The sequence below is a fragment of the Rhinatrema bivittatum genome, chromosome 16, assembly GCF_901001135.1.
Source record: "Rhinatrema bivittatum chromosome 16, aRhiBiv1.1, whole genome shotgun sequence".
Classification (NCBI taxonomy): domain Eukaryota; kingdom Metazoa; phylum Chordata; class Amphibia; order Gymnophiona; family Rhinatrematidae; genus Rhinatrema; species Rhinatrema bivittatum.
This window is the reverse complement of record NC_042630.1, coordinates 65,697,495-65,841,673: the sequence shown is the minus strand read 5'-3', so window position 1 is coordinate 65,841,673 and position 144,179 is coordinate 65,697,495. Positions and strand designations below refer to the sequence as shown.

General features: G+C 44.2%; 1 protein-coding gene across 1 annotated transcript; it reads left to right on the top strand.

Moving 5' to 3' along the window:
• Positions 1-64,210: 64,210 nt before the first annotated feature.
• LOC115077794 (vomeronasal type-2 receptor 26-like) lies at positions 64,211-129,981 on the top strand. The gene is made up of 5 exons (XM_029580081.1): positions 64,211-64,303; positions 84,335-85,162; positions 108,768-108,995; positions 127,851-127,974; positions 129,065-129,981. Exons 1-5 carry the CDS (start codon positions 64,211-64,213, stop codon positions 129,979-129,981), a joined length of 2,190 nt encoding a protein of 729 aa, XP_029435941.1.
• Positions 129,982-144,179: the final 14,198 nt, after the last annotated feature.

Genomic DNA, 144,179 nt, shown 5'->3' with positions numbered 1-144,179 from the left:
AAAGGGAGGATTTTTCAAGCTCCATATCCTCAAAAAACTTAAACCCCTGCTCCACTCCCAAGACTTCCACCAGTCCTGCAAGCGACAATGTTATAAAAAATGGATTACTGCAATTCCTTACTTCTAGGCCTTCCCTACTCTACTATTAGACCACTACAAATGTTACAGAATGCTATGGCAAGAATCCTTACAAATACACGCAAAGCCGACCACATCACCCTATTCTTAAGGAACTCCATTGGCTTCCCATCTCCTCCCGCATCAGATACAAAACCCTCACCATTATTCACAACTCCCTGCACAACCACAAACACTCCTGGCTTGAGGATGCTCTTCGATTCCGCTCCTCCAATCATCCTATTAGAACTGCACTTTCAGGAACCCTCTACACCTTCCCTTAAATGTGCTCACCGCACTTCCACCAGAGAAAGAGCCCTATCCATTGCAGGCACCTCCCTCTGGAACACTATGCCACTTGAGCTCCGTCTAGAATCAAGCATTCGGGAATTCAAAACAGGGGTTATAACATGGCTCTTTAAAATGGCCTACCCTGATCCGGATCCTACATAGTCCCCCTGCTCCCTCTACTCCTTATTTAACCCCCCTCCGCTATCCTTTAAACCTTACTTTTCCCTATAGCAACCCTGCTAGTCTATATATAGTTGCCTTTCTGAATGTATAATTTGTAATGTCATATATAGTGTCTTCTGTATGTACTAGTTAAAGATAATGTATACTACTGTATCTAATACTTTTTGTTATTATTGTATATAATACTTTTTGGAGTGTATAATTTATATAACGTTATCCACAGTGTATAAGGTTATACACAGTCCCTACTGAGTGTATAATTTGCAATGCTAATTATTATGTTCTTCTGTTGTTTTCCATCAGGTACTTTTCCTTTTCTTCTCTTCCTGTTTTTCCCTCTCTTCTCTCGCCCCTTCTCTCTTCCTATCTGCTCCCTCTCCCCCCACCCTGGTTTTTTGTAATTTCCTCCAGTTATATTGTAAGCCGGCATGATGTCCCCACAAATGTCGATATATAAAAGCTAATAAATAAATAAAATAAATAAATAAATACATGTAGCTCCATTACCAATCTGTTCCTCTCTCTCACACACATTAAACTCTTACCTGTTCATATTTTTCATTTCTTTCCACTTTTGAAACATTTTCTCATTTCTGTTTCAGTTCTCTTTTAGTGTTTGCTTCTTCCTTCATATCTACTTTCTTCTTCTCATCAACTGCACCTTGCTTTAGCAGGAATATATCCAAATTTTCAAAAATCCTGAAAATCTTGAATAGGATCTAGTAATTGCAGGATTCTTTTTTTTTACCCACACTCCTTTAATTGCAAACCTTACTAATATATTGAACTTGAGACCATATCTTTTATAATCAGCCACACATTTCACATTGTGCAATAATAAAAACAGTAATAATAGAAGTTAATATTCAAAATTCAGTGCAAAATAGTTGACTCCTTAACCATATGCTTCAATGAGGCATCGGTGCATTTTGCAGATGAAAAAAATATGTATACAGACAAAATCTTATAAGAATCCTTATACAGAATTTACAAAGGATTATTTCTGTCCCGTTTCATTGAGATCATATTTGAAAGGTAATTGTTAAATAAAGCACAGTTTCATCCATCCATCAAGTTTCTCTAACTCCTAAGGTTCCCTGATCACGGTATCTATCTTCAATGCTTCAGAAATGTTCTAATGGCATGCAGTATTTATATCTGAAGTTGCTTATGAATTGGTAAAATACAATGATTACTTTATAATTAAATATAATTATATACTAAAGCTAAACATTTCCCAAGGTAATCACAAGGTGTTTTTTGAATAACTAACATAACTTATTTTTGCAGTATGCAATGCAATGAGTTCTGTGACTGCTCTCCAGAATTTGTTCAACAGAAAAATCAGGTTAGGGCATCATTGCCTCAGTATGGGATCCAGAAGCACAAGGGAATGAACTTTCTTACCAGAGGTCACACCAAGCGATTGTAGCAGTCCAGCATTAGATCTGAGGAAAACAGAGGTGAAGAGGAGATACTTTAAACTGATTTAGGGAGAAAAAAAACCTTTACTTGCATTAATTGCTTTCTGAAATGGGATATTTGTTCTACCACATGCATGTTTCTGGCCATATTTAGATGAAGTATTCCAGGGGACTGTTAAGTTTGGGGGGGAGGAAAAGTAAAACACAGACTGCATTTTCAAATCTTTACACACACATCTACTAGCAGAAGAAGCAAGTGAAAGAAACATGTGAAATTACTTTGAAAATTTGGGCAAGGCCCATGGTTAAAATGTAAGTTTTAAAAATTGCCTCCAAAATGGCTTTTTTGATGTCACTCACAAAGAAGAGCTGTAGATTAGAAATGTGGAACATAGGATAAAAGATGTTTTGTATAAACTGACACTCAAATTGATATGGTTATGAGACAGGGTCCGGATTTTAAAAGCCCTACGTGCGTAAATCTAGAGGATTTACGCATATAGGGGAGGTTATGCGCGCCGTACCTATTTTAAAAAAGGCCCTGTGACACGCATAAAGCCCCGGGACACATGTAAGTCCCAGGGCTTGCAAAAAGGGGCAGTCCGGGGGTGGGGCATGGGCAATGCGGGGCGGTCCATGGGTAGGGAGGGGGCAGAGCCAGAGGCTGTAGGCACATGAAACTGGAACTTGCCCAGCGGCAGGTGCAAAAGGTATGATAAAACTTTTGGTGGGGGGGGTTAGAGTAGGGCTTGCGTGTGCAAGTTAAGAAATCGGGTGTACATGTGTGTGCACCGGTTAGAGCGCGCAAATGTGTATGCCTGCACGCACTCTTTTAAAATCTACCCCAGAATGTGCATTCATTTTAAACAATGGATAATCTGAACCAAAATGTCGCAGTCGTATCCAAGAGCTGCTAGCTAAGGCAAGGCGGAGTGTGCATTTGACCTGCGATATCTGGACCGCCATGAATGCTGCACACTCTTACCTCTCCCTGACAGCACACTGGTGGGACCGGCTGAGGCAAGGGCAGGCAGCAGCTTTATTAGTGTGAACAAGTATCAGGGTGGAGGTGGGCATTACTGCAAGACCACCTGACGGACAAGGCCCAAGCTCAGCCATACAGGGGTTCTTCTGTCAAAGACAATGGTGCACACATGGTAAAGAAAATATGTGACGGGTGCTTTCAGAACATCCAATGTTTTGCACACACTCTGCACCTGGAAGTGAAGTCAGCTCTGGGGTTGGAGTCCAATCACCAAGAGAATGAATACCTGCATACGATAATACACAAGTACAGGAACATTGCAGCGCACTTCCACAGAAGTGTGAAGTATGGGGCAGGTTCTCCGACAAAAGCAGACTGATTTGGTGATGCCTCAAAGTGTCTCATTCTAGACATGGCACCCGGTGGAATTCCACCTATATGATGCCGCAGAGGTTAGTGATCAGCATGCAGACACCTCTTTCTGTGGCCATGGATCTAGGTGTGCAGAATCCCATAGGGCATCAGGAGTTGGTTTAGTCATGAGTCATGCTGGTAAAAATCCTGCCCAGCCCTTCAAGGACTCTTGTCCACGGAGGAGCTGAGTTTTCCAAGAGTGCCACTTTGGCTGACATGCATCCCTAAGTACGTTAGTTTTCTGGATTGAGAAATTTGGAGGGCTTTAAACAGAAGAGGGAAGTAATGACAGCCAGAACCGTGCTGCAATTGTCTTGTCGTTTTGCAGAAGCAGGTACAAGAAGAGATTATAGAACCTTTAACAAAACTACCACACATACATGCTCGCCAGTTCTGTTATGATCCCTCGTGTGAAAGGAAAACTCGCCCTACAGTATGATTGTCTCTATTGGTGATAGAACCTGCTGTCAGTAAACATCTTGTGATCGGCAAGAGACAGATTAGGCATGCACGCACAGGAAGCAGAAACAGTGGGAACTCAGAGAGTAGTGCAAGCACCTAAGACAGGACGCAGCACTCTGTCAGTGACAGACAGTACTTCCTCCTCCACTTCAGTACACCAAAGCCAAGTTGCCCCTAAAAAAGCATCTGTTCTGGAACAGGCTAGAGTGGAAAGCAGCTAGCAAGAAGGACTCTCAGCCCACCCAAGCAAAGGAAACACCAGCACAAATGTCAATGACAAGGTATCCTCACAGAGCTCATAGAGGACATGCAGACAGATCTGCTGGCATATTTGGCACACAAGTCCACTGTCTGGGCCACACATAGCCAAAGTGGCTCATCCATATCTGTCATGTCCACAAACCAGTGTGCCCAGTGAATATGTATTTTCAATGACAGGGGATATCATGAGCCCTCACCTCTCAAGGCTGACACCAGAGTTGATGGAAATGCTAGTGTTTTGAAAATAAACATGCCTTTGCTTGGGTTTCCAAATTTTCCATGTGAATGGCAAGATGAATAAAAGAAATCGAATGCATTGCAAGCAGCTCCAACTGCCTCATATGCTCCAGATAATAGCAGCACGTATATGACCTCAATCACTGTGGCTGTCTGTCCACTGTCCAGTCCTTAAATCACTACAAGGGCCTGACCTCAAAGGCTGTGCCTGCCTGTCCAGCCCTTATGTCACTACAAGGGCCTGACCTCAAACTCTGTGCTGTCTGTCAAGCCCTTACATCACTACAAGGGTCTGACCTCAAATGCTGTGCCTGACTGTCCACTGTCCAGCCCTTAAGTCACTACAAGGGCCTGACCTCAAATGCTGTGCCTGTCTGTCCAGCCCTTACATCACTACAAGGGCCTGACCTCAAATGCTGTGCCTGTCCATCCAGCTGTTATGTCACTGCAAGGGCCTGACCTCAAATGCTCTGCCTGTCTGTCCAGCACCTTACATCATACAAAGGCCTGACCTCAAATGCTGTGCCTGCCCATCCAGCACTTAGTCACTACAAGGGCCTGACCTTAAATGCTGTGCCTGTCTGTCCAGTCCTTACGTCACTACAAGGGCCTGACCTCAAATGCTGTGCCTGCCAGTCCAGCCCTTACATCACTAGAAGGGCCTGACATCAAATGATGTGCCTGTCTGCCTAACCCTTGTGTCACTACAAGGGCCTGACCTCAAATGCTGTGCTTGTCTGTCCAGCCCTTACTTCACTAAAAGGGCCTGACCTCAAATGCTATGCCTGTATGTCCAGCCATTTGTTGCGGTCCATTGGTCTCAGATGGCTTCAACCCTTGAGCCTCACCTTTTTCTCTGCTCTCCCTGCTAGCCTTGGGAAGATGGACAACACCGCATCTGCAAGCCTCTCTCTCCGGCGTCCCTAGAACGGCTATGGTTTTGCCTCATGCCATGCTTTTCCTGAGGCCTCCAAGGGTGCACGCTTGTGCACTTCCCACATATTTATTTCCGAAATGGCAAGAACCTCAGGGGCATCCCCCTCAAGTGACATCACACCATCCGGGTATTTAGCCTACCCTTGTTTGCTAGCTTATCGCGTTAGCAAGGATGTGATGGATGGAAAGCCTCTGGGTCTACCACTAGTCCTGCCGCGTCCTAGCTGCTGCTGGAAGCCCTCATCTCTCTGCCCTTCGGGGTATTCTCCTAACCTGGTTCCCAACTTCCCTTGGGGGCCCTCTACTTTCGTTAATCACACACCAGGTGCCTTACTGGGATCAGGGTACTCACTCCTTGAGGGCCTTCTCCTCCCTGCCTTGATGCCTGCTACCATCTACTGCTTGCCTGGTGGAACCACTAAACCTTTACAGCTACCATCTAGTGAGTAATCTAATTCTCAGTCTGATTTCATCTACAGCTCTGCCCACCCAGATATCCCTTTACCATCTTGGTGAGACGGGTCCCTCTGCGAGGGTCCCCGGACTGCTACCCTCTGGATCTCCTCACTACTTGTCACCTCTGGTGGTATACATCAGCTGTACAGGACCAGTCCTCAAACCTACCCCTAATCGCAAAACTAATTGAAAAAAACTATACAGAAGCAACTAGCGGAACACTTAGATAATAATAACATCTTGTATCCCTCACAGCATGGTTTTAGAAAACACTATAGCACAGAAACACTCCTGCTAGCACTAACAGACACATCATGATGAGGATTCGACAACGGCAAACATTATATCTTAGTGATGCTGGACCTCTCAGCAGCATTTGATACTGTAAATCTCCTCTCCTCTACTTTGATACTTTAAATCTACTTTGATACTGTAAATCTACTTGATACTTTAAATCTACTTTGATACTGTAAATCTCCTCTCCTCTACTTTGTATATCACCCAGTTACCCCCTCCCCTGTTCATTGTAATTTCCTTTCCTTCTCAGTTATTTGTAAACCGACATGATGTGTCCTACGAATGCCGGTATAAAAAAGTTTTTAAATAAATAAATGCAATCCTTTAAATAGACTAAACGAAATACGTTTAAGTAACATAACGCTCAAATGGTTCAGTTCATATCTAAGCAACAGATATTTCCAAGTTCAAATCAAAGATGTAATGTCAGAGAAAATACACTTACAAACAGGGGTGACACAGGGATTAGCTCTATCTGCGATCCTCTTCAACATATACCTATTACCATTATGCCACCTACTAGCCGGTCTAGGCATAACACACTATATATACGCTGACGATATTCAGCTAATACTACCCATAGACGAAACGATTGAAAAAACACTAAACTTAGCAAATATGTACCTTGATATCATAAAACAATTACTAAACCAAATGGAGCTAGTAATCACTATTGATAAAACAGAATTCCTACACTTAGAATGCAAAAAGAATGAGATCATTCATAATACTATCACACTCAAAAACAACCAGAAAATAGAACTAGCAGAGAAGTACGGAACCTAGGAGTTATAATCGATACAGAATTAAGCCTGAAACAAAATATATCACTAAAAGTGAGAGAGGGATACGCAAACTCATGGTTCTCAGAAGACTAAAACCACTGCTAACAACTACAAACTTTCGTTCAGTGCTAAAGCATTAATTTTTGCAAGCACTGACTACTATAACGCCTTGCTACTAGGTCTACTGTACACATCAATCAGACCACTACAAATTTTACAAAACACCGCTGCAAGAATTTTAACCGGAAAAGCAAAAAAGACCACATCACAGAAACCCTTGCTGAGTTACACTGGCTACCAGTGGAACAAAGAATTCAATACAAAACACTCTGCCACCATACATAAATTAATACACAATGAAAAAGCAGATTGGCTTAACACAGCCCTCCGCGTTCACATACCAAACAGAAATCTAAGATCAGCTAACAAAGCACTCCTCACAATTCCATCAATAAAAACAGCTAGACTCACCAAAGTAAGAGAAAGAGCTCTATCTCTGGCAGGACCTATACTATGGAACACCATGCCCTTAGAGTTAAGGTTACAAAGTGACAAAAAATCCTTTCGAAAAAACCTAAAAACCTGGCTATTCAAGCAAGCTTATCAAAGAGAGTAGGTGAACAGTGAAGCCGACGAAGTGCGAGGTATCAACAGAAGAAAATAACAATCAATATGTGTGTAGCGGTACTTAATTGGATTGTTATTTGTATCTCTATTGTGATTTGATATTACTCTGTCTGATCATCTATCACTATCAGATAAACTGACACTATTAAAATTAGCATTGCTTTTAATTCCGAAAAAAATCCATACAGCATTTTATCACTCCACAATTATATGATTTTATTTTAAAAAACTATGTACCGTACCGATATGGCACCTGTGTAAAGTAACGTCTCAGAATCCTTATCTTTGTGTGCCTGTTGTAAACCATTGTGATGGAAGCTTCTAAACGACGGTATAGAAAAGTCTTAAATAAATAAATAAATAAATATATAAATAAATAAAGATAAACTCTGTGTTTGTGCGTCCTGAGTCTATCCCAGTACTGTGGCTCCCCACGGGGCTCCTCCCCATGGCCATGTTCATCTGCTACAATACCCAATAATCCACTCAAACACCTCGAAACCATAACACCGTTACATCACTACAAGGGCCTGACCTCAAAAGCTGTGCCTGTCTGTCCAGCCCTTACATCACTACAAGGGCCTGACCTCAAACGCTGTGCCTGTCTATCCACTGTCAAGCCCTTATGTCACTACAAGGGCCTGATCCAAAATGCTGTGCCTGCCCATCCAGCCCTTATGTCACTATAAGGGCCTGACCTCAAATGCTGTGCCTGTCTGAGTTTAGTTCTAGCATTTCTAATTTCAGTTTCATGTATTTGTGCATCATTTCTTTACAGAATAGTCTTTTTCCTGTTTTGCAACATTTGGAATGTAAGAACATAAAAAGCTGACTTAAGATGTTTGTTTGGAGCTTGCATATTTCATATGCTCAATAGTTTTCATGACCTTCATAATATGGGCCATTTTCCCTAAATCTTTCTTAGGTGCCAACATTAATGTTTCTAGTACTGAAGAAAACGGATGGTAGTTGCACTTTAGTTCATCCTCTGTTTTCCCATAGTTTACAGAGGCACTGTGTAGTAGGGGTGTGCATTTGTTTTCAACGCATATGTAAAACGCAACGTAATTTTTTTTTTTTACTTAAAAAAGTGATGAGGCGAAAACAATCGGATTTCCAACTTATTCAACATAGCTATGTTGAATACGTTGGAAATCGCGATTGTTGATCCTAAATAAAAATATAAACCCCTCACCCTCCTTAATCCCCCCCACAAGACTTACCAAAGCTCCCTGGTGGTCCAGCGGAGAGTCAGGACGCCATTTCTATATTCCTTTGCGAGGAGCACGTGACGTCGGCGTCACGTCGGAGTGACGCGGACGTCACGTGATTCCCCGCGCGTTCGCTCCGGGACCCTCGTTGGACACAACCGGATCTTTTGGCCAGCTCGGGGGGGTCAGGAGGCCCCGCCGAGCTGGCCAAAAGTTCCGGTTGTGTCCCGGAGCGAACGCGCGGCGAATCACGTGACGTCCGCGTCACTCCGACGTGACGCCGACGTCACGTGCTCCTCGCAAAGGAATATAGAAATGGCCATCCTGACTGCCCGCTGGACCACCATGGAGTTTTGGTAAGTCTTGGGGGGGGGATTAAGGAGGGTGAGGGGTTTTAAATTTTTATTTAGGGAATCGGTGCAACGTATGGACATAGACTCAAACTTATGGAATTCTCCATATGTCCATATTGACCGAAATTGACCCCCCCCTTTCGACTTATGGATCTTATGAACATAAACTTTTTTGTCTGCACATCCCTACCCAGTTATGGCATGTTCTTATGTTTTTATGTTCTTATTCTTTTTTTGGGTGGTGTGAGAGATGGATACTGTGGATGGGAGGCCCTCAGGAGTCCTCTTTATTTTTTTTTTCTTATTTTAATGTTATTTCATTTTTTTAGTTTTGAAAAAGGAATAAACATTAAAACAAATGAAATTAGTGGAGAAACCCCCCCCTCACAAAAAAAAAAAAGAAACAGAAAACAAAATTAACATGTTTTTAATCTTTCTATTCCTAGAATATAAATATAATAACCTAAATAAATAAGTTGACCACACAGCAGGATTGGCACATCTTCCATGATATTCCTGTACCATGCTTCTGGTCTCTTTACATCTGTGTTCATCATTTTCATGGTTTGCTGTGCCCAGGTATGTCATCCAAGCTACGAGTGTACTTATGACCAATATGCGTTCAGCCATAGGTGCCACTACTGGAAGGGCACCCTAGTGCTGTCATGTAATGCCTCCCTACCACTGTTGTTGGACGAAGTGCCGCCCCGCTAGAATTAACCCATAGGGCTTTAGACGGAGGAAGGAGTGCTGTGACGTCTCTGAAATCACCTGAAGAGCTGCTCTGAATAGCACCACAGCCCCCACCAGAATCACTGGTTGGACCTTAAGTGCAAGAGGGGACTGTCACAGCAATGCCAGAATTGCCAGGGTAGCCTGAATAAGTGGAGTAGCACTGTGACCCCATCATAATCTACAAGGCTTTAAGAGGAGGAAGCGGAATGCGCATCCTCACCAGAAATGTCAGAGGGGCCTTAGGAGGCGAAGGACTGTGGTCCCTGCCAGTGCTTCTAGCAGGGCCTTAGATGAGGAGTGAAGCAGCCTGCTTTGCAGCAGAACACTACACCTGAGCTGGGTCATGCCCTAAGATGTAGGCATCCTGTTAGCTGCTGAGGCTGAAGAAGGAGATTGCTGCTGCTGCTGTGTCGAGAGAGAGCATGAGCATATTGTGTGTACGTGTCTGTGTTTAGGTGTGTGAGAGAATGTGTGATTGAAAGAGCATATGAGAGTGGAGAAATCATATTTGTGTGTGTGTGTGTGATTGAGTGTATGTGTCTATGTGCGAAGAAAGTTTGCGTGCAACAACCTTTCTTTCTCTTTGCCTGCTAATATGATTAATTTATGCATGTTCATTGTGATTGTTTTCATTGATATCCACCTAGCATGATTTATTGCTATAAGCGAATATAAATAATTTTTGATAAATAATAATAAATAAATAAACCATGACAATCTTAGGGCATCTGGAATCAAAGGTTTCCAGGTAGGGATTTTAAAAAAAAAATCCTTATTAGTTTTGATTATTGGCTGTTCTTTGATGTTTTGCTTAGAAATATTTTCTTGGTGTCAGAGATCCGTTCCCCCACCCTTTATATGATATTATTCTGGATCTTATTCTGGATATTTATTCTCTTCATGTTGCTGTTTTGAATTCTAATTTTTTATTTACTGTGGTTTTACTACTATTGATAAAGGGCTGGATTTTCGAAAGGTTACGTGAGCCGGGCCTATTTTAAACAAGGCCTGGCAATGCATCGAGTCAAGACCCCGGGACACGTGTAAGACCTGGGGCTTTACAAAACGGGTGGTCCCAGGGGCAGGGTGGTGATGTGGGGCAGGGCAGGGCCAGAGGCATCTGCACGGCTCTGTTTTTTTTTTTTTTTTTTTTTCTGAGCCAGGGAATCGCGCGCCACCAGTCGGCCGGCACACGCAACTTACTTCAGCCCCCCAGGGCGTTTGAAGTAAGTTTTGAATAAAACAAAAGAAAGCATCAAAGGTAGGGGGGAAAGGGTGAGGTGGAGGTAGGCGGAAGGTGAAGGTTGAGGTGGGCAGGGGGTTAAGGAAGTTCCATCCGAGGCCACCTCCGATTTGGGAAGGAACAGGGGAAGCCAGCGCGGCTCGGATAGGGGCTTTGGCACGCGCAAGGTGCACAAGTGTGCCACCCCCTTGCGTGCGCTGACCCCGGATGTTTATAACATGCCAACACATGTTATAAAATAGGGTGTGTATTTTCATGCGCCGGGTAAGCGCATGCGTGTATGTATTAAAATCCAGCCCAAAATGTAATATTTCTTGATGGTTGTTTTATGAATTTGTTTCATTTTTTCCATTTTTGCACTGCCTAAAGAATTTGGCTTGTTGCAATTTTCCAGTTCCAGTTTTTGCCTCATGTTTCTATTTATATTTTATGGTCTCTCTATTCTGTTTTTGAAAGTCTTCCTATGTATTACAGTTGTGGACCCATTTGTGGTGATGTAGTTGACTCAGTTGCATGGGTTACTCTGGGGCCTCGCCGACCATTGGTGTACGTGCCTGGATGGGATTATCTGGAGCTTCACCTATAGCAACTGTTGTTCCCACAGGTTTAGCCCTTGGTGTAACCAGCCATAAGAACATAACATCAAGCCCAGTATCCTAAGAACATAAGAAAATGCCATACTGGGTCAGACCAAGGGTCCATCAAGCCCAGCATCCTGTTTCCAACAGTGGCCAATCCAGGCCATAAGAACCTGGCAAGTGCCCAAAAACTAAATCTATTCCATGTTACCATTGCTAATGGCAGTGGCTATTCTCTAAGTGAACTTAATAACCAACAGTGACCAAACCAGGTAACCAGTACCTGGCAAGTACCCAAACATTAGATAGATCACAAGCTACTATTGCTTATTAAATACTGTAAAAGCAGTTTATGGATTTAAACTCTAGGAACTTACCCAAACCTCTTTTAAATCCAGTTACACTAACTACTGAAACCACATCATCTGGCAGTGAATTCCAGAGCTTAACTATGTTCTGAGTGAAAAAATGTTTTTTCATTTGTTTTAAATGAGCTGCTTACTAACTTCATGGAGTGCCCGATGGTCCTTCTATTATCTGAGAGAGTAAATAACCGATTTACGTTAACTTGTACAAGTCTTTCATGGTTTTGTAGGCTTCAATCATATCCCTCTTCAGTCATCTCTTCTCCAAACTGAACAGCCCTAACTTCTTTAGCCTTTCTTCATAGGGCAGCCATTCCATCTTGGTTGCCCTTCTCTGCACTTTCTCCAGTGCAGCTATATTCTTTTTTAAGATATGGTGACCAGAATTGCACACAGTACTCAAGGTGCGGTCTCACCTTGAATACTGAGGCATTATGACACCCTCCATTATATTTTCATTCCCTTCTTAATAATTCCTAAATTCTGTTTGCTTTTTTGATTGCCACAGTGCACTGGACAATGATTTCAATGTATTATCCACTATGACTGCCTAGATCTCTTTCCTGGGTAGTAAGGATGTGATTCAGCGGAACCTATCGGTTCGGCCTCGTTATCGGCCTGCCACGAGAAATTTCATTTTCCCGTGGTTTGGCCGATTTTTTTTCGTCTGCCTCGATTTTCCCGAAATTCGTGAAAAATCTGCTTTGATTTTCGGGTTGCCAAACCAGGACAAATTATGGCAATTTCGTTGAGCTAACATTGTGTAAATATAGCAAGGGTTATTTTTTCCTATATGCATCACTTTGCACTTGTCCATGTTAAATTTCATCTGCCATTTGGAAGCCCAATCTTCCAGTTTCTCAAGTTCCTCCTGCAATTCATCCCAATCAGCTTGACATTTAACTACTCTGCATACTTTTGTGTCATCTGCAAATTTGATTACCTCACTTTTCTTCCCCATTTCCAGGTCATTTATAAATATATTAAAAGCACCAGTCCAAGTACAGATCACTGAGGTGCTCCACTGTTTACCTTTTTTCACTGTAAAAACTGAACATTTAATCCTACTCTCTGTTTCTCTGTTTCCTATCTTTTAACCAACTTGCAATCCACAAAAGATATTACCTCCTTACCCTTGACATTTTAGTTTTGTTAGAAATCTCTCATGCAGGACTTTGTCGAACACCTTCTGAAAATCCAAATACACCACATCTATCAGTTCACTTTTGTCACATGTATAGTCACCCCTTCAAAAAATTGTAGTAGTTTTGTGAGGCAAGACTTCTGTTGAGTAAATGCATGCTGACTGTGTTCCATCAACCCATGTCTATCTAAATGTTTTGTGATTTTATTCTTTATAATCGTTTCCATGATTTTTCCTAGCACTGAAGGCAAAAACTGGGTCAGGTCCAAGAAGTGTTCAGTGGAGTCCAGGGCCAAGCTGAGGTCAACTAAGAAGTTGATCCAAAGAAGCATGGATGACCAGGAGAGGAAACAGGGGCAGGATACACAAGAAGACAAGAGATGGAGAAAGGATCTGCACCAGAGAACCAAGGATCTAGAATACACAGGATAGGGCAGGGGGTAGGGGCAGGAAGCACAACACAAGACCAAGAACAAGCACCATGCGCTGGAAAGAGGCTACTCAGGAGACAAGTTGCAAGACGCTTCCTTATATATCCCTGGACGATGTGATGTCATCAGCAAATGTCACAGAAAGTCCTTGCTAGGAGGTCCAGAAAGGCAGTCCAAGTCTACAGAAATGTATATCCTGAATGCTTGGAACAGCATGCTGCTAGAGGCTACAACAGACGGAGTCCCTTCAAATCAGTGGTGAGTGGCTTACTTGGGGGAGGTGGCTAGAATCTAACACTATGTTCTGCATGGATGATTGAAGTGAGGTATTCTACCAGAGGGCAATTTCTGTGGAGAGATTTATAGCAGTTTGGCTTATTCTGTTTTCCTAATAGGAGATTTATTGGTGTTTTAGGGCCTGGTGTAATATTTGCAGCTGTTTGAATGCTGGCAGTTACAGCTATTTTGATATAGAAAGTTTATTGTATTGTAATTCTGTTTTATCCTGGCTTTCTGAGGGTCAAACCCTTTACAATAAGCCTAATTAGATATGGGTTCCACGTTTTGCTTTTCTTCATAGTTTTCTGGTTGGCACCATAGCATTGCATGTAAAAATACATATTGTAAGTGACATTTTACCTCGGAAGGCTATAATTTGAATATCCTTTTTCATTTAAAATCTGTTATCATAAATGCATAAATTTTAATTCTGTTTAGGAGGGCGTGGCAAGATGCAAGTCTTTAAGGTTTTCCTGGGGCACCAATTACCCATGCACCAGCTAATAGAATTGCGGTACAAACATTTAACAGAGTCTCCCTATTCTGGTGTCATGTGTTCTGCAATGGGTGAGGGCATAATTTATCATTTAGCCATAGATGCCTAACTCCAGTTCTCCTCTGAGCCATGTGATTGATATACCTAACTTCTGAATTTGAAAGCTGCAAATCATGCTGAACCCAACTTTGCCCAGGCTCTAACTTTCGGGAAGAAAGATGATGACATGCCATCCTCACTAGTCCTTGCAACTGGATTGGGCCATTTAAAAATAGACTGGGCAGGGGGAAGGAGGAAGATGGCTGCATGAAGTTAGACAGGAAGAAGCTGTCCCTGTATCTTGTTTCTTACAGTCATTTTTCCTTTGATGATGACTCCTAAGTGGAAAGAGAAAGTGAGGGATTTTCCTTCTGAACCTGTTCACTTACCAGGACAGCAAACAATCAATTCTTCATGTGTGGTTGTTCTGGTTGAGTAATTCCTGTTTCAGGATCGGTGAGGGGAGTGGTGGCTCAGCTTACAGCTGTGCCAAAGCTGGAGATACATGCACAAGTCGAGCTGGCATGCATTGAGTGGAATTTTAAGTTGCCCATGTGTGCACATATCTCCCATTAAGTGCCCAAGTCAAAAGTTTAGAAAAAGGGGCGGAGTGTGGGAATATCAGGGGAAGACCAAGAGATTTGTGCATGCTGGAGTATCCTGCTGCATAAATTTACTACTGCTATGGATGGTATGTAATTAAAAAACCCAAAATATCAAGGCTAGTCAGTGGGATTTTAAGGCTAGGGCTAGCAGAGGAAATGGGAGGCTAATAAATTAGGGGGGGTGGAAGTCCTATCTCTAAATGGGGCAAACTGGGAACTGGGGAAACTAGCTATAGCATTGGCTCATGTCCCTTATAAAATTCCAACAATACACAACAAAGAGCAGCACTGCGAACCTGTCAGTTCAAACACAAAAATACAAAAGTTATCGCCAAAGTTATCTCTAGAAAAAGCTCTTCCCCATCAACCCCTTTCCTATAAAAAAAATTTCTTTGGGTTGATGGGGAAGAGCTTTTTCTAGAGATAACTTTGGCAATACCTTTTGTATTTTTTGTGTCCTTATAAAATTCCCCCACTTCGGTAGACAAGGCATTTGCATGCACATGTGAACGTTCATTTAAAATTGTGCACACATGTACACACATTAAGGCTATTTTATAACATGCGCACATGTACCTGTGCATATTATAAAATGGATGCAGCTCTAGATGTGAGCCAGCAAACATGCGTACATGCATGTCCGCTTGGCTGTTTCAAAGTTGCAAATCCAGGGAGAAAGTTTCTCTCAGCCCCAGGGAAGAAGACATATCGCCGGTTGAGAGATGCGGTTCCTCTGGAGAAACTGCAATGGCGCTGATTGATCACATGGTCTCAGCGCTCTGCTGGTGGGGGTCAAGAAGGTATTGGAGCTCTCTGTGCTAATATCTACATAGACAGGTAAGGTAGTCTCCAGTAATGCTGGTAGCCTTAGGGTTAACCCTAATGTAGCTTTCAGTTTTGATTTCTCAGGTTGCTGATGACTTCATTTTTCCTGCTTCTTTGGGCACCTCTTTCAGCTCAGTAATGGATGAGTTACCTGCTATGCCTAAAAAAATGGAGGTGGTAACACAACGCTATTTAGGGACTTGTGGAGCAATTGGGTCAAATTTTGCCTACCATTGTTACTATAATGGATGCTATTGTTTCCAGTTTGGATGTTCAGGTTTCTAGACAAGGTTTACTATTACAAGACCATTATAATCAGCTTGCAACATTGAAACATTATGTGGCTAAGGTACAGGAGGTACAATCAACTATGGGATAGATTTTATAAATTTACGCGCGAGCGTACTTTTGTTCGTGCACCAGGCGCGAACAAAAGTACGCTGCATTTTATAAGATACGCCGAAACAGGCGTAAATCTGTGCGCGCCAGCGGACTGCTGGCGCGCCATCACCCGACCAGGGGCTGGTCCGGAGGCCTCGATCATGCCCCCGGGCCAGTGCCACGCCCCCAGACCCGCCCCTGACCCCGGATACGCCCCAGACACGCCCCCACCCCTTTTACGAAGCCACGGGACATACGCGCATCCCGGGATATGAGTGCGCCAGCGGCCTATGCAAAATAGGCGCGCGAGTGCCCTGTGCGCGTAAATCCGGGCGGATTTATGCGTGCAGGGCTTTTAAAATCCAGCCCTATGTATTTAAGATTGAGCTCTTAGAAAATTCCTCTCATAGACTTAATCCCCATTTTTTGAATTTTCCCAAAATAATGGGTGAGCCCCCTTTGCTGCCTATTTCATAGAGATGTGCATTGTTTAGTTATTTTGGTTTTGGCTTCATTTTCGGCCCCCATGGAAAATTTCATATTTCCTGTGTTTTTTATTTGTTTTGGGTCCCAATTTTCATGTTTGTGTGCTAACCATAGTTAGCGCACACTGACGGGTAGATTTTCAAAGGGGTACGTGCGTAGGATACGCGCGTACCCCCTGAAAACCTACCCCAAACCCCCCTGCGCGCGCCAAGCCTATTTTGCATAGGCTTGGCAGTGCGCAAGCCCCGGGATGCATGTAAGTCCCGGGGCTTGCATGGAGGGGCGTGTTGGGGGGCGTGTCGGGGGCCTGCCTGGAGTGACGCAGCATTTTGGGGGCGTGTCGCGCGTGATGCGGCGTTTCGGGGGCAGCGCCACGGGCGTGGCCCAGGGGCATTCCGGTGGCGTGGCCGCGGCCTCCGGACCAGCCCCGGGACCGGAACATGGAGCGAGGCAGCCGGCCGGCGCGCGCTATGTTACGCCTGCTTCCAGCTTGATGTTACCAGGTAGAGAGTCCATCAAGCTAGGTTGAGAGAACATTGCCCAAATCTCATCTTTGGGTGAGTGTTCTCACTTCGAGGGTCATCAAATGTTCACAGAGACCACTGTTCTGTTTGTATGTCTAACATTGTCAAAGTGTCAAAGTGGCCCCTAACCCCCACACTAATACCTAATGGACGCGTACATGACTGTGCAAATCCCACTTCAGCTACATGTTGGGGGATTTTAAAAGTGGCACATGCTGACACCATTGCCAGTTAAACCAGTTCATCCTCAGTTCACCCAGTTAAGGAGTAGGTCTTCCAAACCCCCCTAGTTTAATGGCCTTCACTTCTTCCAGTTACCCCCAATCCTTAAATCCCCATAGATCTTCCTATTTTTCTATATTTTATAACTAACACTTCCTCCATAGCAGAAGTAAAGTTATGCAGCAGGAGATATGGGTGTACACCCAGGTGCGTAAGTATTTATGTATACATCTCTGGTTCATGTACTGAAATGCCCATTCCCACCCAGAACATACCCATGCCCCATCCCTTTTTGAAAACTTTGTAGATATCCAAGCTATGGGATATTCGCGTATATCCAGGTGGCTTTAAAATCTGCTCAGCATGAGTGAGTTCAACTTATTCATGGATGGAATAAATGATAGCTTTATGGAGCAATTGGTTCAGGAACCGACGAGAGAGGGCAATTTTAGATCTAATTCTCAGTGGAGCACAGGACTTGGTGAGAGAGGTAACGGTGGTGGGGCCGCTTGGAAATAGTGATCATAATATGATCAAATTTGATTTAATGACTGGAAAAGGAACAGTGTGCAAATCCAAGGCTCTCGTGCTAAACTTTCAAAAGGGAAACTTTGATAAAATGAGAAAATTGTTAGAAAAAACTGAAAGGAGAAGCTACAAAAGTAAAAATGTCCAAGAGGCGTGGTCATTGTTAAAAATACCATTCTAGAAGCACAGTCCAGATGTATTCCACACATTAAGAAAGGTGGAAAGAAGGCAAAACGATTACCAGCATGGTTAAAAGGGGAGGTGAAAGAAGCTATTTTAGCCAAAAGATCTCTCATTCAAAAATTGGAAGAAGGATCCAACAGAAAAAATAGGATAAAGCATAAATTGGCAAGTTAAATGTAAGACATTGATAAGACAGGCTAAGAGAGAATTTGAAAAGAAGTTGGCTGTATAGGCAAAAACTCACAGTAAAAACTTTTTAAAATATATCCAAAGCAGAAAGCCTGTGAGGGAGTCAGTTGGACCGTTAGATGATCGAGGGGTTAAAGGGGCACTTAGAGAAGATAAGGCCATCGCAGAAAGATTAAATGATTTCTTTGCTTCGGTGTTTACTGAAGAGGATGTTGGGGAGGTATCCGTAATGGAGAAGGTTTTCATGGGTAATGATTCAGATGGACTGAATCAAATCACGGTGAACCTAGAAGATGTGGTAGGCCTGATTGACAAACTGAAGAGTAGTAAATCACCTGGACCGGATGGTATACACCCCAGAGATCTGAAGGAACTAAAAAATGAAATTTCAGACCTATTAGTAAAAATTTGTAACTTATCATTAAAATCATCCATTGTACCTGAAGACTGGAGAATAGCAAATGTAACCCCAATATTTAAAAAGGGCTCCAGGGGCAATCCGGGAAACTACAGACTGGTTAGCCTGACTTCAGTGCCAGGAAAAATAGTGGAAAGTGTTCTAAACATCAAAATCACAGAACATATAGAAAGACATGGTTTAATGAAACAAAGTCAGCATGGCTTTACCCAACGCAAGTCTTGCCTCACAAATCTGCTTCACTTTTTTGAAGGAGTTAATAAACATTTGGATAAAGGTGAACCGGTAGATATAATATACTTGGATTTTCAGAAGGAGTTTGACAAAGTTCCTCATGAGAGGCTTCTAGGAAAAGTAAAAAGTCATGGGATAGGTGGCAATGTCCTTTCGTGGATTGCAAACTGGCTAAAAGACAGGAAACAGAGAGTAGGATTAAATGGGCAATTTTCTCAGTGGAAGGGAGTGGACAGTGGAGTGCCTCAGGGATCTGTATTGGGACCCTTACTGTTCAATATATTTATAAATGATCTCGAAAGAAATACGTCGAGTGAGCTAATCAAATTTGCAGATGACACAAAATTGTTCAGAGTAGTTAAATCACAAGCAGATTGTGATAAATTGCAGGAAGACCTTGTGAGACTGGAAAATTGGGCATCCAAATGGCAGATGAAATGTAATGTGGATAAGTGCAAGGTGATGCATATAGGGAAAAAATAACCCATGCTATAATTGTTACGATCCCGGTCACTAGCCTAGTGACCGGGCTCTTACCTTCCTCCGTGGCGCCGCGAACCGCCGGGTTTCTGGCCTCCAGGGCCGCATGGCAGCGGCGTCTCCTCGTGGAGACGCCGTCAGGAACTCCTCCCCCCAGCCCTGGTACGCGCGCGCGCGAGAGCCGTGTTTTGAGGCGTCTGCACCCGGATGTGCAGACACGCCTCTTTTGACGTCAGCTGATTGAGCAGGGGATTTAAGCCGGGACTTTTGAAGTTGCAATTCGCCTTGCAACGAGGTTTCTCTTCGGAGTGCTAGTTGCCATCGTTCGTCTGCCTGGTTCCTGACTTCAGCCTGCCTGACTCTGGTATCGTTTATCTGCCTGCCTGGTTCCTGACTTCTGCCTGCCTGACTCTGGTATCGTTTATCTGCCTGCCTGGTTCCTGACTTCTGCCTGCCTGACTCTGGTATCGTTTGCCTGCCTGGTTCCTGATCTCTGCCTGCCTGACTCCGCTCTCTGCCTGCTTGTACCCCGGTTCGTATCGCTTCCTTGGATTCTTCTGTTATCACCTAAGACCCAGCAGTCCGGGTCCCTACAGGCTCCTCCTGGGGGGATCTCGGGCTTCCAGGGCGAAGACTCCTAAGCCCTAGTGACCCGGGCCTCTACAGCTCCTCTGGAGGGGTCACGGGTTTCCAGGTGAAGATTCATCGTTTCATCTAGTCTGCCCTCCCGTCCGTCTCCCTCCGGCGGTCGGCCCAAGGATCCACTTCCGGATTGGTCAATCACAACAGTTTGCAAGGCCATGGATCCGGCAGATCTCGCTGGGCTTCAGGCCATTCCTGGGTTGGCACAACGCCTGGTGCAGCAGCAACAGGTGTTGGATTCGTTAGTAGCCACGGTTGAGCGCATGGCTACTCGAATGGACAATGAACCTCCTGGACAGGCTCCGCCTCCGGTTCCGGCTCCAGTAGTCACATTCCAGACTCAGACCCAGCTGCCTGCTCCTTCTCGTTATGCTGGGGATGCCAAAGCTTGCGTGGTTTTCTCAATCAGTGCTATGTGCGGTTCGCTCTACTTCCCAGTTTCCTACTGATGCAGTCAAGGTGGCGTACATTTTCTCCCTGCTGGATGACAAGGCACTGAATTGGGCATCTCCTATGTGGGAGAAGAATGATGCCGCTCTCTCGAGTCTGGACCTCTTTGTGGCTGAGTTCAGAGCCGCGTTCGATGAGCCTGCTCGCCAAACTTCAGCGACTTCGGAGCTCTTGCAAATTCGCCAAGGACCACGTACACTGGCAGAGTACGCTCTGGAGTTCCGCACCCTGGCGCTTGAGGTGGGGTGGCGAGATGATGCCCTTCGGGGGATTTTTCTTGAAGGTCTAGCAGGCCGGATTAAAGACATTCTTGCTGCCAGAGAGCTCCCTGAAGATCTCAATGCTCTCATAGAGCTTGCTGGACGCATTGATCAGCGGTTGCAACAGCGGGCTAGAGAGGTACGCCCACTACGGCGCATGTCGCCACTAGCGCCGGTCTCGTCTACCTCTTGCCTCTGTTCCCCGGTCTACGGGGGCTACCGCAACACCATCTTCTGATGAGCCAATGCAGCTGGGAAGAACTACCCTGACTGAGGAGGAGAAGCGCCGCCGCAGGACACAAGGTCTGTGTTTGTATTGCGGCGGGAAAGGACATTTCCTGTCTAATTGCAAAAACGGCCGGGAAACGCTCACGCCTAGGAGTAAGGGAGGAGTGTCCCCTGGGCTGTTTGAACGCTGCTCCTCAATGTACGGTACCGGTAACTTTAAAATTTCCCGAGGAGTCTTTTGAAACTCGGGCTCTGATCGACTCAGGGGCTGGAGGAACTTCATTGCTCAGTCTCTGGTTGAGCGCCTGCAAATAACTACTCAACCTCGGGAGCCCTCCTTGCGAGTCACCTCCATTCAAGGGACCCATTGGCCGGGAGTATCTCCTTGGTTACAGCTCCGATTTCTCTCCAGACCGGCCTATTCCACAGCGAGGTGATCTCTTTCCTGGTCTTGGAAAAGTCGGTACATCCTATAGTTCTTGGCCTACCGTGGTTACAGCAACACTCTCCTATAATTCACTGGGACAATTTACAGATTGCTCAATGGAGTCCACAGTGCTTCCAGTCCTGCATTACTACTACTGGGAGTTCTCCCATCACTCTGGCACATGCGGGGCCAATTCTTCCGGCGGTGTACAGTGAGTTTCCGATGTATTTTCTAAGGAAAAGGCGGAGTTGCTGCCACAACACCGTCCCTTCGACTGTGCCATCGAGCTTCTTCCCGGTACTACACCACCCCGGGGTAGGGTGTATCCGTTATCCCAACCAGAGACTAAAGCCATGTCCGATTATATTAAGGAGAACCTCGCTAAGGGGTTTATACGTCAGTCTAAGTCTTCTGCAGGGGCAGGATTCTTTTTTGTAGCCAAAAAGGACGGATCTTTACGTCCTTGCATCGACTACCGTGGTTTAAATAGGATTACTAAAAAGAACCGCTACCCGTTACCCTTGATCCCAGAACTTTTGGACAGACTCCAGGGGGCTCGAGTTTTTACCAAACTGGACCTAAGAGGAGCCTACAATCTAGTGCGCATCCGTCCCGGGGATGAGTGGAAGACTGCTTTCAACACCCGGGACGGGCACTACGAATATCTGGTTATGCCATTCGGCTTGTGCAATGCTCCTGCCGTATTCCAGCATCTCATGAATGAGATTCTTAGGGAACTGCTAAACACTTGTGTCATTGTCTACTGGATGATGTTCTCATATTTTCGCAAGATTTGGATTCTCATCGCCGACAGGTCCGGCAAGTTCTTCAATTCTCCGAGACCAGCACCTTTACGCCAAACTGGAAAAATGTCTCTTTGAGCAGGACTCTTTGCCTTTCTTAGGGTATATCGTGTCTGCCACAGGATTTCGCATGGACCCAGAGAAGGTTTCGGCCATCAAGAAGTGGCCTCAGCCTACAGGATTAAAGGCGTTGCAACGCTTTCTGGGCTTCACCAACTTTTACAGACACTTTATTCCAGGATACTCCCGGCTGGTGGCACCTTTGACAGCCTTAACAAGGAAAGGAGCGGATGTTCGCCACTGGTCTGCAGAGGCTTGTAAAGCGTTTCAAGATTTAAAGGACGCGTTTCTGTTGGATACTTGCCTACGACACCCTGATCCGTCACGTCCCTTCATAGTGGAGGTAGATGCGTCCAGTGTGGCGGTAGGTGCAGTACTTTCTCAGCACTCTAGTGCAGGAACTCTACTCCCATGCTCGTATTTCTCGAAGAGATTCACTCCTGCCGAAAACAATTACGGTATCGGCGATAAAGAACTTCTCGCCATCAAGTTGGCGTTTGAGGCATGGAGGCAGTGGCTAGAAGGAGCTCAGCACCAAATCACGGTGTACACTGACCATAAGAACCTGGAGTTTCTTTCCCAAGCCCAACGCCTCAATCCCAGGCAGGCGAGATGGTCATTGTTCTTTAGTCGGTTCGATTTTATCCTCAAGTACCGACCCGCCGCTAAGAACATCCGAGCCGATGCTCTGTCCCGTAACACCATCCTTGAGGAAAGGAGTGACTCTCCACAGTATATCATTGACCCAGCCAGGATTTCTCTTGACTGCACTAGTGTATCTCAGCAAGGACGAGTAGTAGTACCTCGACGAGACCGAAGGAAGGTTCTGGAGTGGGCTCACGACTCCCTTACAGGAGGTCATGCCGGCCGAGTAAGAACTCTCACTCTTTGAATCGATTCTACTGGTGGCCTCGGGTACGTCAGGACGTTCAGGAATACGTGGCATCTTGCCCAGTATGTGCCAGGCAAAAGCCACTTTCGGTCGACCTTGGGGCTGCTACAACCGTTACCCATTGCCACAGAACCATGGACACATATTGCCACAGACTTTGTGGTAGATCTCCCTCCTTCAGAGGGTAAGACTGTAATTTGGGTTATTGTGGACCGTTTTTCTAAAATGGTACATCTCGTACCACTGGACACAACTGCCTTCTGCACCTGAGTTAGCAAGCTGTTCGTACAACACATCTTTCGAGTCCATGGTCTTCCACAAAGTATAGTCTCTGACCGTGGACCTCAGTTTACAGCTCGCTATTGGCGAGCCCTTTGCAAACAGTTCGGGGTTCAGTTAATTTCTCCACCGCTTTTCACCCCCAAAGTAATGGACAGACGGAAAGAATGAATCGGTCTCTCAAGTCTTTTCTCCGCAGTTTCATTTCTGAGAAAAGAGATAATTGGGTGGCGTTGTTGCCTTGGGCAGAATTTGCATATAATAACCATGAACACTCTGTCACGGGCCAATCACCTTTTCAAACGGTTTTTGGTCGTCATCTCAAACCTCCTGTCCCAGTTCCAGTGGAGGTGGCATCTCCTGCGGCTCAGTCAGCAGCGACTCAATTTCGTCACCTATGGTCGTCTTTCGTCTGCAGCACGAAAGCACAGACAACAGCGAATCGTCATAGACGGGCTGCTCCGACACTACTACCTGGTACTAAAGTATGGTTAAGTACCAAAATTTGCACCTTTCAGGCTACTCTCGCAAGTTGGCTCCTAAATTCTGTGGTCCATTTCCAGTGGCAGAACGTATTGGATTGGTATCCTACAGACTTCGACTGCCATCATCATTGCGCATTCACAATGTATTTCATGTGTCCCTGTTAAAACCTGTGGTCCACTCCGTTATCATCACCTCACTCCGGATGATGTCTCAGCATCATCTCCTGGGGATCCGGTCTATCAAGTACACGTACGGTGGGAATATTTGCTAGCCTGGGAAGGCTGTGGTCCTGAGGAGGATTCCTGGGAACCTGCGCGGAACATCCTGGATAAGACTCTGCTGTCCCAATTTCACTTGGACAACCCTGGAAGGCCCGGTCCTTTAAAGAGGGGGCGTAAAGTGGGGGGTACTGTTACGATCCCGGTCACTAGCCTAGTGACCGGGCTCTTACCTTCCTCCGTGGCGCCGCGAACCGCCGGGTTTCTGGCCTCCAGGGCCGCATGGCAGCGGCGTCTCCTCGTGGAGACGCGTCAGAAACTCCTCCCCCAGCCCTGGTACGCGCGCGCAAGAGCCGTGTTTTAGGCGTCTGCACCCGGATGTGCAGACACGCCTCTTTTGACGTCAGCTGATTGAGCAGGGGATTTAAGCCGGGACTTTTGAAGTTGCAATTCGCCTTGCAACGAGGTTTCTCTTCGGAGTGCTAGTTGCCATCGTTCGTCTGCCTGGTTCCTGACTTCTGCCTGCCTGACTTGGTATCGTTTCTGCCTGCCTGGTTCCTGACTTCAGCCTCTGACTCTGGTATCGTTTATCTGCCTGCCTGGTTCCTGACTTCTGCCTGCCTGACTCTGGTATTGTTTATCTGCCTGCCTGGTTCCTGACTTTGCCTGCTGACTCGATCTGCCTGCTTGTACCCCGGTTCATATCGACTTCCTTGGATTCTTCTGTTATCACCTAAGACCCAGCGGTCCGGGTCCCTACAGGCTCTCCTGGGGGGATCTCGGCGCTTCAGGGCGAAGACTCCTAAGCCTAGCGACCCGGGCCTCTACAGCTCCTCTGGAGGGGTCACGGGTTTCCAGGTGAAGATTCATCATTTCATCTAGTCTGCCTCCCGTCCGTCTCCCTCCGGCGGTCGGCCCAAGGATCCACTTCCGGATTGGTCAATCACAACAATAATTACAAATGTTGGGTTCCATATTAGGTGCTCCAAACCCAAGAAAGAGATCTAGGTGTCATAGTGGATAACACATTGAAATCGTCGGTGCAGTATGCTGCGGCAGTCACAAAAGCAAGCAGAATGTTGGGAATTATTAGAAAAGGAATGGTGAATAAACGGAAAATGTCATAATGCCTTTGTATCCTCATGGTGAGACGCACCTTGAATACTGTGTACAATTCTGGTCGCCACATCTCAAAAAAGATATAATTGCGATGGAGAAGGTACAGAGAAGGGCTACCAAAATGATAAGGGGAGTGGAACAACTCTCCTATGAGGAAAGACTAAAGAGGTTAGGACTTTTCAGTTGGAGAAGAGACGACTGAGGGGGGATTGATAGAGGTGTTTAAAATCATGAGAGGTCTAGAACGGGTAGATGTGAATCGGTTATTTACTCTTTCGGATAGTAGAAAGACTAGGGGGCACTCCATGAAGTTAGCATGGGGCACATTTAAAAACTAATTGGAGAAAGTTCTTTTTACTCAACGCACAATTAAACTCCGGAATTTGTTGCCAGAGAATGTGGTTAGTGCAGTTAGTATAGCGTGTTTAAAAAGGATTGGATAAGTTCTTGGGGGACTCCATTACCGCTATTAAGTTCACTTAGAGAATAGCCACTGCCATTAGCAATGGTTACATGGAATGACTTAGTTTTTTGGGTACTTGCCAGATTCTTATGGCCTGGATTGGCCACTGTTGGAACAGGATGCTGGGCTTGATGGACCCTTGTCTGACCACAGTATGGCATTTTCTTATGTTCTTATGTTCTTAATCTTAGTCTCTATTTTACACCTGATAATTTTTTGTGCAGGTTAGTGTCTACTATGGTTGGGTGGAAAATCTAATATGGGGGCAGTTCAGATTAAGGAGCTAGGAGGATCTCAATGACTCAGAAAAGGACTAGAGAAACTGGTTAAGGTATCAGTGAAATGGTGATTTCACTTAAATGTGCAGTTTAAAAAATATTCTGACTCCATCAAAAAAAGTAAGTCACTTTTTTTCCATGAGTAAAATATAGGGGTAGATTTTAAAAGGTGTGCGTCAGCATACATGTGCGCATGCTACCCGCACACACACATGTACACCCAATTTTAGAACATGCGCGCACAGGCGTGCACATGTTATAAAATCGGAGGTTAGCGTGCGCAAGGGGGTACACAATTGTGCACCTTGCACACGCAAAGCCGTGCTGCCTTCCCCCGTTCCCTTCCCGACCCCTCCGAAATCAAGCGGCCAGTGAGGAAACTTCCCTTTTCCCTAGCTTGACCTTCCCACCCCTTCCCCTAACCTTTTCCCCTCAGCCCTACTCTCACCCTCCTGACCTATTGTCCCCGCCCTACCCTGCCCCCGAACCGCCCCACCGCTGCCCCTTTAGTAAAGTCCTGGGACTTACACGCTTCCCGGGCTTTATGTGCGTCGCTGGGCCTTTTGAAAATAGGCCCGGCGCGCATAACCTTTAAAATCCATCCTATACTGAATATGTTTTTAAAATAATAGGAAAATTATGTGCTTCAATGGTAAGAGATAAGTTAGACTCTTTGGTCAGTAAATATCTAATGCCTTGGGACTTCATCCTAATTCCAGGTCTACTCATAGATCCTCCTTTTAAACTTCTCAGTCGGACATGAAATATCTTTTTATATTTTATTATTTTTGTTAATGATATTATATGCATATTGATTGTTTATTGTGGATGTTTGTTTTCTGTAAGTCACTGAGAATCTTGGAGCTAGTGGGGTATATTGTTTAAAATAAATAAATAAATAGAGAAAATAAGCAAATAATGGTTTATGGCAAGATTTACAAATACTATCTGATTAATAAGAGAAGGTGGTTTTCGTGAGGGTTGTGCCACACCAAATTTTTCTTTTTTCTATCCATTGTTTTCAGGGTGTTTAATGTTATTTTGGCTTGGTTCATTTGCCAAACTGAAAAAAAACACCAAACACAAGTAAAACATTATAATAAGAAACAACACCCCACAGAAAATGATTAAAAAATGGATCTCCAGAAGTATGGAAACCTGGGTCCCAGACCTGCCCAGCTGGTTTCTCTGGACCCCTCCCCCCTTTTAACTATGTCAGAGCCTGGGAACTTCCCCTTAGCCCTTCCCTTCACAGGTCCTGATACAGGGCATGCTTGATACCCACTCTGTTCCTGCCTGGGTCAAGTATTTTAAAAATGCTACTACCATAGAAACATAGAAACATAGAATGGTTGCAGAAGAAGACCATCCAGTTTGCCCGGCAAGCTTTCACACTTGTTTTTTTCTCATACTTATCTGTTACTCTTGGCCCTTAGTAACTTTTTGGTTCTATTTCCCTTACACCCCGCCATTAATGAGAGAGCAGTGTTGGACTGCATCTAAGTGAAATATGTAACTAACAGGTCAATACAGTAAAGTGCGGCCGCGGTTACCCTGCTCCTAACCCGCTTTCTATCCACTTTTCGGCCGCGTTAGTCCAACCCGCGATACACTATCCCTTTAACCTTCTCTTACCGCGTCCTCAAATCACCGGGTAACCCTTCCACCCGGGCATGTATATTACATGTAATGATCAAATTAGCTATTCCCTCCCATACAGTAACGTGCGCCCCGACTATCGCTTTTTTACCCTGCCGTTTGCCGCGCGTTTAACCTGCTAACTTAATGCCTACCCTTAGCCCTGCGTTAGAGGCAGGGGTAAGGGTAGGCGGCAAACTTTCCCCCAGCCCCCGCTCACCTGCCCTGGCCGCGTCCATGGGTGCTGGTCTCTGGGGCAGCCCCAGTCCTCTCCCCTCCTCCCAAGCAATGAAAGTGGAAAAAATCAAAAAAGCGATTATAAAAAAAAAGCGAAAAAAAAGTTGCAAGAGAGAGAGAGGGAGAGTGGATGGGCAATCCTACGCTCGGGATTTCCAGTCCTCTCTCCCCTCCTCCCGAAGCAAGGCACGAAAAGCAGCCTTGCTTCGGGGAGGAGAGAGAGAGAGGACTGGCAGTGTAAAGCAACGAAGCAACTTACTTTTTTGCAGCCCCCTCCGGAGACGGACATCAGCGAAGACGACCGCGGCTCCCCTGCCTCCAGCTGCCCGCGAAGATGGATGCATCACACGGGTGAAAGTGGCCCTGTACATGCAATTGGTCCGCTCAAGACGTGACGTCATGACGTTTTGGCGTCACAGCATGTGACGTCACGTCTTGAGGAGAAGTTCATTACCTGCTATTAATTAAGTTGACTTAGAAAATAGCCACTGCTATTACTAGCAACAGTAACATGGAATAGACTTAGTTTTTGAATATTTGCCAGGTTCTTATGGCCTGGATTGGCCACTGTTGGAAACAGGATGCTGGGTATGACCAGTATGGCATGTTCTTATGTTCAAATTGTCTTCTGTCCGTCAACTAGTTTGCAATCCAGGCCACCACCTCGCCACTCACTCCTAAGCTTCTCATTTTATTCACCAGTCTCCTGTGCGGGACCATATCAAAAGCCTTGCTGAAATCCAAGTAGATGACATCGAGCGCGCTTCCTCGATCCAATTCCCTAGTCATCCAATCAAAAAAGGCAATCAGATTTGTCTGACAGGACCTTCCCTGGTGAATCCATGCTGCCTCTGGTCCAGCAATTCTCCCGACTATAGATAGTTCAATATTCCTTCTTTCAGTAGCGACTCCATTACTTTTCCCCCACCGAGGTGAGGCTAACCGGCCTGTAGTTAGCAGCCTCCTTGCGCTCCCACTCTTGTGAAGTGGGATCACCACCACTCTTCTCCAATCACTCAGCACCACTCCTGTTTCTAGGGATCTATTGAACAGGTTACACAGCGGACCTGCCAGCACATCTTGAGCTCCCTCAGTATCCTAGCTCTGACCCACCCATAATAATTGAGGATAAGATTCAGTAATTTGAATGTTTAGATAAAAAATGGGTCAATCTTGAGTAATAAGAATACATAATCTTACAGACAGGCAGACATTTTATTTTATGAAGTTATTTTACTTACAGATTCCTTAATTAACTGAGCTTAATCCTGTGGGTGAACTTTCATGCCATAGAATAAAACATTATAGCTTCCTAATGAAGGCATAGATCATCAGTTAAGGTTAATGTGATTTGGAAGGATGTAAGGTGAAAAAAGATTAGCTTTGTACCATGTTCTCTGTACCTAAATTGATGCACTATCTACTAGCTGCAATCAAGCTAGGTAGAGAGAACGTGGTACAATCTTCTCTTCTTTAACCTTTCATCCTTCCAAATTGCAATAAATCTTCACTGATGGTAACTGTGCTTCTTACATATGACTGAGCATATTAAACTGCCCTAAAATCCAACTCATCCCCTATAAACCTTACTCCAAGTTACTAGTGCCCACTCTTACAGTGGCATAAATAGTTAAACAAATCAATGACAGAGGCTTGGTCTCTCTCTCTCACACACTCGCTCACCCCTTCCATGACTTATGCTAAATCCTGTTTTTGGTATAATGCCAAGGAAAAAGGTGTTGTTAAATCCTACAATAGTGAGCATTACATTATTGCTCACAAGGTTAAACAGCCCTCATTTCATTTACTCCTCCCACTTGAATACATTTTCATATGCATTTCATGATGCAATATTTATCGCATGCATTATCGTGGGTGTTAGGGTGATAATGCCCTAACACATTTTGATGAATGTCCTCCGAAGTTAGGTGGATGCATTTAGTTATTTTGAAGTGGGCATTCCTAGAGGTGTAAGTTGGATGGAAGATTAAATTATGCACATTTATCAGTTATACCACAATAGTTTCTTCCTGTTCCTGCGCCTTAAGAAATAAAAGGCCTTAAAGAAAATTGCCCCACCCCCCACCGATAGATGCACATAGGGGTTAATTACATCATGTTTGAACTTGTGAGCAGTAATGCCTCTTGTCAAGGCTTCAAATCCTTTTTGTGTGAGTTGTCCTTTCTCCAGGATATGCTTGTCTTATTCTTTTCATCCTATGAGATTTGTCCCATGGAGATCCTAATTGTTGGACTTTTGAAAATCAAAGCAATAAGGCTGATGTGGCTTTATTCCTCTTTTCATATCCCTTACTGCATATAGAAACATAGAAATGATGGCAGAAGAAGACCAAAGGGCCCATCCAGTCTGCCCAGCAAGCTTTCACACTTATGTTTTTCTCATACTCATCTGTTACTCTTGGCCCTTATTGGTAACTTTTTGGTTTTATTTACCTTCCACCCCCGCCATTGATGTAGAGAGCAGTGCTGGAGCTGCATCAAAGTGAACTATCAAGCTTAATTGGTTAGGGGTAGTAACCGCCACAATAAGCAAGCTTCTCCCATGGCTATTTGTTTACACAGCCTATGCAATTCAGTCCCTGTTCGTTGTTGTCTGAATATAAATCCTCTATTCTTCAAACACCCCCCCCCCCCCACCGTTGAAGCAGTGAGCTGCACTGGATATGTATTCCAAGTGAAGTATCAGGCTTATTTGGTTTAGGGTAGTAACCGCCACAACAAGCAAGCAACTCTCCCGCTTTTTTGTGAATGCAAATCCTTTATCCCACATTTTCTCTTGCAGTTGAAACATAGAGCAATGTTGGAGTCGCATTAACTATGTGTATGTTTATTGAATATCTGAATGTATTATACAATAGATAATCTAACATACAAGTGCCGAAACACCATGCAAGTAGAAAGAATGATAAAATTCAGCTTTACATTTGGAATATCAGTTTAGCTGAGACTCTAAAGAGAATATGTGAGTACTAAGAATTTTCTGGAGCTGTACAAAACCACAATCATTTCTATTCATAAAAATAGTCTTCCTTTGATTTAGATTCCTAAAAAAAACAGGTAAGGTGTCTCCATCATGATTACTTATTAAAAATCAAGAAAAGAAAACAGCCAAACAGCCAAATAGTAATAATAAAAATATAAAGCTGTGATATTTTTTAAAATTTGTTTGCAGTTTTCCATGGTTCTATATACAAGGAAGGCCTAACATCTGGATTAACCTATTTAGATAACTGATTTATCCTGGAATATTTATTGGGGCAGCTGCAACAATGAATATATATCATCTAAATGTGGTGTGGACAAATTCAGTATGCAAGAGACACAAACAGACTTGGTTTTTAAGATATTCACAATGAATATGCATGAGATATATATGCAATCAATTGAGACAATGCATTCAAATCAATCTCATGCCTATGCTTTGTGGACATCCTTAAAAGCTGACATGTTTGTAGCCCTTGAGGGTTGCTTAGCCCTTTCAAGCAATGATAGCCCTGTGTGTCTGGGGACTGTTGTCAAGTTCTTTTCTCTCACAGACTTTTTCTGTAAGACAAAAAAGACGGCATTACTGCCGCAATATTTTGTAGGAGAGGTGCAAAGTATTGTGGTGCCAACCCCCGCAATATTGGATCCATGATAAAATATAGTGGCCTTGGGAATCTAGGCCTTAGACTGTAAGTTCTCTATGGAGAGGGAAATACCTACTGTATCTGAATATAATCCAATTTGAATAGCTGAAAACTGGAATATAAATTAAATAAGCTTGAAGTTGAGAGCATATCTCTTATATTAAAGGTCAAAGGGGTTCTTCTAGCCAACAACTCTGCTAATATTCTTCACGCTCAGTTCCTCTTCAACTAAGTTCTTACTGATCCTGATCCCCAACTTGCTGTATCTGTATCCAAAACACTATTTTTTTGCTGGATTTCTACCTCCGACAACCATGACCTGACTCTTCATGCCCATTGCATATCTGCTTCTTCAGTGCTTATTGTGGTACCTCCTCAATAGCTTGTTCTTCTCACTAGGCTTCTCAAGATGATAATCACTTGTCCTGTTCAGCTCATAGTTATACGGTCTCTCCTAATCTAGACCTGGCTAAAGACCTCTAGTTCTTTGAACTTCACTTTCTCTTCCTACTAGCTTTCCCCTCTGACTCACAAACAAATGCTCTATTTAAATATATTTTTAGAGCTGTCCCAATGTCCCCATAGAAAATGCTGTGCATTGTTGAATGGAAGACATGGTCCTTTTCTTTTCTTAATAATTTTCTACCTCTCCTACAATCAACTGCTCTGTTAAAATATTTGTTTGGCTTTTTTCCCAGAAGTGTTCGTTTGGACAGTGGCCTTGTTAAGGGGATTCCTGTGGCTCTTCCTTGAGCCAGACTTCTAGAAGTGTTTATTGAGTGATAATGTTAAATTCCGGCTTATGGCTTTTTTCAGGGCCACTTTTAACTCTTTGCTTCTCCAGCTGTAAATAAGGGGGTTTATCAGTGGCAGAAGGACTATATACATTGCAGTTACCATTTTCTTTGAATTCATAGAGTCCTCTGAGCTGGGCAGCATATAGATTCCAATTATAGTCCCATATAACAGAATAATGACTGTAAGGTGGGAGGAACAAGTAGAGAAGGCCTTACTTTTCCCTTCTCTAGAACGTATCTTGACTATGGTTGAGATGATAAACATGTAGGATGTCAGGGTTAGGAGAAATGGGGTAAAGACTGAAAACACTGATACTACAAAAGTCATAACATCAAAGACTGAGGTGTCACTACAGGAAAGATTCATCACTGTTGTGAGGTCACAAAAAAAGTGATTGATTATATTGGAGTCACAAAAAGAAAACTGGGACGTAATGATTGTGTGTGGTAATGCCTCTAGAAAACCTACTATCCATGAGAACACTGACAGAAGAACACAGATCTTCTTATTCATGATGATGGTGTAACGCAGAGGATTGCATATTGCAACATAACGATCATATGCCATCACACTAAGAAGTACAAATTCAGTAGCAACACAGGCCACAAAGCAGTACATCTGCAGAATACATTCCAGAAAAGGTATACTATTAATTTTTGTTAGAAGGATTGCCAGCAATTTTGGTATAACTATGGTCAAAGAGCAAATATCTATGATAGACAAGTTGATCAAGAAGAAATACATGGGGATGTGCAAATGTCGATCAGCACATATTGTACAGATAATGAGAAGGTTCCCCAGCATGCCCAGCTGGTAGAGGAATGAGAAGAGTGTGAATAGAGATAGTCGTAGTTCCGAGATTTCTGAGAACCCTAGAATCAGAAATTCTGTCACACTGGTGTGATTTCCTGTTTCCCTGTGGGCATGCACAATGGAGTACTGAAAGGAAGAGGAAGAGACAGACTGAATGATAACAAAATAGAAAGTAGGAAACACTGAGACCAATAAATATATCACAAAACATAACTGCAAAAATTGGAGTCATAAAACAGAATAGCAAGGACCAAATAAAAGTCTAACTGATGAGCTATTATAATACCATAGAGGCCATGAAATGGCATCAGGGTAATCAGTCCTCTTTGTTTTCTCTCTGCCTGACTTTACAGAAACTACATTTTACTTTTATTGGATTTTACTTTTATAAAGTATTACTTTAGCAAGTGGGGAAAAAAATGTGGTTCTTTTCTATTTTCTTTTAATTTTTCTTTACCTAATCTATAGTAGGTATATGAAGCCATCATTTTTATGTTTTGGTTCATTTTTGTTTTTATTTAGTTATTTATATATTTTTTTTTTTGCTTAGTGACTTATTTTTTGGGAGGTTTAGTTCATTTGGCAAATGAGAAAAAAATAAACAAAACCACTAAAACAGAAAAAGAACCCAAACTGAATGAAACAAATGGGCCTCTGGCAACCCTGTAAGGTCCTCACTAAGCTCCTGTGATCTTCTGTCTCCGGACAAAAACCTTCAACCCAGTGCTGGGTCCAGCCCAGAACTGGCCCAGTGCCAAGTCTGATCAGCACTGAGGCATGTACTGAGCAAGCCTGGCACCAGCCAAAGCTCCAGTTCAGATCCCAGCCCTGGCTCCAGACAGTCCCACTGCTTGGCAGCCTCAGAATCTGGTCACAAATCCAAAATTCCAAAAACATTTTGGGATATTTTCTTAGGAAGCTGTTTTCAATTTGTTCCATCTGGAATGAATTGCAAATGGCTTCATTCATTACATTTTTTTTATATTTGCTTGAAACCAATGCACATCCCTAATCTATACAAGTGAAAAACCACCTGAAACAAAAACAGAAGTGAACATAATGAAATATAAATGAAGGAAAATAACAATATAAACATACTTTATATTAATTGTTAACACATTCAGTGGGAAATCTGATAAGGAACATGAAAAGCAAAGAAAGGAAGGACAGAATGGATAAAGGTAAAAGCCATAGCCACTGGCCCTGTATTTTCACTACCTTGAAATGAGTAAAACAAATCTCAGCTCTTAAGGATCTATTAAGGATGAATTTTATTTTCATTATTTGGTTCATTTTTGGGAGGTTTTCCCATGAATTTTGGTTTGTGGATTGCTTGATTAATTTAATTCATGTGAAAAAAACAAATCAAGCAATTAACCCCCCCAAATGGCCCAAAAATGAAATAAAGGTCTCCCTCTCCCCCCAAAAAAATGCTGGGGCCAGGATCTCCCCCAGTCTCTGCTTACCTGGTCCAGTGGAGAATCACAGCTGTGACTAGGCCAAAGTCTTGGTTTCGTGGAAGCTAAGGCTGCAGTAGATCTCTTCGGCCTCAGCCTATGCAAAGATGGACGAGTCCAGATGCTGGGGCCTAGGTCAGGACCCAGGCCACACCGCAACCTGACTGGGAGGTCATGTCCTGATGCCATTGCCTAGGACCAGAGTCAGGCCCACACTCAGAATCCAAGCCTGGGGTTCCTCTTTAGGTTTCTCTTCTTGCTTTGGCTCTTCAACACCAAATGATGACATCCATTGGGGATGAACCAGAGTTAATTAACTCCGGTGCATTCACCCCAGTGCATGATGCCATTTTGATGTATGACAATGCAGAGGCTATGTATTGAGACATGGTCTCCTGTTCAGGTTGTGGCATTGAGCCTGGGTCTGGGCCTAGGCCTCAGCCTTTTGTACAGGTCGCAGCATTGGGCCTCGGTCTGGGCCATGGCCTAGGCTGAGGCCCCAGTGGATACCTGACAGATCTAATAATGTTTTCCCCCTCAATATTGGGGATCTCATCCTAGGTCCTGGCTTCAGCCCATGACTTCTCTGAGACCCCGGAGTCATGTTTGGACCTAAGCCATAGTCTCTGCTTTGGGCCTTCGCCTAGGCTCAAGCTTGATGCTGGCACCTTGGGCTAGACTTGAAACCATGGCCTCATAAAGAGCATAGGTCACAGCCCCTGCTTTTGGTCTCAGCTTATGTTCTAGGCAAGGCCCTGGCTTCAAGCCCAGACTTAGTCCCAATGCATTTTTTTTTCAAATGAAACAAACAAATAAGGTTGTTTCATTTGGGGGTACTCCAAATCATTTTGAGGCCTCCTAAATGAAATGACTTAGCCTTATTCATCACATTTTGCAGTTACATTTTAAATGACGGCACATTCCTAGAATCTACCACATATGAACTTGATCCCCCAGTACCACTTCATTTTGTGAGGGTAAATTTTGTCTATGAAAGGACTTGCCCATGGAAAAGTTAGCTAGTAAAAGAATGAAAATGTATAACTTAGAGGTTTGTTCAGCTAACTGCAAAACTGGATCACATGGTTCAGAGCTGGTAGCCACTAAATATAATATGGTTCAGAGCTGGCAGCCACTAAATATACCATAAATATAGGGAATTCAGAGTGTCCTGAGTGTGAGGATGTTGAAATAGCTGTTTCTAGTAGTGTGCATTCGTTCCCTATGAATTGGTGATTCACAACGTATAGGGCCATATTCATTGTATTCATGGAGAAGCGAAACGTATCGCGATTCCCCATGAATACAACGAATACGCTGAATTATTCGGCCGTCTAAAGGACCCAATTTAAACAACCCCCACCCCCACCCTCCTGACCTCCCCAAGACTTACCAAAACTCCCTGGTGGTCCAGCGGGGGGTCCGGGAGCCATCTCCTGCACTCACACCCTCGGCTGCCGGTTTCAAAATGGCGCCGATAGCCTTTGACCTACTATGGCACAGGGGCTACCGGTGCCATTGGTCAGCCCCGTCACATGGTAGGAGCAATGGATGGACAGCGCCGGCTGACCAATGGCACCGCTAGCCCCTGTGCCATAGTAGGTCAAAGGCTATCGGTGCATTTTGAAACCAGCAGCCGAGAGTGTGAGTGCAAGAGATGGCTCCCGGATCCCCCGCTGGACCACCAGGGAGTTTTGGTAAGTCTTGGGGGGGTCAGGAGGGTGGGGGATTGTAGTTAATTTAATTTTAGCTGAAAAACGAATAAGAATTAATGTATAAACGTATCGGGGGCCCCCCTTGCCAAATGCAACATATCTGCCCCCCGATGAATACGAATCTCAAATGCAATGTATGGCGTCTCTCTGCACATCCCTAGCTGTTTGTTCTAAGTTTATCCAAATCAACTGATACTAAGCAGATTATTTAAATAAATATATTTACTGCTCTGTATGCAAAAGCAAGTAGTCTAAAAAGTAAGATAAGGGAGTTAAGAGTATAGGTACTAGATGAAGGTATTAACATAAAAGATTTTTATTGTAATATGTTTTTATATTTTTATGTGTAATTTTAGAATGTTAAATTTCAATATATGTATTGTACTCTATTTAGAATGTGCCAATATAAGCAGAGAAAAATATTCAAAAAAAAAAATAAACATAATAGGCTTCCTAGAGACTTGGTGAAAGGAAGACAACTGATAGGACACGGTGATACCAGTGTATAACATATATCAAAATGACAGAGCAGATAGAAGTGTCTTATATGTTAAGGATTCCATAGATTTGAATAGCATACAGATTCTATAGGAAACAGATTGCTCCTTGGAATCTCTATGGATAGAAATTCCATGTGTAATGAGGATGAATTTAGCAGTGGGGTTTACTGTAGTCCCTCCCCCTGGTCATGGTAATGAAACAGACTTGAGATGTTATAACCAATTAGATGGGCTAAGAGATCTGGAAACACAACTATAATGAAAGATTCCAATTACTCCAGTATAGATTGGGTGAATATCTCATTGGGCATGACAGGGAGGTTAAAATTTGACATCTCATAAAGAACTGTTTCATGGAGCCATTTGTCATATGACTAATGAGAGGATGTGTGATTTTGGATTCGGGTCTCAGTAGAATGTAGGATCTGGTGGAAAGGGTAATGAAAATGGGACTGCTTGGAAATAGTGACCATAATGCAGTCAAATTTGACATAATCACTAGAGGGAAAATAAATAAAACAATTGTGGTTGCCTATGACTAAAAAGGATGGCTATGAAGAATGAGAGGAGACTAGTTAGAAAAAACATGAAAGGAACAGTCACAAGGGTTAAAGACTGCATGAAGCATAGTTTATGCTTAACAGTACTATCTAAGAAGTGCACATAAAATGCATTCCATAAATCAAATATCATCAAAAGAAGGACAAGCATCTCCCACATTGACTAAATGGTACTGTGAAAGAGGTCATTAAAACAAAAAAAGCATCCATAATAATGGAAATCAGGATCTAATGAGGAACATTTGAAGGTCATATAATGGACAATGCATTGAAATCCTCTGCTCAGTCTGTGATAGTGGTTAAAAAAAGCAATAGACTTAGTAATTGTTCTGAACCAAATTGTAAATGTCATAATGCCTTTTATAGTTCTACGGTGCGACCATACCTTGAATAATGCACTCGGTTCAGGTTGCCCCATCTCAATCAAGAGAAAGCAAAACTGGAAAGGAAATGGTAAGAGGGATAGAATGGCTCCTTTATGAGGGAGGCTAAGCAGATGAGAGCTCTTCAGCGTGGAGAAACGATGACTGAAAGGGGATATGATAGTGGTTTATACAATCATGAATGAGAGGCATCAGAGAAATAAGAAATGGCTATTTATCTTTTAGATAGTACAAGGTCAGGGGACACTCCAACAAATTAACAGGTTTTCGATATAAGACAAACTAGATAAAATTATTTTTCACTTGAAGCACAATTATGCTGCGTAATTTGTTGATGGAGGTGGTGGTCAAGGCATTTACATCATAGCAGAGTTCCTGGAAGAGAAGTCATTAAAAAATGATTAGCAGGTAGCATTGGAGAAAACCTCCATTTATCTCTGGGAATCAGCAACAAGAAATTCTACTCTTTAGGGTCTACCATGTACTTACTTCCTAGATATGCCTCTTGGCAACTGTTGGAAACAGGATGGTGGGCTTGCAGGGCCTTTGTTCTGACACAGCATGGAGTTTCTTATGTTACATTCTGAAATCCCTGTATTTATTTATTGCTTCAGTATAGATACTGCCTATCCATACAAAGGCTTCATATGGGTATGAAACATTCAGTCGGAATATAGCAGAAATATAAGAAAGCATCACTACAACATTTAATTGCCTTCAGCTGCATCCAAATAAAGAAATAAATAAATAGATTGTAGAAAAATAACATTAAGCACATTGGAATTGCTGTCTATAATCCATCAATAACCTGCTCACCAGCCTGAACCTTATCCTTAACTCAAATAAGACCGAAATCCTCATCATCTCTCCAGATAAAAACCACAATCTCCTCAACTCACAAAGGGGCGGATTTTAAGAGCCCTGCTCGCCTAAATCCTCCCGGATTTAGGCGAGCAGGGCCCTGCACGCCGGTAAACCTATGTTCAATAGGCCTACCAGCGCGCGCAGACCCCGGGACTCGCGTAAGTCCCGGGGTTTGGTGAGGGGCGTGTCCGGGGGCGTGTCGGGGGCGGGCCCGGTCGGCGCGGCGTTTCGGGGGCGTGTCGGCAGCGTTTCAGGGGCGGGCCCGGGGGCGTGGTTACGGCCCGGGGCGGTCCGGGGGCATGGCCGCGCCCTCCGTACCCGCCCCCAGGTCGCGTCCCGGTGCGCAGGCGGCCCGCTGGCGCGCAGGGATTTACGCCTCCCTCCGGGAGGCGTAAATCCCCCGACAAAGGTAAGGGGGGGGTTTAGACAGGGTCGGGCGGGTGGGTTAGGTAGAGGAAGGGAGGGGAAGGTGAGGGGAGGGCATTAGAGGATTCCCTCCGAGGCCGCTCCGATTTCGGAGCGGCCTCGGAGGGAACGGGGGTAGGCTGCGCGGCTTGGCGCGCGCCGGCTATACGAAATCGATAGCCTTGCGCGCGCCGATCCAGGATTTTAGTGGATACGCGCGGCTACGCGCGTATCTACTAAAATCCCGCGTACTTTTGCTTGCGCCTGATGCGCCAGCAAAAGTACGCCTATTCGCGGTATTTGAAAATCTACCCCAAAGCGCATCTCAATTCGCAAAAACTACCATCAACCACTCCTCATCTGTCAGAGACTTGGGTTCGGCTCAATAACCTATTCAATTTAAAATTGTTTGTCCTCAACACAACTAAAGAATGTTTCTTTAAATTTCAAGTTCTCAAAAATCTGAAACCTCTCCTGCATTTCAGCGACTTCAGACTAGTAGTACAGTCTATCATCCTTACAAAATTAGATTATTGCAATTCTCTTCTCTTAGGTCTCCCTGCAATAACTATTAAACCCCTTCAGATGGTCCAGAATGCTGCAGCTAGACTACTCACTAACTCAAACAAAAGAGCCCACATTACACCCACACTACAAGGCCTGCACTGGCTCCCTTTAAATCCAGGATCACCTTCAAAATACTGTTGATGATCCACAAGGACATTCACGGCATTGCTCCTCTCAAGCTAAGCTTTCAACTTCGCACACACACATCTACCAGACCAATCAGAAACGCCTACAAAGGATCTCTATACGCACCTCCGATCAAAACCACTTTAAGAAAACGCGCCTTTTCTACAGCCAGGCTCACCCTTTGGAACTCGCTTCCTCCGGAGTTGAGACAAGAACCATGTCTTCAAACATTCAAGAAACACCTCAAACCTTGGCTCTTCAGACAAGCCTTCCCGGAGGCTCAAGAACATTCGGACACTGGTCAAAGGACATAACAGGACATTAGGGAGACACTGGTCAATGGACTTAACTGAACCATAGAGAGACTCAACCTCTCTAGCATATCCCCCGATTCGTAGAGAGACTCAACCTCTCTAGCATATTCCCGATCCTGATTTAATGCCACTCATCCCTCCCCTCCTCGCTCTTCCTTTTCCCCCATCCTCCTTGCTCTTCCTTTCCCCCATCCTTCAACCAGATCTTCTCAATCCATCTTTTCAGCCTGAGCTTCTCAACCCTATCCTTCCTCATGGCCACCCGATTCCTCTGGGCCCCACCACGCCCTTTCTATTCCGCTTACTCATAGCAATATATATTAGTCGCCTTACTTTATGTATCCCTTTTTTCCACTGTTTTGCTGCCCCATTATATTTGTCATTCATTTTTTGACGACCTGTTTATTTATAATCAATTGTTATCTATAATGGTTTTATTTATAATTGCTTATTTATAATTATTATTATTTTTTCTATATTCACCTGTTATTTAATGATTTGATGACTTGTTTTAATGTAACGCCATAGCTGCGACTGTTCTGTTTCAATGGAAACTGATATGATTAGATATTTTTATCAAGAATGTCGGTATATAAAAATTCTAAATAAATAAATAAATAAATGCAATAAACATAAGCAATAAAATGCAATGAAACTACAAAACAGCAAAAACAACAAATCCATAACACCAGAAATCAGTGAAAGGTTTGAATAATATGGACTGCTAATAAACTTATACAGTCTTTGTTAAATGCTTACAAAGTCACAAAATGTGAATGAAATGTATGCAGAGTTACAGCTACAGTTTCACAGTCAGAGAGTTATGTAGTTAACAACACCCCTCCTCCAAAGGATCACAGTAAGACATTTGTACAGATTGAAAGTGACACTGTTCATTTGTTACTCACTTGCACATTTATAGTGATCCTCTTACTGAGTTTCATGGTTTACATTTTTTCCTCTTTTTAATGCTTGCAATTTTAGAGCCAGATGTAAAGTTAACAGGCTTTAGGATTAATATGGTGTTCTTCATCAGAGCCCAATGCAGATTTTACACTGATAATCATAAAGCCTGTATACAGTACAAACAGCTGAGGAGCAAATCATCATCAGAGGACCCATGCAACTATCAAACTGATACTCATAAAGCCAGCATACAGCACAGAGGCTGAAGATCATATCATCATCTGAGACCCATGCAAGTTTCACAGCAATACTCATAAAGCCTTTATATAGTACAGACATCTGAGGAGCAAATCATCATCAGAGACCCATGCAGGTACCACACAGATACCTGCATGAATACAGCATGGAGAGTTGTAGAGTGGATCTTTGTCACAACCATATGCAAGCATCACCCTGATAAAAGTAAAGAATGATTACCAGAGTAGACCTGAAGCTTCCTTTATGTAGGTTTCAGTCTAATTTACATAATAATGTTAGTATTCTCTATCAGATTTATTAAATGTTTGCAACACAATGAAAAATGTTATTTTAACCTCCTTCATGCTTAAATTTCTTATTTTCCCTGCAGTCTGACTCATTGAATCCATGGTCTTAACTTCAATGTCTAGCCAGAATCTGGATTACTTTATTCTCCATGCTGAGTTGAAAATCTTTGTTCCCTTTTTATGGCAGATATGTTGTAAGTAAAGATGGAGGGTTTTTTTCCCTAATATTTTAAGGGACACATTTCATGTATCTCACTCAGCTGCAATGTCCATAGATAGTTTTTTCATCCCTGGGCTTTGTAAGTAATTTTTACCTAGAATATTTCCCCGTATTGAAAATTGTCTTTAAGTTCCTCAAAGAAATTAACTACAGACTTTGCACCAGTTTTTTTTCTGAAGGCAGATTTGTACTGGAAGACAACTTGCATAGGTTTCCAATCTTGCCCTAACCATATGCAGGAATGCCCCCTAAAATAACTGACACTCATTAATATCAATTTTGTTTAAAAAACTGGTAAAAGAGAAAGTACACATGCTAAAACTAATGTTTGTGGAAAGAAAGTAAAAATAGGAATGTCAAAAGGACACGTAGCTTAGGAGATCAGCCTCCTAGTTGTAAACCGTTTAGAAGCCAGCAGGAGTCAAGAGTGAAAATGAAGCCAGCATGCTAATAAGTATGTTTTTTGTTTAGTATGCTCACTCTCAGTAACACCTTGGTAAAGCAGCATACTTGCACTGTTTAGACAATGTATTTTCTGGTGTCCATGCATGGGAATAGCATGCTAGTATATATGTTTAGTAAGCTCACTCTCGGTAATGCTCAGTAAGTAGCATACTCACACTATTTTGACAGTGCATTTTCAGGTTTCCATAAATGGGAATAGTGTGAGCATGCTATTTTTGGCATTATTTATTATAAGCACACTAAAATCATTTGCATCGCTCTTTATGTGCCTTTTATAAAATGTCCATTAATAGTTTTTAGGTGATCCAAAACTACAGTTGTTGTTACACAAGTTTTATTGCATAGGCTCCCATATCTGGAAAGTTAATACCACCCTGCTTTTTTTAGGAAGTTATCCCTGTAATTGTTTAGATTTGATTTGTTAGGTGTTATATGTATGTTATTGTGGTTCCCAGCCAGGAACATTGGATATGTGGGGGATACAGATTTTTTTCAAGAAAATAAATATTTATTGATTGTGCAGGAAGACTAAAACTATTTTCCTTTGCTTTCCACAGGAATTCCATGATTGTCCTTTTCACTCCTTTAAATTCACTCTCTGTACCTACACAGGAACATTTCTTCACAAAATGGAGAAAGGCAGCACCTGTATATTTCACACCTTTGGAGATATTTTGTCACATTATTTAGTACTTGGATATCTAAACATTTAGAGAGGTCCATAAAGAGTAAATCCTGTAACAGGAAAGTTATCCTGATAAAGATTATGAGTTCTGCTAAATATGCACAGCTAAAGTGTAAAATACCTGCATAAAGTTATCTGGATAACTTTAGGAAAAAAACCCCAGAATGACTGGGCTTGCCCAGATAACATCTGGATAGCACTGAATATCAACTCAGAACTCCTTCTTTTTCCCATAACTTCAGGATGTGAGGCTACACATTATATATATTGAAATGAGTATTTAGCCCAGAGAATGGTCCACAATACAAACTGAATGCATTATCTTATTGCAGTGCAGTATTGTATTTTTTGTTGTTGTTGGACAATAGTAAATTATCAGCAAATAGCATTATATTTAATATTTGCTTGTTAATCATGAAACCAAACCTTTGCCCCAGTTGAATACTCAAAGGTTTAAGATTAGAAGTAGAAGGGGGAAGAGGAGGACGGGAGAGAAGAGAAGACCCAATCTTATGATCTTCTTTAAATCAAACATGTTAGACAAAATAGAGTTGGTCAGTACCATTGCTTTAGGGTTATAATGAAATAGTTTAATTCAGGCTGAGATATCACAATTAAGCTCTGTTTCCCTCTTTATCCTTAAGCTGCTGGTGTGACTTTATATTCTGTTAAGGGCTCACCAGGTCCGTTTTGATCTCTTGGAATCACAGTTCAGATCCTGATACTCTAACACTAACCTAACACACAAGTTATTAGGAACACTCTCAGATGAGGATAGATGTATATCTGGACCCAACGATTTATCAGCCCAGAAATTATCTAGTTACACATGATCATCCTTATTTCAGACTTACAATTGCACCTAAGAATAACATGACAAGCACACTCACTGTAAGAATAAGTGAAATATCTGAGGATGCAACACAGGTTCTATTCTACATTTAAAAAAGGTCTGACTTCATCACCTACCTTTTTGACAATGGTTTCTTCATCTCTGGTATGGCTAACTTGATAAGCTTGGCAGGTATAAATTAGCTCGTAGATGCATTTGGGATATGATCCCTGGAAACTTACAGTGTTTTTCTTATTTCTAAATCTTACGATTACTATTGTACACATCCTGAAACTCCTATAGAGTTTACTCAGTTTTGTAAAAATCCAAGGTAATCCTTTCATAAAATAATTTGATATGCTTTCTGTGTACTTTATAGGTGTGGTGTCAAATAAGATAGCATCATTCCCTGAGATGCCTTCTGGAAAAAAAGCTAAGAGACCATTGCAGTCTGAATAGTAAAGACAGGTAATGAGAGAAAGAAAGAAAGAGGGTGATACTCCCTAACAGGTGAATTTTCAAAAAGATTTACATGTTATTACTATCGTAGCAATTTTCAAAAGTAAAGTGTAAGCAAGTCCTGTGTACATCAATGTCATATATTGTACACATTTTCAAAAGAGCACTTACTCCAGTAAAGTGCATTTTCTTGAGTAAAACCCAGTTTTATGAGTATAAATGCTTTTTAAAATCAGGCCAGGGATGATAACTTTTAAACAGGCATGCAGGTGCAAATGTAAATGCGTTTTCTGGCTCGCGACCAAGGACACAGCTATTTTATAGGATACACAAATCTATGTATGAATGTTATAAAATAGGCTTAGTGCACACACATGTGCATGCAATTCCAAGTGGGAACACCTACGTGTGCAAATGCCACTTCTACTGCGTAAGTGAGGGGATTTTAAAAGCCATGTGCACTTATGTCATTGGCCATTTTCCCAGTCCATTCCCAGTTCACTAAGTTAAGGGATAGGACTTCCAAAATCATAAGTTTAATAGCCTCCCTTCCCTCCTGTTGGCCCCACCCTTAAAATCCTGCTGACATGCCAAGATTTTATTATTTTACTGCTTACACAGCATCCATGTTCTGCTGCAGGGGGGCCTCGGTGCGTGCTTGTGTGCATAATTTCTATGGGAAATCCAGGAATGCCCATGCTCCGACCAAACCTCAGCCACACCCTGCACCTTTTCACATTTTATTTGTTACTAGCGGTACCCGGCCACGCGTTGTAGTGGCAGAGTCAGGTTCTTTACCCTCCCTCCCCTTTCCCCTTGCTCATTTACCTCAGTCGCTCATCCTCCTCCCCCTTGGTCACAACCCCCCTTCCCTCCCCTGTCCCCCCTCCAACTCTCTCCCCTCACACTCACCTCCCCCCTCATTCTCCCTCCCCTCACTGTCACCTCCCCCCTCATTCTCCCTCCCCTCACTGTCACCTCCTCCCGCCTACTGCCTACCCTTCAGATCAGAAAACCTTTGTCTTTCTATTTCTGTGCGAACCCCCCACCCCAAACCCCCCCAATCCCAACCCTTTAAATCAAATAATAAACCCCCACCCTCCTGCCCCCTCCCAAGACCTGGGAAATTAAAATTGTTGGTGCTACATGTGGTCTGTCCCTGGGCGTCTCTGTGCGTTATGTAGCCAAATAGGGGAGTGCCTAACCAAATTTGCACTTCAAATTTGTTTTGTGGTCTGGGGAGGGCTATTTTGGTGCGTTCCCGAGATCATGCAAGTTTAGTGTATGTATTTGTGTGTGAACCTCCCCCTTCCCCCAAAAAACAGCCCTATGAGAAACGTTCTCTTAAACTAACCACCCCACACTCTCCTGCCCCCCTCCCCTAGCCCTGCAAAAAACAGTAGCCCACCCCTCTGCCCCCTCCCCAGAGTTGCTGAATGAATGAAACCTGCCCCCCCTCGTGACCCCTCCCCAAGATGTTCGCAATAAATTCATTACCCCCCGAGACCTGATAAAAATGTCAGTCGGTGGAGCGGGCGTTCAGGAGCGGTCCGGGAGCGATGTATTGGCGTTGGTCCGTCAGCTGTGAGCACTGAAACGGGTTCCGACGACCCTTTGCCCTTACTATGTCAGTGGGGTGGAGCAATGGCAGCGGTAGGTCCTCTGACATAGTAAGGGCAAAGGTCCGCCGGCTGCCAGTCCTGAAAATGGCACCGAGGGGCCCTCGCCCTTACTATGTCACATGGGCTACTGCCACCATTGGTGACCCCGAGTGGCATAGTAAGGGACAGGGCCATCGGTGCCATGTTGAGTGCTGGCAGCCGATGGCCGTTGTGCAGGAGATGTGTCCCGGACCGGTCCTGGCCCCGCGCTGGAGCCTCCCGGACTTCTGTCAGGTTTTGTGTGTGTTGAGAGGGCCTGGGAAGTAAATAAATTTGGCATGTGTGTGGGGGTGTGAGGAGGGTGGTTTTGTGTGTGTTGGGAGGCTGTGGGAAGTAAATCAATTTGACATGTGTGTGGGGGGCATGAGGAGGGTGGTGGGTGTATTTTATCTGTAAAGGAAATAGTTATCTTCTGGCGAAAAAAGTGCGCGAATGTGTTAAAATGGAAGTGAAATGTGGACCTGGACTGGCGAAATGATTAGTGTAGCGTGTGTTAGTGTAAGGTGTAACAGATGGCGCTTACGTCCAGCAGATGTCACTGTTTTCTCAAAAAAAATTTAAACCTATTTTACCTGTCACAGGTGTGACATATATGTAATGTAAGTACAGAGGAACCTTCCTGTATGCGAAATGAAGGTTGTGTCCAAATTTGAAAGCAATTGGTTCAGTGGTTTCTGAGATTAGCGATTTTGTCCAAACTATTTAACATTTTTATTTATATAGATATTAGGGAGAAGGAATAGCCTAGTGTTTAGAGCAGTGGGCTATGAACCAGGCGACCAGTGTTTGAATCCCACTGTTGCTCTTTGTGACTGTGGGCAAGTCACTTTTCCTCCATTGTCTCAGGTACAAAACTTAGACTGTAAGCCCTCTGGGGATAGGGAAATACCTACAGTACCTGAATATAAACTGATGTGATATCTCAGATCAAATGTCAGCATATAATAAATAAATGTATTTCTGCACAAAGTGGGAGACAGGCAGTGTGTACACAGGCAGCTTTTAAAATCCACATGGCATGTACAAGGTTTTAATGTTTAGAGACCTCATTCTAATTCAGTACTGCTCAATATATACTTTACCTACATGAGTTTACATGAGTCTACATGAGTTTAATTAATGGTCTAAACCAGCAGGATGAACTCTAGCTAGTGAACTTTTTTCAGTGACCAATGTGACAAACATATAGTTTTGGTCCAGTTCCATGTTGAATTATATATTTACGACAAACAAAAAGAGCCAAAAATTGGGCCTGTATGTCAAATCTACAAAAAAAAACAACAAACAAACAACAAAAGGAATCCATCTCTGTAATTCTGTAAACTGGTTCATTGCGGTCTCTGTCCCGTGTCTTGAGAAATTCCTTGGAGACCTGGCGTCCAGTATGAAGAGGTTTGCTGCACCATCCACATGAAGCTAAGTTTTAAAACTCTTCATTTTTCAATTTGTCTGAATGCCTTGTATCTATTGTTTATAGACTCATCCAGTGAGATATTTTTCACTGACTCCTGAAGAAGCAGCCTGTTGCATTGCGAAACACCGGTCGCTGTCGGGTCATTACTCATAATTTGTCACAATGGGCACAGACGGACATATTTCTATAAATAGCCAACAAGCAAATTGTTACAGCATAAACAACCTTTTTTGCAATATTGAAAGCACCTTGTTGGTGCTCCTTTGAAAACCTTGCAAAGCCACAAATGATTAAAAGACCAGATGGCTCTGCATACAGCAGAACACGTTGCCAGGCTTGCTGATGCGGCTTTTATTTAATAATTTTTATTTAAACCCATTGTTTGGTGTTGAGCGTGATATAATTACACAGTGACTGATTAATTTTGTTGTGTTTTTGTTGAATTATATATTTATACATACAGATAGATATACATATAGATATAGATAGACATCTAGCAATATATCTATCTATCTATCTATCATCTATCTATCTAGCTAGATGTCCACTTATCTAGCTAGATGTCCACTGATTAAATGCACATGAAAACTTAGCTAAAGGCTCCAGTCATTGTAGGGCAAACATGACATCAAGAGTTATACAAACACCATTACTCCTGAAATATTTTTCCAGTAATGTTTCATATGCATAGGGGATCCTCCAGACTACTTCTGAGGACTCATTTTAGGCCTCTTCTAAGTACTGGATCCAAGGAGGACAATATTCAAAGATTCAGAAAACATAGCTTATCCAGGTAAAATTAGTCAGATAAGTTGACAGGATTATTATATTCAGCAAGATAAACTTCCAACTGAATAACCTCAGACAAAGTCATCTGGTTATACAGAGCTGCATAACTTTGAAACCTAACCAGCTATCTTAGAATATCACCAGCTAGATTTCAAAGTTCTCCAGGTAGCTGTCAAAGCCGTGCTGGATATGCTGGGAGTTAGATACTTGCTCCCAGTTCAAACTGATAGTAAGGGTTTGGGGGATTCTGGGTGAGATGGGAAGGTTCAAAGTGGATTCCTTTCACTTTATATTTTAACTAGCCGTTAAGCCCGTAACAACGGGCTCGGTCCGTTTCCTTCCCACTCCCTCCCCCTCATTCTCCCTCCTCCTTCACTCTCTCCCCCCTCCCTCTCTCTCACCTTCCTCCTCCCTCTCCCCTTCCCTCCCTCTCACCTCCCTCCCTCTCACCCTCCCCCTCCCTCTCCCTTCCCTCCCACCTCCCTCCCTCTCACCTTCCCCCTCCCTCTCTCTCACACCCCCTCCCCCCCTCACACCTCCCTCCCCCTCTCTCACCTCCCTCTCACACCTCCCTCCCCCTCTCTCTCACCTCCCTCTCTCTCACCTCCCTCCCCCTCACACCTCCCTCTCTCTCTCTCTCACCTTCCCTCCCTCTCCTCAGTCACTCCCCCTCTCTCAATCCCCTCCCCTCTCTGATCATCCACAACCGGCAGATCTCGGGGGGGGGGTGTCCCTCCCGCGCGCGCGGCGCCGCTACTTCTCCTCCCGCTCCTGCCGGCAGATATCGGGGGGGGGGGGCTGTCACTTCCGCGCGCGCGGCGCCGCTGCTTCTCCTCCCGCTCCTGCTCCTCCTGCTTTGCGGCTGCCGCCGCTCCAGCTTTTCACCTTCGCCGCCGCTCCTGCGGCCCCACCGCCATTTTTTTTTTTTTCGGGCACGCACGGCTCTGACCAACGTGCTCGCCCACACATGCGCGGTAGAGCTGCTCTCTACTGCGCATTTGCGGGCCGTCGGTCAGAGCCCATTTATAAGGTAGATTTTGCTATGGGGAGGGAAGGGAAGGAGGCTTTTCAGGCCTACAGGCTGCTACCTTTGTGCCATAATTTTAGGATCTGGAGGAGAGAAGGGACTCGGTCTGTAGAGCCTCAGTTGTTTCACAGGAGTGAGTGGTAGGGAATTGTGCGTGAAGGCCCACAGGGTTTTTTTTTTTTTATTATTTGCTATTGATAGTAAACTGGCTATTTTCATTGAATATAGCTATTCAGGTTAAAGTTATCTAGGAACATGTAACCTTGGACACAAATGTATTTAGCCAGATAATTTATTCAGTTTACTCCATTCTATAATGCCCCAAATATCTCACTTATTTGGGTAAATTTTAACTGGATAACTGACTGAGTAATTGCAATATTCAAACACTGACATTTATCTGGATATCTCAGTTAACTATATCTATCTATTTATTTATTTATTTAAAATCTTTTCTATACCGTCGCTAAGTTAAATACCATCGCAATGGGTTACATGTAGACACATAAATTAATGTAGGTGAATGTGTACTATAGTAATTTCTAACAGGTGCCACAAAAGGTACAGTTACAATATATCATTAAAGACAATCAATTGTTTAGTGAAGTAGTTCATGACCAGGTGTATCTGTAAGGCACTGTTCACGGGTAAAATTTATATTCATAGAGTTTACAATTACATTAAGCATCTCCGTCAGGGGAACCATTATCTGACAGACTATGCCATAGAATTCCGCACCCTAGCCATGGAGCTCAGCTGGTGGGAGGATGGTTTACACCCAATTTCTTGCAAGGGCTTTAAGTCCATATTAAGGATGAAATAGTGGCATATGATCTCCCGGAGTCCTTAGAGGATCTCATCGACCTGGCTGGGAGGATCGATCGTTGCCTTCAGGAACGTGCCAGGGTGTTCCAGACCCCCTTTAGATCCACTTCTAGGAGGCCTCATTCTCCTACTCTCTTTCCAGCTACCACCTTGAAGTCTCCCTCTATCACTCAGTCTGAAGAACCCAGCAATTAGGCCATGGCCGCCTCACTTCTGAAGAGCACCTATGGAGACAATGGGCTGGCCTGTGCCTGTACTGAGCTGGCCTTCCCACCATGGCCCCGGAATCCAGAGGGAAGTGGTGGTGAAGAAGCAAGACACAATGTCTATGGAGACTGGAAGAAGAAATTGGGGGCCAGAGTCAGTGGCGCCCAAGCTCGGGACCCCCGCCAGGCTTAGGCATTGAAGTTTTCCAGACAAACCAAACAAGACTATCGAACATGTCTGTACGTACCACAGTAAAGGCAGAGATCCTCCTTCTGTCGACGAAGGCGTTTGGTTGAAGATATCTTCCCACGATTAACCTGCATGAGTTCATCCGCAGGAGGTGGAGATCCCAATATGGTCTTAGGTGGAGGTGTTTCAGCCCGCATGGAGCGAGGAGCAGGAGATCGAGAAGCCTTTACTTCTAAGCGCTGTAACCAGAGTCTGTGATCAATTTTCCCTGCAAGGGAGATTAAGTCCTCTAGAGACATGGGAGTCTCACAGACAGCGAGCTCATCCTTGAGTGCACTGGATAGACCATCTAGGAAGATGGCTTGCAGACAATCCCCTTGCCAGCCGAGCTTGGTAGCTAACGTCCTGAACTCCACCGTATACTCAGAGAGGGTTCTGGATCCCTGACGTAGGTGGAGGAGATCATGGCTGGTTACAGCTTGATCGGGGGGTCACCAAAGGTCTGCTTGAAGACAGTAATGAACTCAGACAACTGGGAGAGCATGGGGGTCAGAACATTCCCACAATGGAGAAGCCCATGCAAGAGCTTTGCCTTCTAGGTGAAAAAGGTTAAAAGTCTCTTTCGTGATATTCTTTGGGAACAAGGAGGGTTGCAGTATGAATTGCATGAAGCACTGGTTGAGGAAGCCTCAACAGAGGCATGGGTCCCCATTTTATCAGGTAAGAGCAGGTAGAGCCCAAAATGCTCTAGGTAGCGGAGCAGCCGACAGGCCCACAGAATTGGCCAGAGCTGTGTCATGCAACTGGGTATGAAGCTCTTCAACCGAAGAGGTCAAAGATTCAAAAGCTTGATGATGCTCTTGGAGAGTTGCAGACAACCCTGGCCAGTCTTGGGAGGTAGAAGACTCCACCAAGTCCATGGCCTTGGCAACCTGTAGCACTTGGGGGTGGACCCTTGACCTGGTACAGGGGAGGAAAGCTCCCTGGATGGGACCAGGAAGCACCCATCACCAGGAGACGGAGCACAGGAGGAGAAAGAGGCTAGCTGGAGCTTCACCACTGGAAGCCTGATGTCCCCCTGGGGGGAGCCCGTAGGGACCCAGGCTGCTTGGATTCTCAGAGAGGAAGTTCAAAGTTGTGCCCACCAAGGCAGAGAAATGTGGTCGATGTCTGGACAGGAGGTTGGAGGAACCATGGAGGGCCAGAACAGAGTCTCTGATGACAAGGCTAGGATCAAGGAAGCATGGTCACGTATAGCTGGGGGTCAAGGTTCAAAGGTCAGTCCATGGATGGTCAGCCAAAGCAAGGTCAGATTTCAGAAGGTCAGTCCGAGAGTAGTCGAGGAGTCAGGCAGAGGTCAGGTTCCAGAAGTCAGATCAAGGGTAGTTAAGAATCAGGCAGAGGTCAAGGTCCGGGCAGAAGGCACTTGGTCAGGAGCAGGCAGAGGTCAGTACCAGAGAATCAGTCTGAGAGGTACTATCTGGGGAGATGCTGGAGACAGATGCTGGAACAGAAGGACGCTGGAACAGGAGGATGCTGGAACAGGACTGGACAAAGCTGAGGCGAGACTGGAACAAGACTGGAACAAGGCTGGAACAAACGATGAGAATCGGAGGCAAACTAGTACTCAACAGTGTTGACCCGATTGCCAAGGCAAGGTCCTGGGACAGGACCTCGCTATTTATACTATAGGAGTCTGATGTCCTCAGCAAGCATCGGGTTCAGGTTTCCTGTCCTTTGCCCTTTAAATAGGGTGACATCGGCCACACATGCACCTAGGGGTGGGGCCGAGGTGTAGGCTGATGCAGAGCCCTTATGGGAGCTCTGCCATGAGGCTGACATTGGAGAGGAGGAGCAGGGGAGCCGGGAACACAGAGAGCAAGCCACGGCAGCAGAGGAGCTACGCCTTGAACTTGTAGAGGGACGAGAGAGGTGAGCAGGACCGGCCACGGAAAAGACGAGGCTGGGAAGCGCAACAGAACCCTAGCCAGTATTAGCTAAGCATGTACTAGAAATAATTTATTTTACAAGAAAATGGCTTTAGTAGATATTTATCTGATTGCTATAACTTCAGTAACTGTTGTTATTATATTTATACTTATAGCTCTGTACTGTTTGATTAAGATAAGATTAGAAAGCTATGTTGCTTCACAAGCTAATCGCATGCCTTGAAAGGTTATAACTATCTAAATAAAGAGACTATTATTTTCATATACCCAGACTGGTTCATTTCTCTAAATAACTCTATTGGCAAACCCTCAATTCTAAAAAATAAACTCCTTCCCTAAGGGCTGGAGGGTCTTATGAAAAAGTAGGATAGGAGCAGAGCATATCCTCACTTTCACTGACATGGCACCCAATATGGGACCCCTTTAGAAAAATAAGTAATATCTAGGGAAAAATAAAATATGAATTTTAATTTCCAATAAAGTGATATTACCTATAATAAAAAATTCTATATTAATACAGAATGGCAGACCCCTATAGGATAAGGGCTAGCCAAGAGACTGTATTTTGTAGGTGGGTAGAGACAAATCACATTTTGTACTGCAATTGCAAATAGACAGGTATTACTCCCTGTGCTATCACAAAGATATTTGTCGATTAAAAGCCATGACTCAATAAGGGAGACATCAGGAATTAGATTGTAGGGGAGATGAGAACTTCATACCCTTTACTCTCCCTGATTGCCAAATGTCATACACGCTTAGTAAGTGTCTGTTTACAGACAATCCGACCATCCCGGTCTCAGAGAAGTGAGGTGGCTTAGCTTTCACAGAAACCAGACCACCTCTCGATGCAATATTATCATATGATCCTCCTATTGTGGAGAGATTCCCGGCTGGAAAATGGGGTGTGTACTACTACTCCGCTGTCCTGAGATGCTTTTTAACATTACAAGATAATTATGGAAGCACCTCAACCCCGAAAGGGATGCCTGTGGGGTATGGAGGCTGTAGTGAGATCAACCATAAAGCAGACAGGGTAAGACGAACTTTTGGCTCTCTCCCTACAGACGTTAACCAAGTAACATAGAAACATAGAAACATAGAAATGACGGCAGAAGAAGACCAAACGGCCCATCCAGTCTGCCCAGCAAGCTTCACACGTTTTTTTCTCTCATACTTATCTGTTTCTCTTAGCTCTTGGTTCTATTTCCCTTCCACCCCCACCATTGAAATATCTAGCTTGATTAGTTAGGGGTAGTAGGGGTAGTAACCGCCGCAATAAGCAAGCTACACCCATGCTTATTTGTTTTACCCAGACTATGTTATACAGTCCTTATTGGTTGTTTTTCTTCTCCCCTGCTGTTGAAACAGGGAGCTATGCTGGAAATGCGTGATGTATCAGTCTTCTCCCATGCTGTTGAAGCAGAGAGCCATGCTGGATATGCATCGAAAGTGAAGTATCGGACACAATTGGTTTGGGGTAGTAACTGCCGTAACAAGCCAGCTACTCCCCACTTTGTGAGTGCGAACCCTTTTTTCTTCTCCCCTGCCGTTGAAGCAGAGAACTATGCTGTATATGCATTGAAGGTGAAGAATCAGGCTTATTTGGTTTGGGGTAGTAACCGCCGTAACAAGCCAGCTACTCCCCTCTTTGTGAGTGTAAATCCATTTTTCCACATTTCCTCTTGCTGTTGAAGCTTAGAGCGATGTTGGAGTCACAGTAAGCATGTGTATGTTTATTGAATAAGGGTATTGTCTCCAGGCAGTAGCCGTCATTCTGGCGAGTCTCCCACTCTTCATTGGCGGCCTCTTGACTTTATGGATCCACAGTGTTTATCCCACGCCCCTTTGAAGTCCTTCACAGTTCTGGTCTTCACCACATCCTCCGGAAGGGCATTCCAGGCGTCCACCACCCTCTCCGTGAAGAAATACTTCCTGACGTTGGTTCTGAATCTTCCTCCCTGGAGCTTCAAATCGTGACCCCTGGTTCTGCTGATTTTTTTCCTATGGAACAGGTTTGTCGTTGTCTTTGGATCATTAAAACCTTTCAAGTATCTGAAAGTCTGTATCATATCACCTCTGCTCCTCCTTTCCTCCAGGGTGTACATATTTAGATTCTTCAATCTCTCCTCGTACGTCATGCGATGAAGATCCTCCACCTTCTTGGTCGCCCTTCTCTGTACCGCTTCCATCTTGTCTTTGTCTTTTTGTAGATACGGTCTCCAGAACTGAACACAGTACTCCAGGTGAGGCCTCACCAAGGACCTGTACAAGGGAATAATCACTTCCCTTTTCTTACTCGATATTCCTCTCTCTATGCAGCCCAGCATTCGTCTGGCTTTTGCTATCGCCTTGTCGCATTGTTTCGCAGACTTCATATCATTAGACACTATCACCCCAAGGTCCCTCTCCTGCTCCGTGCACATCAGCTTTTCCCCCCCCATCGAATACAGTTCATTCGGATTTCCACTCCCCATATGCATGACTTTGCACTTCTTGGCATTGAATCTGAGCTGCCATATCTTCGACCACTCTTCCAGTTTCCTTAGATCCCGTCTCATTCTCTCCACTCCTTCCGGCGTGTCCACTCTGTTGCTGATCTTTGTGTCATCCGCAAAAAGACAAACCTTACCTTCTATCCCGTCCGCAATGTCGCTCACAAAGATATTGAACAGGACCGGTCCCAACACCGATCCTTGCGGTACACCACTTAAAACCGCTCTCTCTTCAGAGAAGGTTCCATTTACCATCACACATTGTCTTCTGTCCGTCAGCCAATTTGCAATCCAGGTCACCACCTCGGCCCTCACTCCTAAGCTTCTCGTTTTATTCACCAGTCTCCTGTGCGGAACCGTATCAAAAGCTTTGCTGAAATCCAAGTATATGATATCAAGCGCTCTTCCTCGATCCAATTCCTTGGTTACCCAGTCAAAAAAGTTAATCAGATTTGTCTGACAGGATCTTCCCCTGGTGAATCCATGTTGCCTCTGGTCCATCAATTCTCCGGACTGTAGATAGTTCACTATTCTCTCTTTCAGCAGTGACTCCATTACTTTTCCCACCACCGAAGTGAGGCTAACCGGTCTGTAGTTGCCAGCTTCCTCCCTGTTCCCACTCTTGTGAAGCGGGACCACCACCGCTCTTCTCCAATCACTCGGCACCACTCCCGTTTCTAGGGATCTATTGAACAGGTCACACAGCGGAGCTGCCAGAACATCTCTGAGCTCCCTCAATATCCTTGGATGAATCCCATCAGGCCCCATGGCTTTGTCCACTTTCAGGTTCTTTAGCTCTTCCACACATTTTCTACTGTAAAAGGATTTTCATCCATTCCACTTCCCTCCAGTTTCTTGTTGTGTAGAGATGGTCCTTCTCCAAGGTCTTCTTTAGTGAACACAGAGCTGAAGTATTCGTTTAATATTTCTGCCATTTCTTCGTCTCTCTCCACACATTGATCATTACCACCTTTCAATTTCACTATACCACTTTGGACCTTTCTCTTTTCGCTGATGTATCTGAAAAATGTTTGTCACCATTTTTTATCTCCTTGGCAATCCTCTCTTCTGCTTGACTTTTTGCCAACTTGATTAATTTCTTTGTCTCCCTCAGTTGATACAAATATTCTTCTTTGTGCTCCTTCCTTTGGGATCTTTTATATTTCTTGAATGCTATTCTTTTAGCTTTAATTTTGTCAGCCACCTCCTTTGAGAACCAGATAGGTTTCAATTTTCTTTTGCTTTTCTTTACATTTCTAACATATAGAGCAGTTGCCTTGGTGAGTGCTCCTTTTAGATTGGTCCACTGTTGATCCACATCTCTCTCGTTCTCCCATCCTTTAAGTTCTTCCTCCAGGTACTTCCCCATTTCCTCGAAGTCTGTGTTTTTGAACTGTAAAACTCGGGTCTTTGTGGTTCTTTTCCCTATTCTTTTAGTGATATTAAACCATACCGTTTGATGATCACTACTGCTGAGGTGGGCGCCCACCTGGACATCTGAGACATTATCTGCATTAGTGAGCACTAAGTCGAGTATAGCTCCTTCTCTCGTGGGTTCCAACACCATTTGTTTGAACAAAGATACTTGCATGGCATCCACTATCGCTCTACTATTTTTAGTTTCTGCAGATGGGATTTTCCAGTCTACATCTGGCATATTAAAGTCACCCATGATCACCACTTCTCCCTTCTTACCTATCTTATGGATGTCTTCAACCAGATGTCTTCAACCAGATCTCTGTCCAGTCACTGGTCAGGTTGATGGATGCACCAGACACTATATAATTTCAACCCTAATGCCACAAAATTTAGTTTCCCCCATCTGCCTGTGACTTGTAGGGAAATTATTATGCCTGGTGCTATAGAGCAACAAATGATAAACCATTGATCACTAATCTAGGGGATGTATTGCAGAAAATATTACATAAATATGGGATATCTGCTGCCTACTAACTAGGAATGTTAATGACTTTAGAAAATTTTGACCAGGTATGGGAAATCCTGAAAGACATTATGCCTGAAACCTCTATTCGCATTGATCTTAGTAATAGACTAAGTACTTTGGCTCCTGCTAAAAGGAACCAAAAATTTCCATTCCTGATTCAACAGGCATATGAGGCAGTAGGAAAACCCTTAATCCTGGGGAAGCCGTTCAAACCGGCACACCAGAGATCAGATAAACATAAAGACAGAGGAAGGGACAGCCAGAGGTCTCATCCTGTTAAGCACACCTGAAGGGTAAGCTTTAATTTCAGAAACCCATCCTCCCAGGAAAGGAATCATAGGGAGAATAGGGAGTTTAGGGAACCCATACAGGAATACCCACCTCTTCCACAGATGACTCCTCCAGGCATTGGGTGGGCTCCCCGGTACTCTGTGAGGGAAAATAGAGGGACTCCACTTATACGATATCCAGCACCAGAAAACCCCCCAGGGCTATCTGGAGCTAAAGCTGATCGCCCTCCCACACCTACCCCGATAAAACTGGCCAAGCGTGCCACACACCATGGCAGCACAGGCCCCAAAACTCAACCCCCTGTGGATCCAGAGTAAGGAATGGGGTAAATTACATGTGGGGATGGTAGATACAAGAACAACCATTAGTATACTGACATGAGAATGGGATACTATACAGTATTTACAATAAAACATAACAAATACTATGTTTGCGGGACAGTAGACCCAAGCTCCCTTAGCAACCACAAATATTTATTCCCCCTACTACAAAGGAACTCGCACCATAAAAGTTGCATGTTTATTTGATGAAGAAGACCCGTATGCAGTCTACTTATCACCAGCTGATGTACCAGTATTCCCCTCTATGATGAGGGAAGACCAGGCATATGGGTTAGAGGCAGTTAAAGCTTCAATATCACTCCAGCTCAAAATCTCTGTAGGGGGAAGCAGAACTAGAAAAGAGATTTAAGGAATGGCTTACATTAAGGATTATTCAGATGTATCCCACACATATGGGTTTAGTTTACATCCCAAAGCCAATAGAAATCACATTAACTAATAGGGATGTGAATCGGGCTTCGGATGATTGAAAATATCGTATGATATTTTCAAAATCATCAGAAATCGAGGGCTCCCCCAAAATGATAGGAAAACCTCATAATATTGTTCGTGGGGGTTCTCTTATCGCTTTGGGGGAAGGCTGGGAAAAACGGCACACAAAAATAACCCCTAAACCCACCCCGACCCTTTAAAACTAATCCCTTAGCTTCCCCCACCCTCCCGACCCCCCAAAAAACTTTTTACAGGTACCTGGTTGTCCAGTGGGGGTCCCGGGAGCAATCTCCCGCTCCCAGGCCATCGGCTGCCACTAATCAAAATGGCGCCGATGGCCCTTTGCTCTTACCATGTGACAGGGTATCTGTGCCATTGGGAAGCCCCTGTCACATGGTAGGAGCACTGGATTCTGGTTCCGATTCACATCTCTATTAACTAAACCATTTAATCCCTAGAAACAATACCCTGTACACAGAAAATTCTGGGATGACCTTGATGAGATTGTTAGTCAGAAAGTAGATCAAGGGGTTTGAAGAGAGGAATATTCTCAATATAATTCCCCTCTGCTCCCAGTACCCAAACCAAATGGGAAGACCTGTATGGTCATTGACTATCGGGTCCTTCACGCTTCACGCTTCCTCTGAAACTGCATCAAAGATTGATAACTTGCCTCGCCCTAGGGGGAAAGCCACCCTAGATTTAGCTAATGGGTTCTGGATTATACCCTTGAGTTCCTCCCCATTAACTGCATTTATGTTCTGGGGAAAGCAATATCAATATACGTAACTCCCCCAGGGTTTAAAAATTCCCCTGTATTATTTTCAGCAGCCGTTGAAGAGATCCTTCAATGACATCACATTGATAATGCCATACCATATGTTGATGACATATATTTGGCATCCAATACACTACAGGTTCTTTGGCAGACAGTAGTTAAACTGATATGGGTCCGAAGTACATAAGAACATAAGAAATCGCCATGCTGGGTCAGACCAAGGGTCCATCAAGCCCAGCATCCTGTTTCCAACAGAGGCCAAACCAGGCCACAAGAACCTGGCAATTATCCAAACACTAAGAAGATCCCATGCTACTGATGCAATTAATAGCAGTGGCTAAGGAAACTTGATTAATAGCCATTAATGGAATTCTCCTCCAAGAACTTATCCAAACCTTTTTTGAATCCAGCAACACTAACTGCACTAACCACATCCTCTGGCAACAAATTCCAGAGCTTTATTGTGTGTTGAGTGAAAAAGAATTTTCTCCGAGTAGTCTTAAATGTGCTACTTGCTAACTTCATGGAATGCCCCCTAGTCCTTCTATTATTCAAAAGTATAAATAAACGAGCCACATCTACTCGTTCAAGAACTCTCATGATCTTAAAGACCTCTATCATATCCCCCCTCAGCCGTCTCTTCCCCAAGCTGAACAGCCCTAACCTCTTCAGCCTTTCCTCATAGGGGAGCTGTTCCATCCCCTTTATCATTTTGGTTGCCCTTCTCTGTACCTTCTCCATCGCAACTATATCTTTTTAGAGATGTGGTGACCAGAATTGTACACAGTGTTAGGGTTGTGAATCGTTTTTTGACGATTTAAAAAAATCGTCAGATATTTTTTAAATCGTCAAAAATCGTTAGAGTCGTGATACAATAGAAATTCCCCCAATTTATTGTGAAAAATCGTAAATCGGGGGAGGGCGGGAAAACCGACACACCAAAACAACCTCTAAACCCACTCCGACCCTTTAAAATGAATCCCCCACCCTCCCAACCCCCCCCCAAAATGTTTTAAATTACCTGGTGGTCCAGTGAGGGGACCGGCGCGATCTCCCGCTCTCGGGCCATCGGCGCCATTTTGGCTGCCACTAAAAAAATGGCGCCGATGGCTTGATAAAAAAAAATAAAACACCCGACCCTTTAAATTGACCCCCTTAGGCTCCCCCACCCTCCCGACCCCCCCCCCCAAACCTTTTAAAATTACCTGGTGGTCCAGTGGGGGCACGGGGAGCGATCTCCCACTCTCAGGCCATCGGCTGCCACTAATAAAAATGGCACCGATGGCCCTTTGCCTTTACCATGTGACAGGATATCCGTGCCATTGGCCGGCCCCTATCACATGGTAGGAGCACTGGATCGCTGGCGCAATCTTTAAATATGGCCGCCGGCGGACCACCAGGTAATTTTAAAGTGGTTTTTGGGGGTTCGGGAGGATGGGGGAGAGTTTTTTTGTTATCGGATTGGGTGGAGCAGATAACAAAAAAAAAATCGAGCCGGACGATCAAAATTTTAAGATTTTGAATCAGAACTTGAACCGATCAGATTCCGGTTCCGATTCACATCTCTACACAGTAGTCTGAAACTTTTTGCAATAAAAACTAATCCCAAAGATTGGCACCATAATCTCCCAGAGATACAAATACGGCTAAATAGTATAACTGCCGATCATGAAGCACCCGCTATGTCTTTCTTTGGTTTTCTATGCTAGAAAACATGGGGTCTTCAAAGGTGATGGTTCCCTCCGATGAAGTCTCTCAGAATCCAAATCCATTTCCAATTGGTTCCATAGTATTGAGCAAAATGCATGTTCATGGCTCATTAGAACCATACTGGTCTAAACCCTTTATTGTTACAGAACTAGGTACCTCGGGACTGTTACTTTCTGACTTTGAGGATCCAGAGAATAGAAAAGTTGTGTCTATTAGAGATGTCAAGCTGGTATCCAAGACACTGGGATTTCCCTGTGCAAGCGCCTCCATTCAAACCCCAGCTTCTATTACATCCACAGTTTCCACTGACGCAGATGAGACAGGAGGGACCGACGCTGCCAATTGCCCCCACTGCTGAAGACATTGATGTTTTTCTGAGAAGTGACATGACTGTGCCAATCCAAGAACAACAGGACATTCTTGATGTAACTAGTCCTATGTCTGAATGCCTTCTGCTTCTAACCCACTTCCAGCAACAGCTTCTAAGTGCATGTTGTATAATTTATTCCCCGATCATTACATTTTTTCATGTGGGATTTCTTTTCTATAAACCTTACTATAAGTATATTATTGCATGTTAGGTGTTTTTGGTAATTGCATTTCCTGTCTCTCTCTACTACCTTTTATCTCATACCCAAGTGCATTCCATCACTTTCCCTGAAACTTCTCGGGAACTCCATTACTAGGGATGTGAATCGTTTTTTGATGATTTAAAATATCGTTTGATATATTTTAAATCGTCAAAAACCATTAGGGCCACGATACAATACCAATTCCCCCGATTTATCGTCAAAAAATCGTAAATCGGGGGAAGGGGGAGGGCAGGAAAACCGGCACACTAAAACCCCCTAAAACCCACCCCCGACCCTTTAAATTAAATCCCCCACCCTCCCGAACCCCCCCCCAATGCCTTAAATTACCCTGGGGTCCAGCGGCGGTCCCTAGCTAAATCGGGGGAAGGGGGAGGGCAGGAAAACCGGCACACTAAAACCCCCTAAAACCCACCCCTGACCCTTTAAATTAAATCCTCCACCCTCCCGAACCCCCCCAAATGCCTTAAATTACCCTGGGGTAGAGCGGCGGTCCAAAACGGCCTCCTGCTATTGAATCGCGTTGTCTTCAGCCGGCGCCATTTTGCAAAATGGCCGCCGCAAAATGGCGGCGGCCATAGACCAACACGATTCGACTGGCGGAGGTCGTTCCAGACCCCCGCTGGACTTTTGGCAAGCCTTGTGGGGGTCAGGAGGCCCCCCCAAGCTGGCCAAAAGTTCCTGGGAGTCCAGCGGGGGTCTGGGAGCGATTTCCTGCCGCAAATCGTTTTCCGTACGGAAAATGGCACCGGCAGGAGATCGACTGCAGGAGGTCGTTCAGCGAGCCCCCGCTGAATGACCTCCTGCAGTCGATCTCCTGCCGGCGCCATTTTCCGTACGGAAAACGATTTGCGGCAGGAAATCGCTCCCAGACCCCCGCTGGACTCCCAGGAACTTTTGGCCAGCTTGGGGGGGGCCTCCTGACCCCCACAAGACTTGCCAAAAGTCCAGCGGGGGTCTGGAACGACCTCCTCCAGTCGAATCGTGTTGGTCTATGGCCGCCGCCATTTTGCGGCGGCCATTTTGCAAAATGGCGCGGCTGAAGACAACGCGATTCAATAGCAGGAGGCCATTTCGGACCGCTGCCGTTCCGGACCACCGCTGGATCCCCAGGTAATTTAAAGCATTTGGGGGGGGGGGTTTGGGAGGGTGGGGGATTTAATTTAAAGGGTCGGGGTGGGTTTTAGGGGGTTTTAGTGTGCCGGCTCACGATTTTAACGATTTTCACGATACTTTACCCACCCAAACGGCAACAATACGTTTCCCTCCCCCTCCCAGACGAAATCGATCGTTAAGACGATCGAGGACACGATTCACATCTCTATCCATTACTCTCACTCGCACATAAATAAATGTTTGTTTTCTGAATCACTGTCACTCCTTGCTGTGCCTTTACCATCTGGTGTAAGTTTGGTTCTGTACCATGGCTGGTTGGTGCAGGACCCTGTTCCTTTGCATATTGATGTTCCTTTTAGGTACTTCACTCACCAAGTCTGGCAAGGCATCTCTCTGTAATCTCAACCTGAGGGTCTTGAGTCCAGGCTTATTGCTCTGTTCCAGCAACTGGAGCGCTCCTCCCTACAGCTTACTTCAGTCACATCAGGATCTCCTCTTGATGGCTTCCACACAGAGTTCTGCTCATCTAAGTACCAAAACTTGTTCCTGAGTTTCTGGAAAGAAGGTGCCAATCTTACTGAGATCCTTAGATCACCTTCATGGAAACTACAGCACTGTTCCCAACCATATATTGGTGGTCCAGAACAGTTCCAGAAACAATTTGCCCTTTGACCATGCCTCCATAATGACTCCTGTGCCTGCCAAAACCTCCTATCAGAAGTACTTCTGGAGGACTCCTCACCTAGTCCTATGCATGGACTTTCAGGTTTGCTTAAAGGTCTCGTTTTCTCCTGGATGGACATCTTTCTTGGTTAATACTCTTTTATGACAATTATTCCACATAGGGGGGTGGGGGTGAGGATACAGGATTCCCCCTCCCAACGATTAAAGATTATCTGTCTTATGTTTGTAGGCAACTGTTTGATACACATTATCATGTATTTTATGATGAATTGCCTGTTAATTTCACACACTGGGAAGGAACCCCTTATTGTAATATTACTTACGTAATAATGCTTGTGGGAACAATAGGTTCTTTTGAGCTCAGTTTTCATCCACCCAGACACAATGCCCTTGTTGCCCTAATTGTTGTTATCAAGTTAACCTTTGTAATAAAATATTTCATAATAGGGATCATTCTTTACACAGGAAGCACATTTCTTTTCAAACAGGCTAGTGCAAGGTAGATCTTTAACTGCTGCCTGCATTCAAGGCTTAGCAGAAGGGAAACATGAAACAGAAGCTACAGCTGTTTTAGACGTTATCATACAGACTAAGTGGCTGAATGATTCATTTTCCCTACCCGACCGGGTAATAAGAACAGCAAGAAGAAAGAGAAGAAATGTTCTGAAACATGAAATTCAGAACACATTTCTTAATTTTAATAATAGAATTAAAACTCCTATCAAAGGCATTCAGTCTAATGAATACCAGCAGAAAGCAGGAGTTTTTCAGTTAAGGGATTATTTGGCTCAAACCCTACAGTTAGGAATTGACGCCATAACCACGACGGATGAAAAAATACAGGTCTTAGCGAGAATAGAACAGTTAACCCATTTTATAGATGGTCTCACTTCCCCAAAAACGAAATGGGGGACCTTCAATTGGGAAAAATGTTAGAGGAAATAAATCTCACAGCAGAACAAATTCAGTATGCCCATGTGGAGGCATCGCAAGTTATTTTGCAGGTCACCAAACATAAAATGAGAAAAGAACCATGGGCGACCTTAGGGTCAAAGTTAGTACAAGGGGTTGGACGTAATTTTCTCCCTATCACCACATAAGTATGGAAGAGATGTTGGGAAATTCAAAATTGGGGACAGTACATTGAAAGCAGTCATGGTAGCAACAAATGAATTAAGACAATTACAATTTTTGAACCAACACATTTGTGTATTAATAATGCTGGTTATCACTGGATTATAGCACAGGGTTGCCACAAGGTTCCTGTAACTGTGTGTAATTCCCTGGTGCAAGTGTATAATACCTGCCTCACACTGGAAGGAGAGGCTGATTGCTCTTTGGAACTGAATCCTGGTCCACTGGTAGAGATTTTCTTGAAATTTCCCAATGGATCCTATATCCTTCAATCAGAAAAAGCACAGTGCGGGTTTCAACTGGGAATATTGTAACTAGTCACTGCATGATCTGCTTAGATCCCAGCCAACCAAAACTGTACAATATATGGAATTTAAGCCAATACAATTCACTGAGTTAAAAATGTTATTGACTCATTTTCTAAATGTGAATGTATTATTGCAAAATGTGTCTTCGCTCTGGCTAATGTCTGAGGATGAGTTCTTGCAGCATCTGAAGATGATAGAATTAACAACTAGTGAATGGGAACTAATCCTGGAAGAGCTGCTGAAACTGGAGGTATTTTCTAATGCCCTGGGTCGAGCCTTCTCTGGATTAGTGAGTAGTATAGTAAAAACAGCTGTAGGAGTAATTAGAGCTTTAACTGAAGGGGCGGGTGGCCTCCTTCATGATTTAGGGATCAATCTATTCCCATTAATCCGGGGAATCTGTCTCATGCATATGCATTGGGAATATTCTGAAAACCCACGTGGCTAGAGGTTTGCTGTTGCACGCTCCAGCCACATGAGCACTGTGGCCGGTCCTGCTCACCTCACTACCCCCTCCACAAGTACCAAACTCACCTCCTCCATTGCTGCTGCTAGGGCGCGGCATCCCTGGCTTCCCCGCACACCCCCCCACTGACCAGGCCTAATACCAGCACTCCCGCTGGAGCTCCATGTCTTCCTCCTCTGCTCCGCCCCTAGGCGCGCGTGTGGCCAGCATCACCTCCTTTAAAGGGCCAAGCGCAGGAACTCCGGTTCCGGCGCTCCTCGATGAGTTCATCACCCTCCAGTATATAAAGCAGGGCTCAGACCCCTGATCCTCGCCTTGGCAATCGGGTTCACACTATTTTGTACAAGTTTGCCACTGTCCCATCGCCTGTTCCAGTCTTGTTCCAGTCTTATTCCAACCTTGTTCAAGTGTCCTTCTGTTCCAGTCCTGTTCCAGCATCCTTCTGTTCCAGTCTTGTTCCAGTGTCTGTGTACTACGTTTCTCCAGGTAATACCCCTCGGACTGATTCTCTGGTGCTGACCTCTGCCTGCCTTTGGACTACATTTCCTGCTGCCTGGACTTTGACCTCAGGCTGTCTCATCGACTACTCTTGATCTGACTTCTGGAACCCGTCCTCTGCCCGTCTCTTTGACTACCCTTGGACTGACCTTCTGGAACTGACCCTGATATGGCTGACCATCCATGAACTGACCTTCGGAACTGACCTCTGCTACTCTCGACCATGCCTCCTTGATTCTGGCCTTGCTCCTAGCCTTGCCATCACAGACACTATTCAGGCCCTCTGTGATTCATCTTGCCTGCCGTCCCTATTCTTGGTGGGCACACCTTTGAACTTTCTCTCAGGGAGAACTTCTGAGGCCCATCTAAGACCAAGCGACCTGGGTCCCTATGGGCTCCACCCGGGGGGACCTCTGGTTTCCAGTGGTGAAGCTCCAGCTAGCCTCTACCTCCTCTTGTGCTCCGCCTCCTGGTGGCAGCTTCCTCCTGGTCCCATCAAGGGGACCGTCTTCCCCTGCACCAGGCCAAGAGTCCCACCCTGAGTGCTACAGTTGCCTACTCCTGATCAGGTACTGGAACACTTTACCAGTGGATTTAAGATTTCAAGCTGTTTTAAGCTGTTTAAAAAAGTGATCAAAACCTGGTTATTTGAGCAGGCTTTCAAAGCAGGCATTGGTTACATTCTTACATTTTCTTAATTTAATTTACCACAATTTTAAAGACTATTATTTAGTTTGTACACTTTTAATTGATTTCTTAATTGTTTTTAAGACTGTATTTTCACATAGCGCTTTTATATTTTATTATTGACTATTTTATGCACTTCAGCTGAAGACAAAGGAACATGAAGAGCTCTCAGAAATAAGAAAACCACTACGCAAGTCCAAATCTACAATATCAACCTATGTTGACTTTGTAATTTACACAGTGCCTCTTTAAACTATGGGAAGACAGAGGATGAACTAGAGTACAATTTCCACCAGTTTTCTATAGTACTAGAAGATTATGAAATTTGTGGATGATACAAAATGATTCAGAGAAGTTAAGTCACAAGCAGATTGTGATATATTACAGGAGGACCTTGCAAGACTGGAAGATTGGGCATGCAAATGGCAGATGAAATTTAATGTGGATAAGTGCAAGGTGATGCATATAGGGAAAAATAACCCTTGCTGTAGTTACACAATGTTAGGTTCCATATTAAGAGCTATCAACCAAGAAAGAGATCTAGGCATCATAGTGGATAATACTTTAAAATCGTCAGCTCAGGGTGCTGCAGTAGTCATAAAAGCAACAGAATGTTAGGAATTATTAGGAAGGGAATGGTTACTAAAACGGAAAATGTCATAATGCCTCTATGTCGCTCCATGGTGAGACCGCACATTGAATACTGTGTACAATTCTGGTCGCCACATCTCAAAAAAGATATAGTTGTGATGGAGAAGGTACAGAGAAGGGCAACCACAATGATAAAGGGGATTAAACAGCTCCCGTATGATGAAAGACTGAAGAGTTAGGGCTGTTCAGCTTGGAGAAGAACATAAGAACATAAGAAAATGCCATACTGGATCAGACCAAGGGTCCATCAAGCCCAGCATCCTGTTTACAACAGTGGCCAATCCAGGCCACAAGAACCTGGCAAGTACCCAAAAACTAAGTCTAGTCCATGTAACCATTGCTAATGGCAGTGGCTATTCTCTAAGTGAACTTAATAGCAGGTAATGAACTTCTCCTCCAAGAGCTTATCCAATCCTTTTTTAAACACAGCTATACTAACTGCACTAACCACATCCTCTGGCAACAAATTCCAGAGTTTAATTGTGCGTTGAGTAAAAAAGAACTTTCTCCGATTAGTTTTAAATGTGCCCCATGCTAACTTCATGGAGTGCCCCCTAGTCTTTCTACTATCCGAAAGAGTAAATAACCGATTCAATCTACCCGTTCTAGACCTCTCATGATTTTAAACACCTCTATCATATCCCCCCTCAGTCGTCTCTTCTCCAAGCTGAAAAGTCCTAACCTCTTTAGTCTTTCCTCATAGGGGAGTTGTTCCATTCCCCTTATCATTTTGGTAGCCCTTCTCTGTACCTTCTCCATCGCTGACACTGACTAAAGAGACGGCTGAGGGGGGATATGATAGAGGTCTTTAAGATCATGAGAGGTCTTGAATGAGTAGATGTGAATCTGTTATTTACACTTTCAAATAATATAAATGGGGGAATTCCATGAAGTTAGCAAGTAGAACATTTAAGACTAATCGGAGAAAATTATTTTTCACTCAACGCACAATAAAGCTCTGGAATTTGTTGCCAGAGAATGTGGTTAGTGTATTTTGTAGATGTGCTCAAAAATGTTTTGGATATGTTCTTGGAGGAAAAGTCCATTAACGTCTATTAATCAATTTTACTTAGGGAATAGCCACTGCTATTAATTGCATCAGTAGCATGGGATCTTCTTAGTGTTTGGTAATTGCCAGGTTCTTCTGGCCTGGTTTGACCTCTTGGAAACAGGATGCTGGGCTTGATGGACCCTTGGTCTGACCCAGCATGGCAATTTCTTATGTTCTTACAAAAAAGTTCTCTCAATGCCCCTGCCTCCCTCTGGATACCTGATATAAAATATGTGAATTTACCTGCAACCTGATCTTTCTATCTCTTGCTATCTCAACAAGCACATGATAATAACAATTCAAATGTACCCCCTCTAGCTCACAGATCCTCTATCCTCCCTTTTGGGAATTTAAAGAAGTGAAATGAGGGAGAGACAAACCCTCCATCTAATCCATTCCTCATCCTAAATATATTCACCACCTCATCCCCCAGAATTCTTCAAATTCACTTCATCCAGAGCCAGCAGGTGGATTCTCTCCATTCTCTCCATCCACATGTCAATTTGACAAGAACATTATCAGCTGACACTAACTAAAGAGATTTTGGGGAGTTCTGGAGGGGTACAGATGGGTAGGCTTTTGCAAACAGGGGATTTATTTTAGATAGGGGAAGAAGGAAGATTAGAAGAGAAGATTGACTGTATCTTGTTTTATTTCTTTAGTTTGTGTTGGCAAGGAGTGACAAAGAACTCAGTGCCAAAAGATGACATTTTTTGGCATTTTTGTATTGGCTAGATGGCTACTCTATGGGAGGAAAGGTGGAGGACTGGGATGTCAGGGGGAGCATTTACATTTTTTTAATTAGTTGGCCATTGAGAAGGAGGGGTGATCAGGAATTATTTGAATTTTTTTTAAAGGAAGACTATGAGTTAGATTTAAAAAGCCTGGTGTATGTATCAGTTATGCGATGCGCACAAGTCAGTGTTACGCCCGTCGTTCGCAGACGGCTGTGACCACTATTGCTCACCTTCTTCTCTACTTCTCTGACTCCATGGGGAAGATTGGCAACCACCGCTTGCTGCCGATGACCTGCCTGATGCTCCCAGTCCTCCTTGGTCGGTACGGATGTCGCCGACTGCCATCTTGCCATCAGTACTCTAGGTGTGTGCGTGCATGGGCCAGCCTTATCCACATCATGGCAGGAACCTTGGGGGCATCCCCTCTCAATGACATCATTCCCCTCAGATATTTAAACCAGCTGATCCTCCTAAGAATGACTTGGCAAAGAGTCTCTTCCTTGCTAACTCCACTTTGCTTCCTGATGACCCTGCGTTCCAGTTTCTCTTCCAGCGTGGTCATCTCAGGTACCTGCTCCTCGGAGGTCTCTCTCTCTCTCTCATCCTGGCTATCCACTCCTTGGAGGGCCTGATGCCTGGAGCTCTGTCTGCTCCTCTCTCTGGGGTTTCCCTGGAACCAGCTCTGCTCCTCTGTGAGTTCCCCGCTCTGCGGATCTTTATCTGCTCTATGGAGGACCCCTTCAGAGATACCCTCGCGGCCATTTACTATGCTATTGAGGACCTCGCTGGTGCACCCTGCCTTGTGGATCAATACCAGCCTTACTGTCGACCTTCATCGGCATACCATGCTCTGCGGGCCACTACCATCTTCACAGAGGACATTCGTTTAGTGTGCCCCACCCCATGGGCCACTACCATCACTACATGAACTTCTTCATTATACCTCACCCTGCAGACCACTACCACTGCTACAAGAACTTCTTCAGTGTTCCCCGCCCCGCGAGTCACTACCAACTCTACAAGAACTCCTTTGGTGTACCCCACTTCGCGGGCCACTACCATCTCTACAGGATATGTTATTAGAGTACCTACTTCATTGATCCCTACCAACGCTGCAGAGATATTCCCTCTGGGTATTCCCATTACACTGACCCTGAGTCTCTGGGTCTGTGTAATCTCTTCTCTGGCACTACCCGTTCCATGGGCAGTGCTTCTATCTCTTTAATAAAGACTCTATCTTGCTTGTGTGTCTGACCACAGCTGAGACCAAGCCTCCCATCAGTGAGGCTCTCTGGGCTTCTCCTGTGGGTGGTACCACCGTTCCCATGGGCAGTTCCACCTCTCCCATGGGTGGTATCACCTCTCACTGTGGCCCAAGGGTTCACATACCAACTTTCTTACAGAATCCTAACAGATTACCAAGTCCATGTCCCCGGCACAAGTCTCAGCAATTCAGGCCATCCCTGGCCTGGCCCAGTGAATCACGGAGCAACAAAAGATCCCAGAGACTTTGGCTAACACTATCAATCAATTGAATAGTTGGCTGGATTCCATTCCCACGCCTGTCAAGCCTGATCTGATTACACAAGCACCACCCTTTCGGCCTCCTGTGCCCTTGCCGGCACCTCCTCGATTTGCAGGTGACCCCTTGTTATGTAGGGGCTTCTTGAACCAGTGCAACATGCACATTTCTCTACAATCTGCATATTTTCCTGATGTAGTCTCCAAAACTACATATATCTTTCCTGGACAAAAAAGCATTGGCCTGAGTGTTGCTCCTTTGGGAACGTACAGATCCCATTCTTAAGGACCTGCTGGGCTTCCTTGTCCTCTTCAAAGCTGTGTTTGATGACCCAGGGTGAAAGGCCATCTCTGGATCAATGCTCTTGCATTTACAGCAAGGTTCCAGATCATTAACTGATTACATCATTGAGTTTCTGACTCTCTCGTCAGTACTACATTGGGATCTGGACAACCTGCAAGCCATATTCCTAGAAGGTCTTAGCCCATGCATAAAGGACAAGTTGGCCGCATGAGAGCTCCCTGGGGCTTTGGACGCCCTTATAGACCTCGCTGGTCACATAGACTGTCATCTACGTGAACGTTCCCAGGAGATCATAGGAACCAAGAGAGTGGCTTCTAGTGCTCCACGTGCTCACTCTACATTTTCTACATGGGTCACTCCTACATCTAACATGGAGGAAGAGGAACCTATGCACATGGGCTGTAGCCACCTATCTGCAAAAGAGAAACAACAACGTCAGAAAGCCGGCCTCTGCATGTATTGTGGCCAATCAGGTCATGCTGTACATTCCTGTGCTTTCCATCTGGGAAACTCCCAGGACTAGGATCCGCTGGAGGACTCCTCCTAGGCCTTACCGCACCTTCTCCTCCACTGATTCTGCCTGTCAGTATTAAATTGTACACCCAGGAATTTCACACCCTGGCAATAGTAGACACCAGAGCTGGAGGAAATTTCGTTCTCTGGCAACTAGTAGAACACCTACGGATTCCCACCATCTGTATGCCTATGCCATTGTTGTTTTCTATCCATGGCAAGCCTCTACCCAGCGAAGTTGCCTTCACCACAATCCCTATTCGACTTTGCACAGGATCCTTGCATGTGGAGACTATTTCTTTTTTAATCTTGGGCAAGGCCATACATCCAGTGGTTCTAGGATTGCCATGGATGAAAATACACAGTCCACAATTTGATTGGACTACCCTTCAACTCTCCCAGTGGGATGACCACTGTCATAAAATATGTTTACCAAAATCTCATGCTCTCATCCACAAAAAAGTTCTAAATGAACTATCTTTTTTTATTTTCAATCAATTTTAATAAAATAAATTGAAGAAAGAGGTAAGCTTCATATTACTGGTGCATGCCTCCACGGCCTTGCGCCTTTCTTGTAGTATAATCATTAACTTGCCTCCTTCCTCCTTTTGTCCATTTTATTTATTTTGAAAATAATTTTAATGAAATATTTTTATCAAAAAAAAATTGTTTTTAAATTTATAATCTCCACCTTTCATTAAAACTATTTTCAAAATAAATAAAATGGACAAAAGGAGGAAGGAGGCAAGTTAATGATTATACTACAAGAAAGGCGCAAGGCCATGGAGGCATGCACCAGTAATATGAAACTTACCTCTTTCTTCAATTTATTTTATTAAAATTGATTGAAAATAAAAAAAGATAGTTCATTTAGAACTTTTTTGTGGATGAGAGCACGAGATTTTGGGAAGACGTTTATATTTTGATTTTCTCATCACAAGCGGAGAAGGATATTGATAAAATATGTTTAGACACCATATCTCCAATACCTTGTTTGGTCTCATGGCCATGTATCCCAGGGCTTCCATCACCATATACTTCCTTCCAGGATGTATTTTCTAAGGAAGCTGCAGACGTCTTACCTCCACATCGCTCTTTTTGTTGCACAATTAATTTGTTGCCCAGTACTGAGCCTCCTCGAGGAAGAGTCTACCCACTTTCCTTAACTGAAACCATGGCCTTGTCCGAATAAATCAAGGAAAACCTAGCCAAAGGTTTCATTCATCCTAAATCCCCTGCTGGAGCAGGGTTCTTTTTTGTAGGCAAAAAGGACGGCTCCCTCCGGCTGTGCATAGATTACTGGGGCCTAAATGAAATCACGCAGAAGGATCTCTACCCCCTGCCACTGATCTCAGAACTGTTTGACAGGCTCCAGGGGGCCAAGATATTCAACAAATTGGACCTCAGAGGGGCCTACAATCTGATTAGGATACGCCAGGGTGATGAGTGGAAGACTGCTTTTAACACTCACAATGGCCACTTTGAATACCTGGTCATGCCATTTGGTCTCTGCAATGCACCTGCGTTGTTCCAGAATATGATGAACAAAATCTTCAGAGACATGCTCTATAGTTTTATTTATTTATTTAGATTTATATTTCGCTTTTTGCACTTTTTTCAGCACTTCAAATACATTCAGGTACTGTAGGTATTTCCCTATCCCCAGAGGGCTTACAATCTAAGTTTGTACCTGAGGCAATGGAGGGTAACGTGACTTGCCCAGGGTCACAAGGAGCGACAGTGGGACTCAAACCTCTCATTGCGGCCCAAGGATTCACATACCAACTTTCCTACAGAATCCTAACAGTCAGGCTTACACACACCCAGCAAATGTTAAAAGCTGCCCAGATGCAGACATCTCCCACCGCAGGCATATCTCACTTGATTTCAAAAAGGGGTGGGGTTTGGGCATGGTCTGGGCCGGGCATGGGAATTCTGGGGTGGGGCCAAGAGATGTACACACAGATACTTACACATGTGCCCAGATCCAGTGCTACATAAGTTTACTTTTGCTATGGAGGAGGTGTAACGTTAAAAAAATAATCACCCAATTTGTCTGGGTAACTATGGGGAGTGTAGGCTATTAAACCAGGATGGTTTTGTGGACAATTCTGAACTGGGCAATGAGGAATAATATGAAAATGTAGTTTAAAAGTTTCAGGAAGTATTGAAGTAGCAACCCTTATACTAGGCCTCTGACCCTAATCTTATGTGCCATGTAACTCACAGATACCAAGCAGTGTGGTGGACGTGGATGTGTGCTCAGGGCTCAGGAATGTTATAGATACCAGAGAAAATGCGAGAAGTAATACCAAATAAGGGCAAAGGGGAAATGGCCGAGACAGAGATAAGAACGGGTAAAGGGTAAAGGACTATTTGCCTGACTTCTTTTTTTTCTCCTACTTTACAGGCAGTTGGCGTAGATCTGATCCCAGTATCTCAGATATGTTTGCACAGTGTTTTTAAATTTAGCTTTCTGAGTTACTTTTTTGATAAACTTCCATACTCCTCTGCATGTATAGATTTTTTTAATTATAAGAAGACTGCCTTAAGTTGTTATTTAAGTTAACCAGATTAACAGCAAACTGATGGATGAACTGGTGAAACTGGCAATGGTGTGGATGTGCATCGGTTATAAAATAATCTGATTTATGTGATAGATGCCCAATTTATGTGGCTAGGCATGCACACACTTAAAATTGTGTGCACATGTGTGCTTGGCCAAGCTATTTTATAATGTACATGCATATGTGCATGCACTTATAAAATGGCAGTGTCCCTGTGTGCGAGTCAACATACAATCCTAGTGTTGACTTTTAGTGCTACTCAGCCAAGTTTGCTAACTCTAGCCAGTTCAATGTTTTTGGCTACATTTACCCAGATAGTCACCTGCCTTTTTAGCCAGGTAAGTGCTAACCGAGTAAAACTATTTGGAAATCTTATCCATTCACTGGGTTTTTGAAAATCTTTCCTAAATTACTAGGTATCCACACAGAGCTCCAAAAATGAGGGATTTTCTGTCTTAGGGCCAGATTTACCAAGCATTTTCCGCTTAGACAAAGAATGGGAGAAAAACCTTAGGGGCGGATTTAGGCGAGCAGGGCCCTGCGCGCCGGTGCGCCTATTTTACATAGGCCTACCGGCGCGCGCAGAGCCCCGGGACTCGCGTAAGTCCCGGGGTTTTCTGAGGGGGGCGTGTCGGGGGGCGGGCCCGATCCACGTGGCGTTTTCGGGGCGTTCGGGAGCATTTCGGGGGCGTGGTTACGGTCCGGGGGCGTGGCCGCGCCCTCCGGACCCGCCCCCAGGTCGCGTCCGGCGTGCTAGCGGCCCGCTGGCACGCTAGCGGCCCGCTGGCGCGCGGGGATTTACGTCTCCCTCCGGGAGGCGTAAATCCCTCAACAAAAGTAAGGGGGGGGGGTTAGACAGGGCCGGGCGGGTGGGTTAGGTAGGGGAAGGGAGGGGAAGGTGAGGGGAGGGCAAAAGAAAGTTCCCTCCGAGGCCGCTCCGATTTCGGAGCGGCCTCGGAGGGAACGGGGGTAGGCTGCGCGGCTTGGCGCGCGCCGGCTATACGGAATCGAAGGCCTTGCGCGCGCCGATCCAGGATTTAGCGGATATGCACGGCTACGCACGTATCTACTAAAATCCCGCGTACTTTTGCTTGCGCCTGATGCGCCAGCAAAAGTACGCCAAATCGCGCGGTAGTGAGGGGACATTCTTGGGTGGGGTTTTAGCTTAGCTATATATGACTGATTGTGATGGAGTGCAGGTCTACTCATATACAATTAAAGTTATCTGGGTATATTCAGTGGGAAACCCTTCCTGCAAAAGTTTCCAGGTAACTCGCTGCCCCTGTAAGTATTATCCTCAATGCTTCCAATCTGCCCTCACCCTCCCTTCACCTGAGACAAACTCTTTTCTATGTGGCCAGAAGGACTGACTGACTGATTAACACGCTATGAAAATACATTTACAGGCAGGAAAACACCCACCTATTCACATATGACTTCCATATGGTCCTACAAGCCACCATCTTATCCAAGCTTGATTATTGCAATGCAATTCTTCTTGGCCTTCCTCAATACGCCATTCAACCCCTGCAGATTCTCCAAAACTCTGCAGCACGCATCCTCACCAATGCACACAAGTATTCACATTACCCCACTACTCAAACACCTTCACTGGCTACCCATTCATGCCCGAATAAAATACAAATCTCTCACCATCATGCACAAAACAATTCATAATCCAGACATGCATGCCATGGTTCAAAGAACATCTGCGATTCCGTACCTCAAACAGACCCATTAGACTTCAACACTCTTCCACACTACATACTCCCTCGCCTAATAGTGTAAGGCTCAAGTGTACCAAAGAGCGTGCACTCTCTTTAGCTGGTCCCACCCTGTGGAACAAAATGCCTCCAAGCCTTTGCCTCGAGACCTGCCCTAAAAGATTTCAACAAAATTTAAAGACCTGGCTCCTCTCACTCACATACTCCTAACACCCATCCCTCTCCCCTCTCTCTCTCCCCCAGTGAATATATTGTAAATTGCCTCTCTCCCTCCCCCAGTGAATATATTGTAAATTGCATGTAATTACTTGTAAAGTCTCCCCCTCACCCTGTTTCCACTCCCTCTACCCAATTTTATGATTCTGTAAATACTTCCCCCTCATCCACCCTTCCACTATCCTATTTATTGTCATCCCATTTGAACGGTTTCTTGTTTTTTACCCTATTTTATCTTTGACTGTTCCTCTGTGAAGCTTGTTGCTACGGTGAGTTACCTGTAAACCAAGATGATGTTCCCAACATATCTCGGTATATAAAATGCTTAAAATAAATAAATAAATAAATAAATAAATACAATATGGGTGAGTTAGGAATGTTAGAATTCAATTTACATCTGAAAAATGTACCTAAGCCTAGGTCAATGTAACCCAGAAACTGAGACATGCAAATGTGAGCGTATAAAGTGTGACTGAACGAGCGTGGATGAAGGAATGGAGGTAAAGATGGCATTTTAAAGAAGAAACTGATTTATTTTGTCCCTTAAGCCTACCCTCTAAAGTAACTGCATGATACAGTTCTGTAAAATCTGCCATTCTGGGGTGACAGCTCACAGTCCTCTCCTGCAGTGTCAAGGTCACAAACAGAATCCAGAAGATTGCAGGATTCAAAACAGGCTTTAGAGCAAAACATGCTTTGATGTTCAGTTTTGGAGAAATGATAATAATTATATTATTTTATCTAACAATTTTATCTCCAATACACAAGAGATGTGAACAAATGAATCATCACAGCTGAGTACCTTATTTGCACCTGCCCTGCAAGTATAGTGCAGCATGGACTAAGGCTACATATAGCAACTGCCTGAATACTCATCCATTCAGATGTAGAAATAAATCCTCAGTTTCACAGGAGCTGGAAAATAGCAAATCTTTTTCTTAAAGTCTTCAAATATCTTCTGCTCACTCTACAGTCAACTTGTGCTTAATTCAAGACAAAGATAGGCTGGACTGGAGCCAGAACAGAAAGCCTGTTAAAAAGGAAATGGATCTGGAACCCCCATTTCCAGTAGAGAGTGTGTCTGTGCAGATGTTCACTCCAGCTGTTAATCAAAACAAAGGCCCCGCACCTATCTGTATCCCATTTGGTAAAACAGCCGAGACTTACTACAGTGGTGGAGATTTGATTGTAGGTGGGATAATTCAGATGTCTGATTTCTCCACAATACCTTTGCAATTTTTTAGAACACCCCCTGCTGCTCATTCATGCGCTGTGTAAGTAGTTTTCTGTCTATTTGTGTCTCACTAGGTAGCTTTTTATTTTTAATTAGAAAAAAAATTGTTGTTTCTCATCTTAATGTGACCTGAAAGGGTGAGTGACTGCAATATATAAGGTGCACAATGTTTGCTTTATAAGAAGGCATTTCATAGGATTCATGTGACCACATCATTCTCTCTCTCACATGTGGCATTTACCCCATAGCACACCCAGAAATGATAGTCGGCAGGACCAGCATTTAAGATTTTCTCCATTCATTGCTTTGGTTCTGCCTCTCATCTGCTGCCTTTGTCTTAGTGATTACCAAAGGTAGCGAGTGATGCAGGAGAATTCTCAGGAGCCTGCTTAGATGCAAAGATCTTAGGCACTTTTGTTCCCATGGACCTAATTTTCAAAGGTTAATTACTTTATGGGGTTAATTTGATAAGAAATCATCCATGGCCTTTCACCTGTAAAATCTTTGTGTAGAATAAATAAAATCTGTGTGCATTGTTTCCCTGCCCTGCTCTCTTCTTGCCCCTCTGAATGTCTCCTTTTAATTAAGGTTAAATTGTGCTTCATGTGACAGAAGGAGCATTCCTCTCTATGCATTAAGAAGGACGGTTTTAGATAAGGGCTATTTACCTGGCTGGGTACTTTCACAAATCCCTCCAAAGTGTGTGCTGCCCTGTTTCCTGGTGAATTTACCTTGCTTCTGTTACAGCGCTCAGGTGAATCGTAGAGGGAGAGAAATATAAACTTATTCAATGTGAGTCAAGATAGATCAGCAGTCAGACCTGTGCGTCAATAACTAACAGAGATCGGAATCTATATATAACTTAATACAAAATAATGATTCCCACACATCACACTGCTCTGTGAACAGGAGGAAGGGACCTCAGAACAGATTTTTAAACTCAAGGGATTTTATCCTATAGCATCCTGTATGCTTATATAAACATTGGTCCACATAACCTCCATCCTCCCTATCATATTTGTTTTTAATTTAATTTAAATTTAAATTGTATTCTAGTTGTATCCCAATTTTTAATTATTTTATACCTAAAATTAAAAATGAAAATGAAGCTTATCCAAAATGATATCTAACCTCCAATCTCTAAAAATGGTAATGATAGCTTGTTTCAATTCAACCCAATAGGCTGTAATTTATCATATCGTTCACATTAAACCTCTTCTCCTTATCCCACAGTCTGTTGTTCAAAAACAGCCACACCACGTGTACTTAGCTTTCAATGTTGTTCCTTTCCTGTGAAATCAAATCACTTGGCTGTAATATTCTATTTCACACCCTACTTGCAAATCAAGAGAGTGGTTTCAGCCTAATAAGTTAATTCTGAACATTAAAAAAACCAAACTGGATAAAACCTCTGCTGACTTGCGTTATATACAATTGGATGAGCAGGTTTATTCTATTTCAAATAAAATTGTAATCTGGATTTTATGTTGGATTCTGACTTTGCATTACATCCCCAGTTAAATGCATTGTAGAAATCCTCATTTTCTTAACTTTTAAAATGCCAAATATGTCATTATAAAGGAGGATTCTCACACTATAGTTCATGCAATGGTTTGAACCAATTGGACTACTGCAATTCACTTCATGTTGGCCTAACAAAAGGATAGTTGTATGCTTTATAGAAAATGCAAAATGATGTAGCCATATTAATTATTGGGTGTCAGTGCGGAGAGCATAACTTCCCTTCATTGTAAGAGCAACATTTGCTCCCAGAAAGTATTCAAATACATTTTAAAATATAAAGAAAATGTACCTGGAGGAGATGTTGAAGGAATATATTCCCCCTCTGGCCTTTATGTCCTGCAGATATGTCATAGCTAGTGGTCCTCTCCACAAGAAAATGCTGATTGCAAACAACTCACACCCCAGCGTTCTCATTGGCAGGACTCACAGTCTGGAATAAGCCCCAGTTAGGAATGAAGGCAGATCCATTCCAATTTGATTTTAGATCTCATTCTACTGAGCTATGTTTGAAATCAAGCATAAATGTCATCAGGGGAGGTTTTGACAACAGTACTAACTACATGCTTGTATTATCATATATGTCAGTAATGTCTGATACATTGGCCATTATGTAGCTGTAATATGGGCTGTCTTTCCCTAAGTGCAAAGTGATGCACACCATTTATTTATTTATTTGCTTATTGTATTAATAACATTTAGATCTCACCTACAGTGAAGCATTAAATGTCATTTGCCATTTGCATGCCCACTCTCCCAGTTTTGCAAGGTCAGGTTGCAATTTCTCCCAATCCTCTTATGTAAGTTTACATTCAAGCTTTGCTTCCAATGCTACCTCTGTCAGAGCAGCACTGGAGGTCCCTGGAGTGGGGCAGAGGTCTCTCACTCCTGGCTGCAAAATTAAGGGATCCTGGGGGGATGGGAAGGGTCAGGGGAAAGCAGGAAGGGGGACCTGTGCAATTTGTCATCTTTATGGGAGGTTAGGTGGATGGGACTGAAGGGGAGGGATCAGCCGATCCTACAGTTTATCAAAAAGAGGAACACAGGGCCTGGGTAAAATACCGGAGATTGTTAAAGGAATAAAATGGGTTTGGAGGTAAAGATAGCACGGCCCGACGGGGCCTTTGTATAATTTTTTTGGGGGAAAGGAGGGGATTAGCCTGCTTGCCCTATTATTTCTTTTTATTTGATTTGATACTAACAGTGCTACTTAGCCGGATGTATTTTAAAGCTATCTGGTTAAGAAGTATATTATCCTGCACACAAGGCTGGATAACTCAAAAACCTACTATGCTATATTCACATGTACCCGGTTACATGTAGCTAGATAAGTATGAACTAGTACATAGAGTGAGACGTTCAGCTCGCAGAATATAAAGGACAAGTAATATGGCTAACTTTAGTTGGATAGTTTGTCCACTAAATGACCTTCAGAAAATGATGCCCCACCGAATGCACCGAATGCAGAGAAAAAAGCTTCTGCATATGGGCCCAACACGGACAAATCAACTGCACATTGATATTCATAAAGAAGGCATCATTAAGACTTTTAGAAAAAAATCTATAAACCCTCTTATTTTGAGAGACCTCTAATGTGTAACCACATTTCACAGATTTATAATTTTTTACAAGAAAATTGACTTTCTTGTTCCATGCATGACAATTATTGATTTTAATTTTATTAATATTAACTTTGTTTTTTAGTAATTTGTGCTATTGCACTTATTCTATTATGCACATTTTTAACTGTAAGCTGCATTGACTCAAAAATAATGGCACAGAAATCTTAGAAATAAATAAGATGCTGACAGCAAATATTTTAAGAACAAATTAAAGACCAGTCTAAACAGGTTTTTTAAACATGTTATTAATGGTTCTCAAGTGATGATTTAATCAGTTTTCTGATTTTATTTTCAATGATCATAGTGTGTCTGTCTGGATAATGTGTACTGATGCAAAATTTTGTATGTAAATTATTATTATGTAGGTATTAATCTGTGATCTACTTAGAGCAGTGATGCTGAATTAGGTGGAACTTAAAAGATCTAAATTAACAATTAAATAAAACAGTTCTGACCTCAATCTTCAAAAACAGTTTGGTGTCAAACGTCCTGCATGTTGTTTATTTGATTTGCTATGCTTAACATTTTGGGCACTTTGGATTAGCAGTCTAAAAAGACAAACTTGGTTTCATAGGATAGGATGGGATTGGGATGTCAATAAAAGAACAATGATTGATTTCAATTCCTTCATTGGGACTACTGGGGGGGGGGGGGGGGGACCTGATGATCAGGATTGAATTCATTTGTGTTTGAGAGTTTCAGTAATGGAATATAAAGATATAAAGGGGAGATGCGTTATTAAGCCAAGTTCATGTTTTATGTAAACCGATGTGATACTCAAAGTGTATGTCAGTATATAAAAATCTTTAAATAAATAAATAAAATAAATAAGATGCAGGTTGGGATTGAAATGAATGAGCAATTATGGGGACTGGGGGGAAGGCATTTCAATACATAGGAAGCACAATGTGTTGCAGGACAGGGTTGAGAAACACTCGTAGACTTTGGGTGTGGGTTTCTATAGTGGCATAGGAGAAGGAGCTGCAGCTCAGGATTATGGTGCATTTGCATAGATATCTATGGCTTATACTGCTTCTCAATTTGAATATATATGAATCATTAAATTATTGAATAACTACTAAAGATATGTTTACTTGCTCTCAGATGGAGTCTACGTTATTTTCGGCATCTCTTCGTCTTTTATTTTGCCATTCAGGAGATTAACCAAAATTTGGAGATATTACCCAACATCACCCTTGGCTTCCATATTTCTGACTCTTGCACTGATGCAGGATTTTCACTATGTGGTACTCTGATGATCTTGTCAGGGATAATGAATCCTGTTGCTGGCTTTAGCTGTCACCAGCAAGGCCAGTTGGCTGGTTTAATTGGAAGCTTCTCTTCAGTAACATCACATGCAATTGCAAGAGTTACAGGCATCTATAGGTACCCACAGGTAAATAAAAAACTTGCTCTCTGTATAATTGCTTGGGTCTGCTGTATCCTTACCTGCTTTGTTTTGTCCTTGTTTTCACAGCCTGGTTTAATGCAGGTGATTTCTTGGTATCAAAGCTTGTTAAAGTAGTACAACTGATGCAATAATTTGCCTCTTATATTTAGAACTATTATTAATCATGGTAGAGCCCTCACAGGAAATGTATTTTGGTGAACACTAAAGAAAAGCATGCTTAAGGTTACACAAAACATGTCAGTAGAATTGGGGCTTGACTTGGTTGAACTAGTTCACATGAACACAGCAAGATTAGACTTTGCCAGTCAAAATAGAGATGTAAGGACTTATGAAAGATATTTTTCCCTCATAGATAAATAATGGATGAAAAGTCTTAGAAAATCAGGCTCTAACCCCTAGATTAATCAACATGCTATATAATATTGCATGCATAACACCCACAGTAATAGAAAGGGGTGTGTTTAAAGTAATTTTTAGAATTACCACACCATAACTTAGTACTTTACATAAATAGTATCAAATGGTGCGGTAACATTTTTGCATCCAAAAATAATTATATTGAGAGAGAGAGAGAGAGAAATAGAGAAAGAGACTATTTATAAGGTCCTCATAGTAGTCAACTATTTATATCTCTAAGGAGGGCCAGATAATAGCTTGAGGTGAGGTGTCGGTGGTGGTTTAGGGTTTGGAGCCCAGTTTTACATGCAGAGTGCGACGTTTGAACAGCACTGTACACCTCAGTGAAGATTTGATGTCATTTGGAGTGAGGAAGTCTCACAAAGATGATATTTCTGTAATGTTCTCTCACTCTAGCTTGATGGTCTCTATAACAGGGTACCATCAAGCTAAGCCAAGATTACATAGTAGAAATGTGATCTTTGTGAGACTTTCCTCACTCCAAATGACATCAAATCTTCACTGAGGTGTACAGTGCTGTTCATACATTTCACTCTGCATGTAAAACTGGCCCCTAAACCACCACTGACACCTCACTTTGAGCTATTAGCTGGTCCTCCTATAGTCATGTAAATAGTTGAATAATGTAAAGACCTCCCCAGAGGTGCTTCCTCTCTCTCTCTCACTCTCTCTCTCTCTCTCTTCCTCGGGAAGGGCTGAAATGCAATTTTCAAAATTTATCACAAATTATGTTTTGACTGTTTTTGTCTTATTGTACAGCTTAACACCAGGAAAAAAGGTGTAGTTATTTTTGGCATTAAAACTAAGCAAAATTGCTCCCTCCTGTCCCTTCCAAAAATGTTCATTCATGCGGTACGATAAGACTATTATTGCATGCATTATGATGTTAATGCCTTAACACATTTTGATGAAAGACCCTTTTAGGGCCTCATTTTCTAAATGGATCGCATGCGATACCAAAATGGAGACAGAGTCGGCCCCGGAAAAGGAGGAGTCGGGGAGTCACTGGGGCCGACTCCGCGAAGACACTGCAGACGACGAAAACGTAAGGCACTTTTCGCGTCCGAGTTCGCGCCTAATAGCTACACCTTCTATGGTGGCGCTATTGGGTGCAAAACCGGCAGCGATCACACCGCGACGGTGCGATCACTGCTGGCTAGCACAGGCCTGCCCCCCATTTCGGCCCCCTGCTCCTCATTCCCTAAAGTATCGCATGCCTGCAATACTTTAGAAAATGAGGTCCTTAGTTTGTTATAGTGAGGGTCATTTTTCAAAATACAATGGGCCATTATCACATGTGTACAGGTATTATCACATACGATAATGCCCTAATGCATGCAATAACTACCGCATCACAACTTTATAATTTAAATAAGTGTCCAGGGGAGAGGTTTGGGCAGGGTTTTAAAAATGTAGGGCCCAGTAGCGCTGCAGGCAATGATGTTTTACACATTATCACCAGCAGTACCGCTGGAAATAACTACAGCTTTCCCATTGGCGGTATGGGAGTGAAAGTGTCAGCACAACTTCAACCACAGCGTGCGATACCACACAGCTGTGATGCAGCTGGCTTCACAGTTTTGCCACCCACCCCTTTTTCCCCTTTGGACAATCATTCTGCTATATTTATAGCAGAATGAAAAATATAGGGCAATGATAAGAAATAATAAATTGCTTGTACCATCAACAGATCATTATTTTATTAGAGTATTAGTACATCATTAGGTAAAAAACATAGAAACATAGAAATGACAGCAGAAAAAGGCCAATTGGCCCAAAAGAATAATACAGAAAAATATACAATGAGACTCCATATTCAGAGGTGTTTAGCTAGAAAAAACACACAAGTTATCCAGCTAATTGCTGACACTTTACTTTTTTGGGCAATTATCCATTTATTAGCAGGATACCTCATGATCTGGCAAACATTTAGGCAGATAAAAATAGGGACACTCAGAGGCCATTTCCAGGAAGAGTTAAGGTAGCTAGATAAGTTATCTAACACTGATATTCAGAATTAGTCAGATAACTTATCCAGCTAACTCTGGTCATGCCAAAGAGCATTCCTAAAGTTAAGAACATATGATTTGTCATACTAGGTCAGACCTAAGGTTCATCAAGCCCTATATCCTGCTTCTAACAATGGCCAATCCAGGTCATAAGTACCTGGCTGGCAGCATAGTTCCCTCTAAGCTGAGTGCATGAATGAATTGCTCATACATTTTAGAACATTGCTCACAGGTTTTACATGGTTATTCACATACATTTATCTTCAGGCTATATACAGAAATGGAATGATAAAACAGGTGTTCAAAAATTGTTGGTTTAAAAAAATTGTTCCTCACAGGAAAAAAAATTGCACACAGCTAGTCATTCCTTGGAAGAAGCATTGCCTGGAAGGGTCACAAAATGTCAATGGATTCCATGCTGCCCATCCCAGGAATAAGCAATGGATTTTAGGGATGTTTTGGTTTTTGCTCAGAAAATGTCTCAGAAATGTACTGGAAGAACTGAATATAATTGCAAACATGAATGTACAATTACACAGAACTTATGAAAACATAAAGCCTTATTATCAAACATTTTGTGAGGCATCAGACTTGAAGATTTACCAACTGATTTTTTCTGGTGAAATTTTCCATCCATTGTCAAATGTCAGTCTTTTATAAATGTGTCATTAAGTGATAATCAATTCCATTTACATACAATGATTTGATTCAAAAACTCAAAACTCAGTATCATGGAAGAACTGAAGACATTGTTACCAGCTGTTTCCTTTTAATTTAGGGCAGGCTGAAGCAGTCCTTGTTTTATCCTATTTCATGCATGGATACCTTTCCATTGGACTATCTTAATATAGCTCTGAGTAGCCTTTGGGTCCTTATGGTCAAGCATTGTCATTTCTTGGTTTTACCACTCTGGGCTTCCAAGTTGTCTAATAGTAAAATGAAGCAAAGCAATAGTCCCAGTGGATTCCTTGTACTTATGTGTGTGACTGGTTTAATTAGTGTGTCTGCGTGTTTCAAGCACAGAATTGTATGCAGCATAGAAACTGATTGACGTAAGAGTTAAACAAGAGAAGAAACAAAGATTCACACTTCTGTTTGACCCTGGCTTATATATTTTTTGTTTTAATCACAGATCAGTTATGGATCTATGGATGCTCTCTTCAATGACCGGGTTGACTTCCCATTCTTTTATCGCACGGTCCCACAGGATCAATCTCAGTACCAGGGCCTGATTCAGCTCCTGAACCTCTTCCGCTGGACCTGGGTGGGGATTCTCACTTCAGATGATGACAGTGATCAGAAGGGCAGTGAGGAACTGAAGAGCGAGATTATCAGGAGCGGCAGCTGTGTGGCTTTTCTGGAAAAGATACAGTTTTCCTATGATTTTAAGATTGAGCAGTATGCAAAATATAAACAGATTACTGACATGATCGATAAGTCATTAGCTAAGGTTATCATCCTCTACAGTGCTAACAGTTACATGGCAGCACAGTTCTGCATGCCATGGTGGAGAATGACTGCTGACAAAGTGTGGATCATCTCTGCTGCCTCATCTTCCCTTGCTAACATAAATTTCCCATCCAATGGCAACATTTCACCTTGCAGCACAATGAACGGCTCTCTAGCATTTGCCATTCCTAAAGGAAAGATTCCAGGATTCAAGGATTTCCTCTATAATCTCCATCCAGCCTCATTTCCAGACCTCTCTTTTCTGCGACCTCTGTGGAGGGCTGCTTTCTGGTGCGAACTTCCGAATGGGAGTGAACATTCAAGTTTACCCAATTGCACAGGGCTGGAGAATCTGTCTAACCTTTCACCTTGGCAGTTTGATGTGAATAATTTTCAGTTCACTTACAGTGTTTACACCGCAGTCTATGCATTGGCTCATGCTTTGCACAACATGTACACAGCCAAGTCTCAACATGGGGGGAATCTAAAACTGGAATTTCAACCATGGCAGGTAAACACTTCTGATTGATTCCTTTAAGTAGTATGTATTTGTTTCCTTACTGTAATATTTATTTTGTGCAACGTAGTTAGATGAGGGAAGTGTAAATTGGTAAAGAATAGAAAGTAAAATAGATTCTTACACAAATAACCCTTCCTTTCCACCAGGGGTGCCCAGCAGTTGTCAGTAATGGGACACATGCACTGTGTTCCTCCTGCCCTTCAAGCCCCATAGTCTTCACTTAGCAATCAGGAGTGGGGGCATTTACCATGCTATTTTATGGTTTATGACTATATGGAGGTCCATTCCAGTCTCCCCTCCCATACTGCCACTTTGAATCAGGTGTATGGGGACCTGAACTGCATGAGCATGCAATGATTTTTGGATCTGGTTTCTAACATGCTATGTGCCTTGCAATACAGCATTAGCACTCAACCCTACTGGCTGGCCACTGGAATGCTGAGGGAAGGGCAGGTGAGAATTTAAAGGGAGATAGGTGGCTTCTCTTTCATTCCATCCATTTACGGTCTGTCTCTTGACCAAACAGCTCTCTTCTTCTTCTACTCCACTGCTCTCTTTGGTTGTTTTCCCCTTAAAGTTATTGAATCATGATTAAAAAAAAAACAAAAAACCCCCCAAAACACATTAATTTACCTGTTCCTATGGATAAAGGCTATATATATATATATAGTTTGTTTCTTAAAAAAACAGGCATACAATTTTAAGAATGCTTTAAATAAGTAGGAATAATAGGAGGATAAAGGAAGAGGTGAGTGGGGAGAAACTGCATTTACAGATTCTCTCCTTCTTATCAGTTCTGTATGTTGCACCATTGCAGCTGTTCCTCACCTTCATCTGTGAAATAGCCTCTCTTCTCAGCTGCCACTTGATTCAGTATCAGAAAGACCAGCTCCAGTCTACCTGAGTATCTCTTGGACCTCTGCACCATCATATCTTGTTTTACCCTTTGACCAATAGGCAGAAGTCATTAACAGCAGCAGTCATTAGAGTGCACTAAGAGCTTAACCATGTCATTAGACATTAAGGACTCTGATCAGGTCAGAAGAGCTCCATTTAGATACCTTATGGCCTCATGGTTGCAATGGATCAACATGGAGAACTGAAGTAGCACTTGGGAATACTGACTAGATCCAGTCTGGAGAGTGGTGAGGTAAAGGAGGAAGGACCCAAGACAACTCAGTTAAATCAAGGGAAAAACATGGAGACAGGGAAAGGAGGCATGAATAAATTAATGGTGGTGAAATATGACTGCCCATGCATATTCTTCCATAGACTCTGTTTACCTGGATCAACTGGATCCAACCCCTGGTCGAGGAAGCAGGATTTAGTGTACTGGCAACTGAACTTTCCCACTTGGGTGGATTGGTGACACAAAAAAAGAATCTGAGTTGCTTGAAGGATCATATGTCTCAACTATTGGGTTTTCCAAGAGCTGGAGCATAGGATAAGTCCAGGTTCCCACATCCTAGGAAGGAGGAGATTGGCATGAAGACAGACAGAAACATGGTTGACCATTCAGATAGAACCCCTCTCCCAGATATAGGAAATATATGAAATTGAACAGAGAGTCCCAAGTAGACTTTTTCTGATTTAATTTAACACTTAAACATAGAAACAGAAACGTAGAAACATAAACATAGAAATGACAGAAGAAGACCAAACGGCCCATCCAGTCTGCCCAGCAAGCTTTCACACTTTTTTTTTCTCTCACATACTTATCTGTTTCTGTTGGCTCTTAGTAACCTTTTTTTATTCTATTTCCCTTCCACCCCCACCATTAATGTAGAGAGCAATGTTGGAACTGCATCTAAATGAAATAGCTTAATTTAGTTAGGGGTATTATCCACCGCAATAAGCAAGCTGCACCCATGTTTATCTGTTTATTCAGACTGTGGTGTTCAGTCCTTGTTGATTGTTGCCTGAATATAGATCCACCTTTCTTCATTACCCCTGCTGTTGAAGCAGAGAGCTATGCTGGCTTTGCATTGAAAGTGAAATATCAGACTTGCTCCCCTGCCATTGAAGCAGAGGGCTATGCTGGATATGTATGAAGTGTCAAACTTCCTCCCCAGCCTTTGAAGCAGAGAGCTATGCTGGATTTGCATTGAAAGTGAAGTATCCGGTATTTTTTGGTTTGGGGTAGTAACTGCCGTAACAAGCAAGCTACTCCGCTGCTTTTATGTGGTTGCAAATCCGTTTTTCCCACATTTCCTCTTGCCATTGAAGCATAGAGCAATGATGGAGTCGCATTATTGAATAAGGATATTCATCTCCAGGTAGTAGCCATCATTCCCTCAAGCCACCCCCAAGCCTCTTCTCTTCATTCACATCCTCTATACTTTATGGATCCACAGTATTTATCCCACGCCCCTTTGAAATCCTTCACAGTTTTGGTCTTCACCACTTCCTCCAGAAGGGCGTTCCAGGTATCCACCACCCTCTCCGTGAAGAAATACTTCCTGACATTGGTTCTGAGTCTTCCTCCCTGGAGTTTTAAATCATGACCCCTGGTTCTGCTGATTTTTTTGCAACGGAAAAGGTTTGTCATTGTCTTTGGATCATTAAAACCTTTCAAGTATCTGAAAGTCTGAATAATATCTCCCCTACATATTTAGATTCTTCAATCTCTCCTCATAAGTCATTCGATGAAGACCCTCCACCTTTTTGATCGCCCTTCTCTGGACCGCCTCCATCCTGTCTCTGTCCCTTCGGAGATACGGTCTCCAGAACTGAACACAGTACTCCAGGTGAGGCCTCACCAAGGACCTGTACAAGGGGATAATCAATTCCCTTTTCTTACTCGATATTCCTCTCTCTATGCAGCCCAGCATTCTTCTGGATTTAGCTATCACCTTGTCACATTGTTTTGCTGACTTCAGATCATTAGACACTATCACCCCAAGGTCTCTCTCCTGCCCCATGCACATCAGCCTTTCTCCCCCCCATCGAACAAGGTTCTTCCAGATTTCCACACCCCATATGCATGACTCTGCACTTCTTGGCATTGAATCTCAGCTGCCATATCTTCGACCACTCTTCCAGTTTCCTTAAATCCTGTCTCATTCTCTCCACTCCTTCTGGCATGTCCACTCTGTTGTAGATCTTAGTGTCATCTGCAAAAAGACAAACCTTACCTTTTATCCCATCCGCAATGTCGCTCACAAAGATATTGAACAGGACCGGTCCCAACACTGACCCTTGCGGCACTCCACTCAACACCGCTCTCTCTTCAAAGTAAGTTCCATTTACCATCACACATTTTCTTCTGTCCGTCAACCAGTTTGCAATCCAGGTCACCACCTTGGCACTCACTCCTAAGCTTACCCTTACAATTACCTTACACTTACCCTTACAATGAACATAGGACTAGTTCTGGCCATAGGTCTAGACAGCATAACAGGGATACAGTTTAGAATAACAATGGTGGTAGCCCAAGTGAGCATGCATTTAGTTTATTGGAATCTCAAAAGAAAAAAAAAGTCTCTGTTACAAGATAAGAGCAAAGGACTTCCAGCAGCATTTTAATTGAGGAGAGCCACCTGCCTGGGTGTGGGAGAGAACTCCTGGGTCCCTTGTTAGACTAGCAGGGCATTACTGTTGAGTTCTGGGAGGGTCAGGATGGTGAAAGGGGGGTAAGCTGGTGGGGAGGTTCAGAATTGTACTAAAAAGGAATGACTGGGGTGATTCCAATTTTTTATTTTAATGAAAAAAATAAAATAAAAAATACCAGTCCTGAGGTGGACCTGAAATGGCCCACCCCTGAAATGTATTTATTTATTTATTTATTTATTTAACATTTTTCTATACCGACCTTCATGGTTAAATACCATATCAGGTCGGTTTACATCGAACAGGGGTAAACTAAGGTAAAAGGAAAAACAAAGTTACATTAAACGAGGACTGTGAACTTGGAAGCTTAGGTAGCTGGAAGAAGAAAGATTAAGTTAAGTTAAAGGGAGACATAACAAATTCCAGACTAGAGTTAGTCCAGACTAGAGTTCGTCCACATGTTAGAGTCGGTATCCATGTCGTCCAGGAAATCAGAGGAAGGGAGGTTCAATTGTTCATGAGTAGATAACGCCTAATGTGTGTCCCAGGGTTCTGAGAAGGCTTGGCGGAACAGCCACGTTTTGAGTTTTTTCTTAAAAGTTAGCAGGCAAGGTTCCAGCCTGAGTTCTGCAGGGAGGTTGTTCCAGATGGCTGGGCCTGCTGTCGAAAATGCTCAGTCCCTAGATGCGATGAGTCGTGTGGCTTTGGTTGGGGGGGGCTTGTAGCGTACCTTTGGATATTTCTCTCATTGGTCTGTTAGATGTATGGAGTTTTAACGGAATTTCAAATGACTCTAAGCCTGGCACAGAACGTTTTGGAGCTACCACCCCTAGATTTTACTGGTGGACAATGGTGACATCCTGCTTACTTATTTATTTAAAAATGTCTAGATTTCCTATGAACATTTCTAGGTGGTTTCAATAAAAACACTACCCCAGTCGTTCCTTTTTAGTAAAATTCTTCTTGCTAAGGGAGATGGGAAAAAGCCCTCTCATGAATAAGACAAACATTGAATTGGCTTTCTGCCTACTTTCTGAACATCCAGATAGTTTATAGATTCTAGTTAGAGCATGATTGAAAGGGGGATATGATAGAAGTCTACAAAATCATGAAAGGACTTGAACAAGTTAATGTAAATCGGTTATTTACTCTCTCAGATAATAGAAAGACCAGGAAGCACTCCATGAAGTTAGCAAGTAGCTCATTTACAACAAATCAAAGACAATTCTTTTTTCACTCAGTACATAGTTAAACTCTGGAATTCATTGCCAGGGGATGTGGTTTCAGCAGTTAGTTACTGGGTTTAAATAAGGTTTGGATAAGTTCCTAGAGGTTAAATCCATAAACTGCTATTACGGTAATTAATAAGCAATAGTAGCTTGTCATCTATCTAATGTTTGGGTACTTGCCAGGTTCTTATGGCCTGGATTGGCCACTGTTGGAAACAGGATACTGGGCTTGATGGACCCTTGGTCTGACCCAGTTTGGCATCTTTTTATGTTCTTAGCCTTCCACTTAAAGGGAACATACTATAATGACAAGTGCATCCCCATGCTCTGCTCCAATTCATGCACTTATTTTGAGATGTTCTGCAAATTTCTCCTCTAGATCAGCTCAGATATTATGTACAAGATCTGTTAGAGGATGAGAACATAATCTATCCTAGCTCTTTCTTCTCACCTGCTTCTAACCTGCTTCAGATGAAACAGGTCTGTCTCTGATGTTCGCCTGCCTTCATTTCACTCTGCTCCTGGAAGAGTTTCTTGGTTCCTATTCTAGCCCTGGTATTTATATGTAGCTCTACCCTCTCCTTATTTCATAGGGGACTGATAACAAATAGGGATCTACTGCAAGTGAGAAGAGGCAGTTGAGATATTATCTGTAGAACCTATTGGAAAGGGAGAAATTCATCTATCCCAGATCTCTCTGATGCTTAAGGATGTCCTTGAATCCTGTTCTAGCTACTGCAGCTCTCCCTACCCTTCCCTTCTACTTATTTTGCTCAGTCCCTTTTCCTTCCCTTCTCAGTAAGAAGAAAGGGGAGGGAAGGGAGCCCTTTTCTGCTCATAGGAAAGGGAACTCTCCACGGTGTTGCAGCTATCTCTTAGGACCTGTTGACCCTTGTTCAGAACGAGAAAAAATCTCCATGGTACTTAGACTGTGGCAAACACTAGGGATGTGCAGCCAAAAGGTTTTTGTTGCATTCGTGATTCGGATTCGTCGGGGCGCAAATGTATTACATTCGGCCGTATGGCGCCTCGATGCGCTAATACGGTGAGTTAAATTCGTGTCCCGGCTAAAATTAAAATTAACGACAACCCCCCACCCTCCTGATCTCCCCAAGACTTATCAAAACTCCCTGGTGGTCCAGCGGGGAATCCAGAAGCCATCCCTGCATTCTCACACCCACGATCACTTTGCGTCTCAAAATGGCGCCGATCGCCTTTGCCCTCACTTTGTGTGACATAGTGAGGGCAAAGGTGATCTGCGCCATTTTGAGTATTGGCATCGGCCGGCGTGCAGGAGGTCGTTCCCAGACCCCCGCTGGACTTTTGGCAAGTCTTGTGGGGGTCAGGAGGCCCCCCAAGCTGGCCAAAAGTCCCTGTGGGTCCAACAGGGGTCCCGGAGTGACCTCCTGCATGCCGGCCGTCCGATGCCAGGACTCAAAAATGGCGCCGATAGCCTTTGCCCATACTATGTCACAGGGGCTACCGGTGCCATTGGTCAGCCCCTGTCACATGGTATGAGCACAAGATGGCGCCGGTGACCATGTGACAGGGGCTGACCAATGACACCGGTAGCCCCGTGACACAGGCTATCGGCGCCGTGATGAAACCGGCAAACGAGGGTGTGAGAATGCAGGGATGGCTTCTGGATTCCCCGCTGGACCACCAGGGAGTTTTGGTAAGTCTTGGGGGGGTCAAGAGGGTGGGGGGTTTAAATTTTTATTTAGGAGGCCGAATAAAACAGAAATCTGTTAAATACATGGGGAGTCGCGATGCGTTTTGCCTCCCCACGTATTTAACAATAGGACAAGATAAGTTGCGGATTACAAATACGTTGAAAACGGATGCACACCTCTAGCAAACACAGTGAAACCATGCTCACAGTAAGACCCTGCTCCAGGTCGCCACGCTTTGAAGGTTTGTGCTCCACTCTAGTGACCAACCCATTCTAAGGAAGCCCTTTCCTGCTCATAGGAAAGGGAACTCTCCACGGTGTTGCAGCGTATCTCTTAGGACCTGTTGACCCATGTTTAACCTCTGTTCAATTTGCAACTTGCTCCAGGTTGCCACGCTTTTAAAGCTCGGGCTTCACTCTAGGGGCCAATACATTCCAAGGAAGCCCTTTCCTGCTCATAGGAAAGCGAACTCTCCCCAGGGCTCTTGTTTGAATATTTTCTACTACCACCAAAATTGGCACCCGCAGATGCTCCACCCCACCCAGGCATAGTTCATCATGTTTCAGGTCCTAGCACTCATGTTAGACTCCCTGGTCCCTGTTTCAAGACGGGTCGGGTGTACAGTACACCCAGTTGACAGTCCCACCACATGCAGAGCCTCGTCTTGTCTTGCCTCCTTGTCTTTCCCTTATCAAACCACAGGGAACTGACTACCTCGGCTCTGCCAGCCTGTCTTGCCCCTATAAACCTTCTGCCACTCTGCCTTGCTGCCAATCACCAGATGACTCACTCAACTCCTTGTGGTGTTCTTGCCACTATTATGGTTCCTCATTGTGTTGGTGCTAGTTTTTCTTCTTGCTCTGTTCCCCCTTCATTGTGCTATAGGATGTCAATGCCACTAGTCTTGCCGCTTTGCCTGTCATGCTGCCTTCGAGGGTTCATGTATCTGTTATCGGTGCTCTCTTTTGAAGCTGTGGTGTGTTTTTGACACTCTCGCTGCTGCTTTGTGCCTCTGTTAAAGCATTCTTGCCATTTCTGGTACCCCTTTGCTCCTTTACAGTGTCTTAGGCTATTCATGCCACTTTGGTGCGACTTTGCCACAGTCTAAGTACCTTGAAGCTCTTTTGTTGTTCTGATGATTGCTCCCAGAAGTTTCATCAAAATTGATAATAAAACCCCAATTCTGCAGCCAAAAATAGGCTGCAAATCCTTCCCTCATTGTCTTTAATGGGAACCGGAAAAAAAATGCACGTATCAACGTATTGGGGCGGCATACGTCCGAATGCATCAAATACGCCCCATGACGAATACGTATCCCGAATGCAATGAATACTTTCTGGCTGCATATCCCTACTATGCAGGTATTCATTCTCTTTGTCATTGGAATTCAACCCCAGAGCTGACTTCACTACCAGGTGCAGAGTGTGTGCAAAACATCGGATGTTCTTAAAGCGCCCATCGTTTATTGCCTTAACCATGTTTGCACCATTGTCTGTGACAAATAACTCTATCTGAGGATTCCTGTCTCGCTGGTGTAGTTTCCAGCCCTCCAGCATCTGTCTGATGCATGCTAGAATATTGGCTGCGGTATGGGCCTAGTCCGTCAGGTGGGTGTGCAGTAAAGCCCACCTCCAGCCTGATACTTGGTCAGTAATAGAACTGCTGTCTGCCCTGCCTCAGCAAGGTCCCACCAGTGTGCTGTCAAGAAGAGGCAAGAGTGTGCAGCATTCATGGTGGTCCAGATATCGCAGATGAAATGCACACTCCCCTCTGCCTTAGCTAGCAGCACTTGGATGCGACTGCAACACTGCTTGTACAGGCTGGGGATGACCTTTCTGCTAAATGTGGTTTTGGAGGGGACTTTGTAATTTGGAACTACGGCCTTCAGAAAATGCTTGAAACCCACATTCTCCACTAACTGCAAGGGCTGGTCATCAAGGGCAATCATTTCCCCAATGCTCCTGGTTACAACTTTTGAGGTTGCCTGCCTCCTACCCCAGGATAGCATTAGGGTGGATGCTTGCACTGGAGCTGAAGTAGTGGGTGCACTCTGAAGCAATGCCAGGGGCCTCAGTCATTCTCTGTGCCTGCGCTGACTGCTCTTCTTCCTCCTCATCACTTTCATCTCTCTCCTGCTGCAGTGAAGTGGAGGCTAAGACAGGACTAACTGATCCTCCTAAAGCTTCGTCAGCTATTACTTTTTCCGTTTCTGATGAGAATCCCACACAAGATGATTCTTCATCTGAATCAGAAGCAAACAGTGACTGCGCTACATTGTCAATGCTAAGTCTTAGTCAAGACTTCTCTCCCTCTGCTGCTTTTGGGTGTCGACATTTTGTCTGGCATGACTCAGCCTCCACTTCCCTCACCTCCAAAACTACAGGGTCAGAAACAGGTGGTGGCGATGGCCATGCATCATGGTCAGATTTCATTTTTTTTTTGGATGGAACTGCCTGCCCCTCCAAAGAGTTTAGATTGCAACAGGTCCCTTTTTAACTTTAATGAGAGACTGGCACTAGTACCTTTTGAAGTGCCTCCTCTGCCAGTCCCAATCACTTGACCACATCTAGCTTTCCCTGACCTTATGGATTTAATGTCACTGCCTAGTACCTACTGGCTGCCCACTGTCACAGTGCCTTGCTATGCACTAATGTGTATGGTGTGCACACATACAGCTTGCTTGTAAGCACAAAAGAGGCCGACTGGGGATTTCACTGCACAGACTGTCCCAATAATAAAGTTTACTCTGCTAAACTACCCAGTGCCCACTGTCACAGTGCCTTGCTATGCACTAATGTGTATGGTGTGCACACATACAGCTTGCTTGTAAGCACAAAAGAGGCAGACTAGGGATTTCACTGCACAGACTGTCCCAATAATAAATTTCAGTCTGCTAAATTACCCAGTACCCACTGTCACAGGGCCTTGCCTAGCCTAGCCTAGCAGCTTCTCTCCCTGGCACAGAGAGACCATCTCAGATCACTTCTTAATTCTTTATTTATTGCTTTCATCTTTAATACAATAAACAAACTTACATTGGAAAATTGTCTTGAATGTCAGAATTAAATACATGTCAAATTACAATTTCTTGCAACATCTTTATCTTTCATCTTTCATTCAAGATATTTTAAGGAAATAAAGTGGATACTTCAAAATATTGAACGGTAATAAGGATAAAAAAAGACATAACAGTGAAAATATACATCTGTCTAAGACCTAATTTTATCTTGCTGTTCATTAATCACGAGGAGATCTTTGAGACCCTGTGGATCATGGAATACATAGATTTTCCCTTCCAATTTAATAATGCATTTGCAGGGATACTTCAATGTAAAATTCCCCCCTTTTTCTTGCACTGTTTTCCTATATTGTAGGAAGTTCCTCCTACGAATTTGGGTATTTTTAACAAAATCTGGGAAAACCCACACCTTTTGACCGTAAAAAGTTAGGAGTCTATTACGAAAGAAAAATCTCATTGTGTTGTCCCTATCTGAAGCAAAAGCAAATTGCACTAAAAGGGTTTCCCTTGTTTTTATTTCAATATCCTCCTGAGATTTTTGTAGGAGGTCAGATAAATCTATGGAATTTTCCCCAACTCCTATCTCTTTACCATTTTTAACTTGATGTTCTAAATCACATTCTTTTTTCCTTACTCCCAACTAGAAAGCCTTTACAATTACTGGCATACATTTCTCAGGTATTTTTAAAACTTGATTTAGGTAGCTCTTAAACAACTCAATAGGATCCATTTTTCTTATCACTGGGAAATTATTAATTCTTAAATTTAAAGATCTAACTGTATTTTCTAAGTTTTCCAGTCTTAAATCTACTTAATTCTCCTTTACCATCTGATGACATTGAATTTTTTCAACCTGGAGTATCCTTTTATCCATGACTTTCATTTCTTCTCTTTGTTTTCCCAGCTCTGTTGTATGTTGAGCTAGTGAGTTAGAAGTTTTAATAGCTACTTCCGTCAATTTATTTAAAGAAACATCTAACTTTTCCATGTAATTCCATAAGCTCTCTAATGTTACATTTACAGGTTTACTTGGTAGAGTATCCATTTTAATTATCACTTCAATCTTTTCTTTATTGCTATTGATAGGGTCAACATTTCTTGGCGTACTAAATTCCCTCGGTATTTGTGTAAAGTTTTCCAACATTTCCATTGATTTTTCGTCACGTTTTTCCTGGTCAATGGGGTTCATTTTCTCAATTTGTTTTTCCAATCCCTCTCTAAAGTCCACAGAGCTCACATTTTCCTCTGATAAACCACTCGGGTTTTCTGGGGAGAATCCTTCCCATTTACCAGGTGGAGATGGAGGAACCGGCGCCCCAGGGCTCAATGATATTTCAGTGGCCAAGGAGGTAGTACTCCGTTCCAGTGCTATCCCTCCAGCGGCCTGCCCTACCGGGGTATTCAATGGGTCTAACCAATCCAGCACAGTTTTTTGTCCAGTAAAAGTATCAGCCACATCACTTGAAGGCTTTATTTTCGCCTTCCTTTTCGTGTGTGGCATTTTGAACAATAGTAAACCAGGAATCTAATCAAGGACAAACTTGTGTTGGAGGTTCGATGTATATGTTTACTTAAGAAGGATCCACTTTGGAGATCGTGAGGAGAGATAGAATAAATTCAGTCCTACCTGGAGGAGCGCCGTTGTACCAGGGATTTGTATCAGTAGCCAATAAAGCAGGAAATATGTCCAATACAACTAGGTTAGCTTATCCCGGTGAATCTCGGCGAAATCCGGCAAAGTCCTTCTCGACAGCGCGCCCCTTTAGCGCGCGCGCCGGCGTCGTCTGCGCGCCGCTGTAGGTTCTCTTAAGTAGGTAGGACTTCCGGGTTCGCCCCTAGTACACGCCCCTCCGGCGTCAACAGGAAAAAAATCACAGCTGCAGATGGTTTCAGGCTCCGTTCAGGCAGCACTCTCCTACCCTCGGGCTCAAGCAGCTGAAATGAAGGTAAACTTCCACTCTCCTCACGACCCAGAGAGGTATCGCTGCAGGCTCTCTTAAGTAGGCAGGACTTCCGGGTTCGCCCCTAGTACACGCCCCTCCGGCGTCAACAGGAAAAAAATCACAGCTGCAGATGGTTTCAGGCTCCGTTCGGGCAGCACTCTCCTACCCTCGGGCTCAAGCAGCTGAAATGAAGGTAAACTTCCACTCTCCTCACGACCCAGAGAGGTATCGCTGCAGGCTCTCTTAAGTAAGCAGGACTTCCGGGTTCGCCCCTAGTACACGCCCCTCCGGCGTCAACAGGAAAAAAATCACAGCTGCATATGGTTTCAGGCTCCGTTCGGGCAGCACTCTCCTACCCTCGGGCTCAAGCAGCTGAAATGAAGGTAAACTTCCACTCTCCTCATGACCCCCATCTCAGATCACTTAAATAAACTGCTTAAAAAACACAGGGCTAGCTGGCACTGCAGCAAAATAAGGAATAAATATTTTTTTCTCTTACGTAACTAGCCTAGCTAGCAATTAAATGCAGATTTCTGAACTCATACTAGCTCTAAGTGCAGCCACCTTCCGTAGAGACCACCTCCCCACACCACCCCTGCAAAGAAAGTGCGTGGCACGCCGTGTGCTTAAGTATATATAGTGCTGGGTCAGCAGGAAAATCGTCACCGAGCACTGAATGACAGCGTGATTGGCTGCATTCAGTGCATTTCAAAAAATGTTATCGCTAATACGTTGCATCCGGTATCCGTGCCAACCTGTCCGACCCACTCTGACAGGGCTGTGAGGTCACTGATGACTCACTGGAAAGGGCTGGTTTTTGGCTCTGGATACACCCAAATGGCGTCCTCCGATTGCAAATGGCGGCGAAGAAAAGCGTGCACTGCCAAATGTATGGAACGGATGATAAGTTATATTCATGGGGAGTCACAATATGTTTCGCTTCCCCATGAATACAACGAATAGGGACATATACATTGCGGATTGCCAATACATCAAAAACAGTGTCTCAGCCTAACTGGCAACCAGTTCAGGTTTGGGCTGGTCAGAAGCATTGTTGTCCTGCGGGCAATCCTGAAGCACATCAGCCAGTGTGTCTTCTGGCTCTTCTTCCTGCCACTGCTGCTCCTCTTCCTCCTTAGACTGTTCCAGCTGTTCATGGGCTCCCCATTTCTCTTCATTCGAGGAGTCTGGGATTGCAAGCAGATGACATTACAGCCTTTGGGGTTGTCTAGGTGCAAGTCCAGGACGCTCATCATCTGGATCCTCTAAAAAAAACCAAAACATAATAAAATGATCACACACTGCCCATTAGTATGTTATGTACTTTGGTTCATATGGGATACATGTTGCACTAGATAGACCAAGGCAATCTATATAGCCACAACCCAGTTTTATACTCCAGGTTATATTCCTTGTGGCAGAAGGAGGCCTAAAGCCAGGCAGCAGAGTGCTTGGGGAATAAGAATTTCAGAGGAGACAGAGCACTTTCACTGTGAAGCACAGATTTGTGGCACAGGCTACCAGTTACACAAACACAAGGCCCTGTTCTTTGAAGATTCAGGAAAGTGGCTAGATTAAAAAAAAAACAAGAAAAGACCACAAATGTTATTTCCACTGCAGGGGCACATGACATTTTGTTTCTATTGGGGTCCTTGTGAGGTGGAAAGTAGCCATGGAGATAGGCCTAGGGTGAGCATACAGCTCCATGTCAAGGGGGACAACCAATCCAGTCCTGGTTTTACCATTTTGCTTTCATTGAAAAGTTGTTCTGATTCCTCTAGTGATTTTTCTAAGAAAAGCAGAACACTATCTCATTGCATGCATTGTGGTAAGCCCAGAGTGGGTTCATGGTTTTTCCCATTTACCAGGAGCTACTTGGGCACTCAAATGCAAATGTAAAGAATAAATCAGTAGGGATGTGCAGAGGGATGCCATACGTTATATTCAGGATTCATATTCGTCGGGGGGCAGATACATTTCATTCAGCAAGGGGGGCCGCCAATACATACATACGTTAATTCTTATTTGTTTCCGAGCTAAAACAACCCTCCACCCTCCTGACCTCCCTCCCCCCCAAGTTTTACCAAAACTCCCTGGTAGACCAGCGGGGGGTCCGGGAGCTATCTCCTGCACCCACACCCTCAGCTGCCGGTATTCAAAATGGCGCCGATAGCCTTTGACCTTCTATGTCACAGGGGCTACCGGTGCCATTGGTCAGCCCTTGTTACATGGTAGGAGCACAAGATGGCGCACTTTCTTTTTCTCATGGAGATATATGGTCACTCTACATAGGCCCTAACAAAGAACCTCCACTATGCATTTTAATATATAGGCTATGCAAGTAGACATTAAAGAATCAACTTTATTAGGCCAATATACATACTGACAGCATTTCTTCATACACACATGAAAGCCTACTGCACACTTTGACCTAGCTTATATGAACAAAGTCGCAGCAAATACAAGGTGTATACTGGCTTTGTACATAAATGTGTAGACCATGCATTACTACAATATTAAGATAATGATTGCCCAAAAAACAATGGGCCTTATGTTCATTACAGAGCTTAACAGAAATTGCTGTACTCTATACTGTGTATATATGGATAGGTAGAGATGTCACCAATTTTGGTTTGCATACAGTACATGAATACATTTACTATGGGAGTAGCTTTAAAAAGGCTGGCTTAATACGTGATGAATATGAGTACATTCTACTTTAAAAAAATGTTATTACTATGCTCACCTTCCTGCCATAGGCAAGGCATGGTGACAAGCTGGCCAACTCCACCCAGAGCTACCTCAGATAAGGTGCTGAGTATCAGCTGCTCAGAGGGAGTGATGCTGATGTAGCTGCCTTCTCCCTCTGCATTCTTCCTGACTTGCTTCCACTTCACAAGTCTCCTCAGTCCTTCCACTTGTGCATCAATTCCCCAATGCTATGGTTGTGGTGGAACACAGAGTTGACAGCGTGCCTGATCCCTTCCATATCTGCTCCTTCCTGTAGCACCCACCCTCTTCGACTGGGGACCATACAGCAGATTCTGGTACTGCATGATATGCTCAACAACATGTCCACCTCAGCTGGCAAGAATTTGGACTTGTGAGAGCTGCACATGCTTGAGACATGGTGAAGGTAGCCAGTGAGTGGGCAATTGATTATTTTGTAGGCAGACTAATTTGCCCCTCACTCCATATAAATTATGTGCACAGGTGGGTCCTATCTTACATATTGCAGTTAAGTGTGCCATCCATTAAAATTGATGTGGAACATGTGCACGCTGGCTGATTTGGGCACACTGTATATTAACATTAATAGGCCTGTGCACGCAGGAAAATGTGCGTATAGCTATTATCAATGATATCCAACATGTGCGTGTGAGTTGATTTCTGTGCATTACAATATAAATTGCTGGCACACATGTGTGTGCTGTTTCATTTTGCCATGGTAACTGAAGATTCTTAACCTACAAGAGTTAATATAATATAATTAACAAGAGTTAATATAATATTCGCCTTTGTCTCTATCCACTCTTTAACATTGGGGAGGACCTGACTGCCTTGCTAGGTGGGGGAGTGGCTTGATTATCAGCTGGCCATGATTGAGTTGACCTGCAAGTCTGATCCTGCAGTGTTCACCAGGGCTATTATAGGCCGGACCCCTCCTGTGATGAGGCAGTTTAAGCAATCAAGGTGTGCATTTGGAAGGTAAAGCTTCATCATTGGGAAGAACCTGAACACTTGTCTGCCTTACTGGATGGAGGAGTGGGTTGATTAGCAGCTGGCTATGATTGAGTTGACCTTCTCTGTGACCCTACAAGCCTGATCCTGCAGTGTTCACAAGTATGTGCACATACTGGTGTGTTGTATGCTGCAGTGATAGGAATAAGAGTAAAATGTTTAGGTAAGAATGCTTTCCTAATTCATGCCTAGGAGTAATGTTTATCAGTTCAGGGATACTTGTGTAGAGAGTTTGTATCTCTGATTTGGTCTTTTCAGTGTTTGCTCTATAAAAGGATCCATGCCAGACTTTCGCTTTCAAACATGTCTTATCTGCTTCTCACATGCCTATGTGAGTTCATAAATCAGTGTATTGTAGCTGCTCACATTTGTATGTCACTTGAATCTCTTCACACTATACTAGCTCTGCAAACTTTCTTGTAGCCAGAAGGTATTCTATAGCTTGGTATGTTGATGGATTTTGAGAGGTAGAAGGGACCTGTATTACATACCTGGAACAAGATTGGTTTTTTCCAGGCTGGGGGCAACCTGAAGCTTTCTAACAGTGGTGAGGTTACAAAAACTATTTTGCATTTCTTGTCCTAAAGAAATATGAGCATGTGGATGCGATGTTCAAGAAGAAAATAGACTATGCATGTGCTGTGATATTTTGAGAGTCTGTGATTTACTGATATATTTTGGCCTAAGGTTGCCCCCTCTACATGGTCAGTATAATACTGCAGCATTCATATTCTCTCTCTCTAATAGTAGAAAAAGGAATAGGGATGGTAAGTACAAAGGTGTTCTGTCCCTCAGCAGTTCCTCCTTAACCATGTTTTCTTTATGATCCTTATGTGCACTACAATGACCCCCCTGTGAGTGTGTAACCTATCCTCCATCAGCTATATTATAGTAACAATGTATAAAATAAATAAACACATAAACCTATATCTAACTAAAATACTTTTTTGCTACACAGCCCTGAGGGCCTCCCTGCGGCCCACAGCTATGAAGAAACAATGAGAAGATAGCTAGGGCAATCTTAGTCATGTGTTTTCCTATATGTGATGCATGTTCATGTAGTTGGACATCACAGCTATATGTGTACCTGGTGAGGGCGCTGCCGATCTTCATTGCAACACTGGTGATGCTGATTGTGCAATACATCCTTGGCTTGTCAGCTGGTTGTTCCTCCTTGACCGTTGGAAGATTTGTTGAAGTGTTACCATCAAAGAAAGCAGTCTCTTTTTCTTTGTACATATTATTGATTAGTACTATACTCCCATTCACCACCCTTGCTTCACCCACACCCCCTGCCATCCATACCATCCCCTAGGGATGTGAATCGTGTCCTCGATCGTCTTAACGATCGATTTCGGCTGGGAGGGGGAGGGAATCGTATTGTTGCCGTTTGGGGGGGTAAAATATCGTGAAAAATCATGAAAAATCGTGAAAAATCTAAAAATAGCAAAACTGGCACATTAAAACCCCCTAAAACCCACCCCCGACCCTTTAAATTAAATCCCCCACCCTCCCGAACCCCCCCCAATGAGTTAAATAACCTGCGGGTCCAGCGGCGGTCCGGAACGGCAGCGGTCCGGAACGGGCTCCTGCTCCTGAATCTTGTTGTCTTCAGCCGGCGCCATTTTCCAAAATGGCGCCGAAAAATGGCGGCGGCCATAGACGAACACGATTGGACGGCAGGAGGTCCTTCCGGACCCCCGCTGGACTTTTGGCAAGTCTCGTGGGGGTCAGGAGGCCCCCCACAAGCTGGCCAAAAGTTCCTGGAGGTCCAGCGGGGGTCAGGGAGCGATTTCCCGCCGCGAATCGTTTTCGTACGGAAAATGGCGCCGGCAGGAGATCGACTGCAGGAGGTCGTTCAGCGAGGGTTCCGGCGCCTCGCTGAACAACCTCCTGCAGTCGATCTCCTGCCGGCGCCATTTTCCGTACGAAAACGATTCGCGGTGGGAAATCGCTCCCTGACCCCCGCTGGACCTCCAGGAACTTTTGGCCAGCTTGTGGGGGGCCTCCTGACCCCCACGAGACTTGCCAAAAGTCCAGCGGGGGTCCGGAAGGACCTCCTGCCATCCAATCGTGTTCGTCTATGGCCGCCGCCATTTTTCGGCGCCATTTTGGAAAATGGCGCCGGCTGAAGACAACAAGATTCAGGAGCAGGAGCCCGTTCCGGACCGCTGCCGTTCCGGACCGCCGCTGGACCCGCAGGTTATTTAACTCATTTGGGGGGGGTTCGGGAGGGTGGGGGATTTAATTTAAAGGGTCGGGGGTGGGTTTTAGGGGGTTTTAGTGTGCCGGCTCACGATTCTAACGATTTATAACGATAAATCGTTAGAATCTCTATTGTATTGTGTTCCATAACGGTTTAAGACGATATTAAAATTATCGGACGATAATTTTAATCGTCCTAAAACGATTCACATCCCTACCATCCCCCCTTTCATGAGCCCTCATCCCCCTTCCATGACCCACCCTTCCATCAATGCCTCCCTTCCCCCTGCCTTGAGCCAGCCTTCCATCCATGACCCCCACCCATCAATAACATTCCCCCTTCCCCCTTGACCCTCCTTTCCATCCATGACCCCTCCCCCTTCCAGCCATCACCACCCTCCCTTCTACCAGTCTGCCCTCATCTAAAATAAACACACCTGTGGTAAACAGTAAAAACATTTATTTTAACATTTGCGATGTTGCCTGGTAGGGGAGAATCTGGCTCCCCCCCTGGAGTGACTGCTGGTGGTTCGGGTGCCATAGCTGGGCCTGGCCTTTCCTGGCCTTGTTCAGGTTCTGCAGCATTTTAAAACAAAAGGAGGGGGTCAGAATAAACAGTACATGCATGTGCAAGATCATGTAAGAACATTCCATTAGCAGGGAAGGCTCACTTACCACTAGGGATGTGAATCGTTTTTCAACGATTAAAATTATCGTCCGATAATGTTTATATCGTCTTAAATCGTTATAGAACACGATACAATAGAAATTCTAACGATTTATCGTTAAAAAACGTTAAATCGTGTTAGTGCGCACTAACTCGAGTTAGTGCGCACTAACTCCCCGTTAGTGCGCACTAACTCGATTTAGTGCGCACTAACTGAAAATGATACAAATAAACACTTTCCAGGTCACTGAAGGTCAGTTAGGAATGAATATGTGTTCCTATTGGCTGGCTGCCCTCTTATCTATTGATGTTACCAAGGTTACCACTGAGGTGATGGTTGGGGGGATGGGAAATGGAACTGGAAACTAACGAACACCAACAGAAAATGAAACAAAGTGTTCACACTTCCCAGGTCAGTAAAGGTCACTTAGGAATGAATATGTATGTATGTATTCCTATTGGCTGGCTGTGCTCTTATCTATTGATGTTACCAAGGCTAACACTGAGGTAATGGTTGGAGGGATGTGAAATGGAAACAGTTGGAAGCTTGACAAAAAAAGTAATGTAATGATCAGCACTCACGTGACTAGAACTTGTTTGTTTATTATTTTTGTTAGCAGGCACCTGAAATGCTAGTGCATGTTGAATTTGCCAATCACTGTGCATTTTAGAAAGGTGGTCCTGGCTGGAACTGTACACAGTTCAAATATATGTAATTGATTGTTGGTAAGTGTATTTTTTAAGTAGCCACACTGGCACAAGTATGTTTACTTTTCCTCCTACTTAACTCACTAGCTCAGCTTTGTAAGAAGGGCTTCTCTGCTTGTGTGTTGTTTTTGTTTGGTGTGAGGAGAGCAGAAACATCAGATCTTTATTCAAACTACTACAGTCATCTCTTACAGTGCCCTATCCCTATTAATACCAGGAGTGTTGTGATCTTCCTGCACACAGTGCCCTGACCCTGATACCAGTCTGAGAAAGCTCCCTCCCTGCATTACTAGTGAGAGGCTGGCTTCACAGACAAGGGGGAGCTGCCTGACCCTCACTCCTGACTTCCCCCATGTCCCAGCTAGTGAATGGTGTGTGGGTGAGGGGGGGGGGGAGGATGGTGAAGTCTGAGACAGCTCCCTCCCTGCATTACTAGTGAGAGGCTGGCTTCACAGACAGGGAGGAGCTGCCTGACCCTCACTCCTGACTTCCCCCATGTCCCAGCTAGTGAATGGTGTATGGGTGAGGGGGGGGGGGAGGAGGATGGTGAAGTCTGAGACAGCTCCCTCCCTGCATTAATAGTGAGAGGCTGGCTTCACAGACAGGGGGGAGCTGCCTGACCCTCACTCCTGACTTCCCCCATGTCCCAGCTAGTGAATGGTGTGTGGGTGAGGGGGGGGGGGGGGGAGGATGGTGAAGTCTGAGACAGCTCCCTCCCTGCATTACTAGTGAGAGGCTGGCTTCACAGACAGGGGGGAGCTGCCTGACCCTCACTCCTGACTTCCCCCATGTCCCAGCTAGTGAATGGTGTGTGGGTGAGGGGGGGGGGGGAGGATGGTGAAGTCTGAGACAGCTCCCTCCCTGCATTACTAGTGAGAGGCTGGCTTCACAGACAGGGGGGAGCTGCCTGACCCTCACTCCTGACTGCCCCCATGTCCCAGCTAGTGAATGGTGTGTGGGTGAGGGGGGGGGGGAGGATGGTGAAGTCTGAGACAGCTCCCTCCCTGCATTACTAGTGAGAGGCTGGCTTCACAGACAGGGGGGAGCTGCCTTACCCTCACTCCTGACTTCCCCCATGTCCCAGCTAGTGAATGGTGTGTGGGTGGGGGGGGGGGGGGAGGAGGATGGTGAAGTCTGAGACAGCTCCCTCCCTGCATTACTAGTGAGAGGCTGGCTTCACAGACAGGGGGGAGCTGCCTGACCCTCACTCCTGACTTCCCCCATGTCCCAGCTAGTGAATGGTGTGTGGGTGAGGGGGGGGGGCGGATGGTGAAGTCTGAGACAGCTCCCTCCCTGCATTACTAGTGAGAGGCTGGCTTCACAGACAGGGGGGAGCTGCCTGACCCTCACTCCTGACTTCCCCCATGTCCCAGCTAGTGAATGGTGTGTGGGTGAGGGGGGGGGGGGGGAGGATGGTGAAGTCTGAGACAGTTCCCTCCCTGCATTACTAGTGAGAGGCTGGCTTCACAGACAGGGGGGAGCTGCCTGACCCTCACTCCTGACTTCCCCCATGTCCCAGCTAGTGAATGGTGTGTGGGTGAGGGGGGGGGGGAGGATGGTGAAGTCTGAGACAGCTCCCTCCCTGCATTACTAGTGAGAGGCTGGCTTCACAGACAGGGGGGAGCTGCCTGACCCTCACTCCTGACTTCCCCCATGTCCCAGCTAGTGAATGGTGTGTGAGTGAGGGGGGGGGAAGGATGGTGAAGTCTGAGACAGCTCCCTCCCTGCATTACTAGTGAGAGGCTGGCTTCACAGACAGGGGGGAGCTGCCTGACCCTCACTCCTGACTTCCCCCATGTCCCAGCTAGTGAATGGTGTGTGGGTGAGGGGGGGGGGGGGGAGGATGGTGAAGTCTGAGACAGCTCCCTCCCTGCATTACTAGTGAGAGGCTGGCTTCACAGACAGGGGGGAGCTGCCTGACCCTCACTCCTGACTTCCCCCATGTCCCAGCTAGTGAATGGTGTGTGGGTGAGGGGGGGGGGGGGGGAGGATGGTGAAGTCTGAGACAGCTCCCTCCCTGCATTACTAGTGAGAGGCTGGCTTCACAGACAGGGGGGAGCTGCCTGACCCTCACTCCTGACTTCCCCCATGTCCCAGCTAGTGAATGGTGTGTGGGTGAGGGGGGGGGGGGAGGAGGATGGTGAAGTCTGAGACAGCTCCCTCCCTGCATTACTAGTGAGAGGCTGGCTGCACAGACAGGGGGGAGCTGCCTGACCCTCACTCAAGCAGAGAAGCCCTTCTTACAAAGCTGAGCTAGTGAGTTAAGTAGGAGGAAAAGTAAACATACTTGTGCCAGTGTGGCTACTTAAAAAATACACTTACCAACAATCAATTACATATATTTGAACTGTGTACAGTTCCAGCCAGGACCACCTTTCTAAAATGCACAGTGATTGGCAAATTCAACATGCACTAGCATTTCAGGTGCCTGCTAACAAAAATAATAAACAAAGAAGTTCTAGTCACGTGAGTGCTGATCATCACATGTCAAGCTTCCAACTGTTTCCATTTCACATCCCCCCAACCATTACCTCAGTGGTAACCTTGGTAACATCAATAGATAAGAGCACAGCCAGCCAATAGGAATACATATTCATTCTTAAGTGACCTTTACTGACCTGGGAAGTGTGAACACTTTGTTTCATTTTCTGTTGGTGTTCATGAGTTTCCAGTTCCATTTCCCATCCCCCCAACCATCACCTCAGTGGAAACCTTGGTAACATCAATAGATAAGAGGGCTGCCAGCCAATAGGAACACATATTCATTCCTAACTGACCTTCAGTGACCTGAAAAGTGTCTATTTGTATCATTTTGAGTTAGTGCGCACTAACTCGTTAGTGCGCACTAATCGGAAAAAACGATTTTTAACGATTTTTCAATGAAATAATCGTGCCAAACACGATTTTCTTCTCCTGCCACACGATTTCTATCGTTAAGACGATATGGAAAACGATTCACATCCCTACTTACCACCAGGCCCAGCCCACTCCGCCCGCAACTGCTCTGCCACCTCCTCTTCTTTAGGCGCAGCCACTGGATCTTCTTCTTCAGGTCCTCTATCCATTGGAAAAAATGGAAAGAGTACCATGAGTGTAGGTGCTAACAGGACTTGCATACTGGTATGTGACAATGAGTGCTATACCAACATTTTGCTACCTTGAAGAATCATAATACTGAGGTTCAATAGACATGATGCAAATAAACAATGCAAATAATCTTTGGGGGTTAACATTACACTCTCCATCCATAACCCTATACTATAACATTCTGTTTCTCACTCACTTTCCTCCTCCCAGGCCTAACGCGACCTTCACCCTGACAGTGCCCCCATCTGCAGTAAATTGCATAACTGTAAAGACTGTCAACTTACTCCACGGGGGTGGGAAGCCCTCTGATTAAATCAGGCCTGCACCTCCTGCCAGGCCCTCCTTAGGCGGGGGTAGTGTGTCCTGTGTCCAGGTATGGGGAAGAGGCACCTTTCTTTCTCCACCACCAGGGACGCAAGCAGAGATAGGTCCCTGGTGGTGAAATTTGGCCGCTTCCCCCTGCCAGCCATTTTGCATACACTGAAGGAGCAGGAAGTCCCTCCCTCACGTTCGTGTGTGCATGGGGAGCTCGCAAAGGCATGATGTGCACAAATACCCACAATGTGCACAACGGATGCACACAAGTCACGGATGAAACAAGCGCACATATGTGCACAAATGCGCAAACTTTATAAAATACATGCCTCCCGCAATGCATTGAGCCCTGCGCGTGTTTATAACCATGCGCACACATCTTTTAAAATCTACCCCTTTATGTTTTCTTATTGTAATAACTCACCGTAGGGTTTATCATTCTGCTATATGATGGCCCATAGGGAAAAAAGGGTCACTGGCAAATGTATACAGCTGGCCACATCGCGGTGGCGCGATTTTGCCTTTCGCGGTTGCGAGTAGGCCACACACTTTTGCCCTCACTGTGCCATGTGAAAAGGTGGTATAATTTCCTGCAGTACTGCCAGTGATAGAAATGAAGGCAGAAGAAGACCAAAAAAAGCCCATCCAGTCTGCCCAGCAAGCTTTCGCACTTTTTTTTTTCTCATACTTATCTGTTACTCTTGGCCCTTAGTAACCTTTTGGTTCTATTTCCCTTCCACCCCGCCATTAATATAGAGAGCAGTGTTGGAACTGCATCTAAGTGAAATAGCTTAATTAGTTAGGGGTATTAACCACCGCAATAAGCAAGCTACACCCATGCTTATTTGTTTACCCAGACTATATAATTCAGTCATTGGTCGTTGTCTGTATAGATCCCCTTTTCTTCATTCCCCCCTGCCTTTGAAGCAGAGAGCTATGCTGGCTTTGCATTGAGAGTGAAATATCAGACTTACTCCCCTGCCGTTGAAGCAGAGAGCTATGCTGGATATGTGTGAAGTGTCAAACTTCCTCACCTGCCGTTGAAGCAGAGAGCTATGCTGGATATGCATTGAAAGTGAAGTATCAGTCTTTCTCCCCTGCCATTGAAGCAGTGATAATGTGGAAAACATTATTGTTCACAGCACTGCCGGGCCATAGCCCTGCCCAAACCCACCCACACTCCTTCCCTCCCCCTGATTTAAATTTTAGCACCGAGATGCGGTCGGTATCGCGTACATTAGGTCCTTGTCACGTGTTTCTTAATGACCCTGTCAATTAAGTATCACATCTATTCACAATTTTTAGGCTCAGAAAAATGTGTGCTTACATTGGGTATATGATAATAGATACACTATGAGGTTAATTTAGCAAAAGTTTGAATCAAGTGTGCAGTAGCATCAATTGAAAAGGTTTCAGGTCTAGTCTGAGACAGAATTTTCTAACCTTGTTTTCATTTGTAGCTCAACCAATACATTAAAAATGTTCACTTTAAAACCCCTGATGGATATGAGATCTTCTTTGATGAGAAAGGGAATGTGCCAGTTCACTATGACATCATAAACTGGCTCCTGCTCCCCAATGGCTTATTCATCAGCAGCAGTGTTGGAAATTTTAAATTATCAGAATCAACTGGCCAGCAGCTCTTTGTGAACCAAAGTGTCATCTTATGGAATCCGTACTTTACCGAGGTTTGGCATTTTATATTCTGTTCTCATTAGACTATGTATTGCATTCTGTTTAAATAATCATATCATCATAAGATACCAGCTTTATGTCAAATCATCATTCATGCTTTTCCAACAAGAGCCCAAAGCATGTTACAGGTTCTATTGCAGATATTTAAAATCCAATATGCAAATCTCAGAATGATTTAGTGCAATAGAGGTTCAAATCAGAGTGCAGGTGATTATACAGAAGTATATCAGATATATCAAATACTGTTTGTGAAAACAGCAAGTTTAGTAGAGTGGGCCTAGGGTTTATATATCCATATATATTTATGGAGATTAGATTATACAGGATTAATGTTATACAGGGCTTCAACGGTTTATGTTTTTACCAGTTTTCAGAAGGATGGGAGATCTGGGATGAGTCTGTTTGGTGCTAGGGCATTTTATATGGCTGGGGCTGATCTTTTTTCTGGTGTTAGACATTAAGCTTGTGCTCTGAGGGTCTTTTAGGGTGCAGGATCAGGTAGGGGATTCGAGATGGGATTGTGGACGGAAGGGGAAAGGGGAGAGGGTGAGGATTAGAAAAAGACCAAGGGATTTTTTTTTCAGAATTTGAAGAGGGGTTGAGTGGGTGGGGACACCCTTGGACTCTTTTCAGGGTTGGAGGGCAGATTTGGGCAATAATGTGAGTAATTTAGTAGGGTGGGTGATGGGGGAATGGGACTGGATGCCAATAAGGATTTACAAAAATGTTATTTGCATCTTATCTTGCTGTTTGTTTGTCTGCAGTTCAGAAAACACTCAAACAGTATAGGAAGATTTTATAGGTGGTCCAAAAACGGGCTATCAAAATATTGAGTCTACACCAAAAGCTCCATGAGATATGACGCAGATATCTAAATATGTGCACCCTGGCATACAAATGAGAAAGCATAGCATGTTTCTTATTCATTTATTCAATGCTCATTAAAAGAAGAAACCAATCCCCATTTAGAACTAGTGACCCAATCTCAGTTCAAAAGTGGGGAGTTGTTCCTTCTATGAAAGTAAAATGCACACATTAATAAGAAGTAGCTGTAGACTAGTCTACTAGTCTTTTGCATCGAGTGTCACATGTATGATTTTTTACCCACCGGTGAGAAGTTGTACATGTGCATGCGATGCAAAGAGCTCCTGGCTCTCAGAGAACGAGTCCGATCTCTGGAGGCTAGAGTGGCAGACCTGGAGGAGCTGAGGGAGACAGAGAGGTATATAGATGAGACCTTCAGGGACATAGTAGTCCAGTCCCAACTTCAGACTGGCAGCCCTGGTGCTGCCTTGGAGGAAGAAGGTCTCATAATGGGAGAGCACCAACCAGATGTAGGAGGAAAGGATCCTGTAGCAAGGACCTGCTCTCTAGGTGATGCATTGTCCTTTCGCACTGAGGATATCTCCCCAAGGCCTACTGCCCAGGAGGGAAGGGTTAGGTCGGCCGTCATAGTTGGTGATTCGATTATTAGGAATGTAGATAGCTGGGTGGCGGGTGGGCGTGAGGATCGCCTGGTAACATGCCTACCTGGTGCGAAGGTGGCGGACCTCACGCGTCACCTAGGTAGGATTTTAGACAGTGCTGGGGAGGAGCCGGCTGTCGTGGTACACGTGGGCACCAACGACATAGGAAAATGTGGGAGGGAGGTTCTGGAAGCCAAATTTAGGCTCTTAGGTAGAAAGATTAAATCCAGAACCTCCAGGGTAGCATTCTCTGAAATGCTCCCTGTTCCACGCGCAGGTCACCAGAGGCAGGCAGAGCTCCGGAGTCTCAATGCGTGGATGAGACGATGGTGCAAGGAAGAGGGATACAGTTTTGTAAGGAACTGGGGAACCTTTTGGGGAAGGGGGAGTCTCTTCCGAAGGGATGGGCTCCACCTTAACCAGGGTGGAACCAGACTGCTGGCGCTAACCTTTAAAAAAGAGATTTTTAACTAGAACAAAGGGGAAAGCCGACAGTCGCTCAGCAGCGCATGGTTCGGAGAGATGTATCTTTAAAGGATACTAATGATGCATTAGAATTAGGGCATCCCGACAGTGAGGTACCAATAATTAGAAAAGTAGTCCAAGTGCCTGTAACTAAAAACTCACCTGAGCTAAAAAATTCTAACTTATCCCTATCAATTAAAAAGCAGAATGAAAATACAAACAAAAAACAAACTTTGAAATGTTTGTATGCTAATGCCAGAAGTCTAAGAAGTAAGATGGGAGAATTAGAATGTATAGCAGTAAATGATGACATAGACTTAATTGGCATCTCAGAGACATGGTGGAAAGAGGATAACCAATGGGACAGTGCTATACCGGGGTACAAATTATATCGCAATGACAGAGAGGAGCAGTCGGGAGGAGGTGTGGCACTTTATGTCCGGGATGGCATAGAGTCCAACAGGATAAACATCCTGCATGAGACTAAATACAAAATTGAATCTTTATGGGTAGAAATCCCTTGTGTATCAGGGAAGACTACAGTGATAGGGGTATACTACCGTCCACCTGGTCAAGATGGTGAGATGGACAGTGAAATGCTAAGAGAAATTAGGGAAGCTAACCAAATTGGTAGTGCAGTAATAATGGGAGACTTCAATTACCCCAATATAGACTGGGTAAATGTATCATCGGGTCACGCTAGAGAGATAACGTTCCTGGATGGAATAAATGATAGCTTTATGGAGCAATTGGTTCAGGAACCGACGAGAGAGGGAGCAATTTTAGATCTAATTCTCAGTGGAGCACAGGACTTGGTGAGAGAGGTAACGGTGGTGGGGCCGCTTGGCAATAGTGATCATAATATGATCAAATTTGATTTAATGACTGGAAAAGGAACAGTGTGCAAATCCAAGGCTCTCGTGCTAAACTTTCAAAAGGGAAACTTTGATAAATGAGAAAAATTGTTAGAAAAAAACTGAAAGGAGCAGCTACAAAAGTAAAAAATGTCCAAGAGGCGTGGTCATTGTTAAAAAATACCATTCTAGAAGCACAGTCCAGATGTATTCCACACATTAAGAAAGGTGGAAAGAAGGCAAAACGATTACCGACATGGTTAAAAGGGGAGGTGAAAGAAGCTATTTTAGCCAAAAGATCTTCATTCAAAAATTGGAAGAAGGATCCAACAGAAGAAAATAGGATAAAGCATAAACATTGGCAAGTTAAATGTAAGACATTGATAAGACAGGCTAAGAGAGAATTCGAAAATAAGTTGGCTGTAGAGGCAAAAACTCACAGTAAAAACTTTTTTAAATATATCCGAAGCAGAAAGCCTGTGAGGGAGTCAGTTGGACCGTTAGATGATCGAGGGGTTAAAGGGGCACTTAGAGAAGATAAGGCCATCGCGGAAAGATTAAATGATTTCTTTGCTTCGGTGTTTACTGAAGAGGATGTTGGGGAGGTACCCGTAATAGAGAAGGTTTTCATGGGTAATGATTCAGATGGACTGAATCAAATCACGGTGAACCTAGAAGATGTGGTAGGCCTGATTGACAAACTGAAGAGTAGTAAATCACCTGGACCGGATGGTATACACCCCAGAGTTCTGAAGGAACTAAAAAATGAAATTTCAGACCTATTAGTAAAAATTTGTAACTTATCATTAAAATCATCCATTGTAACTAAAGACTGGAGGATAGCAAATGTAACCCCAATATTTAAAAAAGGCTCCAGGGGCGATCCGGGAAACTACAGACCGGTTAGCCTGACTTCAGTGCCAGGAAAAATAGTGGAAAGTGTTCTAAACATCAAAATCACAGAACATATAGAAAGACATGGTTTAATGGAACAAAGTCAGCATGGCTTTACCCAGGGCAAGTCTTGCCTCACAAATCTGCTTCACTTTTTTGAAGGAGTTAATAAACATGTGGATAAAGGTGAACCGGTAGATATAGTATACTTGGATTTTCAGAAGGCGTTTGACAAAATTCCTCATGAGAGGCTTCTAGGAAAAGTAAAAAGTCATGGGATAGGTGGCGATGTCCTTTCGTGGATTGCAAACTGGCTAAAAGACAGGAAACAGAGTGTAGGATTAAATGGGCAATTTTCTCAGTGGAAGGGAGTGGACAGTGGAGTGCCTCAGGGATCTGTATTGGGACCCTTACTGTTCAATATATTTATAAATGATCTGGAAAGAAATACGACGAGTGAGATAATCAAATTTGCAGATGACACAAAATTGTGCAGAGTAGTTAAATCACAAGCAGATTGTGATAAATTGCAGGAAGACCTTGTGAGACTGGAAAATTGGGCATCCAAATGGCAGATGAAATTTAATGTGGATAAGTGCAAGGTGATGCATATAGGGAAAAATAACCCATGCTATAATTACACGAAGTTGGGTTCCATATTAGGTGCTACAACCCAAGAAAAAGATCTAGGCGTCATAGTGGATAACACATTGAAATTGTCGGTTCAGTGTGCTGCGGCAGTCAAAAAAGCAAACAGAATGTTGGGAATTATTAGAAAAGGAATGATGAATAAAACGGAAAATGTCATAATGCCTCTCTATCGCTCCATGGTGAGACCGCACCTTGAATACTGTTTACAATTCTGGTCGCCGCATCTCAAAAAAGATATAATTGCGATGGAGAAGGTACAGAGAAGGGCTACCAAAATGATAAGGGGAATGGAACAACTCCCCTATGAGGAAAGACTAAAGAGGTTAGGACTTTTCAGCTTGGAGAAGAGACGACTGAGGGGGGATATGATAGAGGTGTTTAAAATCATGAGAGGTCTAGAACGGGTAGATGTGAATCGGTTATTTACTCTTTCGGATAGTAGAAAGACTAGGGGGCATTCCATGAAGTTAGCATGGGGCACATTTAAAACTAATCTGAGAAAGTTCTTTTTTACTCAACGCACAATTAAACTCTGGAATTTGTTGCCAGAGAATGTGGTTCGTGCAGTTAGTATAGCTGTGTTTAAAAAAGGATTGGATAAGTTCTTGGAGGAGAAGTCCATTACCTGCTATTAAGTTCACTTAGGGGCGGATTTTCAGAGCCCTGCTCACGTAAATCCGCCCAAAACCGGGCGGATTTACGCGAGCAGGGCCCTGCGCACCGGGAAGCCTATTTTACATAGGCCTCCCGGCGCGCGCAGAGCCCCAGGACTCGCGTAAGTCCCGGGGTTCTCGGAGGGGGGCGTGTCGGGGGCGGGCCCGGTCGTTGCGGCGTTTCGGGGGCGTGTCGGCAGCGTTTTGGGGGCGGGTACGGGGGCGTGGCTATGGTCCGGGGGCGTGGCCGCGCCCTCCGTACCCGCCCCCAGGTCGCGGCCCAGCGCGCAGGAGGCCCGCTGTCGCGCGGGGATTTACGCCTCCCTCTGGGAGGCGTAAATCCACCGACAAAGGTAAGGGGGGGTTTAGACAGGGCCGGGCGGGTGGGTTAGGTAGGGGAAGGGGGGGGAAGGTGAGGGGAGGGCAAAGGAAAGTTCCCTCCGAGGCCGCTCCGATTTCGGAGCGGCCTTGGAGGGAATGGGGTAGGCTGCGCGGCTCGGCGCGCGCCAGCTATACAAAATTCATAGCCTTGCGCGCGCCGATCCAGGATTTTAGTGGATACGCGCAGCTCCGCGCATATCTACTAAAATCCAGCGTACTTTTGTTTGCGCCTGGAGCGCAAACAAAAGTAGGCTATTCGCGCGCCTTTTAAAATCCGCCCCTTAGAGAATAGCCACTGCCATTAGCAATGGTTACATGGAATAGACTTAGTTTTTGGGTACTTGCCAGGTTCTTATGGCCTGGATTGGCCACTGTTGGAAACAGGATGCTGGGCTTGATGGACCCTTGGTCTGACCCAGTATGGCATTTTCTTATGTTCTTTTGTTCTTATGACTAAGCCTTCTACTGGCAGCAGTAGAAATGCTGCACTGGAGCAGGGATGAGCTGGATGAGCAGAGGATCATTCCTAGTAGGATGAGCAGAGGATCATTCCTAGTAGGCTGTTGAGAAGTGGTAGTTATGCTGGGAGAAGCAATGGGGGTGATGGCAGCAATATTTATTGTTCCCTCAGGTTTTTGGCTAGGATTCAAACCAATATCTTTTATATCTATTGGGCTGCTGATGGTGAGAGGGAAATTGGAGCTTTTGGTGAGTTGGAAGTCTTTCCAGATTGATTTCTCCTATTCAGCACTCTGTTTTTTCATGTAAAATTGTCAGACAATTGTAATTTTGGACCAATCTGAACTAAAGTCAAGTTTAGCATGGATGCACATGCCAAATTTCATGCAAATTATGCACTACTTTTGCCTATGAGTACCGACTGATAGAGAGATGGATGGACCTGTGATTGAAAACAGCTGGAGCAAATGAAATATACCTAAAACGAAGATATATAGCATTAAACAAAATATCTTCCCCTCTGGTAAAAAAATCATAATGTAAAAGAAACCTTATTCTTAGTATCTTTGAGTCGCTTTGATAAAGCAGAAATTAAGGACCTATGCTCATCTAAAATGAATGTGCATGCTGAATAAATTGAGGCCTTTCTTTTTTCATTAAATCTTAAATAAAATATGCTTCCACCCCCTCTCCCTCAAATTTTTGACTTTTTCATTTCAGCAAATAGCATATACTATTTTCAGAAAAAAAAAACAATCAAATTTAAATGACCCCGCCTTCCCCCCCACCACCAAAAATTAAGTTCAGCCATAAAATTGTCCAATATTTTACCTGTACATCACTATCAGACCTGCTCTTTTTACTGGGAAGAATTTGAGGACTTTGCAGTTAATACACTGGGAGGGTAATACCTTAACTGTGCACCTGGGTAAAGCCTAGGGATGTTCAGTCATTTAAAAAGAAAGCACAGGCTGAAACAAATGAGGTCCCATTCATTTCTTTCTCTGGACTCCTCCATTTTCTTTGGGTCCCACAAGAGAGGAATCCTATGTATTTCATTTATTTTGTTTCCCATTCATTTCTATAGCCCTTTGATGTTTTTGGACCATAAGAATCAATGGGGTAGATTTTAAAAATTTGCGCAATCGCATACTTTTGTTCGCGCACCAGGCGTGAACAAACGTACGCTGGATTTTATAAGATATGTGCGTAGCTGCGCGTATCTTATAAAATCCAGGGTCGGCGCGCGCAAGGGGGTGCACATTTGTGCAACCTGCGCGCGCCGAGCCCAGCGCGCACTGCCTTTTCCCTCCAAGGCCGCTCCAATTTCGGAGCGGCCTCGGAGGGAACTTTCCTTCGCCCTCCCCCCACCTTCCCCTCTCTTCCCCTACCTAATCCACCCCCCCGGCCCTATCTAAACCCCCCCCCTTACCTTTGTTGCTCGATTTACGCCTGCTAAAGTCAGATGTAAATCTGCGCGCGCCAGCGGGCTGCTGGCGAGCCATCACCCGACCCAGGGGCTGGTCCGGAGGCCTCAACCATGCCCCCGGGCCGACGCCACGCCCCTGGGCCCGCCCCCGAAACTCCACATCATTTCGGGAACGCCCCCGACACGCCCCCTCCCCGCCTCTTTTACGAAGCCCCGGGACTTACACGCGTCCCGGGGCTCTGTGCACGCCGGCGGCCTATGCAAAATAGGCCGCCGGCACGCGAGGGCCCTGCGCGCGTAAATCCGGCCAGATTTACACGTGCAGGGCATTTAAAATCCGCCCCAATGCGTGTAAAGTTAAGTAACTTTAGTGATAAGCCCTTCCCTGCGAGTCATATCTGATCTCACTGGCAGGACATGTAGTCAAGAAGACCATAGATAAGGCATATCACAATGAAGCATTTTTCCAAGTAAGCTGATTGGTGCAATCTGTATCAAGTGACACTAAGCCTATTGTTTGAAAATACGCAAGAAGCGCTGCACATTTCTTCTATGGATGTTGCTGCAAAAGACACTATTTCAGCTCTCACAGAGTTACATTTTCATTTCAAAACCATCTTTTTTTCTGCTGATAGTCTGGGCTGCATTTATTTCACTCATCCCACTGGGATAGTGAGAAGAAAGAGGCAGTCAGTACCAGCCAGCAGTAGCACTCAGTTAATGATTTTTCTCTTCCCTTAGGGAGGGGTGGAAGCAGGATCTGGGTGTGGGTGGGAGAGAGTGGGGAAGTTGCTGTATTTCTTTTTTCTCTATCTGGGCACTCTAGAAGGTGAACACTGTACAGAGACTAAATCATATAGACTCCTGTTTGTTTAATTAAACTGGAATGGTTTGTCCATCAATCAGAATGAAGAAATACAGGCAGAACTGAGCCATGCAGATGACTATTTTCATGTTCTGAGCGTGATAATTGTTTCAGAAGGCAGAGAGAATGAAAGTTGCACCTGAAAATCAACCTCACAACTTACCAAGAAAACCACAATGAGGGGGGAAACCATTCTGAATGTGACTAAAGTTCCAATCAGAAAGCAAATTTCACAAGGAACCCAGAATTCCCACCAATAGCAAAATCAAGCTCAAGTAGAGAATACAAATAAAAGCTCATGTGACAAATTATGCTGACAACAGACCTTTATCTTGTACTATATCTGTCGTGGCAAGTACTTCCTCAGGAAAAGAGACATCTCCCATGTCATTCTGCCCTGCTGCAGTACCATTTATGCTACATGTCTGGGGGTCTTTATAACACTCAGACTCGCTGCTATACCCAAACTTTATACCTAGAGGTATGTCCATTTATTTATTTATTTAACAGCTTTTTTTTTACCGACATTTGTGGGTACATCATATCGGTTTACAATGAACTAAGAGAAATACAGTGAACAGGGAGGGGGGGGGGGGAATGACAACAAAGAGGGGATAAACAAGGCAAAGGCATAATGGGTGCAAATAACAAGAAATATAAAGAATATAATGGTGCATAGTAGAAACAGAATATAAGCTAACACAAAGATATCATAAAATAATTGACATAATAATGATGACATTGTGGGGAGATCGAAAGGAGGAACTGGAAGACCTATGCTGGGAATGACTGTTTAAAAAGCCAGGTCTTGAGCTTTTTCCTGAATTTGAACTGGCAGGGCTCAGTGCGGAGTGCGGTGGGGAGAGCATTCCAATGGGTGGGTCCTGCAACACAAAGGGCTCGCTCTCTCGTGGTGGTGAGATGAGCATTCTTGAGGGAGGGGGTGTGGAGGGTAGCTTTGTGGGGTTTTTATAGTGGTGCAGTTGTGGAGGATGAAACACATTGGCTCCTCAAGCCAATTGGAATTGTGAGTGTATAAAGTTTTGTGGATAATTGTGAGAGTTTTGAAGAGGATACGTGAGGGTATGGGGAGCCAATGAAGTCCTTTGAGGACAGGTGTTTTAGGGTCAGATTTTCTCTATTAGTGAGGGTTCTAGCTTCCACATTCTGTAGCATTTGAAGTAGTTTGATAGTGGCATATGTGAGGCCCAAAAGTAGGGAATTGCAATAGTCCATTTTTGGCCAGATGGTTGCTTGTATGACAGTGCGGAGAACATGTGCAAAGAATAGGGGCTTGAGTTTCTTCATAACATTGAGCTTGTAGAAACCTTCGTTTAGAACTGTGCTGATGTGCTTTCTGAAGTTCAGCTGATGGTCAATCATGACACCAATATCATGTATAAAAGGCTGTATGGAAGTCGAATTGGGCAAGGGGATGCTTGAAAGGGCTAGCTTAGGATTTTGTGGGTTTGATATGATCAGCAGCTTTGTTTTTGTAGTGTTGAGTGATAAGTGGAGGTTTGTGAGGAGGGTAGTTATGGAAGAGAGGCATTTCTCCCAAACTTTTAATGACTTGGTGATGGATTATTGTATGGGTATGAGGACTTGGACAACATCAGCATATATGAAAAATTTGAGTCCTAGGCTAGAAAGGAGATGGCAGAGGGGAAATAGGTATATATTGAGAGTGGAGCAGAGTGAAGATCTTTGTGGGATGTCTTGGGCGAGGGAGATTATGGGAGGATTCAGAATTTCCTATTTTTACAGTGCATTGCCTGTTGGATAGGTAGGATGTGAACCAGAGGTGGGCTGACCCTGAGACACCTATGTCGGAGAGGCGAGAAAGGAGGAGGTTGTGGCTGATAGTGTCAAAGGCAGAGGGGATGTCAAGGAGGGCAAGGATATAACATTGACCATGGTCTGTACCTTTCAGGAGGGTGTCTGATAGAGCAAGTAATAGCATTTCTGTGTTGAAGTGCTTACGAAAACAAAATTGGGATGGTTGTAGAATGTAATGGGTGTCAAGGTAATCTGTGAGTTCGGCATTAACCACCTTTTCCATGATTTTAGCTATAAAGGGCAAGTTAGAGATGGGGCGGTAGTTGGAGGGATTCTTGGGGTCAAGGGTAGGTTTCTTGAGGAGGGGTTTGGCCATTGTTGAGGAGCGCTAGGAGAGCGATCACACTCCTGGGAGATGTTGTGTCCTTGGGCAGTGACTCGACCCCAGAGGAGCTCCAAGGAGGTGCCGCGGTAGGCGAGGCATGCCCGAGCATGGGTTGGAGAGGAGCGAGGCTGGATTGAAGACTAGAGACACTGACCCTCCTCCGGACCTGCACGCTTTGGAAGACCCAACAATGCAATGTTGGTCTTGTGAACAGTCCTCCGACCGTTCCCAGCCCTTTCTGACCTGCTGCAGGGTACGGCACGAAGCGGCAGGCCAGATGGAGTCCAGGGCAGTGAAGACTGGAACATGGATGCAGACGAGACTCAGAAACAAGGAAGACTCAGGCACAGACGTGGACTCAGGAACGAGGTACTGGAAGTGCAGACGTGGACTCAGGAACGAGGTACTGGAAGTACAGACGTAGAATCAGGAATGAGGTACTGGAAATGGAGGTGAGGACTCAGGAACGAGGTATAATACATACAGGAGACTCAAGGGCAAGGTACGAGACTGAAAACATGAAGCGCCCTACTCAGCCCACCCATGGGGCTGATCACTGACCACAACATGGGTTACCGCAGGATACCAGGCTTTCAGAAGGTTCAGGAACAGGGTAAGGATTACTTGAAGACTCAGAAACGAGGTACATGGCTTGCATCACGAAGCCCCCTACTCAGCCTGCCTGTGGGCTGGTCATGGACCACGACATGGCTTGCCGCGAGGTACCAGGACATTTTGAAGACACAGGAGCAAGGTGCTAGCTTTCAGGAGATTCAAGAACAAGTTACTTGGCTTTCAGGCAAATTCAGGAACAAGGTAAGGACTTCTTGGAGACTCAGAAACGAGGTACATGGCTTGCATCACAAAGTGCCCTACTCAGCCCACCCGTGGGGCTGGTCACGGACCACGACATGGCTTGCCGCAAGGTACCAGGACATTTTGAAGACACAGGAACAAGGTGCTAGCTTTCAGGAGATTCAAGAACAAGGTACTTAGCTTTCAGGCGAATTCAGGAACAAGGTACAAGGCTTGCATCATCTGGGCTGGAACATGGATTAGGATAGGATTATGGATTATGGATAGGAAGACGGACCTCAGGGCAGGAACATGAACAGGCAAACATCAGGGCTGGTACAGCAGGCAGACATCAGGACTGGACGAGTAACTCCGACAGAGAACAAGGAACACAGGACCTTGCAGAAGTGCTGGAACACAGACAACTCCTGGAGCGAAGGATCTCAGGAGTGACCAACTCCTTGCGAAGGCAAAGTTAGACTGGACGCTGAGCCCTTTTGTAGGGCTGATGAGGACAACGCCCAGGGTCAGCAGAGGGCCACACCTGGCTGGCCCTTGAAGAGGAGGAGAGATGCACGCGCCCGCGCCCTTGGAAGCTGGAGAGAAGAGCTGGAAGCTGGTGACGTCCTCAGCCACGTGGAAGGCCCAGGGAAGCAGCGGAGCAGCCCTGGGCTGGAGCTGGGTGAAGGCAGGTCGCTGGAGCAGCTCTCAGCCGCAAGGACTGAAGCAGGAAGAAGCAGAGAGAGGTAAGGCTGGCTGCAGGGGAAGCAGGGAGCTGTGAGAGGCTGCAGGCATCGATAGGGATGGCTCCCTGCTGGGCGAGGACCCGGGTTGAAGCAGGCACCGGCAGGGACGGTCTCCCTGCCGGCTGAAGATCCCGTCAGTGAGGCAGGACATCGGGGGAGAGCTGGGGCAGCAGCAGCCATCCCAGCTGCATGGAGGAGCTCCCGGCAGCATGGAAACAGCTGCGGGGATGGCCCCAGCTGATTCAGGGTAGCAGCAGTGTCAGTAGCCTGATTGGCCACGAAGGTAAGAGCCTGCCCGCGCTCCTCGCGGGCAGGATCGCAACAGTACCCCCCCTTCTCAAAGCCCCCCCCCTCAAGCCTCTTGTCAACATCTTGAGAAGAAGGCGATATTCCAATACCATCAGGGGCAATCAAGGATCCAAGGTCAAAGCTGGAATTTCTTGGTGAGTAACTGTAGTGAGAAGAATACTGGAGCAGAAGACAAGGCAGAAGTGGTCAAGGTCCAGGCAAGACAAAAACATAGAACACGGAATGCTGAAGGCGTAGGTCAGGCAGGATGCTGAACCACAAGATGGCATCTTGGTTCAAGGATCAAGTGGCAGAGGCAAGACTCCTTCCAAGACTCGACTTGAATGGAGGTCCTAAGACTTAAGACTGAAGCAGTAGTGCAGGGTGGAGTAACAAGGTGGAGATTAGCCGTTGAGTTGATGGTTCTAGGAACTTAGCAGTTTAGTGGCTCACGGTTTGTGCAAGGAGTCAAGGTAGCTGTTTGAGCTGTGGCAAGTAGAGGTGTAGAAGTCTCAACATGATGGCAGGCATCCCAAGGTTGTTCAAAGATATATGCTAGGAATTTTGATGACGGAACGACTTGGCAGACTTCCTAGCCGCTTGAATGCATCGAGGAGTGGACTTTGGTAGCACTGGAGGCTGGAAGGTGTCCCACCGTAGGTTTAAGTTGGCTTCGAAGTATGGTGGAACACTCGGTGTTGGATACCAACCAACAGTTCAAGATAACAGGGGGAAGACATTCACCGCTGGTGGTCATGGACGGGATTACACTTGACAAGGAACATTGGGTGACGTCCTTTGGTTGGTGCGCAGATGATGTACCAGTCCCTAGGTGATGTACAGTAAGAGCAGGCGTGACATTCTGGTATGCATAGTTCAGGATGGCAGGTGGACTGCTAGTCACTGCTGGCGGCCATGGCTGGAATTAAGTTTGGCAGAGCAAGTAAGCAGAAGTTCCTTGATTGGTAATAGACTCATTAGTGAAGACATACTGCTGATGTTCAGGTTGGAAAAACTGGCAGCTCAAGTAACTGGTGGTGAGAATCAGGATTAGAGCAGTGTAGAGGATCAAAGGCACAAAAGTTCAGTAACTCCCATCTAGGAGCGAGCCCCAAGACTGGGCAGAATCTTGGTGTTGCTTGGTTAACTGACACTCACACTCGAGTGGTCCCAGGCTGATGGTAGAGATGGACTTCCTCAAGATTGCTTGAGAGCAAGCTGGTAGTAGGATACTTGGAAAGGCACACTTGAACAGGTACCTTTGCTTGGATGGTGAAGCTTGCAGCGGATCCCAGAAGAGGCTGCTGGACTCGCACTCGGGGTGGTGAGTGAGACAAGCATGTGGTAACAGAAGTACTGTAGATGCTGAGCGGGAAGAGCGAAGACATCTGCTGGTTCAGCTGGAAGAGATGACAGACACTCCAGGCCCCATTGGACAGATGACCACAGATGGGGTGCAGGCGCCTCCTGTAGGTTGTCTGGAGAGGTGTACCACAAGCTGGCGTGTAGTAGGCATCTCTAGTAGGATGGTGAACTCAGTGAGTGAGATGCGAGGGAATTCCAGCAGATTAAGCTCTACGGAGTAGGTACTTCTTGCAGGTGAACAAGCATTCTCGGAGGGAAAAAATAAAAATTCTGGACAAGATAGTCGTGCAGCACAGGAACCAGATGCTGCTGCGTGGAAGATGGTGGTGAACTTGGGTGCAGGCACCTCCTGTAGGTCGTACAGCAAGTGTACCCAGGCTAAGCAAAAGTCTCAAGAAGGCACTTGGTGAACCCGGGTGCTAGGCCTCTAGCGATGTGGGAGAAACCAAGAGTTCAAGCAAGCTGGCACCTCCAGCAGGTTGGTAAACACAGCAAAAAAAAGCTGGAACTGAAGTTTTTTGGGTTTCTTTTTCCTTAAAAAAAAATTCCTTTGGCAAAGAAAATCCAGAACTTGGCACAGGCCCATCACAAGGACATGAACGCTGGACACATGGCCTTCACAATCTGTTGAGGAGTACTAGGACAAATCCCACTCCTGGGACTTGTATGTGTCCTTGGGCCGCGGCTCGACCCCAGAGGAGCTCCAAGGAGGTGCCGCGGTAGGCGAGGCATGCCCGAGCATGGGTTGGACAGGAGCGAGGCTGGATTGAAGACTAGAGACACTGACCCTCCTCCGGACCTGCACGCTTCGGAAGACCCAACAACACAATGTTGGTCTTGTGAACAGTCCTCTGACCGTTCCCAGCCCTTTCGGACCTGCCGCAGGGTACGGCACGAAGCGGCAGGCCGGATAGAGGCCAGGGCAGCGAAGACTGGAACATGGATGCAGATGAGACTCAGAAACAAGGAAGACTCAGGCACAGAAGCACCCTACTCAGCCCGCTCGTGGGGCTGGTCACGGACCACGACATGGCTTGCCGCGAGGTTCCAGGACATTTGAATACACAGGAACAAGGTGCTAGCTTTCAGGAGATTCAAGAACAAGGTACTTAGCTTTCAGGCGAATTCAGGAACAAGGTAAGGACTTCTTGGAGACTCAGAAACGAGGTACATGGCTTACATCACAAAGTGCCCTACTCAGCCCGCCCGTGGGGCTGGTCACGGACCACGACATGGCTTGCCGTGAGGTACCAGGACATTTTGAAGACACAGGAACAAGGTGCTAGCTTTCAGGAGATTCAAGAACAAGGTACTTAGCTTTCAGGCAAATTCAGGAACAAGGTACAAGGCTTGCATCATCTGGGCTGGAACATGGATACCGGATAGGAAGACAGACCTCAGGCCAGGAACATGAACAGGCAAACATCAGGGCTGGTACAGCAGGCAGACATCAGGACTGGAACAGTAGGCAGACATCAGGACTGGACGAGGAGCTCCGACAGAGAACAAGGAACACAGGACCTTGCAGAAGTGCTGGAACACAGACAACTCCTGAAGCGAAGGATCTCAGGAGTGACCAACTCCTTGCGAAGGCAAAGTTAGACTGGACGCTGAGCCCTTTTGTAGGGCTGATGAGGACAACGCCCAGGGAGGGGTCAGCAGAGGGCCACACCTGGCTGGCCCTTGAAGAGGATGAGAGAGGCGCACGCCTGTGCCCTAGGAAGCTGGAGAGAAGAGCTGGAAGCTGGTGGCATCCTCAGCCACGTGGAAGGCCCAGGGAAGCAGCGGAGCAGCCCTGGGCTGGAGCTGGGTGAAGGCAGGTCGCTGGAGCAGCTCCCAGCCGCAAGGACTGAAGCAGGAAGAAGCAGAGAGAGATAAGGCTGGCTGCAGGGGAAGCAGGGAGCTGTGAGAGGCTGCAGGCACCGACAGGGACGGCTCCCTGCCGGGTGAGGACCCTGGTTGAAGCATGCACCGGCAGGGACGGTCTCCCTGCCGGCTGAAGACCCCAGCAGTGAGGCCGGACGTCGGGGGAGAGCTGGGGAAGCAGCAGCCATCCCGGCTGCATGGAGGAGCTCCCGGCAGCATGGAAACAGCTGCGGGGATGGCCCCAGCTGATTCAGGGGAAGCAACAGCGTCAGCGGCCCGACTGGCTGCGAAGGTAAGAGCCTGCCCGCGCTCCTCGCGGGCAGGATAGCAACAGCCATGGCATTTTTGAATGCCAAGGGAGAGGGAGCAGTTTATAATATTGGCTAAGGGTTTGGCGATGATATGTGGAATGGTTAACAAGGTTTTTGTAGGGATAGTATCAGAGGGGTGGGTTGCTGGCTTGATTTTTTTTAGTATTGAGTCAATTTCTTTAGTGGTGGTGTTGGCAGTTTTTGGGGGTGGGTTTATAGAAGAGGGGGTGGAGGGAAAACGGCTAAGGATGTTTGCTATTTTGTTGTGAAAAAATTGGATGAGTTCTTCACTTTTACTTTTAGCATCTTCGTCAGTGCTTAGGTGTGGGACAGATTTAGTGAGGTTTGCGAAAGGAGAAAAGCGCTTTGGCATTGAATTTATATTCTTGAATTTTGGTGGCAGTCACATTTCGTCTTCAGGGTGGAGGTTCTATAATTGTGAAGGGCAGATTTCTATATTGAGGCATTTTGTGGGGTAGGGTCTTTGCACCATGTTGTCTCTTTCAGTCGAAGGTCCTTTTTCATTCTTTTTAGCTCAGAGGTGTACCAAGGTTTTTTTGTTTTTTTGGTCTTTGCTAATGAAGGGACATAGTTCATTGGCAATTTTGTTGGTAAGGTTATTCCATGCATCAAGTGCCGAATCAGAAGAACAGTCAAGATCATGAAGAGAATCAGCTAGGGCAGAAATCAATTCCTCTGTGGAGCATGGTTTTCTGAAGATGATAGTATTATGGTGTGATGGGATGTGTGTGGTAGGGGAATTTAAGGAGAAAGGTGCATAAATAAGTGAGTGATATGACCATGGTACTGGGGTACAAGAGGGTGGAGTAGGTGAGTGAATGCAAGAGTTGACAAAGATGAGGTCGAGTGTGTGACCTGCTTTGTGAGTAGGGGATGTGATAAGTTGTCTAAAGCCGATGGTGAGGTGGGAGTTGATGAAAGTTTCACAGGAGGAGGAGAGGGGGAGTGAATCAACATGAAAACTGAAGTCTCCTAATATGATGGCTGGGCTGCCATTACTGATGGAGTCTGCTATGAGTTCTATTAAGGGGGATGGATTATGTTCTAGAAGGCCAGGAGGAGAGTATATAAGGAAAATGTGGATGTTCTGGGGGATTAGTTACATCTCTCATTGTGTTGTTTTGTCCCTTTATCTGTGCCTTAGGGGTTTACCTGTCACCTTTTCTGATTCATTTTCCCTTCATTGTGTTGTAAGATGTTGATGTCACTCTTAGTACCACTTTGCCACTCATGCTGTGTTCAAGGATTCCTGTCACAGTTATCAGTGTACTCTTTTGAAACCTTTGGGTGTTCCTTTCACTCAAGTTTTCTTTTTTGTATTTTTATGCTGGCATGTTTTGTCCTCATAACATAAATGTAAAAAAAGAAAAATATAAATATGTTTCTCTATCCATTGCACCTGCTTTTTTGTTCTGTTATCTTCTATACATTCAAAATCCCAGCCTGGTTCTCCTACCCTGGTGGTTTGTTTGGTTCTAATGATGTGTTTTTTCCAGAAAAAAATATTAGTTAGAAAGAAGAAACACAAGCACAAGAGGAAAGATGCTGAGGAGAAACCATTTTGAAGTTCAGATTGTGCTAAAATATTCTGTAGGGTGAGAACTAATTCAAACTAGAAATTAATAAATGTAAATGCATGAGTTAAGCTACAAAATATGAGAAGAGTTTTCTTATTAAAGCAAAATCACAAGTACTAGGAAAGCCACTCTGAGGAGAAACCATTTTCATTTGTGGCTATAGATTTAATCAGAAAGTACATTTCAGAAGAAACCCACAATGCCACCCAGCAGTTAGATCAAGTTTAAGTAGGGAATGTAATAAAAGCATATATAATGAAACTATTTACCATTCTTTTCTGTTAAATTTGAATGTGACAATTGCCTCCATAGAATGACTGACATCTCCATTATAAATCTGCTTTGATGCTATACCCTTCTTGCTAAACCTTGTTGGTCTATCTGCCACTCAGTCTTGCAGCCATTCCAAAACTTACCCTGGAGTTCATTCTGCTCCTTTGCCTTGCTTCCATACCCTAGACTTTATACCTTGAGGTGTTCCTGCCACACTGGGGTGCAGCTTTGCACCTCTCATGTTGCTTTGGTATTGATCCCACTCTATTTGCTACTTCATCCTTTTATCAGTGCCTTATTTTTTTTCTGTCACCCTATCTGTTTCTTCCCCCTTCATGCCACTTTTGGTGTCACTTTGCCTCTCATGCTGCTTCCAAGGGTCCGTGCTACTTATTGGTGACCTCTTTTAGAGTCTTGGGGTGTTCTTTTCCCTCTTGCTGCTTATTTACTTTTTTTTATTTTATTTATTTCAGTTTTTAAAGTTAACACAAATTATGCTTAACTCAGAAACTGGATGAGCCTTGGAGCACTCCTGCTATTGCTGTTGCCCCTGTTTTGGAGTCTTAGACTATTCATGCCACTTTTGCTGTCACTTTGCCACAGTCTAGGCATCTTGGAGTTCTTTCTTCCTTCTGATAACTTCTTGCTTCATGAGAATTGATGAGAAAACCCCAATTCTGGAGCCCAAAATAGGCTGCAATGCTTCACGGCAAATGAAAAAACAAAAATATTTTTTTGGTGTTTTGAAACTTTTGAAATGAGGTCCTTATGAAATGAATGAACAAACCAAAACAAATTGTTCCTTCTGCACATTCATACCTTTTACACAGACTTTCCCTTAAATTATCTAAGACAACTTATGACCAAACTTTGATTTGGATTCACAGGTAAGTGCGCTGATATGACCAAAAGCTCATCCACAAGATGCAACTTGTGCAGGTGATCTGATATGCATACATTATAATTGAAAGTATGCTCTTACTCCAACCTTGAATGCCTCTTCTTAGTTTGCATAAAAGTACACACAACACTGTGTTGAATGTGGATATTTATATGTACGGAGCTGGATAATTATTAAAACAGTCATTATACACACAAAACTTTAGTTTAGTTTTTTGTTTTTTTTTTGCATAAATGGCTTTGAAAATCATTCCCCAAATGTTCTGGGAACAATAAGAACACAGGGCTCCATTTACTAAGATATTTCCACCTAGATATAAACTGGGAAAAAAGTCCTCATTAGATCTGGCCCTTAGCCCCTCAGAAAAAGAGCCAAATGCTAAAGGTAGAGTACGAATATATTTTTCTCCCTTTTCTGTCCTCAGACTCCACACTCTGTGTGCTCTGAGAGTTGTGTTCCTGGATACAGAAAAGTTCTTCAGAGACTGAAGCCGGTCTGCTGCTTTGATTGCATCCCTTGCTCTGAAGGAGAGTTTTCCAACAAAACAGGTAGATAAAATATAGTTTTTCATATCATACCTGAATATTGAATAACTCCACCAAATGCAAACCAAGATGTGCATCAACTACAAATATACAAACAAACTCAATAGCAAGAAACATATGCTAGATACATCCATGGATTTCTAATTATAATAGGGTAATTGCTTATTAGGGATGTGAATCGTTTTTCTGACTATTGAAAATATCGGAAGATATTTTCAAAGTCGTCAGAATTCGGGGGGCCCCCCGAACCCGATAGGAAAACTCCACAACATTTTTCATGGGGTTCTCTTATCGTTTTGGGGAGGGCAGGAAGAAAGGGCACTTACAAATAAACACCAAACCCACCCTGACCCTTTAAATTTAATTCTTTCATATCTCCCGCCCCCCCCCCCCCCCCCAATTTTTAAAGTACCTGGTGGGCCAGCGGGGTCCCGGGAGTGATCTCCCACTCTCGGGCCGTCGGCTGCCACTAATCAAAATGGCGCCTATGGCCCTTAGCATGTGATAGGGTATCCGTGCCATTGGCCGGCCCCTGTCACATGGTAGGAACAATAGATGGTGCGGTCCCCCGCTGGACCACCAGGTACTTTAAAAATTTGGAGGGGGTCCGGGAGGGTGGGGGATGTAAAAGAATTAAATTTAAAGGGTTGGGGTGTATTTTATTTTTTTTGGCACGACATAGCCGATTAAAATGGGTAAGAATTGCGGGAACAAAGATTTCCCGTGGTTTTTACCTGAACTCAATACCAGAAACCAGTCTGGTACCGATTCACATCCCTATTGTTTATTATCATATAATTTCTCTTTTTTTCTTAAGTGTAATATAATGTTTCTGAATTAGGAAAACATTAGTTTGCAAAGGATAATATATGGGAAAATATTTAAAGCATAACTCTACCAATAAAAGCACCAATAAACAGATAGAGAGACTGAAGGAAAGAATCAGTAGTAGATAGATCTATAAATTATATTATTCATGTTTCAATATTTCTTGGACATAATGTTGAAAATCCTTTCTCGTGTTTCCCTTTTCTTAAAACCTCTTAATTTCTGGAATAACATGTATAAAAATATGATATATTGTTTTTTATAGATGCAGAGAACTGCATGAAGTGCCCTGATGATCAATGGCCCAATGTGCGGAAGGATGGGTGCACCCCAAGAGTCGTGGTCTTCCTGTCATTTGAGGAGCCCTTAGGTGCAGTTTTGGCTTCCATTGCTATTCTCTTCTCCATCATCACTAATGTAATACTGGCAATCTTTATTACATACAAGGACTCACCTGTAGTGAAAGCCAATAACCGGGATCTCAGCTACAGCCTCCTGATCTCCCTCATGCTGTCCTTCCTCTGTTCCTTGGTATTCATTGGATGTCCTGGAAGAGTGACCTGTCTGCTCCGGCAAGTTGCTTTTGGGATCATTTTTACAATTGCAGTTTCTTCTGTTCTAGCAAAAACCATCACTGTTGTCATTGCCTTCAATGCCACCAAGCCCAGCAGCAAGCTAAGGAAGTGGACAGGTACAAGAATCTCCATCTCTCTAATCCTTCTATGCTGCTTGTTGCAAGTTGTGATATGCATTGCATGGCTGCTCATCTCTCCCCCATTCCCAGACTATGACATACAGTATGAACCTGGGAAGATGATCCTACAGTGTAACGAGGGGTCCACCATTGCATTTTATAGTGTGATTGGGTACATTGGCTTCTTGGCTCTTTTAAGTTTCATTGTGGCTTTCCTAGTAAGGAAGTTGCCTGACAGTTTCAATGAGGCCCAGTTTATCACCTTCAGCATGCTGGTGTTTTGTAGTGTTTGGGTCTCCTTCATCCCAGCATACATGAGCACCAAAGGCAAATACATGGTGGCAGTGGAGATCTTTGCCATTCTGGCTTCCAGTGCTGGACTGCTGGGCTGCATCTTCATCCCCAAGTGTTACATTATTCTGCTCAGGCCTGACCTGAACACAAGGGGGCATATAATTGGAAAACAATATTCTAGGAAACCTAAATGACAAAGGACATCTTCAAAATTTCCTTCAGGTTTATATCCCCAAAAATATGGGAATTGCTTTCTAATTTAATCAAAGTAATTTTATTTTACAGTCAATTTGTCTTTGGCTTTCCACAGTAGAACATAAGAAATTGTCGTACTGGGTCAGACCAAGGGTCCATCAAGACCAGCATCCTGTTTCCAACAGTGGCCAATCCAGGATACAAGATCCTGGCAAGTACCCAAACATTAAGTAGATCCCATGCTACTAATCTTAGTAATTGCAGTGGCTATTCTCTAAGACAACTGCACTAACTGCATCCTCTGGCAACAAATTCCAGAGCTAAATTGTGTGTTGAGAGAAAAATAATTTTCTCTGATTAGTTTTAAATGTGCTACTTGCTAACTTCATGGAGTGTTCCCTAGTCCTTCTAGGAAAATACTAGTTAGAAAAAAAAATGAAAGGTGCAGCTGCAAAGGTTAAAAGTGTTCAACAGGCTTGGACATTGTTTAAAAATACAATCCTAGAGGTACAGTCCATATGTATTCCACACATTAAGAAAGGTGGAAAGAAGGCAAAATGATTACCATCATGGTTAAAAGGTGAAGTGAAAGAGGCTATTTTAGCCAAAAAAAATCCTTCAAAAATTGGAAGAAGGATCCATCTGAAGAAAATAGGATAAAACATAAGCATTGTCAAGTTAAGTGTAAAACATTGTTAAGACAGGCGAAGAGAGAATTTGAAATGAAGTTGGCCGTAGAGGCAAAAGCTCATAATAAAAACTTTTTAAAATATATCTGAAACAAGAAACCTGTGAAGGAGTCTGTTGGACCATTAGTTGACCGAGGGGTTAAAGGGGCTCTTAGAGAAGATAAGGCCATTGCAGAAAGATTAAATGAATTCTTTGCTTACTAATAAGGATGTTGGGGAGATACAAGTTCCGGAACATAAGAACATAAGAACATAAGAAAATGCCATACTGGGTCAGACCAAGGGTCCATCAAGCCCAGCATCCTGTTTCCAACAGTGGCCAATCCAGGCCATAAAAACCTGGCAAGTACCCAAAAACTAAGTCTATTCCATGTAACCATTGCTAATGGCAGTGGCTATTCTCTAAGTGAACTTAATAGCAGGTAATGACTTCTCCTCCAAGAACTTATCCAATCCTTTTTTAAACACAGCTATACTAACTGCATGAACCACATTCTCTGGCAACAAATTCCAGAGTTTAATTGTGCGTTGAGTAAAAAAGAACTTTCTCCGATTAGTTTTAAATGTGACCCATGCTAACTTCATGGAGTGCCCCCTAGTCTTTCTACTATCCGAAAGAGTAAATAACCGATTCACATCTACCCGTTCTAGACCTCTCATGATTTTAAACACCTCTATCATATCCCCCCTCAGTCATCTCTTCTCCAAGCTGAAAAGTCCTAACCTCTTTAGTCTTTCCTCATAGGGGAGTTGTTCCATTCCCCTTATCATTTTGGTAGCCCTTCTCTGTACCTTCTCCATTGCAATTATATCTTTTTTGAGATGCAGCAACCAGAATTGTACACAGTATTCAAGGTGCGGTCTCACAATGGAGCGATACAGAGGCATTATGACATTTTCCGTTTTATTCATCATTCCTTTTCTAATAATTCCCAACATTCTGTTTGCTTTTTTGACTGCCGCAGCACACTGCACCGACGATTTCAATGTGTTATCCACTATGACACCTAGATCTCTTTCTTGGGTTGTAGCACCTAATATGGAACCCAACATTGTGTAATTATAGCATGGGTTATTTTTCCCTATATGCATCACCTTGCACTTATCCACATTAAATTTCATCTGCCATTTGGATGCCCAATTTTCCAGCTTCACAAGGACTTCCTGCAATTTATCACAATCTGCTTGTGATTTAACTACTCTGAACAATTTTGTGTCATCTGCAAATTTGATTACCTCACTCGTCGTATTTCTTTCCAGATCATTTATAAATATATTGAAAAGTCTAACTTCAGTTAGTCAGCCTGAGTGACTCACTGCTCCCTTGATTAACAAATGTTGGTCCCTATTCAAACCCAATCACACTACCTCAACACCTTTCCATGGTGAGTAACTGAGCTGAACTATTCAACTTTTTTACTTTGGTATATACTGCTCCTAGCTTATTTCTAGCTTCTGGCTACTTTTTTGTGGGGGTTTTTTTTGTGTTTTTTTTTTTCAATACAATGCACTCAGTTAGTATTAAAACAAACAGTCAGCTCTTTAAAAGTCTGGAGAACACTCAGTTCTGCAGACTTTTAAAAATAAACACACTATCTACTACTACCTTATTGACTGACTAAAAATACAAACAGTCTATTTATTTATTTTTTATTTATTTAATTTTATATACCGACAGCCGTTTGCACATCATGCCGGTTTACAAGTAACTTACAACCATAAGATATATAGGCAGAAGCCTTTACAAATAACAGTAAGCCTTTACAAAAAACAGTCTAACTTGTTTATTCACTGCCTACCTACTGCTACCTTATTGACTGACTAAAAATGCAAAGTCTAACTTGTTTATTCACTGCCTTTCTGACTATTAAAGGCACAAACACACAAACACACTAAATAATATTCCCAAATAGTTAACTTTGCCCCAATACTTTTAAAACAGTCAATGTCCCAAGCAAAAACTTACTGATTCCTTTCAGCCACCAGCAAGGTGATCCTCTCCTCTCAGTGTTTCCACTGGAATGTGAGTTACTGAGCTCTTTCCTAATAATTTATAATGTGCTTCGAAGGTTAATTAGTGCAAAACAATCCCTTAGGAGATGTACACTTCAGTTAGATTTCCTGAGTGACCTTTCAGTTAGATTTCCTGCGTGACCATTCAGTTAGATTTCCTGAGTGACTCACTGCTGTGCTGATTAACAAAGAATAATACCTATTCACAAACACACAATCTTCACACTTAGTTAGTCAGCCTGAGTGACTCACTGCTCCCTTGATTAACAAATTTTGGTCCCTATTCAAACCCAATCACACTACCTCAACACCTTTCCAAGGTGAGTAACTGAGCTGAACTATTCAACTTTTTTTACTTTGGTATATACTGCTCCTAGCTTATTTCTAGCTTCTGGCTACTTTTGTGTGTGTGTGTGTGTGTGTGTGTGTTTGGGGGGGGGGGGTTGTGTTTTTTTTTCAATACAATGCACTCAGTTAGTATTAAAACAAACAGTCAGCTCTTTAAAAGTCTGGAGAACACTCAGTTCTGCAGACTTTTAAAAATAAACACACTATCTACTGCTACCTTATTGACTGACTAAAAATACAAACAAACAGTCAAACTTGTTTATTCACTGCCTACCTACTGCTACCTTATTGACTAACTAAAAGTACAAACAGTCTAACTTGTTTATTCACTGCCTACCTACTGCTACCTTATTGACTTTAAAAATGCAAACAGTCTAACTTGTTTATTCACTGCCTTTCTGACTATTAAAGGCACAAACACACTAAATAATATTCCCAAATAGTTAACTTTGCCCCAATACTTTTAAAACAGTCAATGTCCCAAGCAAAAACTTACTGATTCCTTTCAGCCACCAGCAAGGTGATCCTCTCCTCTCAGTGTTTCCACTGGAATGTGGAGCTGGTTTTCAGGGGTAATGAGTCAGATGAACTGAACAAAATAACTGTGAATCTGTAAGATGTAGTAGGCCAGATTGACAAACCAGCAAATCATCTGGACCGGATGGTATGCATCCCAGGGTACTGAAGGAACTCAAAAATGAAATTTCTGATCTATTATTTTATTTATTTATTTATTTATTTATTTATTTGAGGCTTTTCTTTACCGACATTCGTCAGGGACATCATGCCGGTTTACATCAAACAAGGGAAGAGATTGTTATGGCCGCCGGCCGCGGCAGCCCGCGACCGGGGCCAACTGTCATGGCGGCCGGTCGCGGCGGTCCGTGGCCGGGACCCGGCACTCACCCGCGGCGTCGGACCTCCACGGAGGCTCCTGCGGTTGCAGGGAGCCTCAGAAGATGTTCTCCACGCGGCCTGGACCGACATGCGGCCGGCCGCAGGCTCCTGACTCCCGCCGTGGCTCCGCCCCCTTCCCGGACTGCCTAGTGCCGCGCGCGCGGCTGAAGACTACTCTTAAAGGGGCCACGACAGGAAGTGTCGTGGCTCCCTTTTGCAGCACTTCCTCTGGATCCTGTATTTAAAGGCAAGGTCTGTCCCTCAGACCTTGCCTTAGTATTGAGGTTAGTTTGGTTCTGCGCTTTTGGTTCCTGGTTCTTCGTCCCACTCCTGCTTTGCCTTCCCTGCTGCTTGATTCTTCTGGTTTGGACTTCGGATTGGATTTGGACCCCTCTTGGACTCTGACTTCGGATTTGGACTTGGATCTCGCTTTGGACTCTGATTCGGACTGGCGTTGGACCTCGCACTGGACTATCGACCCTTGGACCGGCTTTGGAACCCGATCTGGCTTTCGACCTCTGGACTGGCTGCGGACTATGTTTGATTACTGACTCTGGGACCAGCTTGTTGGATTTCCTCTACTCCCCACAGAGATCTTCTCACGACCTGCTGGAGGCGCCAGCCGTCTGGAAAACACGACCTGCAGGAGGCGCCTGCATCCAGACCATCTTCTGTCTTCGGGGAGTCGTCTAAGTCCCAGCGGCCGTGGTCCTACGGGCTCCTCCTGGGGGTTCACGTGCTTCCAGGGCGAAGTTCGATCCAAGTCGTCCACAGGCCTCGCCATCTGACGGTAGTAGTCATCAAGGAGCTTCATCCTTAATCTACCGCAGAAACAAGGGTCCACGAACCAGCTCGTAACAGAGATAGCTGGGAGATGATGAACAAATATGCGTAATGGCAAAGCAGAGAGGCATAAATAAGACATTCTAAATTAAAACTGAGAATATAACATAATGTAACATATTAAAACTATTTATAAGTAAATCGTCAGTGTCTTAAGTAGCGAATATCTGCGGTGTCTGTTTAGGTGAAAAGGGCGTTCGGTAGTTTTGTGCAACATAGCGATTTAACAGTTTTTGACGATAAATCGGGGAAATTTGTATTGTATCGCGCACTCTAATGATTTTTGACGATTTAAAAATTATCTGTTGATTTTTTTAAATCGTCAAAATACGATTCACATCCCTAATCAGTAGCATGGGATCTTCTTAGTGTTTGGGTAATTGCCAGGTTCTTGTTGCCTGGTTTGACCTCCGCTGGAAACAGGATGCTGGGTTTGATGGGCTTGGTTTGACCCAGCATGGCAATTTCTTATGTTCTTATGTTCTTATTATCTGAAAGAGTAAATAATGAATTCACATTTACCTGTTCTAGACCTCTCATGATTTTAAAGACCACTATCATATCCCCCTTAGCTATCTCTTCTCCAAGTTGAACAGCCCTAACCTCTTTAGCCTTTCCTCATAGGGTAGCTGTTCCATCACCTTTATCATTTTGATTACCCTTCTCTGTACCTTCTCCATTGCAATAATATATTTTTTGAGATGCAGTGACCAGAATTGTACACACAAAAGTACTTTTGTTATTTGAATCTATTTTTCTGTCTGTCCAATTGAGTTATAATCTTTTTAGATGGACAGAAACAGGACATGTTGTATAAGAGGCTAGAATAATTTGCAAAACAGATTTCATAATGGATTTCACTTGATTTCATATTTTGTTCTACATTCACTAGGCGAAGCCATATCCACGGAAAAATGTGGTTTTGGTCCACTCCTGTATAAACAACATTCTCCCCAATCCAGCTGTGGCTGGTAGGGCCAGACTGTGTTTGGGAATTGTTAGGAAAGGTAAATCAGCTTGATTTAAAAATAACTTTTTTACTCATTATTTAAGAGATCAATTTTCTAAGAGATTTCCCTAGGTAAATTGGTTTGAAACCCACAGAAATAATCTCATTGAAACTTCCCCACCTCCTATGTGAAGAATGTAAGTGGGTCTGGCCAGGCATGGTTAGTTATGATTAGAATTTTCAGCTTCAATACCACTGGGCCATTTGCTTTTGAAAACTGGCTTGTGGATCCACATGTACAAAGTGCCCACTTTGTACTTTTGGCAAGTCTTGTGGGGGTCAGGAGGGTCCCCCAAGTCTTGCTAAAAGTCCCTGGTGGTTCAACAGGGGTCCAGGAGCGACCTCCTGCACTCAGGCCATTGGCTGTTAGTAATCAAAATGGCGCCAATAGCCTTTGCCCTCACTATGTCACAGGGGCTACCCAGCCGTCGGCCCGAGTGCAGGAGGTTGCTCCTGGACCCCCGATGGACCACCAGGGACTTTTGGCAAGTCTTGTGGGGTCAGGAGGGTCGCCCAAGACTTGACAAAAGTCCCTGGTGGTCCAGCGGGGGTCCGGGAGCGACCTCCTGCACTCGGGCCATCAGTTGCCAGTATTCAAAATGGTAGGAGCATAAGATGGCACCAGCTATCCATTGCTTCTACCATGTGACAGGAGCCGACCAATGGCACCGGTAGCCTCTATGACATAGTAAGGTCAAAGACTATCGGTGCCATTTTGAATAGCGGCAGCCGACTGCGTGAGTGCAGGAGATGGCTCCCGGACCCCCCGCTGGACCACCAGGGAGTTTTGGTAAGTCTTGGGGGGGTCAGGAGAGTGGGGGGTTGTACTTAATTCAATTTTAGCCGGGAAATGAATAAGAATGAATGCATGAACATAGCGGGGGACCCCTTGCTGAATGCAACGTATCTGCCCCCCCCCCCCCCCGACGAATATGAATACAGAATGCAACGTATGCCATCCATCTGTACATCCCTACAGGTCAATAATGTGGTGGAGCAAATGGAAATGTCTCTCATCCAAACTACTCGGTGCCTGGACATTTTGGAGTGGGCCCATAAATATATTTGCAAGAAGCTCAATGACATTGAAAAGCTGAGGTGTAACAACAATTTGCACATTGTAGGAATGGCAGAACATGCTGAAGGGCGCAGTTGGATTCCTAGCAAAATGGATAACCTTTGCACTCAAAATGAAAAATAGGAATAGGCAGTTAAAAATTGATTGGACTCATAATGCCCTGGCATCAGCCTCAAAAGAAAATGACTATCCCACAGCCTTCATACTGAGGCTTCATAACTACAGTGTCAAGAGCCGCCTCCTGTAAGCTAGCCGCTGGCACAAGATCATTTATCAAGGGTGAAGGATCTATTTTTTCCAGGATTTCTCAAAAGACATTCAGATAAAATGTCAAAGCTTTGCAAAGAAGCTGCTTCAGGAGAGAGGTTTAATGTACACATTGTTATATCTGGCAAGGTTTCGGCTCCATCCGAATAGCACAAATTTGATATTGAATGACACAAAAGCAGTCATGCAATTTGTGAGGCAGCTTGACATACACAGGAACCTGGAGCCGAGCAAGCTGTTCCCATGCTCTATGTCCTTTTCTCTCATCATGCTATCTTTATACTGTATACTGCATGAATGGAGGGGTTTAGTTACGTGCGCAGAGTCTTTAGCATCGAAGAGGGGGGCTGCCTTGAAATAGGATAAAAGGCTCGGTAATTCATAAATGTGGAGGACCAGAAAAGGGTGGGTTGGGCTTCTCTGGCCATTCATTTTCCCTGTCTCTTATACATGGTAACTATTGGCTAAAGTGCAGACAACCTGCAACAGTTATGGTGGGAAGATCTGCAGCGCGGTCTTGCTTCTGCCCTATAAGTGGGCTGATGTCAGTATCATAACAACACAATCATACTAAAGTGATAGGAATGTAGATTGATGGCTGTCCTCGTTTTCTAGCAATAGATCAGGACTGAGCTGCAATTCACTTCGGGTCATGGACATTTGGCTTAGTGAGAGGGTGGGAGGTGTTAGAAGTGTGAGTTTTATAGTGGGGGAAGAGCAGAGGAATCCAATTTGCAATGAGGGACATTGTTGTTGGAGATTCTTTGTAGGTTTTCAAGTGCATGGTGCAAGGTTACAGGAATTCATTAACCCAAATGTACCAGCAGGGAGGGGGAGGAGGGATGGGGAAAGGAAGGTGATGTGGGAGGTGCAGGGCAGGGGAAGGTGGTGAGATGGGAGTCCCCTGTACTTCCTTTAGGCTGAAGAAGTTGCACACAATGTTGACTGTTTGTTATTGTTGTGGTGGTTTGTGGTTAAATGGGTGAAAACTTAAGATGGCACGTCACTTCATGATGGAGGTCCACATGGTGTTTGTGGATAAAAATGGCTACTGGAGCAGCTAATAATCCTTCCTTAAATGTAACAGGATTAAGAATCTAAATAGAAAAGAATAGAAAACAAAAGGAGCAATGGCCATACTATTACAGGAAACTCAACGCAAACAAAGCATGTGGAACTCCACTACAAATGTGTGGTGCAGGTGTATTCCTTCTCCTGTAAATCTAAGAGTAGAAGAGTATGTGTCCTAGTTAGTTCATGAGGTCTTTCCCCTTCATGTGACCACATCTTTAGCAGAGCCAGTAAGCCTTGGAGTGTGCTATTTATGACTTAAATTTTGTACTAGTTAATGTATACAGACCCAATAATCTTCAGCAAGTGAATTATAAGATGCTGACTGCCACTCTGGGGAATTCTCACATTACCCTTTTATCATGGGTGGAGACTGGAATTTCTCTTTGGATCTTTCTGTGGATCACTTTTGCCCCCTCAAGCTCAGATAGGGGACTGCTGCCAGGCTTACACTATTTGATACAACACCTGAAGGGCCCAAAATCCATTTGTAAGAGACTGTACTTATTTCTCCCCCAGACACAATACCTACAATTGTACAGACTATTTTTTATGTGATGCTTCATTGGCTAAATTGATGAGGCCAATGGATATCTTTGTATTTCTGATCACTATCCTGTGCTCCCCCCACTGCAGGTTTCTCTGACAGTATATTCAACAAGCATAATCATAAAGAATGTAGTTTAGCTGATCTGAATGCTTGTTTATGGGCTATACCTACACCTGGGTTGACAGACCGACAGGTAGCCAGGTTGGCAGTGGCCATAACCATAGAGGAGATCTATAAGGCAATGACAGAACTCCCTGGGAAGTGTCTAGTCTGGTTGGTTTCATCCTTGAATTTTACAAGAGATTTTCCCAGGAGCTGGCCTCTCTTATGTTGAAGGTATTCTCTTAGTTACAACAGTTCCCTGAGACTGACAGCACTCTTCTGTTTGTATGCTAATGCCAGAAGTCTAAGAAGTAAGATGGGAGAATTAGAATGTATAGCAGTAAATGATGACATAGACATAGACATAGACATAGACAGTGCTATACCGGGGTACAAATTATATCGCAATGACAGAGAGGAGCAGTCGGGAGGAGGTGTGGCGCTTTATGTCCGGGATGGCATAGAGTCCAACAGGATAAACATCCTGCATGAGACTAAATACAAAATTGAATCTTTATGGGTAGAAATCCCTTGTGTATCAGGGAAGACTACAGTGATAGGGGTATACTACCGTCCACCTAGTCAAGATGGTGAGATGGACAGTGAAATGCTAAGAGAAATTAGGGAAGCTAACCAAATTGGTAGTGCAGTAATAATGGGAGACTTCAATTACCCCAATATATACTGGGTAAATGTATCATCGGGTCACGCTAGAGAGATAACGTTCCTGGATGGAATAAATGATAGCTTTATGGAGCGATTGGTTCAGGAACAGACGAGAGAGGGAGCAATTTTAGATCTAATTCTCAGTGGAGCACAGGACTTGGTGAGAGAGGTAACGGTGGTGGGGCCGCTTGGCAATAGTGATCATAATATGATCAAATTTGATTTAATGACTGGAAAAGGAACAGTGTGCAAATCCAAGGCTCTCGTGCTAAACTTTCAAAAGGGAAACTTTGATAAAATGAGAAAAATTGTTAGAAAAAAACTGAAAGGAGCAGCTACAAAAGTAAAAAATGTCCAAGAGGCGTGGTCATTGTTAAAAAATACCATTCTAGAAGCACAGTCCAGATGTATTCCACACATTAAGAAAGGTGGAAAGAAGGCAAAACGATTACCGGCATGGTAAAAAGGGGAGGTGAAAGAAGCTATTTTAGCCAAAAGATCTTCATTCAAAAATTGGAAGAAGGATCCAACAGAAGAAAATAGGATAAAGCATAAACATTGGCAAGTTAAATGTAAGACATTGATAAGACAGGCTAAGAGAGAATTCGAAAATAAGTTGGCTGTAGAGGCAAAAACTCACAGTAAAAACTTTTTTAAATATATCCGAAGCAGAAAGCCTGTGAGGGAGTCAGTTGGACCGTTAGATGATCGAGGGGTTAAAGGGGCACTTAGAGAAGATAAGGCCATCGCGGAAAGATTAAATGATTTCTTTGCTTCGGTGTTTACTGAAGAGGATGTTGGGGAGGTACCCGTAATGGAGAAGGTTTTCATGGGTAATGATTCAGATGGACTGAATCAAATCACGGTGAACCTAGAAGATGTGGTAGGCCTGATTGACAAACTGAAGAGTAGTAAATCACCTGGACCGGATGGTATACACCCCAGAGTTCTGAAGGAACTAAAAAATGAAATTTCAGACCTATTAGTAAAAATTTGTAACTTATCATTAAAATCATCCATTGTACCTGAAGACTGGAGGATAGCAAATGTAACCCCAATATTTAAAAAGGGCTCCAGGGGCGATCCGGGAAACTACAGACCGGTTAGCCTGACTTCAGTGCCAGGAAAAATAGTGGAAAGTGTTCTAAACATCAGAATCACAGAACATATAGAAAGACATGGTTTAATGGAACAAAGTCAGCATGGCTTTACCCAGGGCAAGTCTTGCCTCACAAATCTGCTTCACTTTTTTGAAGGAGTTAATAAACATGTGGATAAAGGTGAACCGGTAGATATAGTATACTTGGATTTTCAGAAGGCGTTTGACAAAGTTCCTCATGAGAGGCTTCTAGGAAAAGTAAAAAGTCATGGGATAGGTGGCGATGTCCTTTCGTGGATTGCAAACTGGCTAAAAGACAGGAAACAGAGAGTAGGATTAAATGGGCAATTTTCTCAGTGGAAGGGAGTGGACAGTGGAGTGCCTCAGGGATCTGTATTGGGACCCTTATTGTTCAATATATTTATAAATGATCTGGAAAGAAATACGACGAGTGAGATAATCAAATTTGCAGATGACACAAAATTGTTCAGGGTAGTTAAATCACAAGCAGATTGTGATAAATTGCAGGAAGACCTTGTGAGACTGGAAAATTGGGCATCCAAATGGCAGATGAAATTTAATGTGGATAAGTGCAAGGTGATGCATATAGGGAAAAATAACCCATGCTATAATTACACGATGTTGAGTTCCATATTAGGTGCTACAACCCAAGAAAGAGATCTAGGTGTCATAGTGGATAACACATTGAAATCGTCGGTTCAGTGTGCTGCGGCAGTCAAAAAAGCAAACAGAGTGTTGGGAATTATTAGAAAAGGAATGATGAATAAAACGGAAAATGTCATAATGCCTCTGTATCGCTCCATGGTGAGACCGCACCTTGAATACTGTGTACAATTCTGGTCGCCGCATCTCAAAAAAGATATAATTGCGATGGAGAAGGTACAGAGAAGGGCTACCAAAATGATAAGGGGAATGGAACAACTCCCCTATGAGGAAAGACTAAAGAGGTTAGGACTTTTCAGCTTGGCGAAGAGACGACTGAGGGGGGATATGATAGAGGTGTTTAAAATCATGAGAGGTCTAGAACGGGTAGATGTGAATTGGTTATTTACTCTTTCGGATAGTAGAAAGACTAGGGGACACTCCATGAAGTTAGCATGGGGCACATTTAAAACTAATCGGAAAAAGTTCTTTTTTACTCAACGCACAATTAAACTCTGGAATTTGTTGCCAGAGAATGTGGTTCGTGCAGTTAGTATAGCTGTGTTTAAAAAAGGATTGGATAAGTTCTTGGAGGAGAAGTCCATTACCTGCTATTAAGTTCACTTAGAGAATAGCCACTGCCATTAGCAATGGTTACATGGAATAGACTTAGTTTTTGGGTACTTGCCAGGTTCTTATGGCCTGGATTGGCCACTGTTGGAAACAGGATGCTGGGCTTGATGGACCCTTGGTCTGACCAAGTATGTCATTTTCTTATGTTCTTATGTTCTGTAAACTAATATAGTCAACCTCACATGCATCCCCATCAACACCCCCCCCAAAAAAAAATAGGCCTTTTCAAATCCAAAAACCTCCAAATCCTCCTATTATACGCCCCTCCTAAATGCCTAGATTAAAACCTTTCTACCCTCATCGAAACCATCTCCTCACAAATCAACATGTATCTACCTGCAATAATATTAGGAGATTTCAACCTCCATATGGACACTTCACCCCTCCCTCCCCAATGCAAACTCCTCTTCGACACCATGACTGCAATGGACTTCAAGCAAATAATACACTCCCCGACACAAACATCAGGATACACCCTCGACCTGATATTCAACAACAAAATCTCAACATCCAACAGCCCACCCACCACCACCACCAGCATCCCTTGGTCTGACCACAAACTCATCCAGACCACCCTACATCTCAAAACCTTTCATCCCACACACAACAACTCCAAAAAATACATCAACTTCCACAAACCTTGCTCCAGTGATGACCTTACTGAAGCCCTTCCCAGTGCCCTAACTACCTTAGACCTCAAAGATCCAAACACGGCCATCAATTCCTGGATTAACATAAATGCAGAAATTTCCAAAACCAAATGCCCCATCATCTCCAAAGCAATCACCAACAAAAGTGACTGTTATTTCAAACTACAAACTATCAGAAAACTCAGACCCCCTCCTGCACTTCTCTGACTTTCGCACTGTACTTCAATCTATCATTTTGTCCAAAATTGATTACTGTAATGCTCTCCTCCTTGGCCTCCCCTCCAACCACACCAAACCTTTACAGCTCTTACAGAACGCTGCTGCACGTATCCTTACTAACACTAGAAAAAGAGATCACATCACTCCTACACTCATTGAACTCCACTGGCTACCAGTCCAATCACGTATCCTGTTCAAAACTCTATCCCTCATTCACAAAAGTATCACTAATGAACCCCCCCCCCTCCTGCCTCGCTCCTCCACTAGATCTACACATCCTGCCCTCCAAAGAACCCTCCGCTCCCCCTCTATCAAACCCTACAAGCTAAAATATACAATGAATAGAGCGTTCTCCCTCGCCGCCCCCACACTGGAACTCCCTCCCTCCAGATATCCGCACAGAAACATCCACCCCAAAGTTCAAAAAGAAACTAAAAACTTTGCTTTTTCAACAAGCCTACTTTCCCAATACTCCCTCCACTTGATGTATGAAAGCCACCTGTCCATATCACTCTCGTCTCCATTGTAAATATATTTTACATTATTTCTCTATTATTAATTTGATTACTTTCTCTGTTGTAATAACTGTTTAGCGTTTTAATTTTAGTTTCTGTTCCATGTAAAGGCACCGCCTGTTAGTTCTGAGTTAAATGTACACCGATACGATGTGCAAACGGCTGTCGGTATATAAAAAATGTTAAATAAATAAATAAATAAATAAACTCCTATAAAACCCCATGGTAACCCCCTGAGCTGAAAAACACCAAAAGACTCCTCCATCAAGCTGAAAAAACATGGAGAACACATCCTACTCCACCCCACCTCGACAGATACAGAACATTACTCCACATCTACAGAACTGACACCGATAAAGCCAAGCAAGAATTCTGCAGACAGAAAATCCATCCACACCAACACAACCCCAGAGCCCTTTTTGACATTGTCTCCAAACTGAAGCAACCCAACCACCTTGCGCCAACCACAGACAGCAATGCAAAGACCTGCGAAGAACTTGCTGCTTCTTCTCAGATAAAATCATCAAACTTATAACTCCCAACCTCCACACAAAAGAAGAAATACCGACCCCACCCAACAAAACACCACCCACTTGGTCTAACTTCGAGCTCATCACCTCTACTGAAGTAAAGAAAATCATTCAGAAAATTAACCCAGCCTTACATCCCATCGACCCCATCCCAGTCAAGATTCTCAAACTCATCCCTGATATTATCGCCAAACCCATCATGGACATAATAAATACTTCACTCGAACAAGGCATCTTCCCAGAAGCCCTGAAATGTGCCATAATCAAACCCATTCTCAAAAAACCACATCTCAACCCCACCGATCTCTCCAACTACAGACCCATCTCAAATCTCTCATTCATATCCAAGATCATC

Excerpts from the sequence above, each read along its gene's own strand:
- LOC115077794 (XM_029580081.1), top strand. The coding sequence starts at position 64,211 with ATGTCTGAGGATGAGTTCTTGCAGCATCTGAAGATGATAGAATTAACA. Across the intron at positions 85,163-108,767 it reads TGGAATTTCAACCATGGCAG|CTCAACCAATACATTAAAAA; the intron begins GTAAACACTTCT and ends TTTCATTTGTAG. Across the intron at positions 108,996-127,850 it reads GGAATCCGTACTTTACCGAG|ACTCCACACTCTGTGTGCTC; the intron begins GTTTGGCATTTT and ends TTCTGTCCTCAG.